Here is a 144,179-nt window from a genome sequence, read left to right as displayed (position 1 = left end):
AAGTTCATAGCAACATTCATTTAATGCATCGAAACCCCAAACAGAAATCATGAAAAGCTGATTCTTAGGATAATCTGTTCCTCCACAGCAACCAGCAACCACTAAAGGGATTAGAGAATGTTACATAAGCATTTGTGAGAACAACTGATCCAGAACACTACAACTAAGAAGACACAAGGTTCTTCATACCATAAATTTCGGAGACATCACCTCATGCCCAACTTAAAATTAAAAAAATACCAGAGACGACTCTGCCTTAAGAAATAATTAACGAATGCTTACACCTAAATAACAGAGTGTGGTTTACTCAACGTATCTTTAATTGATGAGACGGTGCATACGGTAGAATTCCATAACGGTGTCTGAGTGGGAACATTTACAAACATGCCACGCATCAATCGATTAAGAACCTGTACTCCTTTAGACATAATAGTGAGACCGTAGGACAGCCAGATTCCTGCTCCAACAGAAGAAATAGAAGATTCATACACAAGTACTCATACATGCTTTGTACTATAATCTCTCACTTGCCATGTAGTTAGCAGAGATTCAGAGAGCGTGTGACTGTCCGATACTACCCTTTCGGACTGCGTCGTAAAAACCAAGTGACAACAGGATGCTCATCAACCGGTGGGCAAAACCCGAGGTATTCACACGAGTTGCTTTTCTAATATCCAAATACCGTGAATTCCATAGAATTTCGTTTCCGTAACATCAAAATGTACGTTGACGCTCAACGGCTTACAGCAGCACATCGTCGCCAATTCACTTAGCGAGCTGAACACGTGCCCCTCTTCCGCCGTTAATCGCCAAGCACGGCAAACACGTATTCTGCTGCTGTCACTCGGCGGCCTCTTTCCTAGCTGCACCACTGACTCGCGACTCTGTACCCGAGGAAAAGACGCTAGACACTAAGCGACAGAAAAACCCCTGTCGATTCGCAGAATCGTGCCAACCGGCGCACTGTGTCACCCGTATGGAATATTTAGTATTTTGTTGTTCGATTCTGCAACGATAATGAACAGTCTAGACTCGTTGACATAGTTACAAAGATTGGCATTACGTGCAGAAATACGCAGTCGGCTTGTTGGTATAGATGCTGCTGAAGAGCTGTTGTCGAATACGGCAAATGAATCATGAATAAAAAGTGATGTGAGTAAAACAGTGTGAAATAAGAGTAGGACTGGGTATTCAACAATTCCTAAAAATTAATAAGATTGCGAAAATATGAAACATTGTTTCTTCTGCAGCTTCGCAGCGAATCACACGAGATTTGGTAGCAGTATGGCTGCACGGACTACGGGTTGCCTGAGGTCCTCTTGCAAAATAAATTTTAACCAGCGTAACAGCATTCAGCCTTTCAGGTATTATTATACCTCCAAGGGTCTCAAATAGTTTCAACCTCTTTGCTGTCTTCTAACATTACGTAACTTACTCTCAGAAAACACGCTGCTTTCTCTTTCAAGTCCAATGCAATAATAGCGTCGAAAGATTTCTCCATGTCCCTTTCTGCTGATAAGCCGTTGGGCAGAATACATTTGCTAGTAACTCTGGAATCGTGGACGATACTCGTGAATTAATTCTGCTGTTTCATCATTGGATCTTGCGCTTTAAAATGTTACAACATTTCGTCTATCGGTGTTGTAAGCCGTTTCGCATTACATATACACTTCCCATTACCATGAAGATCACCAGAAATAAGCATCGCATATGTAAAATTACTATATACAAACACAAACAAAACTGTTTATCGCCGATGTTCACCACCAGTTGGTGGTAATCACAAGATCGTATGATATCTCCCCTTTATTTCAGTCGCTTATGTTTTTGTGTACACAATACTAGCAAAGGTCCTAGGACATTCCTGATGATTCTCGAATATTCAACTTGCGAAGGCCTTTAAAAATTCCACCTCGATCTTTCCTAAATTCTGTTTCTTTGATTATTTATTCCGTGTCGATCTTAGAAGAGCATTGTTGTTTTGGATACAACCTTTAATCTGTCCTTTTATTTTGTTGTTAATTACTATTCTTATTCAACCTCTGTTTATTTCAGCGATGTAATGTGTTCAATGTTAATTTTCCTGGATATTGTGGAAAGAAACATGAAATTAATTACTGCCACACCGATGGTCTCAAAGATCTTGTTGATCAGATGCAAAAGTGTGAATGATTGCTCGGTCATCCGGAAAAGCTACACTGATTCTTTACTGTCGCATTAGAAGTCTTGGAAACTGGCAGAATAAATTGCAGTTTGCAAATTACACATGGATATCCGCCTGTTAGCGTAGGAAATTCACACACAATTATTCACGAGTTAATGAACTTCTCAACAGATTGACGGCATCTGCAGTTTCTCAGGGAGCATCCTCAAGTCATTACTCGTATGCTGCAACCCTGTAGCAGTAACCTTCCAAAATTTTGTATAAATAAAGTTTTATTTATCTTCTGAGGCAAAATAGTGTACTTGCATAATTATTACATTAATTTGAAATGAAAATACTCTGAATCTTACATAATTAATGTAGCATAATAGCAAACAAAATTCGAAAAACTGTAGTGGTTGCCACTATAATAAGCTTAATTCCTCCACGAGTCCAAATCCGTGAGTGACCTTTATCTTCCACGTCTGATTAGAGAGAACTATAATACAACTGTTGCACTTCTTTAGTATAAAATGGTTTGCATTATCCCGGTTGCCAGAAATCTTGAAGACATACGTTGACTGTGGATACTGTATCACAGACACAGTTCCCTTGACTGTTCAGAGATGTGACTAAAACCGCCCAATGAGGTAAACAACCATGCATGCATGAGCAGTGCCTATTAGACGGAGGGGGGCTGACAGCCGATCAGTTCCAGTCATTCCACCAGGAAGAAGGTACACGGCTAGTGTTGTCTGTAGTTCAAACATGCCTAGACGGACAATACCGCGGTTCGATCGCGTCAGCATTGTTGCTTTGTTACAGGAACGGCTTTCAACAAGGTAAGTGTCCAGACGTCTCGGAGTGAACCAAAGCGATGTTGTTCGGACATGGGAGGAGATGAAGAGAGAGAGGAACTGTCTATGACATGCCTCGCTCAGGCCGCCCAAGGGCTACTACTGCAGTGGATGACGGCTACCTACGGATTATGGCTCGGAGGAACCCTGACAGCAACGCCACCATGTTAAATAATAGTTTTTGTGCAGCCACAGGACGTCGTGTTACGACTCAAACTGTTCGCAGTAGACTGCATGATGCGCAACTTCACTCCCGACGTCGTTGGCGAGGTCCATCATTCTGCAGTTCTCCATTCAGTCTGACTTCGTCGCAATGAAAAAATTCAAACGTCAAACAAAGAATGGTTTTGTTGCTCAGATGATGCGTTTTGGAATTTATGCTTTGTCACTTGTCATTCGCAGACATGTTTGTTTTACATACAGCTTAAACACCGTATCTGGGTGCAGTAATCGCTCTGTCATTTTTGTAGATGGATGAATTCTGAAATACATCGTATGAGCTATGAAGTCATTCCTTGCCTAATGTCTGACTTAACATTTACGACCCAATCAGCCTATATGCAAAATTACTGATTGTTAATATTTCATGTTTGACGTCGGTTAACAAATGAAAAAATAAATATTTTTTCGTGTGATACAATTACGAATTAGTACTTTTCGGATTTTTTCCTATACTTGTACAATGAAACCTTGCTTCTTGCCACATTTCATTACAATTGATGAAGCGAAAGTGCCCTATAAATTGGTTTTGATGGGTGAGTTTGCAATATCAAATTATGTGACCTAAATGGCCGTGTCTTTCATCTGCACTGACTTATGGTACCGCCAAGATACCACAGACCTCTGCATGTGATGTAAATTTCAACTTGCTATGTCTACCCGTTCCTGAGGAAAAGGGTATTTTGAACAACCTACAGACAAAGAAACAGACAGGACACGGGCAATAAAATGATCCCTTCAAGGGTTTCTTTTTTTCTAATTAAGATACTGAACCCTAAAAAATATTACAAAATACATTTCATTAATGTTTACGTATTTCACACTTTATGTAGATGTTCGTAAATCTTGGACCTTTGTTTAACAAATAACCCCAAAAAGGAATCCAGGCTAAGCCACCCATGTAGCAGGCGAGCATTCTACCACTGGGCCACACAGGCCCTTCAGAACAAAGATCTCATTTAGGTTATTGAAGACATTCGGAAAATTTCAAAGTCGATTTTTTTAAGTATTCTATAGACCTTCATCGGCAAGTTGTGGTGACTGAAATTTGAGTTCTACACTTCACGTACGATAACGATTTAAAAAATGTCGCATTGTGTGTTCTCTTTGTAAGCGATATTTCTGTATGGTGCATCTATGTATCTTTGCAAATGGTTTCACCTTTTTCAGAGTCTTAAAGATGACGTTAGGCTGCACGTGCACGTATTCTGAGTATGCTTCTTTGTAACATGGTTGACACCACTCTGGCTGTTAAGTTTGTGGGCAGAGGTGGTGTAAGCTACTTCCGGCGAAACAGGAATAGCTGGCAACTTGGAGCCGTGTCCGGAAGTTCGCCGTGAGTCGAGTTTGCGTGTAGTTGGTTTGCTGTGTGCGAAGCTACTCGCGTCAGCATCGGTAGCTGCCCCATGTTCTGTCGGGCAAACTATGCCGCTGACGATTCTGAAACGTATGACTTTCCGCTGCTGAGCGAGCTTTTTTGGTGGCTGTGATTTTTGATATTTTGGACATAGTATATTACTGTTTTACTCTCAAGAAAGTGTTACCAGTAGTTGTCTAATAAGACGAGGCACCGCAAGCTATTATTTTGCTAATTGCGTCCTACCTTAGCCGAAGTCATTACACACTTTTTGATTGCTGGAGAATTTGTTGTAGCACGCTTGTTAGACAAACTTAACCTTGGTAACATGCTGTTGTGCCTGCTGTCTAATACTTAACAAATAAATGTGACTCTTTGACGTTTTTCTATTTTTTTACGTTTTTTTTATTTTTTATTTTTTAAAAACCATTTTCAGGCATGCTTTTTGAATTTTTTTAATAACTTGTTTATTAGTTCTTTATTCTGCTTCTAATAGGTTACAAAATGCCGGCACCTATTTAAGCGGCATTGTGATACATGAATATGAAATCAGCTTTAGATACCAGTGCTGATCTAATTTAAGAACTTAACACTAATTCAGTAGTGTGTGGTGTCACAGAGAGTGTTTAAGAGTGAGCTGTAGTGTGCATATGGTCTTTTGTTGGTCGGTGATGGTTGTGCTTTAGTCTGTCGTCATTGGTGAACTGGTGGAGAGGGCTGCACCCGCGTTGTAGCTACATACCTTAACGTTTCGTTAAACGAGTAATTATTCTTTGACCCCGAGTTACGGGCTGTTCACTGGGTTTAGGTTACTGTGATTGCGTTGTGCCACTTAACATACTTCAACTTTGTCTAAGGAGTTTGTGGCAGCTGTAAACTGTAATTATGTGCTGCATTTGATATTTGCTGGGTTAGTGCCGGAGTTAGTAGCGTTTCTCCATAAGTGTAATAAACATATTGACATGAAAGTCGCTTTAGTCATCAATAACATACATCTCCTCCACTCTTTACAAAGTCTGCCAATGCTGGGGTAACTTCTCGATTCTGAGACTCCTCAAGTCACGTGGTTTTGAGGCGAACAACTCGTAGATCCAAGTTCGGATGAAATTTTGATCTGTAAAGGAAGATATTGACGTTTGTTCCATAGAGGGCGGGAAAGGTAAAAAATCTCAGGAGGCAAGATCAGGTGTACGAGGTGGGTGCGAAATGACTTTCCAACCCCCTTCCTGTATAGAGCTTTTTGTCAGTCTAAAATAATTATGGTGGGCATTGTTCGTGGATTGCTACTGCGAGACGTCTCAGTTGACAATAAATGTCAGCAGCTATGGTTACACCTCGGGGAAACAATATGTAGTACACCGCACCGTCGCTGGTCCACCAGATACATAACATTACCCTTTGTGGACACACGCAGTCCTTTGTATGGGGAGTTGCTGCTTTGTTGGGGCTCAACTATCTCTTTCTTTTCCTTATGTTAGCATAAAGACACCATTTCTTGTCACCAGCAACGACACAGGATAGGGATAGTCGCGAGTGAATTGATGACGAGGAAGCAGAGATGCTACCTGCTGAGTTTTGTGATTTTTATGTAGAGCATGCAGCACCTACACAAATGAGTTTTTAACGTTCCCCATTGCATGCAAATGCCGCACGATATTGGAATAATCACAATTCATCATATTTTCCCATTCTCGATTACACTGACGTCGATCATTGTGCATTAAAGCGTTTGAACGATCTTCATGGGTCCTCAAACGTGTTCTTGAACGTGCAGAGTTACTAATGTCAAAATGATCGTCCTGAAAACCATTTTCTGCAGTGCTGCATCGAATGGAATTTTCCTCATACACGGTGCTTGGTTGAAATGGCTCTGAGCACTATGGGACTTAACATCTGAGGTCATAAGTCCCCTAGAAATACTTAAACCTAACCTAAGGACATCACACACATCCATGCACGGGTCAGTATTCGAACTTGCGACCGTAGCAGTCGCGCGGTTCTGGACTGAAGCGCCTAGAATCGCTCGGCCACCGCGGCCGGCCATACACGGTGCAAATGTTTCTGGCTGCCTCCGCTGTTGTCAACCCTCTACTGATCTCAAACAAAGGAATAGATCGGAAATGTTCCGATTTCTTCACTTGGCACTGCATTTTCTGTGTCCAAAGCTCGACTCACTACGTCCAAATGACACTATAACAGTATGTAAACTCAGACAGTAACAGTGACCTACGACTCTCTATCAAAAACAAACCCACAGCAACCGCAAAACTAACAAGCGTAATAAAACCGGGTAGTAATTAAAGTACTTATTGAATTTGAAGTATGTTTCTCTAGTTTGATGAACATCATTAATCCTATGGTATGTGCACAATTATTTAATTTGTTTTTATGTTATTCGCTAATTTGTCTACTTACTAAAAAGGATCTAACGAGAAATTCTGTAATAAGGAAGACGTGCAGATGATCGATGCTTGGTACTGGGAAAGGCAGCTGAACCTCAACATAGACAGATGTGACATATTGCGAACACACAGGGTGGAAAGTGTATTATTGTATGACTACACTATCGAAGAACAATCACTGGAAGCAGTTTCTTCCACAAAATAACTAGTAGAAAGAGTACGGGGCGATTCCAAGAGGAGAGACTACGCAGTTTTCCTTTACTGATTATCTGTTTCGCCTCATTACCGTGCCATCTTCAGATCAGTCTAAAATGTTGTTCAATCTGCCGTATTTCGAAGAGCAATGTCACGTTAAGTAAATAAAGTTTCTCCCGTGAAAACCTTATATAAATTGACGACGCTGATCACTTATCACTTAGTGCTCAAAAATTGTTCAAATGGCTCTAAGCACTATGTGACTTAACATCTGAGGTCATCAGTCCCCTAGACTTAGAACTACTTAAACCTAACTAACCTAAGGACATCACACACATCCATGCCCGAGGCAGGATTCAAACCTGTGACCGTAGCTGTGGCGCGGTTCCAGACTGAAGCGCGTAGAACCGCTCGGCCACACCGGCCGGCTCACTTAGTACAACTTACCTCTAAGAAGTCCGACGATGTGTGATGTATCCTACACACTAATCAACATTTTAGATTGATCAGAAGACGGATCGGTAATGAGCCGAATCCGGTAATCACTAAACGAAAATTGCACTCATGACGTAGGATTTTTATCCGCTCCTGTGTAAATACTTGTATGTTGTTCGTCAGTATGAAGTCGGTACATGATTGGATTGATAGAGATATTAGAGAAGATCTAGGGCGGAGCAGCACGTTTGAGTACATGATCAGTTACATGAAGCAGACACCTTAGTGTGACCATCGCATATTTTCGACGACGAATTACGATAGAAACTGAGGGGTGACACGTGGCAGCGCTACTGATGGAGGTTATATAAAGCGTGTTGGAGGGTTGGAGGGGGGTGGCGATTGGAGACACGTAATTAATACAGTTACTGTCGTAATGCAGAATATGAGCGATTTATCTGACGTCCAAAATGGCGTGATGTTGGCGTTCGAGCTAAGAGTGGAAGCATTTCCGAAGCGGCTAAGATTTTAAACTGTACCCAATGCTGCCATGGTTAAAGTATATAGTATATTGCGAAATGGTGCTATCAAAAATCAGCAACTGCTTAGGAACTTACCGCCCAAACTAACCAAGAGGCTTCTCAGTGACAGTTCAGCGAACATTGCTTCATATGAACCTGCTTCACGCCTCCTCGCAGACTGCTGTTCACCGGCGACGAAACCTGGAATCTGCACCCCTATAACGCAGTTGGAGTCCAACGTGGCCTTTTTAAATGAATCACGTATAAAACTCCATAGTATAGATGGCCGTTGGCGTCTACGGCGTGAGAGTAGACACCCTGCACCAGTCGTCGGAGGAGTTCGTGGGCGGAGGGCATTTCCTGGATGGTCTAGTCATCCTGAAAGGCTCATTGGATGAATACAAGCATGCGTCTCTCCTTGAGGACTGCATCCGTCTCTACATGCAGTTTGCTTTTCCTCGGCACGATGGTATCTATCAGCAGGGCAAGGCAACGTGTCACACGTTTCGCAGTGTACGTGCGTGAACGAAGAGCACGAGGAAATTCCACGACTATCAAACATCCAGTATTTAAACAAAAGCGAGAATCGGTGGGACCACCTATATCGTGCCGTCAGCACCATTGCTGCTGAACCGAATAACTTGGAGCACGGGCATTAGCCACGGCATAGTCTCGTCATAGATCCACATCTCGATAGGTACCTTCCAAATCCTCACTGACTTTCTTTCCGAGCGTCCCGCAGCGGTCCTCCCATAAATAGTTGTTTTTCCAGGCTTTTGACAGGTCTAAAGCGTCAACAAGCTGCTCAGCTATTTGCAGTAGCAGGCACGGCCAGAACAGTTTTCTGCGTCAAGATGTGGTTTACTGCTAAAGTTCCGAGAGCATGTGTTCCTAGAAGAATGAGCCGTGTATCTCATCAAAGTGGTAGAAAAAGTACCCCCTGCCACGTTCCGTAAATTGCCTTACGGAGTATAGATGTACATACAGAAACGCAAAAATAGAAAATTTTTACCCCCCATTTTGTGTTGGATTCAATAACGGCGCGGTACGATAGCATGGCGTGCGGATTTGGACGTTTACCAGACGGAGACATGAAAATTAACATATATTAATGATCGAACATTATTTTTCCGAGTAAAGAATGAAAAATATATGTCTACCCTTTACAAAAAAAAATGTTCAAATGTGTAGGCAATATTGTGGGACTTAACTGCTAAGGTCATCAGTCCCTAAGCTTACACACTACTTAATCTAAATTATTCTAAGGACAAACACACACACATCTAAATTATCCTAAGGACAAACACACACACCCATGTCCGAGGGAGGACTCGAACCTCCGCAGGGACCAGCCGCACAGTCCATGAATGCAGCACCTGAGACTGCTCGGCTAATCCCGCGACGCTTCCCTTTACACTTTAGGATATGTAGCAAGGTAGTTATATCATATGATTAAACAGGCGTTCCCCTCGAAAGGTCGATGACTGCATTCGTTTTCGAAAGCCATGAAGCAACAAGAGTCCTCTCCTGATTGAGTGCAATGTGGCCAGCCGGGTGTCATATACAGACGTCGCGTTACGCTCTCTACCCCATCGAATTTAATTCTGTGATATTTTGCCGCGTATTGCCTCCATGTTGGGCGCACTGTCCAAGGGCAGACGACACGTCGGCAGCAGCGCTGTTGAAAGGGCCGGGACAAAGTCGACGAGAGCAGCGGAGGCTCCGCATAAAGCGAGGTCCGCCACTCGGCGGGCCGTTTCGGTTTTTGCAGCTAATTGCCCGCAGCGGGCAGTGGCGCCGCTACTGTGCGCGACAAACAGCGCCGCCGGAAAATAAAACAGGCCCCTGTCTGCCGCAGCGGTGCCCACCCGTGAAGGTTATTTCATTTTCGCCGCATACGTGGAGATAATATTTTCCGCCAGTGTGGCACTGTGGGCAACAGCCGGATGGAGCTGTGCCGGCTGTGTTGGTGATTTCGCTAAGTCCCTAGCACGCACCTGCCGCGTCAATACTCCGGCTTTGCTCTCTTCCAGCCGCCTTGGCTTCCGACCCTGTTTACGACGATATTCACCTAACAAGCCGTCACAGCTTTTGTCTAGCATCTGTCCTAAAGCTGACTGAAAGTCTTGGTGCAAACATACACTCGCAACGTTTCTTCCTTTGTTATCATTTCTTTCCCGTCGTCCAGTACGGGCGGAAGGTGGGCTGTCTGCTAATAGTTGTAGCCGCTCTTCAGCCATATGACAGTAAAAATTTTAAAACTTACTATAATATTGGACATGACAGTTTCCAAAATGAAAGTTTCACATAGTAAAAAGAAATAGACTGAGTTGTAAAACTTAAAATATTAAAGTTGGATTAGCTGATTAATTAAAAGGTTGACACAGATGAAATGGGAAATGAATGTTTCACAAATGATAAAAGACAGAGGAACACTTGCGTAAGTTAAAAAAGTGAAAAGCCAACTGATGGAAATAGATACAAGGATGAGTGAAGTGATGAAACGGCCAAGACTGCCAGGAAGAGTAGTATCATGGGAATGTAAGAGTTGGGGTAATGCGTAAGCGGGTGTTTGTGTGGACGGATGGGCGTATATCAGGGCAGATTTCATGGTCGGTACACTCATAAAGACTACAAGGAATTTAAAAAAACTGTACTATCGCTGAAACACAGGTACTATAGGTTCTTAAACCTGTTTATTTATTTCTCACTACGTGTCAAGGACTCTGCCCGTCTTCTGATGATCTGATAAAAACAGAGTAACAAATATAAAGTTACATGGCTTACATAAAACACAGGTGACTTAAATTAGCAATTCAAATGTAACATGTTTGCATATCACTCCATATGCTGATAGATTGCTTACCTATCAGGTACAAGAGGCTGTTCCTATCCTTCCACTACAATTTTGTTCGTGTTAGGTAACAGCATCTAAATACTGTTGCTATTTTTGTTTAACTTCATGATTTTCCTGAAAATTTTTTACGTACTTGTCAAAGTCGTATTTAACATTTATTTAAGGTGGTATGTATTCATATGTCAGCATTAATTATTTGCTGATACAGTGATTATATAAGATACCTGTGGTTTATGTACACCATGTAACTCTAAATTTGTTACTGTATTTCCTTCAGATCATCTGAAGAGCGGTAGAACGCGAAACGCGTAATGAAGGATGAAATAAACGCGTCTAAAAAACCTAGTACCTGTTTCTCCGCGATCATCAACCCTTTTAAAACTTCCAATATTTTTCGTGTTTAAGATAATACAAATCATGCTGATTTTATTACCACAAAAGTCGTTTCGAGTGGACGAAACTCACTTTTGTGATGGCACACCTTGCTTACGCAACACATATTCTAGAAAGTGTAACTAAAGAGGGTCATGTCGTACCTTCTGGTTAAGGTAGCGTCTGGGTCGTTCCAACTTTCGGACCTAGACTCAACCAGTTCACTTGGATATCGACTAAGCAAAGCTTATCACAGTGACGTAGGTGATCAGTATGGACAACACCACACTCATAGGAACGGATGGAGTCCCAGTTTGACTGATTAAGTGAAATATATTGTGTATTTAAGATTTATGAAGAAACAGGAAAACGAACATTAGGCACTAAAATCGGGAGGAAAGGGCACACTAACAACAATACCAGAATTCACACTTGACGGTTGTTCAAAATAAAAGTTACAAAATGTGGTCACACGATCCACTACAGGGTGGAGAGGACTGAGGGAAAGAATGCTAGCTATGAAGAGCAACAGTGGAGAAACATGGCGCGTTACCTAGTCTGTAGACCTTAGCGTCACTCCGTGTTTGCGAATGGTGGCCGGTGGTTGTCTTTCGATTCCGTGAATCACGTAGATCATTTTCGGTGGATTTCACTACTCCTAAAGTAACGGACATGCCGAGGTGGATACATCGGTTCCCGTCAGATCACCGAAACTAAGCACCGACTATCGTATCCAGTACTTAGGGGGGCGATCAGTGTACGCCGTGCGTTTGTGATAGCTTTTCTTCTGTGGTAGATGGCACACGAGTGGTGATGGTGTGAAGCCACTAATCAGCAGTCTTCGCGGCAGATTCCTTTTCGCAGTGTCACATGAAGTGAGGGTTTGTGACAGTGCTGATTGTGATGCATCCATCACATGGCGACGTTAAGATCGACAGTCCTCTTGATGCTCTCTGAGAGAAGTAGGCTGTGTGCCATTACCGTGTTTCACTCTCTCCCTTCTCTCATAATCCCCAACACGAACATCATACACACACACACACACACACACACACACACAAACACACACACACAAATAGAGCGTGTTTATAAATGAATATCGAGATTTTAACGCTTTATAATATTTATTACATTAAACGTACTTTTATAAATGATATGTCAAATAAAAGAGCAACTCAAACAGTTGTGTTTGACACCAGTGCGAATGCGCAGCACCCAATGTCTCCGACCCAATCTACTAGACAGAGGTACTAGCGAAGATGGCGGCTAGTGAACAGAAAGTGTTTTGTGTTTTGCAGCTTTCAAAGACCGAATCTGTAGTTAGTGTGCAACGTACGTTGCAGCTGAATTTCAGCTGTGATCCTCCAAATGATAATAACATTCGTAGATGGTATCATCAATTTGAAGATACTGGCTGCCTTTGTAAAGGGAAGAGCACAGGATTACCAAGAGTTAGTGAAGAGACTGTTGAGAGTCGTTCACTCGTAGCCCAAAGAAATCAGTTCGAAAAGCTAGTCGTGAATTACAAGTTCCCATGTCGACTGTTTCGGAACTTTTAAGAAAACGCATACTACTACGGCCTAACCATTTACTGTTATTACAGGCTCCAAAGTCGGCAGACCATGGGTTACGTGCCAACTTCGCTAAGAAAATGTTGTTTCATGACGATGAAGATTTTTCTGGATCATGTTGTCTTCAGTGATGAATCGACTTTTCACCTTAGTGGACATGTTAACACTCACAATTTCTGCATCTGGCGATCAGAAGTTCCTCATGAGGTAATGCAAATGCAACGAGATTCCCCTAAAGTGACTGTTTTTGTGCTGTATCCCAACGGAAAGTTTATGGGCCTTTCTCTTTTGGTGGACCAACTGTAACTGGCGCTTCTTACCTTGATACACTAGAGCAATGGCTCTTCCGTCAGTTGGAAGAGCCAGAAAACTTCATTTTCCAGAAAGATGGTTCGCCACCTCACTGGCATAACGAAGTACGCGATTGGTTGAACTTCACTTTACCCAAGCGCTGGAAAGGCTGCAAGGAGCCCAATGACAGGGTTTGCTTTGCCTTGCCTCCCCGTTCACCCGACCTAACACCAAGCAATTTTTTCCCTTGGGTCTTCATCAAAGATCGCGTGTACGTGCCTCCGCTACCAGCAGACCTCCCTGTATTAAGAAACCGGATTGAAGCAGCTGTTGCTACATTCACGAAGACACACTCATCAACGTTTGGGAAGAACTCGTCTATAGACTTGATTTGTGCCGTGTGACAAATGGTGCTCACATTGACCATTTATAAGGTTTTTGCTAAAACTGTTTGAGTTGCTCTTTCATTTCATACATCATTTATAACTGTAAGTTTAATATAATAAATATTATAAAGCGTTAAAACCACGATATTCAGTTATAAGCACGCTGTCATACACACAGCCCTCACTTCGTGAAGCAAGGCTGCTTGTGGGCGCGATGGATACGGAAAACCTATCTAATTAGGTGACTGAACTTGCCCTTTGGGGGGCTCCGAGCCATTCATGCCGTACGACTCTACTTACTACGCCTGCAGTTGTATGAGACCGTAGAGCCAGACTTTCGCCAACAAGGCGCTACGACGATATCCTCAGTAATGGACATTAACTGCACGTGCACTTCGTGTTTACTGCTCCAGGACACCGACGAAAGTGACATTGAGTGACCCCGCTAGACCGTATTTAAAAATACGATGGAATGAAAACAAGACGAGTGTTTAACGTTCCTTCGACAAAGAGACAGACAGAGCACAACCTCGAATAATGGAAGGATGGGAAGGAAATCCGCCATGCCCTTTCAAATTAACCATTCCGGCATTTACCTTGACTGATTTATGGAAATCAAGGCCAATCTGAAATTGGACGACAAGTTGGGGATTTGAACGTTCGTTATGTCGAACGCGAGACCAGAGTGATAACCGCTGTACCACCTCGCTCAATTCAAAAATTCGATCCCGCAAGGAAAGAGCGGATTGTCAGGGATCAAAATGTTTTTTCTTGTAACCGCCAAGAGCCGTTCCTAAAGAAAGCTGTGTGCGTCGTGCAGGCTGTTTTGAAGCATCTTTACGGATCTGTTAGGCTGCCACTACCTGGCTGCTTCACCCCACCCCCCCTCCAGGCCACCATGCGCAAGTAGAAACCCCTGTGCTCCTGACGTTCTTCTCTGTAAACTTCATCACCATCTTCATGACAACCTCTAATTACAGTTTGGAAGAGGTTGGCATAAATGTAACTGGCCCCAGAATTTCTACTCAACAGGCAGAGTGGTGGTATGTAATTTACGTCTCTCTCTCGTCTCGGAGACACATAGACAATCTCGGAAGTGAGCTCCTTTTTTGTGTATAATTCAATAACAAAATTAATCTATAAGGGACGTTGCTACTATATATATATGATGACAGCTTTCACACTCGCAGGCTTACGTTCAGTAAAGTGCTGGAAGTTTTCATGGGGAATGGCAGCCCATTCTTCACGGAGTGCTGCACTGAGAAGATGTCGGTCGATCAGGCCTGGCGCGAAATAGGCGTTCCAAAACATCCAAAATGTTTTCTATAGGATTCAGGTCAGGACTCTGTGCAGGCCAGTACATTACAGGGATGTTATCGTGGTGTAACCACTCCGCCACAGGCCGTGCCTTATGAACCGGTGCTCGATCGCGTTGAAAGATGCAATCGCCATCCCCGAATTGCTCTTCAACAGTGGGAAGCAAGAAGGTGGTTAAATCATCAGTGTAGACCTGTGCTTTGATAATAAAGCTCAAAACAGTAAGGGGTGCAAACCACCTCTATGAAAAACACGACCATACCACAATATCAGCGCTTCAAAATTTTACTGTTGGCTGTACACATGGTGGAAGATAACTTTCACTGGGAGTTCACCATACCCACACCCTGCCATAGGATCGCCAAATTATGTATCCTGATTCGTCACTCCACACAACGTTTTTCCACTGTTCAATCGTCCAATGTTTACTCTCGTTTGGAATTTACTGGCGTGATGTGTGGCTTATGAGCAGCCGCTCGACCACGCAATCCAAGTTTTCTCACCTCCCGCCTAACTGTCATAGTACTTGCAGTGGATCCTGATGCCGTTTGGAATTCCTGTGCGATGGTCTGGATAGACGTCTGCCTCTTAGACATTACGACCCTCTTCAACTGTCGCAGTCAACAGATGATTTCGGCCTGAACGCTTTTGTGCTGTATGTTTCCCTTCACGTTTCATATCACTATCACATCGGAAACAGTGGACCTAGGGATGTATAGGAGTGCGGAAATCTCGCTTAATGACGTATGATACAACTGACACCCAATCACCTGACCACCTTCGAAGCCCGTGAGTTCCGTGGGTTGCGCCGAGTTCGCTGATATGGAGTATTTGGCAGTAGGTGCCAGCACAATGCATCTTATGTGAAAAACGTGTCTTATTAGGTGTGTTTGGACACTTCTGATCACGTAGTGTAAGCCTCTTGTCTAGGGCAGTGTGTCTTACGGCCTCAACATACATGTATGTCAATATGTGATTTTACGAATCCATTGTCCCCGTGAAGAAGAGAAATCAATATTTTTCGAAACCACGGAAAAGGTTAATGAACTTTTATTTCTACAACTAGTTAGCTGTTATTTTCCAGTCGTATCAAGTTTCTCCGTGTATCGTTGCTCAAGGGCAGCCATGTTTAACATCTTAGTAGTGTTTGTCATACGTTAGAGTCAAGTCTGACTGATTTTTGATGTCATAGCGAAACGACAGCGTTCTTACTTACTTGTGCAGCAAAAACAATCAGTTCAGATAGAAACTAATTTTTTGTATACACTCTGGTAACCAGATTCAGACTAAGTGATTATCTCCAGACCAAAAGTTCCTTGATGACGTCTGGAGCCGGTTCACAAAACCGCTGTGTGTATCCAAAATTAGAGAAGAATGTCGAATCGTACTATTTGGTATTTACAGCAGTTCCGTCAACTAGGTCCACAAGTTATCAAGGAGCTCCTAGTCTGAAGATGATCAGTTAGTCTTAAATCGGATAGAAGAGTAAGTACTCAAAAAACTTTTACCGTCTAGCTTGACTCTGTTATAAAGCATGACTGAGGCAAGACAATCAGAAATTTATATAAATAAATATTAAATTGTAATAGCAAAAATAGACTGCGCTTGTGCCTTTTAAGGAGTTCTGTCCCATCAGCATCTGCACAGGGTTCTCTCTCATTTTCGATGGAGACAATGAAAGGTAGCAAGTTGCTTGGTATCGCATTGCTTTCATCTAACTGATCATAGTCATGGACCGTGTGCGAATTAGGGCACTCATGCTGCATTAAGGAGGCACTTTGTGGATAGTTTTGTAGTAGTGTGCCTAAACAGTGGTTCTGTCGCGGAGACGGATAGGGTTAAGTGCTGGTATCCCACATTACCAAATTAAACTCACACCTTAGATATTTTGTAACATAGTTAAGTTCCCTTGGAGCAGATACTTGGTACCACCGATTCGTCATGCAACAAAGCTGATAGAACCAGGCGAGGGATATACCGTCTTACTAGTTCTTAGCGGAGTTAAAACTCGTATCTGCCCGCATAAAGTAGTCGTTTATCTGTCTGATACAATTGCGAGCCTTTTTTGGATAGAATTAGTTTCAGACATGTGTAAAAACAAACAAGTTGTTTGACAAATTGACCTTTACAAAGTTATTGGCAATGAACATGTAATCAGTTCCAACGTATTTAATCGCTTGCTTAATTGGAGTGCCCATACTGCCAAACCGTCACAATTTGAATTTTAATGAAGAGGCTTACAAAGGATAGACGAGAGTGGAAAGCTGCAAAGACCAGTCATCGAAAGAAAGCCACTTCAACAACAATACCACATTTTGTTTTTCTTTTAATTTTTCAACTTTGTTCTATATTTTGGACACCATTGTTAACTATGAGTATAATATATTGAAATGAATCTGAAAATCAATAATTAGGTATAATTCGAATCCATAAAATCCAGTAGATTCGTTGAAAAAGGTACATGTTCACTAAAAACGTCGGTCACACTTGCATGCAAAATAACATGAAGTTTTGGAGTTTAGCATTGTCTGACCGGAAAAGGCTTGTCAGCTTACTATTGAAAAACACTTCAGAGGAAAGTGCTCTCGAATTATATTGTTTTATATTAGCTCGAATAAACCAACTTAAATTTGAATTTGGTATATGGGTTTAATGCCTCTCTGACCCTGCCAATTTTTTCCCAAATCATTTTCAACCGACTTAAACATCATTCCTTCCACGCAGTTTTCCTTTCCGAAATCTTGCTCGAAGTTTAGGATACCCTATAATAAAGTCAGTGACTGTAGACTGTCGAGAACATCATCTTGCGCTTCAAGGAGAAAAAGGTTGTCCAGTACTGCAGGAAGAAAGAAAGTGAGTTCTGTCTAAGAAGCGTTCGAACCGGCGTTGACCTGGAACAAGTTTCGTTTAGATGAAACGAGATTATTGATGTCGATGGGGCACGCCTGTGATTCTTAAACTAAGAGATTTAAATTCAAAACCTAAGTTTCCTAAAGTTCATTTTAACGGTGCCGAAGGAACAGCAGTTGCTATTTGACAGAGTTTGCGAGACATTCCTAGATTCCTCGCAAGCATCGAAAAACTGAAGATGACCTACATTTAGCAATGTTGGGCTTCTAAAATGGTGCAGTTATTGTAAAAGAAAATACGGCATTCTGCCTACAAATACAGACAACAACACGAATCAGGATATGAAATTGCCAGTCATCTTGGTGTAGGAAGAAACCACCAATGGATTAAACATACTTATGTTGGAAGAGTGAAAAGAGGGAACATTTTGAACAAACAAAAAACAAATTCCTGAAGTTACGTACAGCAATTGCGTAGTAACTTAGATTATCTACAGCATGGAAAATGGAGTGATCAAGAAAAAGTATGATGATAGTATATCAGATGCTCAACAAACGTTGTAACGTGGAACGTGTGAACAGTACAAGCATGGAACACCTACATACGGCTAAAAAGAATAAAAAGTAGTATTTACATTCCTACATGCTGGAAAATTACTGTTTTTTGTCTTTAGAATGACTAATCATCTCTACTTAGAAATTCATCTATGGTACAGGAGTACTGTAACGAAGAAACATTTTCAATCAACATTTCAAAACACTTTTGCTATCTGTTAGACATATTATATCCATCACTATTGCCAAAGAGTTTTGTAGCATATTTCACTACTCATTTTGGAGAAGCTAGACCCATAAAAGAATAATACAGATCATTTTTCTTTGGTAGTGTTGTACCTGTAGGTGTCCATGTCGATCTCAAACTTTGATGGATTGTTGATAACAAATTTTATAAGTGAACAAATGTACCGTGAGACTGTGTTTAATATCCATAGCTGCTTAAAGAGATACCTGGAACATGTACGTGTGTGATATAAAATAGTCCTCAGTTTATCTCAGACTTTAGATTAAGATTGAAGATTTTTGTTGTTGTTTTTTTTTTTGTGGGTGTGACTAGGGCCTCCCGCCCGGTAGACCTTTCACTTGGTGCAAGTCTTTCTATTTGACAACACTTTGGCGACTTGCGCGTCGATGGGGATGAAATGATGATGATTAGGACAACACAACACCCAGTCCCTGAGCGGAGAAAATCTCCGACCCAGCCGATCACTCAGCTACCGTGGGCGGACAGATTGACGATTACACCACCGCACAGTACTGCTTCTAGAAATTAATTAATGTGAAATTAAGAAGTCCTGTAATTTAAATATAAAAGAATTTCATTTTCCTTGCTATAGCATGACTCCTGTCAATGTGGTGAGACACGTCTATTAATCGTGAGGGTATAATCCTGTTTATGGATTTCGCATTAAGGGTTTCCAGGTTAGTACATGGGATGTTATTTGTTACTTGGGATGTTATTTGTTAATACCTCCGTCTTTATTGGATCAGCACAGCACCCACTGTACAAAGCTTACGTATATACATTTCTCAGCTCCATAGAGCTATGTTGAATCTCATTACATTCATGGTATATATTCCATCAGAGTTACAAATCATTCATTTTACTCGAGTATAGAAATGGTGCTGTTGAGATATTTGTGGTGTTATATTTACTTCGTTTATTGTGCCATTGTGTTTAGTAATATGTTCAGCGATATTCGACTTTTATTACTTGTCGAAAACTTTGAGAAACAGCTGTTAAGGCTTGTGATATACGTTCCTTACACAACATTTTGTTGCTTATTATATCTTCTGGAACAACTGCCAGCCTGCGAGTTTTTCGCATCCATTTTAGACGTTTCTGTTAGGGCCGTTTTCTACACAAACGTTTCAATTGATTTTAAGCTACCTTCTGAACGAACCAGAGGCTTGAAATTTCCAGCATACTTCAGAACCGAATGGCAATGCAATTTAACTTGCTGTCTTGTTTAGTGTGTGGTGGAGGGTATTTCATTTGCTACTATCATTTCCGTATGATATCCAGACTTGAACCGCAGACCTTGATGACAATGAAATATTAATAAGCTTTCGCGGCTGATGTAAAGAGGAGGATACTTCGTATCCCACTGCTATTTTCCCTTTTCCTGTCCCACTTGCGAATGTTTCGTGGTAAGAATGGTGCAGGAAAGTCCAAGCTTGAGCGCTAGTATCTCATTTTCCTTTACGGATTTTTCGTGAGATAATAGTAGAAGGGAGCAATCTATGCGTTGACTTATGTGAATGGAACTGAAATAATCTTGAAATATACCACACATCTCTGATGTGATCTAATCAAAATGTTTGAATTCATTTGAAAAAACTAAAAAGAGGAGTTTTTAAAAAGGACTAAAAACTATTAAATAATTTCCTCCAGCCCCTTACTAATTCCTACTATCATACAGATAGTGCAGGAAAATTATCCTTGTGAATATTTTATAGCTATGAAAATACTTGCAGAATTTTAAACGAAAGTCTTCGGGCGCACACCACAGACACTAGTATAGGTGTGCATTATTCACGTATTAATTCACGTATTAATTGTGTACTGCAAGCGCCTCACGTTCGTCTTTCTAAACAGCTCAAGTATACTTTTGGTTATTAAAAATTCACTGGAACAAATTTTCAGGACTACCTGAATGGTGTTAGGAATCAGTATGGGGATAGGAGAAATTACACAGTTTCGTCCATTTTAGAAACGCGTTATATAAAAAGTTTTTTATTTTAATAATTATGTGTTTTTTTTTACAATCGGAGAAAAAATGAAAGAATGGGAGAAATTGGTTGGAAAACAGAGTGCAGTTTTTATTGTGCACTTAAGAATTATAATTACTTCTTTTCTGAATAGGTCACACACAAATTCTGGAAATCCTTCTCTCGCTCGTTTTTGACGCTGGTGCAAATATTCCGTATGTATCACGTATGACATGTCAGACAGTAAAGACCACTGTCCTTCGCACTATAATATTTACATTTATCTTTAATTTAACTTGTCGTCTGCGTATGCATCTCACAGTTTTTCCTCATTTTCTTGGAAGGAACATTTTCTGTGTTGACATATAATTGGCAAAATTGTCTATATGAGTGTAAATTTTGTCGTGTTTGTATACGATGTGTGATGCAAAAATATTTCCACTGGATTTAATGTAATGTGTTGGCACTCTTGGATTAATAACGTCTGTAGGATTCTGCTAATGCTGGAGATTACGCTGCTAAAACAAGAAACTGTGAGAAGCCATGCTGGAGTATGCACATGGAATCAAACGGCGCGCTCTAATTTGAGAGTATTTAATCCTGTTATATATGTAAATTGAAAACTTATTACAAGCCATTATCTATTTTGAAATACATGGAAGAAAATAGTTGGCACTTTTTCTGCCGAATTGAGTCGATTTAGGAGACTCTGGAAACACGATTAAGATCCGTTATTGAAGGAGATCAACAATGGTAACTTAAACTGCAAATCTGGAATGTGTGTGAGAAAGAAAAACTCTTAGTTGAAGGGTTGTGTAAAAATTGTGTACGGTTAGGCTATAAACTGTGATCCTCAGAACTGTTCTACATCAGAGCGGAAGAAGCAAACAATCTATGATTACGAACGCGCTAGCAGCAGACTAATACTACAGACGTAATCGTAAAGCCATTCTGTTATTTCTTGTTTATAAAGAAATCCGCGGTGCGACGAGAAGAATGGAACTGACGTCCGCAGCATGGTTTGGGGCACCTTGTCGTGGTCCACGTGGCTGTTACCCGTCGGAGGTTCGAGTCCCCACACTGGCACGGATGTGTGTGTGTGAGTGTGTGTGTTGTGTGTGTGTGTGTGTGTGTGTGTGTGTGTGTGTGTGTGTGTATGTGTGTGTGTGTGTCGTCTTTAGCGTAAGTTAGTTTAAGTTAGATTAAGTACCGCATAAGCTTAGGGAACGATTACCTCAGCAGCTTGGACCCATAAGACCTTACCACAGATTTCCAGAACTGACGTCATTGCAGGGTGGAGGGTAAAACCTAAACTGCATGCAATATTAATCACAATACAGCAAGAAGAATTTCGCCATTGTGGTCGACTGCGGTGGTCCAGCACAAGATGCAGAGATTATTGGAGGCCTAGGGACGTGACTGCCCAAGCAGATGCAACATGGAAGTTGATATTTGCGGTTTCCGCCACTTCTCCGAAGCCAGCAGCATCAAGAAGAACATAACGTTCCTTTTATCAAGTTTATCGGGTTAACAACGGCAACTTGAGCTGCTATTGAACGTGTTTTGATTCACGATTTAATTGAAAGATCTGCATTCGTGTATAGAACTGTACTCTTTTTAGTAGTAGAGTATTTTTTTACGTTGAACGGAGCATATATCTGTAGTTTATGTAGTTAATGAAAGTTTTTGGTGATATGTGAATTAATTAAAAAATGAACTGATCAGTAGCAGGTATTTACTCTCACAAGATACTGTATAAATAACTTCAGTGGACAGTGGGTAGTTGATACGGTTGACGGGACCATGCAGTGAGGTCATCGGCCCCATCGGGTTAGGGAAGGATGGGGAAGGAAGTCGGCCGCGCTATTTAAAAAAAAAAAAAAAATACAGACATTTGAACGAATTGATTTAAGGAAATCAAGGAAAATCTAAATCAGGTTGACCAGACGCGTGGTCTGAACCGTCGCCCTCCCGAATCGGAGTCCAGTGTGCTAAACGCTGCATCACCTAGGTCGATAAGGTTCAATGATTGTATAATTTCATAGGATAGTGTAACTACATTAAACATTTCATTGCTATTTCAGTTACACAACCAACTGTTAATGGTCCTGCCTGGTAAGAAAACAGTTCATACCGGTACAGATAATACACACTATTCCATAATGACATAAATTATTACTGTTGTTACCTTTCTTGGTTTGATCGATTGAGAAAGATTGTAAATGGTAAATATGTGTGGGTATTTTGTACGTTTTATTCCTGTGATAGTGTCAATACATTATGAGAAACTGGAGTAAAGAATGACAATTCATTGCAGTTGTATTTAGTTGGCGAAACAAAATTGTATGAAAGGTAATTAATAACAAAATCACACACGCATTAGTATTGGAAAAATCAAATTTAACGAACTGAAAACGAAAGAAATTTCGCTTTTCTAGCCTTCCGCATTCTTAGACATAAAAAAGGGGTGACCAAACATTGCTCCTACAACTATAAAACAACTTTTAGTAAGAATTTCAATGGGTTCTCAGACATATCAAACGGGAATTCTACTTCATGCCTTAAAATAAAATAAATTATTTTATTTTGACAGATGGAATCATGCATCGTTTATAATTAATTTAAGATGTGCTTTACAACCCTTCACGTCCAGTAAACCAATGGAACATGTTTCTGCTGTTATTAAGCTGGTATTTTCACTGTTTTCAGAGAAAACACTAGAGACAGTGGCAACGTCTTTGTGTTACCCAAAAATCTCCATTAGACAGAACGCTCTCTGTTACATAAGTTACCACAACTGTTAATATTAGTTTCCTCTTTGCCTCAAAGTACACTAATGACCACCAAAAATTCTACACCAAGAAGAAATGCAGATGATAAACGGATATTCATTGGGCAAATATATTCTACTAGAACTGACATGTGAATACATTTTCAAGCAATTTAGGTGTATAGATCTTGAGAAATCAGTACGCAGAACAACCACCTCTTGCCGTCATAAAGGCCTCGATACGCCTGGGCATTGACTCAAACAGAGCTTGGATGCCGTGTACAGGTACAGCTGCTCATGCACCTTCAACACACCACAGTTCATCAAGACTAGTGACTGGCGCATTGTGACGAGCCAATAACTCGGCCACCATTGACCTCACGTTTCCAATTGGTAAGAGATCTGGAGACCGTGCTGGCCAGAGCAGTAGTCGAACATTTTCTGTACGCAGACAGACCTGTACAGGACTTGCGACATGCGGTTGTGCATTATCCTGCTGAAATGTAGGGTTTCGCAGCGATCGAATAAAGGGTAGAGCCACGGGTCGTTACACATCAGAAATGTAACGTCCGCTGCTCAAAGTGCTGCCAATGCGAACAACAGACGTGTAACCAGTGGCACCCCATACCATCACGCCGGGTGATACGCCAGTATGGCGATGACGACTACACGCCTCCATTGTGCGTTCACCGCCATGTCGCAAAACATGGATGCGACCATCATGATGCTGTAAACAGAACCTGGATTCTTCCGGAAAAATGACGTTTGCCATTCGTTCATCCAGGTTCGTCGTTGAGTACACAACCGCAGGTGATCCTGTCTGTGATGCAGCGTCAAGGGTAACCGCAGCCATGGTCTCCGAGGTGATAGTCCATGCTACTGGAAACGTCGTCGAACTGTTCGTGCAGATGGTTGCTGTCCTGCAAACGACCCCATCTGTTGACTCAGGGATCGAGACGTGGCTGCACGATCCGTTACATCCATGCAGATAAGACGCCGGTCATCTCGCCTGCTGGTGATACGAGGCCGTTGGGATCCAGCACGGCGTTCCGTATTACCCTCCTGAACCCACCGATTGCATATTTTGCTAACAGTCATTGGATGGAAATGTGATGGTACGCGTTTCTCCTCCTTACACGAGGCATCACAACAAGGTTTCACAAGGAAACACCGGTCAACTGCTGTTTCTGTATGAGAAATCGGTTGAAAACGCTCCTCATGTCAGCACTTTGTAATTGTCGCCACCGGCGCCAACCTTGCGTGAATGCTCTGAAAAGCTAATCATTGTCATATCACAGCATCTTTTTCCTGTCGGTTAAATTTCGCGTCTGTAGCACGTTATCTTCGTGGAGTAGCAATTGTAATGGCCTTTAGTGTATTAATTACTGAAGGTTACACTTTGTTTCTTATTTAAAGAAACACTGGCAGTTTGTAAGAAAGACAAGTGTCATAGAAAAAAGTTTAATTCTCACCCTGCGGGAGACAGTGACTTGGCTAGACGAAGGCTGAGGAAACGCTTCCTACAAATCAGAAGACACACAAAATCCGCTTTCACTAACCGTCCTCTTCAAAATGCATAGCACAGCGGTTGTAAATATGATTCAGATGAACGAATACTACGAATAAGTAAAGTAGTACCCGTGGATTAGAGTCAAACATCACGTGAATGCATGGTAGGAACCTCCACATTAACCATATGGCACAGCTTGACATACCATTAAATAGCACATGGTGAAACAGTAAAAGAGTTTACAACGTGTAACATTAATCAAGAGTGGAAATAATGCAAATATCAGGTGAAGGCCATGTGATTTTTGAGAAAGGAGGGATACATTTAATTGGAGCGATCACAGTAAACGAATTGTGAATCTGCACCCACGACGACCAAGTAGACTGCGCAGCATCCCGCGAATGACTGTGGCCAAGCGACTCAACTACCGTCAATTCCCTCCTAAAGTGTTTGCGCATACTTCACATAATACTTGTGTGTACAGCATTTCACTCTGTGTCGTCGGTTTCTACTACCTGACATTTTTTACAGCCACGGCTGTACATCTTTAATACAGAAGAGAAGGGTCCCGCACTTGAGTGATCAGATGGTTTCCATTAATACAGTCAAGCCTTGGTATATCTTTTTCGATGTATGATAAAGAAAAAAGGGTTCGAGTAGGGAATGGTTCAAAGTTCGCACGACCTAGTTTCGAATCCCTGCACTTGCTTCACCTTACACTACACATTACAATTTTGTGTACATTAGTGCTAGTTAACGGTATTGTTTTGCATGTCATCATCACATTTGGGTGTGCTACACTGCATTTCTCTTTGAATTCGCTGCTCCACATCATCAACCTTCTCATAAGGGATGCTGTAAATTTTACATTTTTTAGAATGCCCAGACGGCAAAATCAGACCATTGAGGTCAAGTAATCATTTCCAAACATGAAACTTCCTGGCAGATTAAAACTGTGTGCCAGACCGAGACTCGAACTCGGGACCTTTGCCTTTCGCGGGCAAGTGCTCTACCAACTGAGCTACCCAAGCAGGACTCACGCCCCCTCCTCACAGCTTTAGTTCTGCTAGTACCTCGCCTCCTACCATCCAAACTCAAAAGAAGCTCTCCTGCTAACCTTGCAGAACTAGCACTCCTGAAAGAAAGGATATTGCTGAGACATGGCTCAGCCACAGCCTAGGGGATGTTTCCGGAATGAGATTTTCACTCTGCAGCAAAGTGTGCGCTGATATGAAACTTCCTGGCAGATTAAAACTGTGTGCCAGACCGAGACTCGAACTCGGGACCTTTGCCTTTCGCGGGCAAGTGCTCTACCAACTTAGCTACCCAAGCACGACTCACGCCCGGTCCTCACAGCTTTACTTCTGCCAATACCTCGTCTCCTACCTTCCAAACTTAACAGAAACTCTCCTGTGAACCTTGCAGAACTAGCGCTCCTGAAAGAGAGGATATAGCGGAGACAGGGCTTTTCCACAGCCTAGGGGGTGTTTCCAAAATGAGATTTTCTCTCTGCAGCGGAGTGTGTGCTGATATGAAACTTCTTGACAGATTAAAACTGTATGCCAGACCGAGACTCGAACTCGGGACCTTTGCCTTTCGCAGGCAAGTGGTCTACCAACTGAGCTACCCAAGCACGACGCACGCCCTGTCCTCACAGTTTCACTTCTGCCAGTTTGGAAGGTAGGAGACAATGTACTGGCAGAAGTGAAGTTGTGAGGACGGGAAGTGAGTCGTGCTTGGGTACCCCCTATCTTCACTAGGGTGTTCCCCTGTCTGTGTCTGATCCGCTTACATACTTTTGTTCTAGCACCACGAGCCCGCAACTCCATTAGGTGGCATCCATTGTCGCGGTGAGCGGTGGTCATAATGTTTTTTTCTTATCGGTGAACGTACAACATTTCAAACGCTTATAAAAACTGCTATAGCAAGAATCAACAATCAGCTTAAGGAATAAAGGAGCAATTGTCGGCAGAGCAAGTCAGATAAATCGGCAGACGTGTATCATGTAGTGTAGCTATGGAACCATCAAATTAATTTCTCGATTACTGTAGTTTTGTCAAGCTGTAATCATGACTATGTCAGTGTAAACACAGAGGCGATAGTACCTCAAAACCAGAAAAACAATTTTAATAGAAATGAAGTACGACTGGTGCTAGGCAAATTATCACCTTATTGTTTAGTGAAGCATACAATGTGATGTTTTCGCACTACGAAATTCATGGGTTGCGGTGAAGTAACGAGCCTTCCGTTACGCAGGTACGTACAACAGTTAATGCTATTGAGCTTGCTTGGTTCTGAAAGTATTAACTGTGACTTTATAAATCTTAGTGAAGCCTCTCTTCAGGAGACTCAATGTCAGGCTCAAAAACATGCCTCAGACCGAGACGTAGTGTTCATAAAACATAAATTACCAAACATGTGCCACTGGCCATAGTAGAAACTTTATTTACTCCAAAAAGATGGATAATTACTCAAAAAGGTTACATTTAAAATACGTTTGTATAACAAGGCCACCTTATTTTTCGTCCTTACACTATTTTACATATTTCTGAGATATAACCGTTGCTGACTGGACGTCAGTTTCCTAAAGAACTACAACGCAGTTCTCATACAAAAAGAAGAACAGAATCCTTCGAAAGTAAAAAAAATCCTCTCTCTCGTTAAGTATGAAACATTATTAGTTCCTTAAATTATTTTTTCGAAAGGTGAATGTGTAGCTTGTTCAAGTTTTAATTGAGACACTTTGTTTTCTTTTACTTACATACCATATTATCGAAAAATATAAAGTAAACTTAAGGATTATTAAGCTATAGTGTCTAAATACAATCATTATCTTTTCTTTCTTAAGGGGAGTTGGAACGCCCTATCCCGACATTGTTAAATTTAGTGACTTGGCTTCCCTGTATTTCAGGAACCACTGTAGCTATAGCCATGCAACTTTTACAGGACATTAAACTGTATTTTGTGAGTCTACTGAACTACAATAATTGCATTTCAGCCACTACTTTCGGAAAGACAATTTTAAAATTACACAGTTAAAATGTTGAGTACCTTTCTGGTACGTTAGAACTAATTAATTTAATTATACATAACATTATGTTCTTCTTTTGGTTCAGCAGATTCAGGATATTTTTGTTGTTACTCCCTGACAATTTGAATACTTGTTTTCTGACATTTAGGAAAGAAATGTAAATTTTCCGGAACAGTTTCTAATGTTTCAAAACACTGTAGCTCACTTAAGATATGGTAATTTTTTTTTTTTTTTACATTTAGTCACTCAGAAGCACCCTGCACCTTACTGTATATCATTATCTTCATCTTTTTCTAAGTTAGTGGCCAACTGTGCTGCATACTGTGCTTTGTCAATGCGAACCTTGTCCATCTGTTCAAGTTCTATGATGCAGTTTGCTCCAGAGTTAATTCCCATATGCTGCAGCCCATTCACCCTAACGATGTTGCCATCATTAAATGCAATAAAACATCACTGACCCCCTCTTTGGTGTCTTCATTACAACAAAAGCTTTTGGTAAGCCAGTCCATATAAGATTATTGAACGACTCATTGGGATTTTGAGTCTGACCATGCAGATACTTCTGCAGTAATTCAGGATTTTCCAGGTCTCTGTAAACAGGTTTTATGATATCCATGATTGCTGCTGGGATGAAATGTTTGAGTACTGGACATTGTGAAAATTGCACCTTGAATCAAGATCAGGTCAAGGAGGGCAAAGGTGGTGTACTGGTTTTTTCAGCAGTTGACAGTGTGTGGAAGAAGGTAGCCCATACTGCCTGCTTCATTTTCAACAAATTCTCAGTGTTATTTCTAATGGCCATCTCATAATACTACTGTAGTTCATCAATCACTTTGTCTGTCAGCCTGGCTCTTACGGTTTCACCATCAGAAAGTTTCTTGTCTCTCAGACTTTGTTTCGACCTCCTCCATGTGGTGCCCATCCTCTTCTGGATGTGACCTCTGTAACAGTAGTCCATAGCCTTCCACAAAAATACCGATTTTATTAGATTTTGAATTAATGCACATAAAAATTTTAACATTTTCAACCAGAGCAGTTTCTACAAAAAATCAAATAAAATTCTTCCCATGTGAGTTTATAAGTGATATAGATACCATTTTATTATGAAAATGTCTGATTTTATAATGAGATAAAAATCTGAAAACGTAAAAAAAAGTTTGCCCTTAATGTGAATATTCGCAGTTAAAACTGCTCCAAAAATGTAAAATACCAAACAGAAAATAACTTTTCTTTGTTTCTACATATTGAATAGTTTATTGACGTCATATGACTTTAATATAACAGAATAGCATATCACAGGTCTGTATGAAATACTAATTTATTTTTATGTAACCTGTATTTTGTTATCCCTTGTATATCTAAATCATGGTGTATGTGTGATTGCATGTATGCCCAGAAACTCCTTCAAAACCCCTAAATCGATTTAAAACAAATCGTACACAGAAACAGGGGGCGAGAATCAACACTGTGTGATTTATGACGTCCTAGTTTCAATAGCAGCGGAAATATGGGTAAAATCGTGTTTTCCCTAGCCCCTTGTGTATAAGCTGTCCTCGAAAAAAGGCACGTTGTGTGGGCACAGTATCAGCCTGCGAAAGAATGTGTTTTGCAGGGCAGCCTATGTGTCAGGGGAAGGAAACGGTTCTTGTGGGCCCTGACACTTAGGATGGCATGCATGGCAGGTGCATTGTATTGGAGCAGTATCGGTCTGATTTATCATTCTCCTTTGCGTAGTGGCTTCTACCTCAAGGGCAAATAAATATTTTCAAGCTTCTGATGTTCAAGCTGTCCTCCATGAAACACATGTTGTGGCATTAGTATCAGCTTTATTCTGTCAATTGCCTTTTCAAAGAGGGCTGAGCGCAGACGTTCAAGGCACTCTCTTGTCCTTGAGGTGGGAAACTGCACCTAAAGGCTGAGCAATCAGCGATGATCAATGTCAGGAGGATGCAGAAGGCAATGAAAATCACTGCATTAAAGACACATATCGTGTATCCTAAAGACGTATGGCATGTAATCGAAAAAGTGTCACGGTGATCTCTCCATTGGGAAAAGATTCCAAAATACTACCCCACTCGCATCTTCAGGAAAGGACTGCCAAGGGGGAAGCGACCACGAGAAAAAGAATGAATAACAAACAGATGTTTATCTTTCTACAAGTCGGGGCGTGGAATGTCAGAGGCTGGAAAGTGTTGGGGAAACGAGAAAATCTGAAAATGGAAATGCTAAGGCTCAATCTAAATGTATTAGGGTTCAGTGAAGTGAAGTGGAAAGAAGACAAGGATTTCTGGTCAGATGACTATTGGGCAACATCAACAGCATCGGAAAGTGGTATATCATTATCAATAGGAAGGTAGGACAAAGAGTGTGTTGCTCTAACAGTTCACTGATAAGCGTTGTTCTTATCCGAATCGACATATGCCGACCTCGTAAGTTGAAGAAGAAGAGCTAGAGAACACAGTATGTAAAGGGAGATAAAAATCTATTTGGCAGAGGTAACTGAAATAAAGTTGTAGGAGACGGTGTAGAAGAAAAGCTTGGAGGAGAATATGGGCAAGGGACACGGAATGAGAGAGAAGAAAGACTAACTGAGTACTGTAACAAATTTCAGCTAGTATTAGCGAATATTCTGTTCAAGAACAAAAAAATGTTCAAATGTCTATGAAATCTTATGTGACTTAACTGATAAGGTCATCAGTCCCTAAGCCTACGCACTACTTAACCTAAATTATCCTAAGACAAACACACACACCCATGCCTGAGGGAGGACTCGAACCTCCGCCGTGACCAGCCGCACAGCCCATGACTGCAGCGCCCGAGACAGCTCGGCTAATCCAGTGCGGCTGTTCAAGAACACCAGAGGAGGAGTTACACTTGGAACAAGCAGAGTGATATGGAAAGATTTCAGTTACAATACATCATAAGCAGACAGAGATTCTGAAATCAGATACTAGATTCTTAAGGCGTACCCAGGACGAGATGTAGATACAAATCGCAATGTAGTAGTGATGAAGAGTTTGTTGAAGTTTAAGAAATTAGACAGGAAGAGTCAATACGCAAAGAAGTGGGATACAGGAATACTAAGTAATGACGAGATACGCTGGAAGTTCTCTAAGACTATAGATACAGCAATAAGGAATATCTCAGTAGACAGTGCAGCTGAATAGGAATAGACATATCTATAAATTGTAGCCACGGAAGTTGGAAAGAAAAACATTGGTACAAAGCAGGTAAATGCGAAGACACTACAGGTAACAGAAGAAATAATTGAATTACAAAATTTTTCAGAGAAATTCAGTAATACGGAAATAAAAGTCAGTGAGGAATGAAATAAATACGAAATGCAGGGAAGCTAGGACAAAAAGGCTGCAAGAAAAATGGGAAGAAATCGAAAATGAAATGATTGTCGGAATGAGTCACTCAGCATATCGGAAAGTCAAAGCAACAATTGGTGAAGTTAAAAGGAAGGGTGGTAACATTAAGAATCAACAGTAATTCCATTGTTTAATTCGGGGGAGAGAGCGCATAGGTGGAAAATAGGAATAATAAGAGTGGACGACAAAGAACGAAGTGCTCGGATTAAAAAAGGTGTAAGACTAGGACATTGTGTTTCGCCGCTAGTGTTCAATCTGTATATCGAAGCAGCAATTATGGAAATAAAAGTAAGGGCATTCCAGGCCAAGAGACGTCTGTTAGTATCAAACGCAGGCATTAATCTGAGGAAGAAATATCTGATAATGTGCTTTTGGAGCACAGCATTGTATGGTAGTGAAACATGGACTGTGGGAAATCCGAAACAGAAGAGAATCGAAGCATTTGATATTCAATGCTAAAGACGAATGTTGAGAATTACGTGGACTGACAGGGTAAGGAATGAGGCTGCTCTACGCAGAATGGGAGAGGAAAGGAATACGTGGTAATAACTGGGAAGGAGAAGGAACAGGATGATAGGATATCTGTTAAGACACAAGAGAACGACTCTCATGGCACAAAAGAAATGCATCAAACCAGTCAGAAGACCGATTACCCCAAAAAACTAACGAAAAAAAGAAAAAAAAATGCTCCTGGCACACAGATCTTGATCTGAAGTAAGTGGGACAACAATCAAAGTTGTGCAGACTGCAAGATCTCCTTAGGAGGATGAATTTAAACATTTGCAGCTCTTTGTCGAACACTTGCAACTAAGTCGTAAATGGCTCATTTGTAGGTCCATTTTCACTCTTACAGTGTTTCTTTTACTACTTGTAGCATCGCAGCTATCCGGCGATTGTAGATTTTTGCAGTGGGTTTTCTTACATTATGGCAAGCTGTTTTCGTAGCATGCAGTATAGTAGCACTCGGTGGCGGCCGACTTGTGGCCGCTTGTAAGCGTCATAGCCACACCTGTCTGTAAAGTGGACCATGAGAATGCTTACTGTGGCGCGTATTAATATCAGTTATTAACATCACCTAAGAAACTAAATAACAATGTTAAATATTATCTGTTTTATTCCAAATTTCGCATATGACCTTTTGTTATTCAGACGAACCTTGTGTCAAATTATGATACGGCTACCTATAGTAATCCCCCCCATGAACCATGGACCTTGCCGTTATGGGGAGGCTTGCGTGCCACAGCGATACAGATAGCCACATCGAAGGTGCAACCACAACGGAGGGGTATCTGTTGAGAGGCCAGACAAACTTGTGGTTCCTGAAGAGGGGCAGCAGCCTTTTTAGTAGTTGCAAGGGCAACAGTCTGGATGATTGACTGATCTGGCCTTGTAACACTAACCAAAACGGCCTTGCTGTGCTGGTACTGCGAACGGCTGAAAGCAAGGGGAAACTACGGCCGTAATTTTTCCCGAGAGCATGCAGCTTTACTGTATGGTTAAATGATGATGGCGTCCTCTTGGGTAAAATATTCCGGGGCAAAAATAGTCCCCCATTCGGATCTCCGGGCGGGGACTACTCAGGAGGATGTCGTTATCAGGAGAAACATAACTGGTGTTCTACGGATCGGAGCGTGGAATGTCAGATCCCTTAATCGGGCAGGTTGGTTAGAATATTTAAAAATGGAAATGGATAGGTTAAAGTTAGATAGAGTGGGAAATAGTGAAGATCGCTGAAAGGAGGAACGAGACCTCTGGTCAGGTGAATACAGGGTTATAAACACAAAATCAAATAGGGTTTTTGGTTGTTTTTTGGGGAAGGAGACCAGACAACGTGGTCATCGGTCTCATTGGATTAGGGAAGGATGAGGAAGGAAGTCGGCCGTGCCCTTTCAGAGAAACCATCTCGGCATTTTCCTGGAGTGATTTAGGGAAATCACGGAAAACCTAAATCAGGATTGCCGGACGCGGGATTGAACCGTCATCCTCCCTAATGCGAGTCCAGTGTCTAACCATTCGCCACCTCGCTCAGTATCAAATAGGGGTAATGCAGGAGTAAGTTTAATAATGAATAGGAAAATAGGAATGCGGGTAAGCTACTACAAACAGCATAGTGAACGCAATATTGTGGCCAAGATAGATACGAAGCCTACGCCTACAACAGTAGTACAAGTTTATATGCCAACTAGCACTGCAGACGACGAAGATATTCAAGAAATGTATGATTAAATAAAATAAATTATTCAGATTGTGATGGGAGACGAAAATTTAATAGTCATGGGTGACTGGAATTCGGCAGTAGGAAAAGGGAGGGAAGGAGACGTAGTAGGTGAATATGGATTGGGGGTAAGAAATGAAAGATGAAGCCGACTGGTAGAATTTTGCACAGAGCACAACTTAATCATAACTAACACATGGTACAAGAATCATGAAAGAAGGTTGTATACATGGAAGAAGTCTGGAATTACTGACAGGTTTCAGATAGATTGTATAATGGTAAGACAGAGATTTAAAAACCAGGTTTTAAATTGTAAGACATTTCCAGAGGCAGATGTGGATTCGGACCACAATCTATTCGTTATGACCTGTAGATTAAAACTGAAGAAACTGCAAAAAGGTGGGAATTTAAGGAGATGGGACCTGGATAAACTGAAAACACCAGATGTTGTGCACAGTTTCAGGGAGAGCATAAGGGAACAATTGACAGGAATGGGAGAAAGAAATACAGTAGAAGAAGAATGGATAGCTTTGAGGGATGAAGTAGTGGAGACAGTAGAGAATCAAGTAGGTAGAAAGACGAGGGCAAGTAGGAATCCTTGGGTGACAGAGGAAATACTGAATTTAATTGACGAAAGGATAAAATATAAAAATGCAGTAAATGAAGCAGGCAAAAAGGAATACAAACGTCTAAAAAATGAGATCGACAGGAAGTGCAAAATGGCTAAGCAGGCATGGCTAGAGGTCAAATGTAAGGATGTAGAGGTTTATCTCACTATGGGTAAGATAGATACAGCCTACAGAAAAATTAAATAGACCTTCAGAAAAAAGAGAACCACTTGTATGAATCTCAAAAGCTCTGATGGAAACCCAGTTCTAAGCAAAGAAGGGAAAGCAGAAAGGTGGAAGGAGTATATAGAGGGTCTATAGAATGGCGATGTACTTGAGGACAATATTATGGAAATCGAAGAGGATATAGATGAAGATTAAATGGGAGATATAATACTTCGTGAAGACCTGAGTCGAAACAAGGCCCCGGGAATAGACAACATTCCATTAGAACTACTGACAGCCTTGGGAGAGCCAGTCCTGACGAAAATCTACCATCTGGTGAGGAAGATGTATGAAACAGGCGAATTCCCTCAGACTTCAAGAAAAATATAATTATTCGAATCCCAAAGAAAGCAGGTGTTGACAAATGTGAAAATTACCGAACCATCAGTTTAATAAATCACGGCTGCAAAATACTAACTCGGATTCTTTACAGATGAATGGAAAAACTAGTAGAAGCCGACCTCGAGGAAGATCAGTTTGGATTCCGTAGAAATGATGGGAGACGTGAGGCAATACTAACCCTACGACTTATCTTAGAAACTAGATTAAGGAAAGGAAACCCTACGTTTCTAGCATTTCTGAACTTAGAGAAAGCTTTTGACAATGTTGACTGGAATACGCTCTTTCAAATTCTGAAGGTGGCAGGGGTAAAAGACAGGGACCGAAAGTCTATTTACAATTTGTACACAAAGCAGAAGGCAGTTATAAGAGTCGAGGGGCATGAAATCAAAGCAGTGGTTGGGATGGGAGTGAGACAGTGTTGTAGTCTCTTCCCGATGTTATTCAATCTGTATAATGAGCAAGCAGTGAAGGAAACAAAAGAAAAATTCGGGTTAGGTATTAAAATGCATATAGAAGAAATAAAAACTTTGAGGTTCGCCGATGACACTGTAATTGTATCAAAGACAGCAAAGGGCTTGGAGGAGCAGTTGAACGGAATGGACATGTCTTGAAAGGGCGGTAGAACATGAACATCAAGAAAAGCAAAACGAGAATAATGGAATGTAGTCGAATTGAATCGGGTGATGCTGAGGGCATTAGGTTAGGAAATGAGACACTTAAAGTAGTAAAGGAATTTTGCAATCTGGAAGCAAAATAACTGACGATGGTCGACGTCGAGAGGATATAAAATGTAGACCGGCAATGGCAAGGAAAGCATTTCTCAAGAAGAGAAATTTCTTAACATCTAGTATAGATTTAAGTGTCAGGAAGTCACTTCTGAAAGTATTTGTATGGAGTGTAGCCATGTATGGAAGTGAAACATGGACGATAAATAGTTTGGACAAGAAGAGAATAGAAGATTTCGAAATGTGGTGCTACAGATGAATGTTGAAGATTAGGTGGGTAGATCACGTAACTAATGAGGAGGTATTGAATAGGATTGGGGAGAAGAAAAGTTTGTGGCACAATTTGACTAGAAGGAGGGATCGGTTGGTAGGACATGTTCTGAGGCATTAAGGGATCACAAATTTAGCGTTGGAGGGCAGCGTGGAGGGTAAAAATCGTAGAGGGAGACCAAGAGATGAATACACTAAGCAGATTCAAAAGGATGTAGGCTGCAGTAGGTACTGGGAGATGAAGGAGCTTGCACAGGATAGATTAATATGGAGAGCTGCATCAAACCAGTCTCAGGACTGAAGACCACAACAACAACAACCTATAGTAGTTTCGGAGGTACAAAAAACCCATTGAAAAAGTACTTAACCGACGCATAAGAAAGTAAATTTAGGTGGGAACAATAACAGTTTATATTTCTTTTTTTTAAAAAATAGTAAAGTACTCTCATTGTGCTGATTTATTTTATAAACATTTTCAATTCTAGCCTTTCGATAATTTCTTTTTCGTAAGGAAAATAACAGTTTAAAAGTTAATATTTGTATTTTGTGTTAGGGTGAGAGTAAATGAGAGTGAATGTGAGTGTGTATGTGGGACATATGTCAAATTTCAATAGTATATTGTATTACACCTTATGTAACTAGTAAGTTACAGAAGTAAGTAATAAGGCAGCCAAAAAGGTAATAAGAGGATAATCAGTTTTAAAGTATATTTCAAACATAGTTTTCTCTTAGTTTTCAATTTGTTTGGTTTTTTGGAGCTTTTGTTAATATTTGCAGCATGAAATGACGTAAATGCATCTGCGAATGTCGACATCAGTTTAAGCGCGAAGATGATCTTGAAAGATTGATCTGATTGGCTGTTCGTTTTGCCCTGAAAGCAACGGCAATCAGAGAGTCATGGACTAGCTGCCGGAGAAGAACGTAATGTTAGATGTGAAATGAAGAAGTGACTCGTCTTTCGCGTACAGTTTATATCGCCGTGCAAGGAGATACATTTACGGACAGTTCTGTGAAGTCTGTGAGATTTTGGAGTTGTTGTAGAGAAAACTACGTAAGAAACTATCGGCCTTTGTGAAGAATTCTGTGTGGCGTATTCAGTATGCATTTACAGAACATTTTTTGGCGAACATCTTCCTTTGAAGACTCCACTGAAAAGGACATAGTGTGAAACTCATTTCGTAGCAGAGAATTGACTGTATTAATCTCATAATATTTCGAATTGGACTGAGTACTTTTCTGGCTGTCTTGCGTGTGATACAAGTTGCATGAACTAGTAGTAGATGCGCTATCGACGTAAATGTGGGCTTGTTGAAACCATAACTAAAAGACGATAAAAAACATTAGTTTCGGGAAGATGATATTTTCATTGAAGGAACGGAGCATCCACTTTCGCCCGTTATTAGTAGAGATTTTCTGGTTTATTTTGTTACCTGAGTTACGCGGACTATGCAATCGTAAGTATGGACGATGGTTTTCTTCAACGCTTCTTTTAACATCGTCTACATAGTACCTACGAATGCAGAGCAATGAATGGTAAAGGAACGCTGTACTGAGGTAGGTGTACATTAATTTTCAGGTTTCTTCACTCAGCGCTAGCGAACTTTTTAGTACCGCTCCGCCGCATACTGTCGTATACTTTCAAACTGTGACATACTTGGTATTGCTCTACTGAACTGGAAAAAGACTGCATATGGTCTCTGTCAACATTGAGGATTGGCCGCAGCTCTGGTGACGAGGAGGCTGCTACGTTGTCTTTAGGGGACCAGAGCCCCTTCTGTAGCTCTTATTGGCGCTGCGATACACAGGCGGACCCTGCGCGCGGTATCGATTTGCAGGCAATCAAAGCGAGCTGATCGCGCCAGAGGTAGCGATAGGGAAGGGGGGTAGGCGGAGGTGGCGGACGCGCGCCGTAATTAATTACCCGTGTCTGGGCGGGGTGGACCCGGCGTGGCGTGGCTTGGCCTGCACCAGGCGCCGCTTCCCACTTCCGCCGCCTTAGCCCACCCATCCGGTCGGCTTCCGGGGCGCCGGTCCCTCGGATCGCCTCCTAATCTGCTGAGGCTCTGCGGCGCCATTTCTTGCCGGAGCTGTTAAAGGAGAAGACAAGCCCCGGCGACACGGCACCCAGTTGTCGCTAATTAGTGGCTCGTCCAACTTCTCCACAGTGATTTCCCTCCCACGCGATACACCAACAAAAGTCTTAACTAGAGAGCACCGACATATATGCACTCATATACTATGAATACATTTATATGCATCCATGCGCTAAATACCTGTCAAATACGCTTAAAAGTAATACATTATTTCAAATTCTCACTTTTGTTAACCTTGTTGAAATAATTAACTTATAAATTTATTCTTAAACTCAGTCATTAACAAATTAATATTTATTCTTTATCTCTCTCTTTATCTCTGTCTCTCTCTCTCTCTCTGTGTGTTTTTGTGTGTGTGTGTGTGTGTGTGTGTGTGTGTGTGTGTGTGTGTGTGTGTGTTTCTATCCCTCTCTCTTTCATTCCGTTTTAGCATTGGTTATTTTTATTGCAATAAACAATTCAACATTTTTCACAGTTTTCTGGAAGAAAAAGTTTTCTTGTCTCACTTAAATGTTTTTTTTTCTTTTTTTTACTAAGGGAATATTCTCTCTACTTTACACGAAGTCACTTGACTGTACCGATATTTATCACTTACAAATTGTACATTAAGTTGTTTTACAGATTCTCCTTGTGTAAGTAGGCAGTTTAGGTTTTTTTTTATTGGTAACGCCACGTAACGCTCTGTGTGAAAATCACTGGCTGTGCTGTGTTCAGTCTGTGGCTGGTTTGCATTGTTGTTTGCTATTGCAGTGTTGGGCAGCTGGATGTTAGGAGCACGTAGCGTTGCGCAGTTGGAGGTGAGCCCCCAGCAGTGGTGGGTGTGGGGAGAGAGACGGCGGAATATATATATATATATATATATATATATATATATATATATATATATATATATAATGACTTTTGAACACTATTAAGGTAAATACATTCTTTGTTCTCTATCAAAATCTTTCATTTGCTAACTATACCTATCAGTCGTTAGTGCCTTCAGTAGTTAGAATCTTTTCTTTATCTGGCAGTATTGGAGCTCGCTGTATTGCAGTAGTTCGAGTAACGAAGTTTTTTGTGAGATATTTATTCTGTGCCACTTTAGTGAATGTCTGAGTATGTTCAGTGTTGCTCAGTTGTTTGAAAAGCAAATAACATAAGACGTTTATCAGCACAGTAATTCATTAATTTTTCTACGGGGACGTTTCACTTGTAGTACCTTACTCATCTCCGTAAGAAACATTATACCTTGATTCCTTGTTTCAGTTTTCTCAGTTTTGTGACAAAGACACTTACCCGTTTCTCCTGGTATGTCTCCAGCGACAGCTGTTCCATATACCTGCAGGAAGAAGAGAGAGGCATCCTTTTTTCCTCCAAACATGTAGCTGCGGCTGAGAGGTTACTGAAACAGGTTTCAATAAACACAGTTTTACCCTGAGGATTCATCGTATTGCAAGCACTATCGCAGCACGAATACTTCCCCTTACATTTTTTCCATCGCGTCGAGGATCTTTTTCACATCTACAAAATTTTAACTGCTTCAAACTATGTTCCCCATCCAGTGAGGATTGGCTCTTGGGTAAACGAGTAACCTGCATAACATAAGTAAATAGTTTATCTCTATATGGTGTCTTCACAAACACTTCTTTCTGAGAGGAAATTAAGGCACTTTATTTTGGAAAATTCACTCGTATTTCCTTTGCCAAATTGTGAAGACCATATGCTAAGAAATTCACATGAACTGCGTTAGCGTAGAATAACTGCATAGTTGTAGCACTTTTAATGACGTATCTTGCTGCATTTACGTATAACCATCACGAAAAAGTTACATCATTTTCTTTAGCGGGTCACAAAATGCGTAGTGCTACACGAACAACCCAAGCAATCCTTGAATGGTTTCTTTCATCGAGTACATTGGAGACAATGAGGTGGGCTGCTCTAGGTTAAGATTCCAGCATTTTTCCCATGACGGTGTTGGCAATGAGTCTCCCACACGAATCGATAGCTTCTTCTACAGATAACCACAAGTTTGAGTCACCCATACCGTCACTTATTTCTCATATTATCTGGAACGAATTATTGTATTGAAAATTAGTGAAGACTGGAAGAAGACTTTGAAGGGAGGGGGGGGGGGGGAGAGCAAGTTTTAAAAAAAGGTATAAAAAATTACGTTTCTTAATAAGTAAACTAAATCTCCATGGCACTACAAATCATGCATAGTTTCATATTTTCAATTTGAAATATTTTTGTGTAATACATTTAAAAGTTTTAAAGAAATGGTAAGTTTTTATAAAGCTCAAAATAATGTGGGGAAGGATTTTGTTGACACAGAAACTAATTTCATTACTTGTATGTCCCCGGAATAGTTTTTACGTATCTATGATTTGTCAAGAAGTATCGTTCCCAATATTCTCCAGGAAAGTTTAAAATTCTACATTAACTTATTCGAAGGGATACTGACTGAAACTAAAGCCTTGAAGATATCCTTAGAAAAATTCTTATTGCCATCATTTCCACTTCTGCTTGCGAAAATTCTGTTGGTCAGGTTGTTTGGGCCATGGAAACATTTTTATTATCAGCATTTCTATGACCAGCTGTTTGTAAATGTTACAAATTTTAGATGTTTAGGTCACAACTCTCCTTTAACATTGTTATAATCATGAAGTCAGTTTATCGTACATAAATAAAAACGACAATCCCTTACTCAAAAATTGTACTGACCTTTGAAATATTTTGAAAATGCAAAAATAAAACTTACGAGTTTCTCTCATGCTTGGCACAATACTGTATTTCCACCTGTTGTTAGAGTAGGATTTCCAGCAACCCAGTGTCGAAGCAAATAAAATGTACTGCTCTTTCCTTCGGCACTGTAATACTCTTTCCCTCCTGCTCACGCTTCACAAATGACAAGTAACAGAACACTAGTTAGAAATTTGAAAGTTAAGTGAAAATGGAACTTTTTAATTCTTTGAAATCTTACCGTTACGGTAGAACGCTTCGTTTGTAACATAATAGAAACCATATCGAGTTTTATGATGCGACGGACACACCGAATTTTAAATACTTATGGAACACTATGTTGTTCATTTTCAACTGTTATACTGCATATTGTTTATACTTTTTCAGGAATATCTCATTGCTGACAGTTAAGTAGTCATCTTTCGGAGCCCTTTTACGGATTTAGAAGTATGGAGCATAACAATCCTTAAACACAACCAACAATAAAAGCGAAATTTGCTCGGTTCTTTCTCTACTTCCCAAAGCATCATGGTGAAATATTTGTATTTCAAGTATCATTGCTGAAAGAGTGAAATATATGAATACATATCCCCAAATTAGTTAAATGTGCGCTTACCTCTTACATTTGCACTGTCATACAAACATGCAGAAATCTTAGCACTGGACGTAACTACTAGCAGGTGACTTATTTGCTGGGTAATGTGAGGGAATTGTCAACAGTTCTGGTGTACTTGTTCACATCACGCAACAATAATTTATTTATCTCTTTCTAGGAGAAACGTCTATCACAAGCCAAGTTTGTATACACAAAGCTGTACTAGAGCAGTAAATTCTGGACAAATAATTTTAAGTACTGGGCGGTGAAACTGTATCTACTAAAACAGCTAACTGCCGACGTTTCGACCTACTTGCGACCGTCCTTTTCACGAATGCTAAAACCTACGTGTTCCTACGCTGACACAATTACATGGTCAGCTATGATGGCAGTGAGCAAGGTATCATCGAGACTGGATCATGGATTAATGGAAATTTGCAACTTGGTTGGATAAAACATGTTTCTTGCTACAGTAGATCGATTGCCGTGTTTAGATACACCGTCATTCAGACGAACGGGTACTCAAATATACATCTCCTCATAGAGAATGCCCCGCGAGGAAAGTATTATTCTATGTGAAAGACGCGACTGGATTTCCATGGGACCTTCGGACGTAATTGAAGGCACCACGGCAACTGTGTACTACTGAATAGCATTGTGGACCATGTGCATCCCCTCATGCTTCATGGCCCATCGGTGATATTTTGCACTAGAATCACAAGACCAAGGTCGTTATACAGAGTTTTGTGGAGCAGCACAGTGAATCTACTTTGGTGTCTTGCCCACAAAATTCTTCTGATCTGAGCTCGTTGGAACACATCTCCGAAGCTATAGGACGCTATATCTGCGCCAAAATACAACCAGCCAGTAATTCACCGGAATTGCCTGTCATGTGATTGGACAGTTTGCCCCACCTAGCTTTATAAGTTATCGAGAAATTTTTCAAATCCATGCCACGCAGAATAGATTCTGTATTGCCTGCAAAACGTGGACCAGCTTGGTAATTAGAAGGCTACCATAGAATTAATAACTTGAATACAGTGTACTAACGTTGCACACCGAGAGAGGTGGTGCAATAGCTAGCCCACTGTACTAGCATTCGGGAGGACGACGGTTCAATCCGACGTCCGACCATCCTAATTTAGGTTTTCCATTATTTTCCCTAAATCGCTCCAGGCAAATGCCGTGGTGATTCCTTTGAAAAGGAACGGCCGACTTCCTTCCCCGTCATTCCCTAATCCGATGAGACCGATGACCTCGCTGTCTGGACTCCTCCCGCAAACAACACCCAATGTTCCACGATGATATTTATTATTTCGTTATGAAGCGACTTTCGGCTTCTTATGCGGTCGTGAGATGACTTAGAGTTGAACTGAAAGCCCACACAACTTCAGCGGGAATTCACAGGTGTACAAAGACGTGTGACATTTTAGACTATATTGATACAAAACACAAGCAAGATCTAATATCTAAAGACAGACTGAACAAATCAGTCTCACATTGTAGTACATTGAAATATTAAAACTTTATGGGTATACAAAATAGAAGTTCTGCAAGTGAGCAATGGCGCAGGCTACTATATCATATAGACAAACTGCTGAATGTGACTAACAGACCGAATAAAGGGAGAGGAAGAAAGGCGTCTATTTAATGTGGGTGTGGAACAGTTATGACAACCTTATTAGCTAATGGTGAGAGGAATAATAACTGCCGGCCGGTGTGGCCGTGCGGTTCTAGGGGCTTCAGTCTGGAACCGCGTGACCGCTACGGTCGCTGGTTCCAATCCTGCCTTGGGCATGGAGGTGTGTGATGTCCTGAGGTTAGTTAGGTTTAAGTAGTTGTAAGTTCTAGGGGACTGATGACCTGATATTTTAAGTCCCATAGTGCTCAGAGCCATTTCAACCATTTTGAACAATAACTGGCTGCTACTTTCATAAGGATGAGTAAAGGAACTGTCTTTGTTCATTAAGGACCAGGTAAGGATTCTTTGATTGGATGGCCAGAATTTCAAGTTACGTTACTTTTATCCCTTTCGTTTCTTTATGAAGAACATCGCATTTCACATCGGATGAATGACATTCATTGAGAGCATGTTCAGCAAAAGTGGAATCTTTCTCTCTCAGTCTCCAATTCCTCAATATAACAAAATCAAAAAACGTACAGTGACTGAACATAGCAAGTGAACGTCTCTCAGAGTTACATCAGACGTAGATGGTGGCTTTGGAGTGAACCATTCTCTGTACAGCTTGCTAGTTTAATCAGAGTCTGAGAACGTTCCATAGCAGCACTGCTGTTGGAAACCTCTGTAAACCTCGTTTTGAATGTTTCCAAACCGTGATTCACGTCCCTCCTGGTACTCTTGCGTGTACCGTTAAAATAATGGTAACGTTCTCGAGGTCCCCCGCATACCCGCGTCCGAACCCCCGTAGTGCTGCCTCTTGACAGCAGCCTCAAGCAGTGTGACAGAAGCCAACACAGCCTGGAGCTGTGTGGCAAGTGTCACCAACTCATCTCGCATCTGTACACAGCACTCACAGTTCATATCCATTACTAAAATCGCTCCTGTTTGAAGCTCGTAAGTATATGTAATAAACTAACAGTGTACTCATGTTATTAGCAGCAGAAACTCGCGGTGGACTATCACTGACGGTCTTTTGATGAGTTTACTACACGATAAGTGGCAGCATCGTCTGTAAATAATGTAAGAGGGCTGCTGAGGTTGCCTCATAAGCCCTTTGATGTAACTCAGGAACCGTAGAGGGCCTGTAACACTTTCTTCTGAACGCCAAATATTACTTACACTTTTCTCGGTGACTTCCTGTGTATTGCTACGAACTGTGACGTTTCTAAAAGAGGACAGCAGTGTGGGAGCCCAGGTGACCGTGCAGAAGCGACCGCACCGGTCGCCACCCAGACAGACATCGACAAGCTCTTTGTTGTTTTGCTCTCGGATGTCTATTCGGTTGTAGTCGTTCGCGTAAACACCAGAGAGCAAAGTAAACACTTTATTCGCCGGAAAAGCTTAAGATCACACATCGGCGAGCTCGTCTGAACCAATGCCTTTTAGATACACAGGTCTAAGCACAGCGGCCAAAAAGAACGTGACATCACAAGCAGTTAACGGATTGTTATATGAAGCTTCAGCTCTCGAGTGTGTTCTATTGAAAGTTTGAGCCACTAGGAAGTGCCACATTTCCTACATTACACGCCTGTAGTTCCCAAGTAAATAAATATTGATTAATTTATCAAGCTTTATCTGCGCCTACTGCACGACATTTGTCAATTATTTTTGAATGCAGTTATGGTATGTATGAAGTGACAAGATCAGGTAATTCGTGATTCAGCACCTCTGGAGACTGTTGGTCAACGTTTTCACGAACGATAGTTATGTTGACTGTTGTTCTGTTACTGGTTTTCCACAAACATTTCCTGCCAGAAAATGTTATTTGGACAGCAAATGACGAGGTGGCAGTGAGATGTGTTCTAATTTTTCCCCAGTAGCACCGGGTACACTAATTTACAGTGCAAAAATTTCCTCTTGGCGAAAATTTAGTATCGCTGCCTTGGAAATTCCTTGAATCTCAAAGACCAACATGTGAAGGAGTCCAAATTCTCTCCATTGAATTCAACAGAGACGTTGGATGCAAACGTGACTGGCAAACCACGAAAGTAAGACACCACGAGCTAATTGACAACTCAACTGTTAAAATTCCAGGTTTTCGTTAGGAAGATATGTGCGAATAGAACATGGATTAGTCGGGCTCTTCCACTGACCGTATGTGTCACTGTGGTGACGTTCAAACAATGAACCACATCATAAATGAGTGCCTTAACAGTCGTTTCCTGGTGGTACCAAGAATCTGCGTGAAGCATCAGACGAAGAGTCGACCATCCGCTGTCTACGTTCTGTGGGCGCTGGCAACCAGGGCACGACGCGAAGGACATACTATGAGTAATAGATGTATGTTTTTCTTATGTTACATATCTGACGTCTCATAGGGCGCCTAACTGGCACCCATTCTCCAATTCACTGCAGAAGGCACTTTGGATGACGGTAATCCGACATGCCAAACTCGATCTACTACATCCCGAAAACCAACACAACGGCAGATCCATGCGGCTGTTATTTGTCAGAAGAGTATGTCACTCAGTGAACAGGAACTTCGCCAGCCGAAATCTCTGGAGAAGGTAGCTCTATTATTACAGGGTTGGAGTTTCGTCAACATGCAGCACATTTTTTGTGATTGAATGCAAGGATCATTGAATAATAATGGGTTTTTGACACACGTTTATTTGAAACTGTAATTATTTTGCGGAATGAGGAAAGAGAACTTGGATGGTAAGCGAAATGAAATCATCGTGTGGCATTGCTGGCCGGGAGGTCCCATCCGATGAAATCCGGCAGCCGCGTTGCAAGTCTTATTTCAGGTGATGCCACAGTGGGCGACTTGTGTGTCGGTATGGTAGAGACGGTCATGATTAGCTGCTAAGGCGTAGCATTATGTTTCAATAGGTGTTATGCTAAAAGTGCATTTAAGTGTCCTAAGGTCGTTCCATTTTGTTCTCTTGCTGTTTTTGGGTCTGATGTAATTACTAGAAGGTTAACCACATCAGTTTCGATACCACAGGAGGAAACTTGAACGATACATTGCGAATTTTATCAGCTCGAATAGCTCGGTTGCACGCAAGCACTCACGAAAAATAATCACAGGACCTAAATATAACTAAGGTAGTATAACGCAGTTTTGGGAATGCATATGTGTAGGTAACATTTTAAAGTGATTATCATTGCACGATCACAGGTTAATGTAAGTGCGAGATAAGCCAGTGCAAGTAGGACATACTTGTACATCAATAACCATTGTAACCGCGGTATATTGAATGAAAACATGCGAACGTGCATGTGATGGATGTCAGTTTGTGTAATGGAGTTCCATGCTAATACACTTGGTCGGTCTGTACACGGGAAGCAAATGCTGTTTATGGATTATGCTGGAGTTTTCGTGCGCTGATGCCCCACATGGGCTTGAATGGAGACAGATCTGGTCATCGAGTATGCCAAGCCATCATCCTGATACCCTGTTCAGCATGCTGTGTTAAATGGTTCAAATGGCTCTGAGCACTATGGGACTTAACATCTGTGGTCATCAGTCCGCTAGAACTTAGAACTACTTAAAACTAACTAACCTATGGACATCAACCACATCCATGCCCGAGGCAGGATTCGAACCTGCGACAGTAGCGGCCACGCGGTTCCAGACTGAAGCGCCTAGAACCGCACGGCCACACCGGCCGGCATGCTGTGTTATAACCCCCTCTAATTGTGATCATGAATGACACCACAACAGGTCGAATGACTGACGTAGAAATTACCAGTCAAGGTGCGTGGGGTCACCACGAGAGTGCTCCTTATATCATAGGAAATATGACGCCCAAGACCATAACACCTGCTGTAGGCCGGCAGGGGGGCCGTGCGGTTCTAAGCGCTACAGTCTCGTACCGAGCGACCGCTACGATCGCAGGTTCGAATCCTGCCTCGGGCATGGATGTGTGTTATGTCCTTAGTTTAGATAGGTACAATTACTTGTAAGTTCTAGGCGACTGATGACCTGAGAAGTTAAGTCGCATTGTGCTCAGAGCCATTTGAACCATTTGAACCTGGTGTAGAAACAATGTATCTTGCACACAGGCAGGTTGGTTTCAAGCCCTCACCTGGCCTGCTTCGTATCAACACTGGCATCAGCTTTCATCGAAAACTCGAAAACACGGCAACTTCCACTCTGCCCTCCAAAGAGCTCATGCGTACACTGCTAAAGTCGCCACTGACAATTCTTTGAGCTCAGGGGAACGCCGATTACAAGGCGTCTGCAACGGAGCGTCCTTGAGCAAGAGATTTGTAACAGCAAGCGACTTTCTTTTTACAGCTCGTTGTGTGACTGTAGTATCATTTGCTCCTCAAATCGCTGGTGCAGATACAGTACGATGCACAGAACCTTATGCTGAACACGGTGGTCTTCCTTCTCAGGTGTTTCACGTGGCCATGTAAAGACCGGTCTTGTTGCGACCTTACATTCTCGAGACCATGGCTGCCATCAATCATGCACAGTCGCTAAATCCTTACCAAGTCTTTCTGCGCTATCGCAGACGCATCATCCGGTTTCTCGTAGGCGTATCACAGGTCTTCATTCAAACTCAATGACGTGATGATAATGGCGTCCCTGTCATCTTAATACTGACTGACATCAAGTCACCACGTCCAATGTCAAAAGTAGCAGACGCTCATGACCGTTACAACGTATGTTGAAAGCAAATCTGATTTGCTTCCTCATAGAGCCGATACTGCCGCACTCTGTTGCGACTGGCGCTAAATATGAATAGACATCATCTTGCCGATGTACAAACCAAACTACCAACTTTCGTTATCCTTCTTGGTCTTGCGATTCTTTTCCTTAGTGTATAGAAATTGCTAAGACTACTTCTCAGAGACTTTGGAATACTCGCAGGTTAGATGGTTCAGTTAGTTACCGTACAGACAAAAAAATGAATAAAGTTACAAGAAAACTAGATTAGTCTCGAGAAAGACCTTCACAAATTGAGCAAGCCAATGACGCCTTCGTCCACCTCTGACCCTAACGCAAGGAGCTATTCGCCTTGGAATTGATTGATAGAGCTAGTGGACGTCCACCTGAGGAATGTCGTGCCAAATTTTATCGAAATGTTGCGTCAGACAGTCAAAATTCCTAGCTGATTGCTGGGCCGTGCGCGTAATGTTCCAAACGTTATTAATTGGAGAAATATCGGGAGATTTTATTGTCCATTGTTGGGTTTGACACGTACGAAGACAAGCAGTAGAAATTCTCACCATGTGCGGGCAGACATTGTCTTGCTACACTATAAGGCCCTGGTAGCTTCCCATGAAGGCAACAATATTGCGTGTTGAATACCGTCGACGTACCCTTGTGCTTTAGGAGTCTCTTAGGTGACAACCAAAGAAGTCCTGCTGTGAAAGGAAATGGCGCCACAGGCCTGATTGTGTTGACGTCTTCGTTGGTCATTGGTGGCTCAGTTCGAAGCGGGTCTCATCACTGGAGAGAACTGTACTCTAGTCAATGAGATTCCAGGCCAAAGGCGTGCCTGGAGACGTCCCTGGCAGCGTGGGATACCAGCCCGCCATACGGCCCGTCAAAAAGTAGTGATGGACTGTGAAGTCATTTCTTTTCATAGTAGGACTTCTTTGGTTCTTGTCTGCGGCATCTTTGAGGCACGGGGATATGTCGACAAGACGCTACGACACAGTTTGTTGCCCCTCCTGGCAAGTCAGTCTCTGTTCCTTCATGATGTTCGTTATACATTATGCATCTCTATTTGAAACTAACAACTAAGTTTACGGATCAAGTACTAGAAAAAAGAAGAACATTCAAACAAGTTTTGAAGACACTTAATTTGATCTATGTGTCCATTTATCATGAAATCATAATTCCAGCTGCTTTTCCGTATTAATAAAAAAATTGTTGTTGTTGTTGTGGTCTTCAGTCCTGAGACTGGTTTGATGCAGCTCTCCATGCTACTCTGTCCTGTGCAAGCCTCTTCATCTCCCAGTACCCACTCCAACCTACATCCTTCTGAATCTGCGTAGTGTAGTCATCTCTTGGTCTCCCTCTACGATTTTTACCCTCCACGCTGCCCTCCAATACTAAATTTGTGATCCCTTGATGCCTCAGAACATGTCCTACCAACGGGTCCCTTCTTCTGGTCAAGTTATGCCACAAACGTATCTTCTCCCCAATCCTATTCAATACTTCCTCATTAGTTATGTGATCTACCCATCTAATCTTCAGCATTCTTCTGTAGCACCACATTTCGAAAGCTTCTATTCTCTTCTTGTCCTAACTATTTATCGTCCATGTTTCACTTCCATACATGGCTACACTCCACACAAATACTTTCAGAAATGTCTTCCTGACACTTAAATCTATACCCGATGTTAACAAATTTCTCTTTTTCAGAAACATATTAACTACTAATAAAATTCTGCAATATAATGCCCGCCCCCATGCGGCGAGAGTTTTTAATGTTTTCCTTCGTGCATCCCAAATCTTACCTTTGCCACAAAGATCACCGGTTTTTTCCCGCATTGCGAACGTTTGGAGTATTAACGGCGGGGCTGTCCAACCCACTAAGGATTTAGACGATGCATCTCGCCAGTTGGACAGAATCTGGCAGCTACGCGGTATTGATTCCTTCACTTTGTGAGCTCTTTCTGTAGAATAAATCGTCCACTTCTCTGAAATTCTAATCAGTTGGTAGTCCATACATGACCATCATATCCACAGATTTTCGTCCCATTTGGATAATTGAATAACTGCTTCATGGTGTGGCGTTTCTTCTCTCTCTCTCTCTCTCTCTCTCTCTCTTTTGAGTATATTTGTTCCTTCATGATGTTCGTTATAAATGATACATCTCTCTGTAAAACCAGCAGCGAAATTTACGGATCAAGTACCGATATTCAAGAAGGAAATGGAAGTAACCCAATGAATTATCACTGACCTCAATTTGCAGTAGGATTTTGGAGCATATACTGTACTCGAACATTATGAATCACTTTGAAGATACTGACTTATTGATACATAACCAACACGTATCAGAAAATATCGTTCTTGTGCAAGGGATCACAGATCGATTCCATATTCCTAGATTTCCCGAAGCCTTTTGATACCGTCGCTCACAAGCGGCTATTAATCAAATTGCGTTCGTATGAAGTAACGTCTCAGTTGTGTGACTGGATTCATGACTTCCTTTCAGAGAGGTCACAGTTCGTAATGATACACGGTAAATCATCGACTAGAACAGAAGTGACATCTGGCGTTCCGCAAGGTAGTGTCATAGGCACTCTGCTCTTCCTGATTTACATAAAAGATCTCGGTGACAATCTGAGCAGCCCCCTTAGATTGTTTGCAGACGACGCTGTAATTTACCGTCCAGTAAAATGATCAGACGATCAACTCCAATTACAAAATGATCTATAGTGTATGTCTGTATGGTGTGAAAAGTGGGAATTGGCACTAAACAAAGAAAAGTGCGAGTTCATCCACATGGGTGCTAAAAGAAATCCGAAAAAATTCAAGTCACATAAATCAAAGGGCTGTCAATTCGACTAAATGGGTAAGGATCACAATTGCTAGCAACTTAAACTGGAAAGACCACATAGATAATATTGTGGGGAAGGCGAAACAAAGACTGCGATTTGTTCCCAGAACACTTGGAAGATGTGACAAACCCACTAAATAGACAGCTTATATTACACTCGTCCGTCTTCTGATGGAATATTGCTGCACCTTGTGGGATCCTTAAAAGGTAGAATTAACGAAGGACATCAAAAGAGTGCAAAGAAGGGCAGCACGTTTCATGTTATCGCGCAATAAGGGTGAGAGTGTCAGTGATATGATATGCGAGTTAGGGTGGCACTCGCTGAAACAAAGACGGTTTTCAGAATGAGATTTTCACTCTGCAGCGGAGTGTGCGCTGATATGAAACTTCCTGGCAGATTAAAACTGTGTGCCCGACCAAGTTTCAAAGACGGTTTTCTTTGCGGCAGGATCTATATACGAAATTTCAGTCACCAGCTTTCTCTTCCGAATGCGCAAGTATTTTGTTGACGCCCACCTACGTAGGGAGATATGATCATCATAATACAATAAGAGAAATCAAAGCTCGAACGGAAAGATTTAGGTTTTCCTTTTCTCACGTGGCATTCGAGATTGGAATGGTAGAGAAGAAGTATGAAAATGGTTCGACGAACCCTCCGACAGACACTTAAGTGTGAATTGCTGAGTAACCATGTACATGTAGATGCAGGAAGAAGAAGAATATTCAAACAAGTTTTGAAGTCACTTAATTCGATCTATGTGTCCATTTCTCAAGAAATCACAATTTCAATATCTTTTCAGTACTGATAAAAAGATTAGCTACTAATAAAATTCAGTCTAAAAGAAGCCTTAAGGATATACTGGTGGTCAAGCTCTGCTCCATTGGCGGATTTCTTAGTGGAGCCGACTAATGTGACAAATCACACTATTATCTAGAAATTGTTTGTAGGATACTATATTTATCAGCATAACAAGTGTGTGAACCTTAAGATTCCCGTGAGGTAGAACAGCATCCATACGAATGTATTTTACCACCATTTCGTTTCAAGGAACGTTTTCAATGAAATCGAAGGCTTCAGACTTCCATCGCAAACAAACCGATACACGCCTGCAAAGAAAAACACACAAATTTACTGTCTTTGCCTGGTCCTGATTGTCATGCTAGGCATAAGATTCTGATAATACATAATAAGTAACAGAACAGAAATTAAATTGACTTTCATTTGTTGTTCAGAAATGAAATTTTATGAACCAGTTTCTATGGGATAGCTAACTTACAATTTGGTGTAACCGTTTGGTCAGTCGAGAATACATTATATTTCTCTGAAATTAACTGTACACGGAAGAGAAGTTCGCAGCAATTCCATAAGGTATTCCTAACACTAAACATTATAAAAGTCACAAATTTGTCAAGCTGTTATGATCCGAAGTCTTTTGCTGCAATGAAAATTCCGAACTGCTGCTATATTCACCACATAATACTGCAGCCGTGACAATAACGTAGTAGTAATTCATCTTGGAGATCCATCTGCTTGCAGCAGTCAGAATTTCGGAAATTGCCTTGGATACAAATCGTAATGAGATAATATATGAAAAAATAAATAAATAGGAAAGCAGTTTACTATAATGTTGATTCTTACACATAACCTCTCAATATCTATTAGAAGTTAAGCGATGTACTCAAAATGGCATAATGTATGGAAAACAGAGGAAGTTTAAACTTGTCATACGTTATATGTCATTAAAGTATTTGCAAAATAAAGCACATAAATCTCTTTCATGCAGTGAAACATTTCTCTAAGGAAACGCTTCGCTAGAATCTCAGTCTTGCTCACAGTTTTTAGCATTGGGAATGATCACTTAAAACGGCGGCTATTTGACGTAAAGAAAGAACGGGCTGTTTCAATTTGTCTCTGAAAGTGGAATGTAATTCTTGACTACACTGAATGTTTGTCATACACTGAAGAGCCAAAGGAAATAGTACACCTGCACAATATCGTGTAGGGCCCCCGCGAGCATGTAGAAGTGCCGCAACGCGACATGGTATGTACTCGACTAATGTCTGAAGTGCTGGAGGGAACTGAGACCGTGAATCCTGCAGGGCTGTCCATAAATCCGTAAGAGTGCGAGGGGGAGCAGCACGTTGCAAGGCATACTCAATAATGTTCATGTCTGCTTAGTGGCCAGAGAAAGTGCTTAAATTCCTGGGTATTCCTGGAGCCACTCTGCAGAAATTTTAGATGTTTGGGGTGTCGCATTGTCCAGCTGGAATTTCCCAAGTCTGTTGGAATGCATAATGGGCATGTATGAATGCAGGTGATCAGACACGATGTTTACGTACGTGGTACATGTGAGAGTCGCATCTAAACTTATCAGGGGTCACATATCACTCCAAATGCACACGCTCCACACCATTACATAGCCTCCACCAACTTGAACAGTCCCCTGCTGGCATGTAGGGTCCATGGATTCATGAGGTTGTGTGCACACATCATTCCGCTCGATACAATTTGAAACGAGACGCATCTGGCCAAGTGACATTTTTCCAGTCATCAACAGCCCAACGTCGATGTTGGTGGTTCCAGGCGAGTTGTAGAGTGCGGAAGGGTTGCACTTCTGTCACGTTGAACTATTCTCTTCATTCCTCGTTGGATGTTTCTTGCACTATCTTTTATCGGCCGCAGGGATGTCTGAGATTTCATGTTTTATAGGATTCCTGATATTCAAGGTGCACTAATGAAATGGTCGTACTGGAAAATCCCCACCTAATCGCTATCTCGGAGATGAAGTGTAGCACCCCTCTTGCGCCGACTATAACACCACATTCAAATTCACTTAAATCTTGATAACCTTCCATGTAGCAGGAGCAACCGGTATAACAACTACGGCACACACTTGTCTTATATGGGCGTTACCGAACGCAGTGATATATTCTGCCTGTTTACTTATATCTGTATTTGAATATACATGCTTATGTCAGTTTCTTTGGAGCTTCGGTGTATGTTCTGGGTTGGTAGGCCATCTGGTGAGATGTAACACTGCAGCAGGAGTGAACCTATTGTGCATGTTAAGGCCCTTTACTAAAATGTTGACTGCGTTACTGCCGCCAGACGGACGTACCATCGTCCTTTTATGCTTATGAAAAATGATTCTGCAACATCAGCAGATTCAGTCAGGTTATGGGTAAACTATCTTTGAACGAGATGGAAGGACACTTAAGCTGAAGACGTCAGGAGAGCCCAGAGATTGTCGCCCATAGAAGTGAATAGAGTAGTGTCAAACTGTTATAACCAGATGTCCAAATCTTTCTGTGAGATTAATTGTATCTGTAGTGGGGACGTCCACCAGTAATGTGCACAGAATTTTACTGGATGATTTAATGTTGTGACCGTAGAGGATATAGGTTGAGCAATAGATTACTGAACGTGATTATAAAAAGCGAAATTCTGTTTGCTGAACTGTTTAATAATATTCGGGAAAATGAAGGTTTCTTAAATTTCCTCCGGGTACGTCAGGGGGCACATTTTCATGTGAGTAGTTAAGTCAACAAACAAAACTTGTCTCACTGGTGCGAGGATAAACCTCACGTACTCGATCAACGCTCCTTACACAACAAGAAATTCACAACGTGGAGTGCTGTTTCTTCAATTGGCATTTCCAGTCCTTTACATTTTCAGGACGAACATGAACGAGCGACCACATTCACATCTCAGCGGTTTGCTGTCATGGTTGTCACATCGGTCGCATCTAAACTTGAACAGTGTCTTGCAAATAAGTATTGGTTTTAGCATGTGGGCGCTACGTTCATGTGCTCAGATCTCAGTGGCAGCAGTACAGAGCGTGTTTGGCAAGCACATCATTTGGAGGAATGCGGAATTTCTGTGGACTCCTGATTCATGGGAATCAGGGTGTAAGCTAGACGTCTACACACAGTGGCGGAACTGGAAGTCATCATTTGTGCATAAATTAGGAACAGTTCCTAATAAGTGCTTGACCGTGGAGTGAAATATTTACACCGTGGATTGTCGGAGTGTCAACGTAACAATGGAGGACACCAACAAGACATCATTTTGAATATAATGTATGGACAGTGTCTGAAAAAGCAATTAGCAACAGTTTCGTTGTTTTGATGGAAAATATATTACCATACAATCCTCGACCTACTTCCGTGTATCCAAATAGACCCGTTTCTCTGAAGCACCTTGTAAATATGCAATGACAAAAATCAGCAAGAAATAATAAAACTAATTTAAAACATTATGAGCACCTCTTTAGCAGAGTTTTCGTCCGTCTTTGGCACGAAATAATTCGCTGAGGCCGACAGTTTGTTGGTAGGTTTGTGGAGGTAATTGGCATTAGATATCTAGGCACAGGTCATATAATTCTGGTGAGTGACAGGCCGCTGATTTGCGTACGCGGAGATGGTGCCCGATAGCGTTCCGTAGGATCACCATCAGGTGAATTTCGTCACCGAGACATCAGCGTGACTTCACTATAACGCTCCTCAAAACCACCGTAACACGGTTCTGGCTCCCAGACGCTGACAATTATATAGCTGAAAGACGACATAGCCATCGGAAGCATGAACTGATGCAGATGGTTCTCAGATGTCTGTGTGTCTTCGATTACTGCCACAGGTCTCATGTTTGCGCAGGAGAATGTCTCCCATAGCATAGTACTGCTTCCAAAAGCCGCAACCCTGGAGCGTTGCACGGTTCGAGCCGCCAGTCACGTCAATGAGGCGTTAGTGGAGACGACCAGCGATCGGGTGTAGCAAAAATGTGATTCACCCAAGAGCTGACAAGTTTCCCTTGATAGACGCTCAAATCACGATGGTCCCTTGCCCACTGCAGTCGTAACTAACGAAATCGTTGGGTCAACATTTGAACACGTATGAGTGATCCGCTGCGGAGCTCCATGTTCAACAATGTACGCCCGGCCGCAGTGGCCGAGCGGTTCTAGGCGCTACAGTCTGGAACCGCCCGACCGCTACGGTCGCAAGTTCGAATCCTGCCTCGGGTATGAATGTGTGTGATGTTCATAGGTTAGTTAGGATTAAGTAGTTCTAAGTTCTAGGAGACTGATGAGCACAGCAGTTAAGTCCCATAGTGCTCAGAGACATTTCAACCATTTGAACAATGTACGATGAATGGTGCGCTCCTAAATAATTATGCGTGCTCCAGCATTGTGATATTTCGGCAGAGATGCCCCAGGTCGCTGCCCGTCCTACGTCACGGAGTAAACAAGCCCCGAAGCCCACGTTGTGTAAAGAGTTGTAGACGTCCCACCATTTAGCACTTAGTGGTAGTTTCATTGTCCTTCTATCTCTTTTCATAGATACTTACGACAGTAGCACTTGAACATTCGGCCATCTTTGCTGTTTTCGGAATATTCCCTCACAGGTTTGCGTAATAATAATTTGCTGTTTTTCGAAGCCGCTTATCTCAATGGATATCCGAATTTGCAGTCCATATCTTAGCTAGTGTCGTCCACTTTATATATATATATATATATATATATATATATATATATATATATATATATATATATATATATTATTTCTCAAATAATCCCATATGAGATTACCTTTTCGGAACCATTCCAGGGCAGAAGGTGAAATCAACTGAAGAAAAATTGAGCTTTTTCTTACAGATATACAATAATTCTAATTATTAATCAGAATTGGGGCTTCCATCTTACGAAGACCACATGTTCGATACATTATTTAGTTTTTTCTTCTTTTCTTTTAGGCAAAACATGAAGATAAATGTACTTACACATTTAAAGGAAAGAAAATTAGGTTTTAACGGTCCATAGACATCGAATTTACTACGGGAGGAGCACAAGCGCGAATTAGGGAAGTAGAGGGAAGTAAATCGGCAGTGTACTTTCAAAGGAACCATCCCGGCATTTGGCTGGAGCGACTTAGGTAAATCGCCGAAAACTTAAATCATGATGGTCGCATGCGGAAATGAACCTCCCCCCCCCCCCCTTGCCCCCCCCCCCCCCCCACCAATGCGAGTCCACTGTACCTACCATTGCGCCACAATGGTCTATGCTTACATATTTTAATCTTCGCTTTACGGTATAGTAATTCCGTATAATGATAGCTCTTGCAATGGGGATTCAGCCCGGTGGCTGTTAGTCTTATCTCGCGACACATATAGAGTTGGCCGCACAGAAAGGCTGTTTTTACTCATAATATATATGGATTGTAGTAGCGAGAAGAGAGAAAATAAAGTATTACTGCTTTTTCTTATTATATGAGGCACGCATCGCAAGCTATGACATTGCCTAAATAAAGTAAAATCGATTCAAGCAACAATGGACCGAACAGTATTAAATGAATAGCTACACATATCAATGAAAACTTAAAGAAGAAAGTTAAAAATATTCCCAAACCACATCTAAATTCTACTTACTTCATTACAATCTGTATTTATTGTTAGTAGTATCATGTAACGTGTCATCTGCTGTGGAAGATATATAAACCAGACGAAATAGTCTCAAATTTGAAGAAGAATGTAATACAATTTCAAGGCCAAAAAAGATATGTTGAACAGGTCTGCTTATTGCCAATACGTCTGATTTATGAATCTTGGTTGTATAACGTTGTCAGGAAATATTCACGGAAAATTGAAAACACTGACTGAAGCTGTCCTCGTGGGAGGTTACTTTGGGTCTCAGAGAAACGTGGAAACACGAGAAGTTATATTAATTCTACACTGATCTTGCATTGAAGAAAGAAAAATCTACATATGTAACATCTGTAGTGGTATAGAAAGCTTTAGACAATGTTGATTCAAATAAACTCTTTGAAATTTTGAAGACAGCAGGATTGAAATACGGGGAGCGAAAGGTTATCTGCAGTTTGTACAGAAACCAAACAGGTTATAGCAGTTAAAGAATATGAAATGGATTCAGTAGCTAACACAGTGAAAAAGAGTCGTAGCCTATTCCTGATATTATTAATCCATGCGTCGAACAACTAGTAAAGAAAACCAAAGATAAATTTTGAAACTAATTAAAGTTTATGAAAAGAAAATAATAACTGTGACGTTTACCGACAACACTGTAATGCTATCAGATAAAGTAACGGATTTGAAGGATCAGTTGAAAGGAAAAGTGCCCAGCAAAAGTAAACCAAGGGGCGTAGTCAAATTGAATTAGATGATGCTGAGATGCTTAGATTAGTAAACGAGACACTAAAAGAAGAAACCGTGTTTTCCTGTTTATGCAGCAAAATACCTGTTAAAAGCCAAGGTAGAGAGGATATATAATGCAGGCTGGCAAAAGGAGGAAAAACGTTTGTGAGGAAAGGAATATTGATAACATTTAAATGTAACTGTTCGGAAAGATTTCCTGCAGGTATTTGTGTGATGTGTAGCCTTGTATGGAATGGAAACTGGGAAATGAACAGACATTAAGAAAACAAACTTGTTCAGTGTGATGCTAGTAAGGAACGATGAAGATTATAACGCTGCAGTGGACTGCTACTGAGGAAGTGCTGAATCGAACTGACAAGAAAAGAAATTTATGGAACAGTGTGACTAAAAGAACGGATCGATTGACGGCACACATTCCGATGCATCTGAGGATTCGTAATTGTAGACGGACATAAACGCTTCACTACAGCTAAAAGATTCAGATTGTTGTAGATTGTAGTAGTTCCACAGAGATGAAGACGCATGTATTTCAGAGGCAAAGAAGCAAAAACCGCAACAACCTGGAACTGAAAGCCTAATTACCGAGAACAAAAGTAAAGATCGATATGGTGTGGAACAGAGGTAAATATTTACATTCATTTGAATATATTGACACGTAGACCTACAAAAATATCAATGCAAGCGACTTAACATGTGAAACTAGCATATTTGAATACATATACCTTTCTCTAGATTTTTAGTATTGTTATCTGGTAAGTCGTAGCTAGGCACGTGTAACTGAGTATTAATCCACATTATTGGATGAACGTCAATTAATCACTACAACATATTATGCAAGGCGTTTATCTTAAAAAAAAAACTGTCGTTCTAGTCTGTCAGTCTCTGGAACTGTTGTAAGGTGAAACTAGACGGTACGTTTTTAAGGCCTCTCTTCATCACGCAAATGGTGCAGAAAGGAACATTGCAATGCTGCATGAAAGCAGAATGTTGCGCTCTTGACAGCGAACTGTCGTTGCATGTCCGACAATTTGGTCATTAATAATCAGTCACCGAACGCATATGATCATGGAACCACCTCGACATTACACGTGTACCTGACACGCTGTGATATTCACTCTTGTTCGCAGCATGACGTTTTACACTACGCACTACGCTCCGGTACACTTGTGTGTCAAATTAGTATCATTTAAAATGCTCGTCTAATTATTTATCATGTTTATGATAATTTATTCACAACACACAGGGAAGGGCATGCTTAATTATTAGCTGTATATGTGATTAACTATGTATGATTAACTGTATATCACCAGAATGACCAAAATGATGAATTACAGAAATGGAGCAGGCAAGTCACAAAACTATACGATATTTGAATTGACACGATCAGTTTCGTGAAAGATGTGGATGAATTAAGGTATTAGTAGGTAGCTTAGCATGTGGCTTCAGGGGAAAATATCACTTAACTATAATTTCACACTACTGATACACTTTATGACATACAACTATTAGAAACACGAAATTACATTATCAAAGAAGAACTGAAGTTGGACATCTGAAGTTCTTAGGAGTGAAACAAGACGGAGAGCTTTCTGGGAAATTTTTAAATCTGTATCTTGACACAGGCACTAAAGAATATTGTGCTAAACCACTGGCATTAGATTTTACAAACCTCGCTTGCAGGAGAAGAATCCAGAAGAGCAACTCCGGCCCTACGTGAGGTGGGACAAGGCGACGATAAAGAAGAAGAAGGCTTGCAGCTAGTCTATTCCGAACTGTGGTGGACAGTTATGGGGCTACTACGTGTATTCTCGAAGAATACTGTGTCAAACGAATATTGTAGCTTAGAGAATAAGCATAATAGTATTACATTTAACTAATAACATGATTTATTGGTGAATCTCCAGATTACAACGAAATAATTCACAACATCTAAACTTGTTATTTTTAAAAAATGTAATAAACATACAAGTATTGTTGTACCTTCAGATACGACACTGAGCAACCACTTCTCAGTTATGACTTCCTATTTAAAACGGAAATCTCATTATTTTACAATGAATTTATCTATTTGTAAAGCATAAGGGACCTAAGAATCAGTTTTTTTGTCCCATCTTATTTCCCAGAACTTCTTCATTCCGTGAATAACGGTACACTCCTGTTATTCTTTCATTACTGATTTACTAAAAGATATTTTGTCCTTGGTCGGAAATGTAGCAGACTATTTCGATTGTCAGATGTCTACCATAAACATGAATTGTTTCGTTTCCCATCAAGTCTCTTCTGGCCATCCAAACATTTTTTCTTGTTTTAAATTTGAATACGAAAGCATGTGCAAACCTTAGTAAATCTGTTTTTGTAAAGGAGCAGAAAGTATCTGAACCATATTTACTCATTAGAATTCTAATTTTTTCTATGTTTCTGTGTATAAATTTTCGGCTTTTGGTAGGTCTGTTTATTTTTACGTGCGAATTGTCCTTCTACGTTTCTCCAGTTTACATCGATTCAAGGGAAGTATCCAGCTAGTGCCTGAACAATCGGGAGAAGGGAAACAGTTACATACTTTTATCACTGTTTATCGTAATATTGAGTGCCATTGTGAGATTCAGCTGCCTGTCGCTCTTTTTCAGGCACATGTTCACGCGATTAGCTGCGCTTCGTTTCAGCACAACACCGTAACAGCATGAGCATGGACCAGGATACGGATGGAGAAGTCTTCCATCAAAGTTATTTGCCAGAACTTATTTCTGAAACTTATTCCCGAAACGATTTTACTATTAATGTACTGATAATGGTCTGTACATCTTACACTTGACACCAGAACAAAGAAACAGTCGCAACAACAATAACACTGGCGTGATACGCGGTTCTTCAAATATCCATTAATGAAGTCATCGAAACCACACAATATATCGGTCAGACTGACGCCGTTGAGCAGAAAATCATCTGCAACCAAATCTTTACTTTGGCACGATGTACAACTTTTGTTGCTGACACGCTGGACTACAGTGAATTAGAGTGAAGTACGGTACTACTTGAAGACTCTACTAGAGATTACAAGCACTGATTCCAGTCCTAATCATGGCATCAGACTCTCGCTACCTTTTACAGTTAAAGAGAACTTCCTGATGTGCATCTGCTTGACACCTAAATATTAGGTTGGTTCATAAGTTCGTATAGTTTTTGTTTTGCTTGTTGGTATTCGGGTTGGTATGAGTTTATGTACTGATTGTCACTTTTTTATTTCTAGTTCACTGTTGCTATTTGAGTTTGTGATTATAAGATAGTGGGTGGAGCTGTGGACGCAGGAGCATGGAGTGCTAAGTGGAGAAATCGAAACATTTCCAGCATATTCCTCTGTTTGCTTTCAGCAGGGTGGACACATCAGCAGAGGCAGCCCGAAACATTTGCGCCGAATATGGGAATAATTTCATTTGACAGAGTAGGGCAAGAAAATGGTTTTCTCGTTTCAAGGAGGTTCGGTTTGACATTACTGACCCTCCCCCTTCAGGAACACTTCTGGCGTTTGATGAGGATCGTTTAAACACATCATTGCAAAATGATGCACGTGAATGTACTCGAGAACTGGTAAATGTGATTAACTGTGATCTTTCCACCATTGTACGACATTTGCATGCAGTGGGGAAGGTTCGAAAGTCAGGCATGTGGTTATCGGATTCTCTAAGACAAAATAAAAGAAATCTGCGGTTGGCCATATGTACATTACTCATTGCTCGACACCAGTTGGTTCAGCACCTACCATTCCTATAACGTGTTGTTACTACTGACGAGAAATTGTGTTTTTATGATAACATAGGGAAAATAACTGAATGATTGAGTCCATACAAAGCAGGGAGTCTCAGTACAAAGACCTGAGTGCATCCATAAAAAATAACGTTATGCATCTAGTGGAATAGCGATTGTATGGTGTACTACGAATTGGTTCCCCTCAGGTGTAGCCATCGCTGCTTACATTTATTGTCAATAAATAAGATGCCTAGCAGACTCAGTCCAGGAGCAACTACCAGGAAGTCTGCGTAAGGTGATGCTATTCCACGCTAACGCCTGCCCTTATTCTGATGGACCGACAAAGAACAGTATAGAGGATGTGGGTTGAGAAGTCATTTTACGCCCTTCTTATTCACCTCCTCTTGCTGCCTCAGATGTTCTCCTTTTCCGCTCTCTATCTACCAACCTTCAAGGAACTTCCTTTGTGGACGAATATGTGCTCAAAACATGGTTCGACGAGTCTTAGCCTCGAAAGCACGTGATTTCTATATTTGCAGAGTCGGAAAATTACCTCAGTGATGGCAGCCTGCTGTAAATAGTGAAGGAGGATGTGTTGTTTATGACTTAAGTATCTGTTATGTGTACGGTTATGTTTATTAAAGGTATGCAAAAGCGCTACGAACGTATACAACAATCCAATAGATGACAGTGGCGGAGCGGGAGATAAGAACGTCTACACAGGTTTCCAGAGACGCTGACTGAAGCTTGACATGTGGCGCAGTGCTGTTGCTGCTGTCAGCCGACGGAACGGGAAAACTGCTGCCCAGGCTCAGTAAGCGGGACACGTGTCGCGTGCGGCATTCTCGCTTAGAGGCACGAACTATTCTGTGGCAGTACCACTTCTCTTCATGTTGTGGTCTTCCGTACGAACACTACCCCATGTAGACTAAATTGTGCAAATATCTTGACAGCATAACTAGTGTAACCTACTACGAATCGAAGCTCCTTGCGTTTTCGAACGTGGTTCTCCCTCTATAGACTTCTGCCTCTCCCCGACACCCCACCTTCCCACACACTCCCACGCGCTTCCCTCCATTAAGTCCGAACCGTTTCCTTAGTGCGTCAGGATGTGCTCTATCAACCGAACCTTTGCCTTTGTCAAGCTGTTCCTGTTGTGACCTGCTCACTCGTCAATATTTGAGTGCCTAGGAAACCTGCTTTCTCGCATCGATAGACAACAGTTCAAGCAAATCGTATTAATGAATTTTTATTACAGCAAGATGAATGACAATACTTAACTTCGGGAATATGTAAGGGCGTGTCACAAGCATTTGGCGACAGTCAAATAAGAAGTCTCTTCAGTGTATACAACCCCTAATACAACTGAAACAATACAGTTCATAAGTCGCTACTGGAGTGTTCGTAGAACGGTTAGTCCTAAGCTAAACTGCGGCCAGGCGGCGCGGCGCTAATGTTCTCTACGCCTAGAGGCCGCTGCTGTATCGGTGTCGTTCTAAAGAGGAGTCGGTCAGCGTACTATTGGCTGACGTCGTCCTCTCTGCTCTGATGTCCTTGGCCGATGCGCCGGCGCTTGACGTTACGCCGCAATAGTGGCGTAAATTTTATTTTTCCCACTTCTATTCACTATTTCCTTACTGGTAATACGAAATTACCTGTTTTTAATTCCTTCGATTCTGTTCTTGTTCAAAAAATGTCTCTGAGCACTATGGGACTTAACATCTTAGGTCATCAGTCCCCTAGAACTTACGACTACTTAAACCCAAGTAACCTAAGGACATCACACACATCCATTTCCAAGGCAGGATTCGAACCTGCGACCGTAGCAGTCGCGCGGTTCCGGACTGAAGCGCCTAGAACCGCTCGGACACCGCAGCTGGCTCTGTTCTTGTCACAGCTTCTAATTCTACAGTTTTCGCACCCGCAAACAACACACTGATATCAGATACCTCCTGCAAGTACATCGTCATCTTGGCTACACCTTCCTTCAATGATATACATCATATTTAAAGAACGCACATTAATATATCGATGAAGAAACGTTCTTTTCAACAAGATAACATAGTATTTCTTGGTTATACAATGAATGTTCCAAAATGGTTACCATTAAAATGTGTCGCTTTTCGAAACAGTATTGTTCTTTTTATCGAGTCAAGTATATTATGGACGACTAGAAATAAAGAAGAGACTGTCGAGAGAAAAAATTAGTGCGTCCAGACTTCCAACCAGCCACCTGCTCACGTACGGTACTCAATTTTTCGAATATCAGTTTCTCGAAAACGTTTGCAATGGGCGTTATAGTGGAGTAGAATTTATTACGTTTGAGTATGCACTGAAGTGGTGCCAGGGAAGAACGAAGTCGGTGCTACACTAATAAGTTGCCTTCCCGGTAAAGTGGTGCAAGGCAGACAGGCTCCAGCTTTCTAAAGAGAAACCCTTACGTTGTGGAAACATCTCTGATGGTAAGAGCAAGGGGTAGAGTGAGAGGACGACCCACACACAAAAACACACACACACACACACACACACACACATATATATATATATATATATATATATATATATATATATATATATATACAAAGAGATTGAGAGAGAGAGAGAGAGAGAGACATAGACAGAGACAGAGAAGGAATACACGCGTGCGCGTGCGTTACAGATAGGGAATAGATACACACGTAAATGCGGAAAAATATGGATCGCTGCCTACTTTGTCGTTCGCCACAAGGCGGAAGTAAAATCAGTTATGATGAAGGCTGTGGAACACAAAAGCATCTTCTCGCACGAAAAGCGGGAGTTGTGTTCTGGGTCCTGTCATGCTTCCCAAGGCTTTTTTCCCAAACCGAATGTCTTTCTTTGTTTTAAGCGATCAACTATTCAATCTTCTGTTTCCAAAAAGTTTTTCACCATGGTGTCTGCAGACACCAGAGTCACTTTCATTGGACGAGGAATTCCACGAGTCTCCTGGGCTGCAGGCAAGTGTTGTCTTCCGATGCTGTCCCTTATGTGCAGGACTTGAGACACATCTGGTGGTCGAGCAGGCCAAGACAACATGTAAACACTCTGTAGAGAACGTTCGGGTAATACAGCTCCATGAGGGCGAGTGGTGTCCTGTTGGGTTGGACAACATTCCCCGGAAAAATGTTTAGGAACGGCAGCGCAAACTGTCGCCTCACCAGAGTGACGTATGTATTTGTAGCGAATTAGCATGGGATAACCATGAGAGTGTTTCAGGTGTCATACAAAATAAGGTTCCCGTACGATAACTCCAGGTGTCAGCTCCACGCAAACAGATTGGTTGAAGGCTCTCAACTGGCCTGCTTCTAACCAACCCACGGCCTTCACCAGCAACGAGACAGAAACAGCTTTCATCATAAAACACAGAAGACATCCACCCTGCCCTCCAATGAGTTCTCGCTTGACACCACTGAAGTCGCAAATCACGCCGATTTGGAGTCAGTGGAATTCATGCTACATGGCAACTGGCTCTGAGCTGTCCTTGAAGTAACTAGTTTTAGCCGGCCGCTGTGGCCGTGCGGTTCTAGACGCTTCAATCTGGAACCACGTGACTGCTACAGTCGCAGGTTCGAATCCTGCCTCGGGCACGGATTTGTGTGATGTCCTTAGTTTAGTTAGGTTTAAGTAGTTCTAAGTTCTAGGGGACTGATGACCACAGATGTTAAGTCCCATAGTGCTCAGAGCCATTTGAACCAAGTAACTAGTTTGTAGCCGCTCTATGTGTCATTGTGGGGTCAAGTGCTACTGACAACTGCTGCTCGGAGAGATTACGATGCGCCAGAACCGTACGCCGTATACGATGACTCTCCCTCTTGGTAGAGCCTTGTGGTCGTCCAAAGCCCATTTTTCTTGTGATGGCACATTCTCGTAATCATCGCTGCCAGAAATCATGTCCAATGGTCACATTCCTTCCAAGTTTGTCTGCAGTATAGCAAAAGGAGTACCCTTTCTCTTGTAGCCTCTTCAAACTCATTGAAGTGTTGATAGTGACGTCTTTGTCGCCATAAAGGCATCCTTGACTAACATAAACTCACCACATCTAATCTCAAATGTAACTAACGCTCACGACCGTTACAGCTTGCATTTAAAGTAAACCTAAACTATATCCTCATAGTGGTGTTTCTAGCGTCACTCTTGCGCATATGACGCGAAATCTGAATATAGTTCATCTTTCAGACGTAGAGACATCTCTACCAACATTCGCTTATGTCGTACAACTCCCTTTTCATGTTAGACCTCTTATCCGTCAATGTACATTCAATCTTCATTCTAGAAATGAACTGAAAATTTATAGTTTTCTCACGGCAGTTTCGTTAGTATGTGCTGAATACTATGATTATCTTCATTAATTATACAGAATACTTAATAAATAATATTTAATTGCTAGTGATGTTTATAATGTATTTTCAGTGTCACCACTTACATTTAAGTCTATGACTCCACAAAGCTGTAAATGCGATGTTACTGTCTTTTTCTCGTATAAGTAACATGAAATCGAAATATAGAGTCTTCTTATCAATGGTATTGTTAAACAATCTGGTAGTGCAGTTGAGGAAAAGGGAGGGTGTAAGTGGCACTTTGTGTTGAGGATATTTTAAAGAGAAAAATGAAACATAACATTTTTCATTATGTATTCTGATCTGCGTCTTATTAATATGCGCAAATATAAAAGAGTGAAAAGTAATATTTTTATGTATATTTATTATCCTGTCACATAGTTATCATTGTGGTGTGAAAGTAGGTATGGTAAATATGTGGGAAAGATATTAGGTTTGCGAGCGGTTCTAGGTGCTACAGCCACGAACCGCGCGACCGCTAAGAGCGAAGGTTCGAATCAAGAATCGGGCACGGCTCTGAGCTCTATGGCACTTAACTTCTGAGGTCATCGGTCTCCCGGGCATGGATGTGTGTGATGTTCTTAGGTTAGTCAGGCTTAAGTAGTTCTAAGTTCTATGGGACTGTTGACCTCAGAAGTTAATTCCCATAGTGCTCAGAGCCATTTTTATTTTATTTTATTTTATTTATATATCAGGTTTGTGAAGATTCCGCAGGTAAGCAAACCATTGAAGTGTCAATAACAATAAACTGTAACAACGTATTTTGGTCTTCAATAGTTCTCGGGAATTGAGCCATTTGGCATCGTCTAAAAGGCATTCCTGGTGACTAGTAATATAATTACCCATTTTATAACCTCACTTGTTTAGAAAGGCATACAAACAAAACTATTTCACAAGCGATACTTGACAGTTTATTGGTACTTAGGAAATTCAAAATTACTTAAAATTGAGGCGATCTCAGTACCGCGATAAGAACTTCCCGCCCTTCCCTCGTACTAAAGGCGCTGACCCTCCACCGTCTCTAAACGGAGTGAACTAAATTAAACTGTAAAAAGCATGATTATGGGGGAGGCCGTAACACAGTCCCTCCTTACGTGACGTTACGTCAGACAGTAAAGTGGCCCAGCCCACTTTTGCCGCCTTATTTCGCGCTGCAGGGCTGTGTGTCGCTGTGGGGGAGGCAGACGCCGGCCTGCACGCTGAGGCGCCTGCATCCACAACTCCCCCATCTTGTTTAATTAAGCCGGGGTCCCTTTTATTAGCACAGTGGGGCACAACTTCTATGAGCTGGAGATACAGTCGTAATGAACGAGTACCGCAGGAACGGGATACAGCGCCCGTGGTCGCCAACAGTAAAGCTGCGCCACAGGGCGAGAAGCTGAAGACTGAGGTAATTATTCGTCCTCTCATAACGAAGCATTTGGAGGCATATTTACAATGGATTGTGTCTCATTTCATGGGTGCTCTGACGATATCGAAACATGAGCTTTATGCAGCCGGAAAGTCTAGTCTTCCGTTCGTAGACGATTTACGTTATCCGACGAAGAACATCTGGGCACCCCTATGTAAATCAAAATTAAACCTAGACATCACCAGAGATGGACAAGGTCGGGAAAGCTCAGTAAATTCACACGGGACATTTTCACTCTATGCGACCTTAATGTCTATCAGGGACATTTTACGGCTTCTACTCGCATTCAGGAAGACTTTGGTTCAAATTTGCTTACCACAATCATCATTTGGGTTTTTGTGACTTCCCTAAATTGCTCCATGCACATACTGGGGTGGTTTCTCAGAAATATCATGGCCTGTTTCATCCTTTAAAAATAAATTACCTCGTTAAACCTCTTCGTTTTCAATCCTTCTAAAGCTGACTTAGTCAACTGTTGAACATGTGATTGTGAAGAGGAAACACCAAGGAACAACCATAGCTAAATCAAGAACAGACTGACCTCTTGTTCAGACGGACAGGGACCGTGGAGCAGAGCGGACGGTGGTTGTAAAGTATCACATGAAATCAGACGAAGTGGTCATTCTTATGTTCCAAAGTGCCACCTGCATTTCCAACCAGCGGAATAACTGTGCCTAAGGAGTTAAAAAGAACTGGTATAATAGCAGAGTAGCTCTTCGTAACCCATACATTTATATAGGGAATGCTAAGCGACGCTTGAAGTTGCGAAAAGAGCCAGTCTCTGGATAGAGAAGGACTAGAAATGGGTGATTTGGAGTGATAAATCACGGTGTACCCTGGGAAATTCGATGGAAGGGATTAAAATTGGCGATTGTCTGCGGACATAACCTGCAGCGCCAATAGTCAGGTACACAGGAGGTAGCATCATGATACTGAGACCTTTTTTGTGGCTAGCACTTAAGAAAAGTCTAGGTGCGGAAAGAGAGGAACACATTACAGCAATGAGTATTGCGCTCTATTAAGGAACAGTTCGAAGACGATGATTTTAACAGCATCTGTGAGGCAAGGATCTGTGGACAGTAACATTCCTGAAATCAAGTAGTATAAGATTAAAGAAAAAAATAAAGACTTACATTTAGATTAATTTTCGTGACAAGAATAAATTTCTTCATTATGACACATCATACTAAAGATTTTCAGCTTTCTGCTAATAAGACACACTTCGTCAACATGGCGTAGACATGCAATCTTTTACACATTACGAATTTAGTACCTTGTAGATTCATGATAACACGAAATAGTATAAGGTCCTATAAATAAAAATGATTAGAAAAATCTTGGGCCACCAAACAAGACACAGGTATATAAATGAAGAAGCAATGAAGAAGTTTATCGCAACATAAAAAAACATAAATCAAACACTACGTGAGAGGCGACTACTATTTTGTGGACACTTACACAGAATGAATAGCAACAGGTTAACCAACAGATTTTTAAATATCTTTGGAACCAGAAGTCAACAAGAGCTTGGATTCAAGAAGTTAGGAAAGATTTAGAAAGAAACAACATAAGTGAAAAAGATGAAACAGAAAGAGAGATTTTCAAGAGTAAAGTGTTAAAAATGGAAGGATTCCAGGGCAAGAGGGAGAAGCAGACAGGGTCAAAACGGTCAGAGAAGAGAAGTAGGACACATACTGAAAATATGAATGAATGCTGGAGGAAACTGAAAGAACAAGAAAGAAGGAAGCACTGAAATTATTACGTGGTCCTTAGATAACCCAAACGAAGAAAGAAAGAAATAGTACAAGATAAAAAAACAATGAAATGCACACATACATACATGACAAAGCAATTGCACAAGAACAGGTAACTGACAATTTTTTTCAAAATGCGTAAGCATATATCCTCAGTGGATAAATTCTTTCAGATCGAGGTGATGCTGTAATCCTATGATCTTATTTTACTTTGGACCTGCCAATAAATATGATCCCTCATGAGATACTACAGGTACAACAATTTGGCTTATGTTCGACCGTCAAGTGTTAGACGCAATCCTCCATCTTCTATATTTGCTGCTAACAATGGACTGCTATCAGGTACCTTGAAAGTTTCTCTAATATTCCAGGCAATAATCTTTGGTATTTCCCATTAAACTGACTCCCTTTTCAACCAAGTGATGGAATAAGTTTTATGTGAAAATATTTCATGTGGAACAACATTCAGCTTGCAAACTCATCCTTTAATTACTCCAGGTTTACAAGAAAACACCTTTACAGAAGACAATAGCAAATCAAACAGCGCAGTTTCTGCCATTAACTGAGGTATTCTGATTCTCGTGCCTCACCGAAGATCTTGTTAGAATCAGGTGAATCATGATGTACTTCACTGGTTACGCGCCCACCATGTTGCTAGTCAACAAGATGGAGGTCTGCCCTCAACACCTTGCTGCCCATAATCTTAAATTTAAAGTTCTATCAATATTTGCCTTGACTTTCATTGGTGCGCAACAAATTCAAAATAAACCCTTTACCTCCAACATATATTTGGCGTTTACCACTCTGGAGGTTGACCTTTGTATTCCACCATTTTAGGAATTCCATACCCAACAGGCAGACACAGACGAACTCTCAAAGATGAAAAATATGCATTCTGTAGGTCCTCTTTCAAATAGTACTTCAACCAGTGCCTGCTTTTCAATCCTTTGCGTCCGTGCACCAATGGCTCTCGCATCAGGCAAAATTGGAACCCTTCTGGTCTCATACACCTTATCAAAACCATTTAAATCAAGTACATTCAATTTCACCCCGTAGTCAAAATGATGGTGGTTGGTATTCCATCTACTATAGCGTTTACTGCTGCCTGAACTTGCTCTTCATAAATTTCTGAGGTTGCTGATCGATAAACTGAACAACTTTTATTCGCTGGATATTATATTTGGCTTGATGCTACTGGTATTCACAGCCCGGTAGCTTGTGTGAAAACTTTGCCGGCAGCGGCCCCCGAAAATTAGGCTGCCACTCCCGTTTTGGTATTCCTGACTTTGCGAGTGTCTGTTATTCTGATATCTCTTGTTATTATTTTTATTTACACCCGCAAATCCTGAACCTTTTAGCTTCTGTGCATGAGTGCTGTCATTCCTGCGCTTGCCAGCAGGCGTGGCACCGTTGCTGTTTCCAGCGTGATTCCTGCCATTGTTGTGGTTCGCGTTAGGCTGCGGGCCATCAATGCTGTTGCCGTTCGTACTTTTCACCTCTTCTTGAATTAACTCAAACGAATCCGCTACAGATGAAGAGTTTTTCTAAGTGTCCTCAGTCGCGTGTATTAGCTTTTCCAGAATCTTGATTTGCAATTCCCCTTTTAGTATTTCTATCACATCTTCATCTGATACGGGATTGTCCCAATACATTGTCTTTCCAATGTACTTCTCATAACATTTGCCTAGACTTCCTTGCTTGGCATTGTAAGTCTCCTGGTTTAAGGGGGGTACGACGTCAAACGGGCCGACTTCGAGAAGGAGAGGCACAACAGGACATTTTAATTTGCACTGTCTATACTTTTACAAATAAATTCATAGAACTCTGTCAGCGTGACCAGGAAGGATTCAGGATTCACGTTCGTAGCAGTGGAAATTCAAAAACACGAAAAAATAATATTTTTTAAATGTGAAATTTTATGATTTTTTTCACATACTGTTTGCTGCATTTATGGTTATAGGTACACTTTTCTTCATAAGTAAGAGAGATTCTTCGATGAATTTTGCACAGCTTACAAACCATACTTACAGGTGTATGCAATTATAGAGTTTATTTAATATATGGAAAAATGAATGGGCTGTTACGTTTTAAACTTCATATTTAGAGAAAACTCCAATTTTATCGTTAATTATCTCAGTTTTTAACACAGTTTTTAAAAGATTTTGGAAGTTCCAGAGTTTCATACACCTGTAAGTATGGTTTGTATGCTGTGCAAAATTCTTTGAAGAATCTCTCTTACTTATGAAGAATAGTGTACCTACAGCAACAAATGCAGCCAATACCAAGTGAAAAAGTAATGAAATTGCACATGTAAAAAAAATTGTTTTGTATGTTTTGGAACTTCCTCTGCTAAGAGTGTGAATCCTGAATCCTTCCAGTTCTTGCTAACAAATTTTCATGAATTTATTTGTAAAAGTATAGACAGTGTAAATTGAAATGTCCTGTGGTGCCTCTCCTGCTCCAAGTCGGCCCGTTTCGCGTCCTACCCCCCCCCCCCCCCCCCTTAAGGCTTCACTTGTCAGATGTGCTGGAATATTCACTGACCAATATTTCTGTTCCAACGTCCAACAGGATTCTTCAGTTGCCACGGTCCATAAGGCAGATTTACCCAGCATTTACGAGACGACAAACTGAATTATCTGCCGTTCGTTCCACGTCTTTGCCAATATTCTTTTAAAACTGCGTATAAACAGCATCAGATGAATAAATTTTTTCTGGAATAAACTCCTGAAAATGCTTATTCTTAAGAAGGATTCCTTCCAAAAGAACGGCTGCTAATGTCGGTGTTGCGCCTGCAGAATCGTAACTGCATACTGTAAATTTACCATCAGATGCTATTTCATTTTGTACTTGGAAGACATTGCCCTACATGGGCTTCTGCATTGTGTCAATGAGCGTGTTAACAACTATCTCGGCTTGTTTTTTGAGGTCGGTTCCTTCAGTATTATCATTGTCGTGCACTGGGGTAAATCTTCCGGTAAAATTTTCTGCATTTCGCCAAGTTCTGTGCGAATAGTTTCGCCTTTAGTTCCTGGCTCGGACAAAACTTCCGCGCTTGCGGCTTACACCGCAGCACGTATTTCTTGTTCGGCCTTCTTCGCTGTTTCGGTATATATTTTTAAAAACCCATTCATGAACTCCTTTATCATATTTCTCTTTACAACTCGCTAGTGAGGTTCGACACTTGAGTCTCTGATCCGGATTGACTGTGTTTTACTTTTGTGACATCATCTGATAGTTTATTTTCGAAGCCGGGTATCAGGCGGTACAACTTAGTCAAAAATGAAATTTCTTATTTTATTTAGTCTAGTGATGTAGCGATCCGTGTATTTACATCTTCCATTATGGCATCTAAATCTGCATTCAGTCTTTTGCATTGTAGTTTGCTTCTTTAGATTTTTATATTGTTTTCTGAATTTACTATCAGTTTCATGAGATTTTTATTAAATTTATTTACTATTCTGTGCGATTCTTCTTCGACAATAACTAAACTTTGCTACCGAAAATTTCCTAATTTTTCTCTGAAGCTTTAGGTTTGCTGTCTGAATCTGTTTGCAATTTCATCATATTGTTTTTTAAATTTATTTTCGATTCTGCCTTACTCTTCCGCAGTAACTAAAATTTGTTGCCGCAAATTTTCAGAATGTCTTTGGCAACAACTAAACTCTGTTCTTTGGCAGTGGGTTTGAACCACACAGAAATTCGCGAAATCAAATCGTCTAGGGGGAAAGCTGATAGTACTGTCGGCATGATCGGTTCGCAAATTTTCGATTGTACATACATTTCATCATACAAAGCAGTTACAATTTATATTCCAGATTTTTAAATTTCTGTACCTGATTCGGCTGTCTGCCATCGAGTGGAGTCTGGTTTTGTTTTTCCTGATCCGCATCAGTGCTTTGAAGACTTTCCGCTTTTTGTCATAATCACACAACAAATCAGAGAAGTTAAAACTATTTGCACAAATTCAGATAACAACACACTGATAAAAACATCAAACAAATACATAAACAGTGCAGAAAAATAATTTACAACTACGAGAGACGAGATGGATGCCGAATTACAGAGACAGCAGAATGGCTAACAGTCCATGTTACAGACACGGTGTACAAGAGCAGCCGTTTTGGCAACTTCTGATACTACAGTGCTTTATAAAAAAAATCTTGAACGATACTGAAAATAATTTCTTACAAATTTTGTATTTTATGAGCCATAAATTAAATACGCGAATTATGAAAGAAGTTACCGAAATTCAAAGGCGGGCTAACAGTGCTGAAGTTCCTTACCGTTTTTATAGCACGGCGAGCCAGGACTGGAATGATTTTCTGTTTTCTGGGATACTTTCCGATTAATATTAAATTTCCATCCATACGCTGCATCTCCAGATTTGCGGATTAGCAGATCCTCCCACAGACTGGGTACATGGAAGAGAGAAGAAACTTTTATAATTCATGTACTTTTTCCGCAACCCACGTTGAGCGCCAACACGGCGCGTCTCCTCACGCCATATTTTTAAAAGAAATGATAATTTGCTTTTAAGTAGAAACTGAATTTACTCAATGGAAAGACAACTTCTAAAATTAACTGGAACAGACGGTCATTGTTGATGGCGGTTGAATTTTGGTTAGTGATATAACTAACATCTAGAAAAATACTGTAAAATTTCGAAAAAAATATCTCTTAAGACCACCATCAATTTAGCAGACCGGGTACCTGTTATTTACGGACGAAAGTGAATAAGTGCTTGGAGATTGAGACCAGATCATTTAAGGTTCTTCCCTTGCATCAAGTTTTCAAAACGCATCATGATGATCGGCAATTATTGTCAGGGACAAAGTAGCATTTGCAAATGAATAACTGGCAGAATACTGAATGTATTCGCCCATTACGTCTCCGCATCACGATCCGTTTTGCTCATGTTGGTCGTAGGCAGTAAAAATAAAACAATAAAACGTTTCATTTATTTGGAGAACTGTTAAAACATGAGTTCATTAGACTTAACTAATTTGCATTAATTTAATTGCAAATGGCTCTATTGCTAATACTTGACACTTAGATCACATTTGTCTACACAAAAGAAAGATAAATTAAAAATACGCAATCAACGCAATTATACTGCGTCCTATCAGTATAAAGGCCAACAGGCAAAAAACAAGAAACAAAAAAAAAGTATTACAATCTGTTGCAATCGGCCACAGGCTGACTTTGCGCTACATCTTTGAAATATTATTTGTGAAATAACAATTATATTTCGCAAAATTAATTAACATACGTCATTTCGATTTGAAGTTGTTTACTGTAAATAAATAAGTAAGTGTAAATTTTTGTGCTTTCCGTAGCTTTTCCGACGTTCAATTTATATAAATTCACGTGAGACTGTCCATGTGATGCTTCAATCTACGTGTGTGTTTCATCTTTTATCATAGTTTTGTTGGGTCTACTGTTTTATTAAGTCTTAATTACCTTACATCTTATTGAGTTTATCAAAAAAAAATCTGCTTTCCGTAGCTTTTCCGACGTTCAATTTATATAAATTCACGTGAGACTGTCCATGTGATGCTTCAATCTACGTTTGTGTTTCATCTTTTATCATAGTTTTGTTGGGTCTACTGTTTTATTAAGTCTTAATTACCTTACATCTTATTGAGTTTATCAAAAAAAAATCTGTCATTTTTAAACGAAAACTCAAGCTGTGTTTGAATTGGACAAGTGTACACTTGCTGTGTGAAACTCCTAAATTTGTGTTGTTGGGAAAAATTCTTTAAAAGCACGGTGTCCCAATTTAATTTCATCATCGCGACAGAACATTACTAATTCTACTGTAGGTGTATTTATTGGTAGACACAGCGACAGTAAATATCAAATCTCGAAGAAAAGACCGACGCCATCGGGCATTGAAATAATTCGGTTGTGAAAGTTGAAAATTTGTGGTGAACTGGTATTCGAACCTGGATATCCTGTTTAGCACACATATAGTATATCGCAGTATTAGGGAGACGGTGGCATCACCCCAATTTTGATATCAAATTGAAATGCGAATTTATTAAATTGATCAAGTAATTCCCCCACCTCCGACCACACCCCACCCCGTCCGCGACCACACCCACCCCATCCCATGATTCATGTGTTTTTCTCAGCTCCCTCCCCCTCTCCACACTCCCCCCTCTCCACCGTCTTCCCCACCTATCATACTGCGGGAATTTCGAATTTTGTAGGGAATTTCGAGTTTTGGTGGGAATTTCTTTGTCCCAGGGCTAAGCTGACGTCGCACCAGGGAAATGGCAGGAAATTAAAAATGTTGGTGCTGTTTCCTACTGAAAGGAAAGCCCATTAGCACTTCACTAACACAATTATACCACCAGAGGCACTTGAAATTGGCAGCAGCCAATACGAACACACCATCCTATCACAACGGGGACATAAGGAGGGCTCAGCAGCTGTCAAGGCACAGCAGCAACAGAGTACGAAGAAGCGGTGGTTTGCGCAGGTGACGCCTGTACATAAGAAGGGTAGAAGGACGGATCCTCAAAATTACAGACCAATATACTTAACATCAGTTTGTTGCAGGATTCTCGAACATATTCTCAGTTCGAATATAATGAATTTCCTTGAGATAGAGAAGTTGCTGTCGATGCATGGATGGAGGGTATCAGACGGTTGCCATATTCCTTGACTTCCGGAAAGCGTTTGACTCGGTGCCCCACTGGAGGCTCCTAACTAAGGTACGAGCATATGGGATTGGTTCCCGAATATGTGAGTGGCTCGAAGACTTCTTACGTAATAGAACCCAGTACGTTGTCATCAATGGTGAGAGTGTATCGGAGGTGAGGTTATCATCTGGAGTGCCCCAGTGAAGTGTGGTAGGTCCGCTGTTGTTTTCTATCTACATAAATGATCTTTTGGATAGGGTGAATAGCAATGTGCGGCCATTTGCTCATGATGCTGTGGTGTTCGGAAAGGTGTCGTCGTTGAGTGACTGTAGGAGGATACAAGATGACTTGGACAGGATTTGTGATTGGTGTAAAGAATGGCAGCTAACTCTAAATATAGATAAATGTAAATTAATGTAGATGAATAGGAAAAGGAATCCCGCAATGTTTGAATACTCCATTAGGAGTGTAGCGCTTGACACAGTCACGTCGATTAAATATTTGGGCGTGACATTGCAGAGCGATATGAAGTGGGACAAGCATGCAAAGGCAGTTGTGGGGAAGGCGGATAGTCGTCTTCGGTTCATTGGTAGAATTTCGGGAAGATGTGGTTCATCTGTAAAGGAGACCGCTTATAAGACACTAATACGACCTATTCTTGAGTACTGCTCGAGCGTTGGGGACTTAACATCTGAGGTCAGCAATCCCCTAGACGTAGAAGTATTTAAACCTATGTAACCTAAAGACATGACACACATCCAAGCCCGAGGCAGGATTCAAACCTGCGACCGTAGCAGTAGGTCGGTTCCGTATCATGATTAGTGACAAAGCACATGTTCGCGTCTTTTGCCTTACGTGAGCTCATTTTTTCTGGGATATGTTTTGTTGTTATAAAAATTAAATAAATAAAAAATATTTCGTGGAACAGTAATTTTACGGGGGAATGTTAGTTTATTTGTGCAGTTTTCTTTGTGTGTTGCGTTCAACCATGCAGCACGTGGGTGGTACCTCCTAGATTATATAGTGTCTAGTGCTATCTCATTTTGATGTTCAGCCTCCTGCATACTTAATTATGAGAATACAAGCTAAATCAGAGAATTTTTTTTGTGAGATTTGTAATCTTTTTATAGCGCTAACATTACTCAAAAGTTAAGGGTCCCTTTTGCAATCCTATGTAAAGAGTTGTCGTGTCGATCTATATTATTTACCATACAATTACAATCAGTGATTCGATTTAGCCAGGAAGCTTAGTAATTTTAGATATTGTTTAGAAGTGAACTGAGGGAGTTTAAGTATTCCACCCATCTCATATCTTCCCGGAATTCTCTACTGTTTTAATAATTTTTCTGCTTTAAAGTAATTTTTTATTTCATGTCTTTCCCCATTTTAGTAGTAAAGACAATAGCAAAACTTGGTCCACTGCCTAGCCATGTACTTATGCCTTGCACCAAAGATAATAAATAAGTATTGCTTTGTTCACTTCAGAAAGTAAATTTCGTATGTGTTCCTTAACTAGAGGTTTCACTCTACTGCTAATGAACCAAACAGTTAAGTAATGTAAGTCCACTTGATGACTTTATAGAAATTTGCTCACCAATTTCACGTAGATCTCGGCCCATGCCTTATGTTGATCTACCTGCATGTGCACATACTTGAGTTGGTGCGTACAGTGTAACTGAGTCTCATGTTCATTCTCCTCTCCATTATTTTCCAAGAGAAGGAACATGTAATCATAATCATGTACTTAGTGAGACCACTGCTGGTAAATTCTGCAATTGTATCACCAAGGTAATTTTTGATGTGTAGAATACGTTGTATGTTTCATAGAAAACATTATAAATCTTGCAGCTACTGTTTTGCCTGTTTTAGGATAAATAAATACAAGTTGTCAGCAAACTAAATTTTGCCAGTTGCTCATACTCCCCGCCCCCCAAATTGCTTATTCCTGATGATTAGAATTTCACCCCTAAGATTAATTGACTGGCACAGTTACTGAATAGTTGCAACAGGGTTTAATGAATAGGTTAATTAATGAATCTATGCCAATACCAATGTTATGATTCAGGCTGCCGTTACGTTTACGTTTCATTGAATGATAACTCTCTCCATTACTGTTACCTGTTGCCCATGTACTTAACTTGCTTAACAAATTTGATAAAACGTCGATGTCGGCCTCTGTTTATAATAGTTTATCTGGTCTTTGCCTAGAACAGTTGAAGTCGAGTTATTAACCATGAGGTAAAACGTGTAGCGGGACTGGAAGTGAGCACACAAATAAATTATCATTGAGTCATTTACATAGAAGAATTGGGCAGTAATATTAAACCGTCGACAGTTGTTGCTTGTTCTTAATTTCTGTTGCGTCACGCAACATTTGTTTTAAATAGTAAGTCCTTTCGTAAATAACACAATATAAGGAAGGCATTTTCCGACGTTTTAGTAATCTCTTCTCCAGTGGTGCGATGAATTTGGCCTTGTAAGTACCACTTTTTTCTCACACCTTTCTGATTACTAAGAAGAGAAGAATATGATATGACAACACTGCTTTAGTAAAGTAGCAGTTTTCCTACATACGGAATGACGAAACAGATGTCCCCTCTATGTCCTCTACCTGAAAATTCTGAGAATATGTTTGCTGTGTCTGGAGTGTTCGCAACCTTTCCCTCTCACAGTGTTAAACCAGACCGCTCTCCTAGGTTCATTGATATGAAATCTAAAGACAAATTACAGAAATAAAACCTTTACAGAAACAATAACCAGCAGAAATAAAATTCATGCAAGTAAAGGAAAATATCGCTTGAACGAGTCCATTTATGCATGAAGTGTGAATCCCTTGCACTTGAGAACACTGACATACCGCCGGGAGAGCAGTCTGCTGACCACTTACTCCTCAATATCCACATTCTGTGACGCCTTTCAGCTGAGGATGACACAGCGGCCGGTCGGTGCCGTTCGGCCTTCATGGCCTGTTCAGGAGGAGTTTAGTATAGTTTCACAATTAAAACTATAACACTGGGGAATAATTTTTTTACTGCTGCGAAAGTTTACGGAGTCTACATATGACGATAAAGTACTTAGCCTATAAATTATTTTGTTTGACTAGATTCTGGTTCTCATGATAAACAGTTCCATAAAAACCAAAAGGTTTTTACTAATTCACCCCATTTAACGTTTCGTTATCGAAGTGAGGTAACTGTACTCAATATGGCCTTTGACTCAGTATGACCTACTGCCTTTATCTTGGCAACTACGGTAGAAATCCAAAAGATGGCACCTCATTTGGCAAACTATGTTAACTATCTCTGTTTCTCACAGAAAGTGCCGTGACAATCAGCCATTTCACAGGTGAGCCTTTTTTGTTTGTCGTTATCTTGTACAGGCAATGTTCTTGTGTTACTCATTCGTTGCAGTTTTTCTAGGAACGTGATACTCAGTCAATTATTCATACAACTGTCCTTTTTGGGCATTTTTGTTACAGAAAGTATGAGTTCTTCACGGTAGTCACCGCTACCATTTCTGCTACAAATCTGGCAAATATCGTCAATAAAAGCAACGATGAAGTATAAATGATTTTGTAAATCAAAGCAGTCGGGCTTATTTTGGAAAACGACTTGGACAACAAGATAAATGTTGGTACCCACAAAAAGTTTGTAAACCTTCCGTGGAGTCAGTTCGATACTGGAGACGTGGAGGACGAAAAGAATTCAAGTTTGGAATACAGATGACATGGGCGGCGCCAAGAAACCACCTCGATGATTGCTACTTTTGTGCAGTGAATGTAAGAGATATGAATTGTTCAAAAATCGCTCTTGGGTTTACCCAAACGTAGGGTCCGCTAAGTCACTAACGTTGCGTAGAGAAGTTCTGTCAATACCGGCATTTATATCCTTATCAGACGGCTACATTGATGATGTCCAACCGTTAGAGTAAAAGCAATACTGAAAGTGAATTTGAAGAATGCAGTCCTACACCGGAAGACTTATCTCAGGGCAAGCTAAACGATTTCAGTCGAGATTTAAATTTATCTAATAAATCAGCTGAGCTTCTTGCCATCAGATTGAAAGAAAAATATTGCCTTGAGCGTGACCTATCAATAACATCCTATCGAACTAGAGAGCGGGGTATTCTTCCATACTTTAAAGAGACGAATGATATCTTACACTGAACTTTAATTTCTAGGCATCTAAGTTTGAAGTATATGGGAGTGACAGTTACATAAAAATATATCTGTCAATAATATGCTGGTCTTAGTACAGAACATTTAAAAGCAGGAACTTTTGGTGGGCCACAAATCCGCACTCTTATAAGCAACGATGATTTCACACACCACATGACTCAGTTTGAGTTAAAAGCATGGACAAACTTTGTATGAGCTGTCAAAATATTTGGGGATTATAACAAAACCGAAGAATATTCAAAAAAGTAGACAAAATGCTTCAGAATTTCCAATTGGAGATAAAATAAGGGTCAAATTGCATTTTTTACACAGTCATTTAGATAAATTTCCTGAAAACTCAGGCAATTACAAGGAAGAACAAGGGGAAAGGGTCCACCAGGACGTCAGGATTATGGGGGAAAGGTATCAAGGTCACTGGAATTGTCGCATGATGGCAGACTGCGACTGGAACTTGCAGAGCGTCTGTCTGGACCAAACACACTGAAGAAAATCTCATACAAAATGTTTTTCTTATTTCTTATTGATATGTTTTTAAGATTAAGATTGTTATTCTATGTATCATTTGCAGCACTTCGTTTGTTTCAAATCATCTCACTACTTTAAAATAAATTCTCTTTTTCTTTATAGTTTAATTTCCAGTATAAATGGATTGCTTTTATCTCAAAAAGTAGAGTCAATTCAATAAAAATATTTTTATTTGCGTATTCAGCAGACCAAAATTATCTGAAATTGATTAAATTTCCAATGCTGCTAAATAAGTGCTACACTGCGTAATCAGAATGACTGGTACACCTGTAATTGGTGCAGTCTGGCATTTTTTTTATTAAAGCGCTTCTTCCAGAATCTAATGCTTGGGACTAAAAACATTGGCTTTAAGTGAGTGACATCATGACAACTCCCCTTGTTCTACTTTCATGTGAAAACTGACTGGAAAATCTTTGGATGTACCCAAACGAAAACCATTAACAGAAAACCGCGCCATGATACTGCCTTACGTTGTCGCATGTGATTAAGCATTTGGTCTTGTGGGAAATCTAAAGGCACCTTGCTTAGGAAGGCAGCTGAGTTATGTAAAACTGATAATTAACTGTACGCTAACTTCATAACGTAGATCTGTGGAGCGTTTGTTGTAGCGTATAGTAAGTGAAGGATGTTAGTGAGAATTGTCCGAGCACGTTGTAAAAACGATTGAAATACTTGACAGCTATTGGGTGGTTACAGTTAAATTGTAGATTCTTACAGACACCCAGTGCGGACTGCAATTATCGTATGGCAGCGAATCTTGACAGATATTGTAACGCTTAATGCGGAACCATTTTAGAAAAAAAAGTAGTTCTAATTTTGGCCACCAGGTTCACGCAAGAAAGACGTATAGAAATCTTTTCATATGTAATGTATTAGGAACTGGACGTGGACATAAAAGGTCAAACAAGTGAGAAAGACATTATGTTCATTTTATTGCTAACCATCTCTTTCACAATGTGTCCAATATGAGCACCAGATATGTCAACGAGGTGCTGCAAGCGCCAGATTTCCACCTGGTTGCCAAAACTGGCGCTACTATTTTCCAGCCTATATCGGTTCCTTATTAACACATTAGCATACCTACCAAGTTTCGCTGACATATTATAGCTCCAGGCCACATTGGACCTCCGTGAGGAGCTGTATTTCGATAATAAGCATCCGGTACGTTGGAATGAGAGATGGATTTAAATAAGAAGACATCTTAGGAGGAATGTAAGTACATAAAACTGCAACCAGTGACTATTTTCAACAGATATTTATTATTTCGTGAATTGGTATTCGAACCTTTATAGGTCCATTTTCTGATGGTTTTCTGCGACAGAAAAATAGAACTTGCTTTAATGTATCGCTATGTGTATTGTTTATTTGTCGATATGGATTATTTTTAACTTCCTGTGACAGCAGTGGCGGCTTTTTTCTGTTAGTGTCCATCTGTCTGCTAGTATTTTGATGGCTAGTTGATACATCACTTCACATACATTCACACGTGTAAAAATGTGTGAAGTGATGTACCAACTGGCCATCAAAATATAAGCAGACAGACGGACATTAACCGAAAAAAAGCCGACCCTGCTGTCGCAGTAAGTACAAAAACTAAAAAAAAAGGATATTATATTCATATCGACAAATAAACAATACCCACGGCGATACTTTAAAGCAGATTCCACCTTCCTGTCACAGAACCAACATCCAGCATTAAGGAATAAATAGTGATGTACCTTCCTGAAAACCATCTAAACCTGTTCATGGAATAACCAATAAATGTTAAAAATAAGTGACTGGTTGCAGTTTTATGTATTTAAATTCTATTAACAGTCAGGGACTCTAAAATATCCGCAAGGAATAGGTTTAATCTTAGGAGGAAATCTCACATGTGTAACTGGTAGCCCCTATGGATGACCAACGTCGTCGGTGGATAATATTTGGGCTATATTTACAAACTGTTTCTTTAGTAAATATGTATAGACTAGAACGTGCAGACTGTATGATACGAGCGAATGAGTACTTGTCAGTGATAAGTTTTTCTTCCCTTTTTGCATTTTCAACCCTATATCTTTCTACTCCTGAATTAGAAGTTTGATGTTAGTATTCTCACCTTCAGTTTCACTAGTTTCTCGCAACATCCAACAGATAAAAGTAACAGAAACACACAGAACATTCGTCTAGTTATCTCGTCACGAGGGAAGGATGATTTGGAAAATAATTCGAGTAGATTTCCCCACCATGTTATAGTTCTTGGTGGAGATTTTAATTTGCCGGATGTAGACTGGGAGACTCAAACGTTCATAACGGGTGGCAGGGACAAAGAATCGAGTGAAATTTTTTTAAGTGCTTTATCTGAAAACTACCTTGAGCAGTTAAACAGAGAACCGACTCGTGGCGATAACATATTAGACCTTCTGGTGACAAACAGACCAGAACTATTTGAAACAGTTAATGCAGAACAGGGAATCAGCGATCACAAAGCGGTTACTGCATCGATGATTTCAGCCGTAAATAGAAATATTAAAAAAGGTAGGAAGATTTTTCTGTTTATCAAAAGTGACAAAAAGCAGATTACAGAGTACCTGACGGCTCAACACAAAAGTTTTGTCTCGAGTACAGATAGTGTTGAGGATCAGTGGACAAAGTTCAAAACCATCGTACAATATGCGTTAGATGAGTATGTGCCAAGCAAGATCGTAAGAGATGCAAAAGAGCCACCGTGGTACAACAACCGAGTTAGAAAACTGCTGCGGAAGCAAAGGGAACTTCACAGCAAACATAAACATAGCCAAAGCCTTGCAGACAAACAAAAATTACGCGAAGCTAAATGTAGTGTGAGGAGAGCTACGCGAGAGGCGTTCAATGAATTCGAAAGTAAAGTTCTATGTACTGACTTGGCAGAAAATCCTAAGAAATTTTGGTCTTATATCAAAGCGGTACGTGAATCAAAACAAAATGTCCAGACACTCTGTGACCAATATGGTACTGACACAGAGGATGACAGACTAAAGGCCGAAATGCTAAATGTCTTTTTCCAAAGCTGTTTCACAGACGAAGACTGCACTGTATTTCTTTCTCTATATTGTTGCACAGATGACAAAATGGTAGATATCGAAATAGACGACAGAGGGATAAGAAACAATTAAAATCTCTCAAAATAGGAAAGGCCGCTGGACCTGATGGGATACCCGTTCGATTTTACACAGAGTGCGCGAAGGAACGTGCCCCCCTTCTTGTAGCGTTGTACCGTAGGTCTCTAGAAGAGCGTAGCGTTCCAAAGGGTTGGAAAAGGGCACAGGTCATCCCCGTTTTCAAGAAGGGACGTCGAACAGATGTGCAGAACTATAGACCTATCTCTCTAGCGTCAATCAGTTGTAGAATTTTGGAACACTTATTATGTTCGAGTATAATGACTTTTCTGGAGACTAGGAATCTACTCTGTAGGAATCAGCATGGGTTTCGAAAAAGACGGCCGTGTGAAACCCAGCCCGCGCTATTCGTCCACGAGACTCAGAGGGCCATAGACACGGTTTCACAGGTAGATGCCGTGTTTCTTGACTTCCTCAAGGCGTTCGATACAGTTCTCCACAGTCGTTTGATGAACAAAGTAAGAGCATACGGACTATCAGACCAATTGTGTGATTGGATTGAGGAGTTCCTAGAAAACAGAACGCTGCATGTCATTCTCAATGGAGAGAAGTCTTCTGAAGTAAGAGTGATTTCAGGTGTGCCGCAGGGGAGTGTCATAGGACCGTTGCTATTCACAATATACATAAATGACCTGGTGGATTACATCGGAAGTTCGCTGAGGCTTTTTGCAGATGATGCTGTGGTGTATCGAGAGGTTGTAACAATGGAAAATTGCACTGAAATGCAGGAGGATCTGCAGCGAATTGACGCATGGTGCGGGGAATGACAATTGAATCTCAATATAGACAAGTGTAATGTGCTGCGAATACATAGAAAGATAGATCCCTTATCATTTAGCTACAAAATACCAGGTCAGCAACTGGAAGCAGATAATTCCATAAATTATCTGGGAGTATGCGTTAGGAGTGATTTGAAATGGAATAATCATATAACGTTGATCGTCGGTAAAGTAGATGCCAGACTGAGATTCATTGGAAGAATACTAAGGAAATACAATACGAAAACAAAGGAAGTAGGTTACAGTACGCTTGTTCGCCCACTGCTTGAATACTGCTCAACCGTGTGGGATCCGTACCAGATAGGGTTGATAGAAGAGATAGAGAAGATCCAACGGAGAGCAGCGCGCTTCGTTATAGGATCATTTAATGATCGCGAAAGCGTTACGTAGACGATAGATAAACTCCAGTGGAAGACTCTGCAGGAGAGACGCTCAGTAGCTCGGTACGGGCTTTTGTTAAAGTTTCGAGAACATACCTACACCGAAGAGTCAAGCAGTATATTGCTCCCTCCTACGTATATCTCGTGAAGAGACCATGAGGATAAAATCAGAGAGATTAGAGCCCACACAGAAGCATACCGACAATCCTTCTTACCACGAACAATACGAGACTGGAATAGAAGGGAGAACCGATAGCGGTACTCAGGGTACCCTCCGCCACACGCCGTCAGGTGGCTTGCGGAGTATGCGACAAAGAAAAAAAGAAAAAAGAAAAGTCTATTCTTCTAGAGTTTCAGACGCAAGACAACGAAGATTACAGACTCACAGCTCCTCTTCTTATCTTTAAATGTGCATTTGGAGCCTTGAAGTTTACGTGAAGTGTATCGCATAGCACACAAAATTCATTAGTATGTGATCGTCTTTTGTTTATTAAAGGTGCATAAATGTGTGACTTGAAAAAGTACGTCAGACTTCTGTCACGTGGACTAAGTCCAGCAGTCGATTAGCTTTATTTCGTTTGTACTACGGTACTGAAAATTTTTGCGGTTACCCCAGCAACCGAAAAAACAATAAGTGGCGATGAAATTACGTGACGGCGCTGAGCACACGCCTCGTTTGCCGATATCTCCGCTCGAACGCCTTCCCCACTGCGGGCAGCGACGCCTTATCGGTGCTGGGCGCCACGTACACACACCTCTCGCCTCCCCGCGCCACGCCTCCCTACAGCGGTGCGTGCGCGCGGAGCGTGTCTGTGCGTGTTGCGTGAGCTTGCCGCGCCCTGCGTGTGAGCAGCTCAGCCGCGCGGGGGAGTTAAGGCACCCGCGGGTTACAACTTCCTACCGCAGCCACCTGCGCCGTATAGCGGGCTGACAGCTGACACTGGCCGCTCTATCTCCAAAGTTTTTAATCGAGCTGTAGCTCCAAGGGCTCACAAGTTTATTCTTCCTGAGTTTCGGATGCAAGATAACGAAGACTACGGACTCGTAGCTCCTATTCTTATCTTTAACTGTTCATTTGGACCCCTCAGGTTTACGCGTATTATATCGCATAGGGCACAAAGTTCATCACTATGTTTCCTCTTTTGTGTATTAAAGATGCGTATAAGTCGGAGCGCTGCAAGGCACAGAAGCGCCAATCTACGTAAGAGCCACCAGCTGCCAACACATCTGAAGGTACTTCTAAGAACGCTGCTATATCTGTAAAACAACTAATCGAAACTTAACACGTCTAAAATTGTCCATTGCCTGATGCCGCATTGCGCACAAAAACAGAAATAAAAAACAAAGGTGCCTCCATTTACTTACGACCCTTAGATGAATTGGAATGCTCTATAAATGTGATAAAGGTTGGTGCATAGTTAGTTACATAGATCATCTGAAACACTCCTTTATCGAAATGATGTTTAACGAGTCATTCTACAGGACATATTTACATGATTGTTGTTAACATTAATGAACACATCATCATTTTATTCCTACCTATGCAATTATACCGTAAAAATGGTTTTTTTGTTTTATTGGCTACCAGTTTCTAACCAGAAATTCAACATTGGAATAGGAGAACTCATCCAGGAGGCACGACTTTTACACTACCGGCTATTAAAATTGCTACACCTAGAAGAACTGCAGATGACTTACGGGTATTAATTGGAGAAATGTATTACACTATAGCTGACATGTGATTATATTTTCACGCACTGTGGGTGCATAGATCCTGAGATATCAGTACCCAGAACAACCACCTCTGGCCGTAGTAACGACCTTGATACGCCTGGGCATTGAGTCAAACAGAGCTTGGATGGCGTGTATAGGTGCTCATGCAGCTTCAACACGATGCCACAGTTCATCAAGAGTAGTGACTGGCGTATTGTGACGAGCCAGTTGCTCGACCACCATTGGCCAGACGTTTTCAATTGGTCACAGATCTGGAGAATGTGCTGGCCAGGGCAGCAGTCGAACATTTTCTGTATTCAGAAAGGCCCGTACAGGACCTGCAACATGCGGTCGTGCATTATCCTGCTGAAATGTAGGGTTTTGTAGGGATCGAATGAAGGGTAGAGCCACGGGTCTTAACACATCTGAAATGTAACGTCCATTATTCAAAGTGGCGTCAGTGCGAACAAGAGGTGATCCCATACCATCACGCCCGGCGATACGCCAATATGGTGATGACGAATACATGCTTCCAATGTGCATTCACCGCGATGTCGCCAAACACGGATGCGACCATAGTCATGCTGTAAACAGAACATGGATTCATCCGAAAAAAAAGAGGTTTTGCCAATTGTGCACCCAGGTTCGTCGTTGAGTACACCATCCCAGGCGCTCCTGTCTGTGGTGCAGCGTCAAGGGTAACCGCAGCCATGGTCTCTGAGCTGATACTCCATGCTGCTGCAAATGTCGTCGAACTGTTCGTGCAGATGGTTGTTGTCTTGTAAACGTCCCCATCTGTTGACTCAGGTATCAAGACGTGGCTGCACGATCCGTTACAGCCATGCGGATAAGATGCCTGTCATCTTGACAAATAGTGATACGAGGCCGCTGGGATCCAGCACGGCGTTCCGTATTACCCTCCTGAACACACCGATTCCATATTCTGCTAACAGTCATTGGCTGCCTACCAACGTGAGCAGCAATGTCGCGATACGATAAACCGCAATCGCAATAGGCTACAATCCGACTTTTATCAAAGTCAGAAACGTGGTGGTACGCATTTCTTCTCCTTACACGAATTATCACAACAACGTTTCACCAGGCAACGCTTGTCAACTGCTGTTTGTGAATGAGAAATCGGTTGGAAACTTTCCTCATGTCAGCACGTCGCAACCGGCGCCAACCGTGTGTGAATGCTCTGAAAAGCTAATCATTTGCATATCACAGCATCTTCTTCGTGTCGGTTAAATTTCACGTCTGTAGCACGTCATCTTCGTGGTGTAGCAGTTTTAATGACCAGTAGTGTAATTAGATTGAAAACTTGCGACGCTACCTGTCAGACATTTATGTTATTGATCAAATGATAACATATTTTTATTTTGCTCCTCTCGGCGAGACTGACAGTTTTAGCAAACGGTAATAAAACCAATTTTTCGCTGTAGCGTTGTAGGTATGTACGTCGCTGTTCTTCTCAAATTCTGTTTGATTATTTATACCGATTTTCACTAGCGAAAGTGTGTATTGTGACGGCGCATTAAAATACCTACCTCTTTAAAGAGATACCTATATGACGTACGTGGGTAAACACCAAATACAAATGAAGACCACAAAAAAACTAAACTTTTCAACAGACATAACGTCTCTTTCAAGCGTCAGTCATGCAGCTCCCAAGAGGCACTAGAGCTAAGGTTGTTACATTAAGAAACACCGGCAGTATGGTAATCGATGAAAGATAAGTTATCTCTCACAAAGACATCGTCACACAGTGTAACAACAGAAATGTGTTCCGTCCCAAAAAGACACAGTACCCATGAATGAAAAAAAAGGAACGCTTACTGGTTGTTACTGTCCAACACTACAATACGAGTACTACATAATACACTCCTGGAAATTGAAATAAGAACACCGTGAATTCATTGTCCTAGGAAGGGGAAACTTTATTGACACATTCCTGGGGTCAGATACATCACACGATCACACTGACAGAACCACAGGCACATAGACACAGGCAACAGAGCATGCACAATGTCGGCACTAGTACAGTGTATATCCACCTTTCGCAGCAATGCAGATGCTGGATGTAGTCCTGTGGAACGACTTGTCATGCCATTTCCACCTGGCGCCTCAGTTGGACCAGCATTCGTGCTGGACGTGCAAACCGCGTGAGACGACGCTTCATCCAGTCCCAAACATGCTCAATGGGGGACAGATCCGGAGATCTTGCTGGCCAGGGTAGTTGACTTACACCTTGTAGAGCACGTTGGGTGGCACGGGATACATGCGGACGTGCATTGTCCTGTTGGAACAGCAAGTTCCCTTGCCGGTCTAGGAATGGTAGAACGATGGGTCCGATGACGGTTTGGATGTACCATGCACTATTCGGTGTCCCCTCGACGATCACCAGAGGTGTACGGCCAGTGTAGGAGATCGCTCCCCACACCATGATGCCGGGTGTTGGCCCTGTGTGCCTCGGTCATATGCAGTCCTGATTGTGGCGCTCACCTGCACGGCGCCAAACACGCATACGACCATCATTGGCACCAAGGCAGAAGCGACTCTCATCGCTGAAGACGACACGTCTCCATTTGTCCCTCCATTCACGCCTGTCGCGACACCACTGGAGGCGTGCTGCACGATGTTGGGGCGTGAGCGGAAGACGGCCTAACGGTGTGCCGGACCGTAGCCCAGCTTCATGGAGACGGTTGCGAATGGTCCTCGCCGATACCCCAGGGAGCAACAGTGTCCCTAATTTGCTGGGAAGTGGCGGTGCGGTCCCCTAGGGCACTGCGTAGGATTCTACGGTCTTGGCGTGCATCCGTGCGGCGCTGCGGTCCGGTCCCAGGTCGACGGGCACGTGCACCTTCCGCCGACCACTGGCGACAACATCGATGTACTGTGGAGACCTCACGCCCCACGTGTTGAGCAATTCGGCGGTACGTCCACCCGGCCTCCCGCATGCCCACTATACGCCCTCGCTCAAAATCCGTCAACTGCACATACGGTTCACGTCCACGCTGTCGCGGCATGCTGCCAGTGTTAAAGACTGCGATGGAGCTCCGTATGCCACGGCAAACTGTCTGACACTGACGGCGGCGGTGCACAAATGCTGCGCAGCTAGCGCCATTCGACGGCCAACACCGCGGTTCCTGGTGTGTCCGCTGTGCCGTGCGTGTGATCATTGCTTGTACAGCCTTCTTGCAGTGTCCGGAGCAAGTATGGTGGGTCTGACACACCGGTGTCAATGTGTTCTTTCTTCCATTTCCAGGAGTGTATATAGGAAAATCGAGACAGTCCTGGGGGTTTACTGGAACTACATAACTGCGCAACATGACAAAAATCAGAAATGTCAAAAATACAACGAAAGCGTAAGAAAATTTTTAATGATAATGACAACCAAGTAAGTCATCATATTTAAACAAATGCCGCAAAAAGGGTAAAACCACAGTCACAGCTAAAATAAAGTGTAAAGATATGTAGCGACTGTTAGGCAGACAGTGGTGTCGCGACAGGCGTGAATGGAGGGACGAATGGAGACGTGTCGTCTTCAGCGATGAGAGTCTCTTCTGCCTTGGTGCCAATGATGGTCGTATGCGTGTTTGGCGCCGTGCAGGTGAGCGCCACAATCAGGACTGCATATGACCCCCATCTCAAAGGAGACAAACAAGTAACAAGCAACAAGTAGTAGATACGTCTTTTGATGTTGTGAGAATCGGGGGCTATCTGTCTTCTGAACGGTTTCATTTGGCCAGCCACCAATTACTTTCGAGTGGCAACCTCATCTTCTCAGAGTAGAACAGTTGATTCTCGGGTATACTGCTATCTTTGCCTTTTTAATGCAACACACTTTCTTCTTGAAGTAGCTTGGTTTCAGGATTCGTTCAACAATGCGACTGTCTCAACCACATTAGCGAGAGGACCTGTATGCCCACACGAAGCCACACTAGTCGACGACTTCGGAATCAACGACTTACTGCGTCAATAACGTTTCCATCATCCATTCATTCCTTCCGGCTGAGCGCCAAGCATTTGGAAGTCGAAGGGTGCGAGATCCGTGGTGTAGATTGGATGACGAAGAACAGTCCAGTGAAGTTTTGTGAGCTCCTCTCGAGTGCACAGACATGGAAGAGGTCTTCCATTGTAATAGAGAAGTTTATATTCATTTATGTGGCGACGGACATGTTAAAGGCGTTTCTTCAATTTCGTGAGGGTGGCACACATACACTTCAAAGTTGATCTTTACACCATGAGGCAGGACATCAAACAGAAAAGCGCTTTCAGAGCTCTAGAAGACCATCGCCATGACTCTACAGGTTTTTCTTCGGCAGAGAGGTGGTGTGACACGACTCCACATAGTGTCTCTTTGTTTACGGTTAGAAGTGACGAAACACTGTTTCATCAACTACAACTATGTTCTACAGAAAATTATGACATAAATTTCTTTCGTTCGCAGTCTGATTCTGTATCTCTCAATCAGTCACTCGATCTACCCATCCAATCTACATATTTCTTGTGCAGCACCACATACCAAAATACCATGTTTCACTTCGGCACAAGGTTATATCATAGACGAATGATATTAAAATAACTTTTGGCATTTAGGTTTGTATGCGCTGTTGACAAATATCTCATATTGAGAAGTTGTCATTCTGCATTTTATGCACTCTTTACTTCGGCTGTAACCATTTATTTTGTGAGACAAATAGCAAACTCCTTTCACTACATTTGGTGTCTTAATTTCCAAATATAGTTCCTCAACTTCGCCTGATTTAAGTCTATTCCCTTATAGTTTTACTTTTGTCAACGTTTATTTATAATCTTCTTACAAGAAACACCATCTACTCCTTCCACCCTCTGTTTCATGTCCTTTGATGTCTCTGAGAGTATTACAATGTCATCGGTACACCTCAAATATTTTCTGTTTTCACCTTGAACTTCTTTTCAAAGTTTCTTTGGTTCCCTTTACTGCTTGCTGAAATTTACAGATCGACTGTCATCGGGAATTAGCTACAAACATGTCCCACTACGGTGTCAACACCTTCTTTCCTTTCATATCGTTCGACTCTTGTAACTGAGGACTGGTTCCTGTAGAATTTCTGTATCGTACAACCCTTCACTCCATGTATTTTAAATCGGCCCCGGTGACCTAGCAGTTCTAGGAGCTTCAGTCCGAAACTGTGAAACTGCTACGGTCGCAAGTTCGAATCCTGCCTCCGGCATGGATGTGTGTGCGGTCCTTAGGTTCTACATCTACATCTACATCCGTACTCCGCAAGCCACCTGACGGTGTGTGGCGGAGGGTACCCTGAGTACCTCTATCGGTTCTCCCTTCTATTCCAGTCTCGTATTGTACGTGGAAAGAAGGACTGTCGGTATGCTTCTGTGTGGGCTCTAATCTCTCTGATTTTATCCTCATGGTCTCTTCGCGAGATATACGTAGGAGGGAGCAATATACTGCTTGACTCTTCGGTGAAGGTATGTTCTCGAAACTTCAACAAAAGCCCGTACCGAGCTACTGAGCGTCTCTCCTGCAGAGTCTTCCACTGGAGTTTATCTATCATCTCCGTAACGCTTTCGCAATTACTAAATGATCCTGTAACGAAGCGCGCTGCTCTCCGTTGGATCTTCTCTATCTCTTCTATCAACCCTACCTGGTGCGGATCCCACACTGCTGAACAGTATTCAAGCATTGGGCGAACAAGCGTACTGTAACCTACTTCCTTTGTTGTCGGATTGCATTTCCTTAGGATTCTTCCAATGAATCTCAGTCTGGCATCTGCTTTACCGACGATCAACTTTATATGATCATTCCATTTTAAATCACTCCTAATGCGTACTCCCAGATAATTTATGGAATTAACTGCTTCCAGTTGCTGACCTGCTATTTTGTAGCTAAATGATAAGGGACCTATCTTTCTATGTATTCGCATCACATTACACTTCGCTACATTGAGATTCAATTGCCATTCCGTGCACCATGCGTCAATTCGCTGCAGATCCTCCTGCATTTCAGTACAATTTTCCATTGTTGCAACCTCTCGATACACCACAGCATCATCTGCAAAAAGCCTCAGTGAACTTCCGATGTCATCCACCAGGTCATTTATGTATATTGTGAATAGCAACGGTCCTATGACACTCCCCTGCGGCACACCTGAAATCACTCTTACTTCGGAAGACTTCTCTCCATTGAGAATGACGTGCTGCGTTCTGTTATCTAGGAACTCCTCAATCCAATCACACAATTGATCTGATAGTCCGTATGCTCTTACTTTGTTCATTAAACGACTATGGGGAACTGTGTCAAACGCCTTGCGGAAGTCAAGAAACACGGCATCTACCTGTGAACCCGTGTCTAAGGCCCTCTGAGTCTCGTGGACGAATAGCGCGAGCTGGGTTTCACACGATCGTCTTTTTCGAAACCCATGCTGATTCCTACAGAGTAGATTTCTAGTCTCCAGAAAAGACATTATACTCGAACATAATACGTGTTCCAAAATTCTACAACTGATCGACGTTAGAGATATAGGTCTATAGTTCTGCACATCTGTTCGACGTCCCTTCTTGAGAACGGGGATGACCTGTGCCCTTTTCCAATCCTTTGGAACGCTTCGCTCTTCTAGAGACCTACGGTACACCGCTGCAAGAAGGGGGGCAAGTTCCTTCGCGTACTCTGTGTAAAATCGAACTGGTATCCCATCAGGACCAGCGGCCTTTCCTCTTTTGAGCGATTTTAATTGTTTCTCTATCCCTCTGTCGTCTACTTTGATATCTACCATTTTGTCAACTGTGCGACAATCTAGAGAAGGAAGCACAGTGCAGTCTTCCTCTGTGAAACAGCTTTGGAAGAAGACATTTAGTAATTCGGCCTTTAGTCTGTCATCCTCTGTTTCAGTACCATTTTGGTCACAGAGTGTCTGGACATTTTGTTTTGATCCACCTACCGCTTTGACATAGGACCAAAATTTCTTAGGATTTTCTGCCAAGTCAGTACATAGAACGTTACTTTCGAATTCATTGAAAGCCTCTCGCATAGCCCTCCTCACACTACATTTCGCTTCGCGTAATTTTTGTTTGTCTGCAAGGCTTTGGCTATGTTTATGTTTGCTGTGAAGTTCCCTTTGCTTCCGCAGCAGTTTTCTAACTCGGTTGTTGTACCACGGTGGCTCTTTTCCACCTCTTACGATCTTGCTTGGCACATACTCATCTAACGCATATTGTACCATGGTTTTGAACTTTGTCCACTGATCCTCAACACTATCTGCACTTGAGACAAAACTTTTGTGTTGAGCCGTCAGGTACTCTGTAATCTGCTTTTTGTCACTTTTGCTAAACAGAAAAATCTTCCTACCTTTTTTAATATTTCTATTTACGGCTGAAATCATCGACGCAGTAACCGCTTTATGATCGCTGATTCCCTGTTCTGCATTAACTGATTCAAATAGTTCGGGTCTGTTTGTCACCAGAAGGTCTAATATATTATCGCCACGAGTCGGTTTTCTGTTTAACTGCTCAAGGTAGTTTTCAGATAAAGCACTTAAAAATATTTCACTGGATTCTTTGTCCCTGCCACCCGTTATGAACGTTTGAGTCTCCCAGTCTATATCCGGCAAATTAAAATCTCCACCCAGAACTATAACATGGTGGGGAAATCTACTCGAAATATTTTCCAAATTATTCTTCAGGTGCTGAGCCACAACAGCTGCTGAGCCCGGGGGCCTATAGAGACATCCAATTACCATGTCTGAGCCTGCTTTAACCGTGACCTTCACCCAAATCATTTCACAATTCGAATCTCCGTCAATTTCCTTCGATACTATTGCACTTCTTATCGCTATAAACACGCCTCCCCCTTCACTGTCCAGCCTATCTCTGCGGTATACATTCCAATCAGAGTTTAGGATTTCATTACTGTTTACGTCTGGTTTCAGCCAACTTTCTGTTCCTAGTACTATATGGGCGTTGTGACCGTTTATTAATGAGAGCAGTTCTGGGACCTTTCTATAGACGCTTCTGCAGTTTACTATTAGCACATTAATATTGTTATTCCTTGTTGCATTTTGCCTACTCCTGCCTTGCCGCGTCTCAGGAGGCGTCTTGTCGGGCCTAGGGAGGGAATTCTCTAACCTAAAAAAACCCCATGTGCACTCCACACGTACTCCGCTACCCTCGTAGCCGCTTCCGGCGTGTAGTGCACGCCTGACCTATTCAGGGGGACCCTACATTTCTCCACCCGATAGCGGAGGTCGAGAAATTTGCACCCCAGCTCTCCGCAGGCTAAAGCAGTTCCAAGTTCGAGTGCACTGATGACCTCAAATGTTAAGTCTGATAGTGCTCAGAGTCATTTTAACCATTTGTACCATGTATTTGATCCTTTCTGCCTCCATAATTTCAATGGTTATACTTCTGTGAACATTGTAAAAAGATTTTGATAAACCTTCGAATGCCATAATCGTAAGTTTTCCTTTCTCGAGCCTCACTGCTAAGAATAATCGCAGAGTCGTTACTGACTCTCGTGTTCCTACGTTTCGTATGCAACCAAATTCATCTTACCCCAGTTCGCGTTTCTGATAAATACTACAGGCTCCTACGAAGAAATGCTACCAATTACAGTACTCGTCGTTATTACCAGTTTTGCATCATAATATCACACGTTGTTCTGTTCTTAATTGAACTACATGTGGGGCTGCACAACACAGAATACAGTCATCACACTAAAATCAATAAACTCCTGAATCGCGGTAGTAATATTTGTGGTTTAATTGAAGTAATAAAATGTAGAAGTGTCCAACTTAACTTTAAACGCCCAATGAATAAACAACAAATCATTTCTAGAAAACAATGTGTTTGCCAACGAAATTCAATAAAACTTACTCCACATTTGTTAAAGACAATTAATTATTTTCACTTTAACTGAACAACAGTCACTTTCAGAGTTCGATAAACACCCAGTTCACAGGAATCTGTCAGACGCAGCCGGCCAGAGTGGCCGTGTGGTTGTAAGCGCTACAGTCTGGAACCGCTGACTGTTGAATAAGTGTCGACGAATAAGGTAAGGAATAATTAGTAGTGGTTAGGGTCTCTGGTTTGTGAAAAGTGTTGTTGGAAACCAAGAATCGTACTTTAAGAGTTATGAAATACATGTAAATGCGTGAATGTATTACAATGCCAAAGAAAATTTTTTGGACACTGTTATATCAATAGGGTTTTGTTTCTACAGATTTGTAACGTAAATTCTTGACCTGTGAAATATTTTTATATGAGACTGTCACTGTAGCCGAAACTGCTGTCGTAAATTTTTCAGTAAGAAAGGCAAGTGACCACCTGCACGTAATGTGTTGTGGGCACCCAGCTCGACAGGCACCTTGGAAAAAGCATTAGTGTGTGCCTTTCAGAGGCACAGGTGGAGAAAAAAAAGAGGCCATTATCCTCGCTATTGACATTCCTTTGTAGAAAGCACCGCAAATACGACACGCTCATTACTTGGAAACATTCTTACATCTGCAAACCTGATTATGACAAGTGTCTTTCTACGAGAGTTGAGAGAATTTGTACTAATTTTTATGCTTTGCCTTTCATAGTTGCTTATTTCATTTGATATCTGTTTTCCAGCTGTGTTACAGCATTGGTTTTATAAAATAAAATTAAATGCATTTGCTAAAGTGAAAACTTTCTGTCAACAGATCTGTTAAATAATAATTTTATGATCCACATTCTTGAAAAAAAAAGTAGCACTTGGAAAGGAAAGAACAATAAGAAGGGACTAGTAACAGTAACTGCATACATAATTTTCTTTTAAAGTACATGGTAATATTTATTTTTCAATAAGTTGCTGTGGTGCACCACTTTAATTACATAGACACTAAGATGTGACATAGGTATTAGACATGCCCATCTCTACTTTAATATTTTTTCTGCTTGAGCTACGTCATGTTTAGATATAAGTTATTGCATTTGCTGCTGCTTGCCTTGACAATTTCCATTTTTTTCATTGCTGTTTGTATTCACTGTTTCGTGCTGCTGCATTGCCTCATCCCTTAGTTTAGCATCTGAGCTCAGTAGATTTAAGTTAGCTTAAGAGGGGCTAGACTATATAAGAGAATGAGTTGCGATGAATTGGAAGAAATGCATCGAGAAGTTATACGAAAAAAGTACAGAAAGCAGGTATAGATAGGACTTTTTGGAAATAATGAAGAACGAAGGGAGATCTCCAAGATGTAAAGAAAGTTTTGTTTGCAAAATACTGCAGTAAAACAAACCCTGTCTTTCCTTGTGTTATCCAACTGTGTGTTTGTGTACCCTTGGGTATTTGTGTTCTTCCTGTCTTTATGCGTTTATCTGATGAGAGTTGCATTGTAGAATTTTTCTCATAATATGTTATTTACTTTGTAAAGATGTTTAGACATTATTTATCTGTTTTGTTTCAATTCTCAAGTGTGAAATTAATGTTTCGAAAACAACTATCATTATTTTATATGTGTACTTATGTCATAATTCTTGTAACAATGAAGTACATGTTTATTCCTATTCTTTTGTAAAGCTCCTGTTACTGAAAATGTTATCTGTATTATTATGTTTTTAATGATGTATTTTGTACCTTTGTTATTGTATTCTTATGTTATAAAATTATAATTGACACCAGTTCATCGAATTAAGTAACTTGTAAGTTACATTTCACTGCACACATTTATGTTGGTCATAGTATATGGACAATATGTGAGAAGTAGGGACTGATAGTGTTTGCACGTGTATTGACAATTCAGCAAGGGACTGGTTAACAGCACTGCTAGTTCTAAGGATAATTCCAAAACTTTGTGAGTGCACAAGTGGTGGTTTATGGACTTGCTATATTCTCCGCAAGACTCTTCGATGGTGATTATGCACCTGCACAGTCGCAATAGATGGTTGCTAGCCGTCTCTACAAGGACTACAGTGGGCCTGCACCTTTGATGACCCACCAGTACCATTATTTCTACAAGGACTGCAGTGGGTCTGCACCTCTGGTGGCCTACCAATACCATACTCTCTACCAGGACTACAGTGTCTCTACTCTGTGATGACCTACCTACCAGTATTCTTGATCTTCGACTGACTCTGCTGTGGATTTGCTCTGTTCTGGCCCATTACCTGTCAGCATGTCAAGAGTCAGCACTGTCTTTCCGTTGGAAGGACAACACTATGTCTTCAAGACTGCATGGATATTCACTACTTCCATGTGCATTTTCTTTCACTGCTCAGACATTGAGCAAAAACACTGCCATTTTAGTGTGATAAACGATCAGGACTGTCTTTATGGACTGTGAGAAAATTTTAGCATTTGACCAACATTGTATCAAAAAATATGTGCATTTGATTTCTTTGTTATTGTAATTATGAAAAATTTTATCAAATCATTATTGGCCACTGCCCAAAAGAATTTGTAAAATTTTTTGTGGGGAGCATGGGGGCTATGTAAGTAGGCTGTTTAGGTTTTTTTATTGGTAACGCCACCGCCACGTAGCGCTCTGTATGAAAATCACTGGCTGTGCCGTGTGCAGTCTGTGGCTGGTTTGCATTGTTGTCTGCCATTGTAGCGTTGGGCAGATGGAAGTGAACAGCGCGTAGCGTTGGCAGTTGGAGGTGAGCCGTCAGCAGTGGTGGACGTGGGGAGAGAGATGGCGGAGTTTTGAAATTTGTAAGACTGGATGTCATGAACTGCTATATATATATTATGACTATTAAGGTAAATACATTGTTATCTATCAAAATCTTTCATTTCTTAACTATGCCTATCAGTAGTTAGTGCCTTCAGTAGTGTGAATCTTTTATTTAGTTGGCAGTAGTGGCGCTCGCTGTATTGCAGTAGTTCGAGTAACGAAGATTATTGGTGAGGTAAGTGATTTGTGAAAGGTTAATGTTAGACAGGGCCATTCTTTTGTAGGGATTATTAAAAGTCAGACTGCGTTGCCCAAAAAAATATTGTGTGTCAGTTTAAGTACAGTTATGTATAATTTTTCGAAGGTGACGTTTCATCTGCAGCGGATAGGCACTTGGAGCAGGGAGTGGCAACTGACCCTTAACATAAACAAATGTAATGTTTTGCGAATACATAGAAAGAAGGATCCATTATTGTATGATTATATGATAGCGGAACAAACACTGGTAGCAGGTACTTCTGTAAAATATCTGGGAGGATGCTTGGGGAACGATTTGAAGTGGAATGATCATATAAAATTAATTGTTGGTAAGGCGGGTACCAGGTTGAGATTCATTGGGAGAGTCCTTCGAAAATGTAGTCCATCAACAAAGGAGGTGGCTTACAAAACACTCGTTCGACCTATACTTGAGTATTGGTCATCAGTGTGAGATCCGTACCAGATCAGGTTGACGGAGGAGATAGAGAAGATCCAAAGAAGAGCGGCGCGTTTTGTCACAGGGTTATTTGGTAAGCGTGATAGCGTTACGGAGATGTTTAGCAAACTCAAGTGGCAGACTCAGCAAGAGAGGCGCTCTGCATCACGGAGTAGCTTGCTCGCCAGGTTACGAGAGGGTGCGTTTCTGGATGAGGAATCGAATATATTGCTTCCCCCTACTTATACCTCCCGAGGAGATCACAAATGTAAAATTAGAGAGATTCGAGTGCGCACCGAGGCTTTCAGACAGTCGTTCTTCCCGCGAACTATACGCGACTTGAAGAGAAAAGGGCGGTAATGGCAGTGGCACGTAAAGTGCCCTCCGCCACACACCGTTGGGTGGCTTGCAGAGTATAAATGTAGATGTAGTTGTAGAAAGTGAAGAAGAACAGAATGAACAGTCTAATGAGTACAGAGTATGGATTGAGAGTAGATCGAAGGAAGAGGAATGTAATGAGTAGTAGTAGAAATGATATCAGCGAAAAACTTAACATCAGGATTGATGGTCACGAAGTAGATGAAGTTAAGGAAATCTGCTACCTAGGCAGTAAAGTAAGCAATGTCGGACGGAACAAGGAGGACAACAAAAAAAGACAGCCACTGGCAGAAACGGCATTCCAGGCCAAGATAAGTCTACTAATATCAATCATCAGCCTTAAGTTGAGGAAGAAATTTCAGAGAATGTACGTCTAGAGTACAGCATTGTATGGTAGTGAAACACACAATCTGTGAAAACGGGAACAGAAGAGAATCGAAGCATTTGAGATGTGGTGCTACAGACGAATGTTGAAAATTAGGTAGACCGGTAAGATAAGGTATGAGTAGGTTCTGCGCAAAATCAGAGAGGAAAGGAATATGTGGAAAACACCTTTAAGGAGAAGGGATAGGATGATTGGACATCTGCTAAGACATGAGGGGATGATTTCCATGGGAGCTGTAGAGGGCAAAAACTGAAGAGAAAGAAAGAGATTGGAATACATCCCGCAAGTAACTGAGGACGTATGTTGCAATTGCTACTCTGAGATGAGGAGTTTAGCACAGGCAAGGAATTCGTGACGGGCTGCATCAAACCATTCAGAAGACTGATGACAAAAGAATGTAGATGTTTCTACGACGACTCTTGCGACTGCTATGGACTTCCGTAATCCACCACGACAATTTTCACCAGCTACGAACCTATCGACAGTACGGATACCCCATCAGACATACCGAATAACTACCATCAACACCAATAATATCGGCTCCCACGTTAAACTTCAACTTTTCCGCGACACGCTAAGAGCAGCGGACATCAGCATCGCTTTGCTACAAGAACTGAGGACAGCAACTTGGTCCGGGTGTTACGGACAGGAGACTTACGCCGCCCCGGCGGCTTCGGAAGACACAAGCGCCACCATACTCCTCCGAGAAGAGATTGCAGTTTCCGATGTCGCATATCTCCCAACGGCACGACTATTGGCCATAACAGTTGACGGAATCAAAATTATAAATCTCTGAGCCGTATCGAGCGCTCATAAACGAAAGGACGCTTTCTTTTCAACGCAGAAGATACTACGCTTTTATTCCTCGGCCGATACTATCATCTCATGATAGGTGGTGATTTCAACTGTTTCCTAGAGCGTACAAGCCACTACCTCCATTTCACCGCATGTCCGGTACTTCGCTTCCTCGTCCGCCGGCTTCGTCTCCTTGACACTTTGACAGTGGTACACTCCGCCCCGCCGACTCAATAGAATATGTGTCTCTGACGCTGCGCAACCCGTTCTCCTTGACGTGGACGGTTGGCCGTCTGCCTTTTCGGATCATATCTGTACTATGAACCAACGTATGCAGTCTATATGGCGCAGTGCAGGATCTTGGAAACTTAACGTCACACTCCTGCGGGATCCTGAATGTTGGCAGCAGGTCACCGAGACGTGTCACGCTTGTGTTCAACGCATCACGAGCCCACATTGCCAAAGTGGCCATTCGACGCACTTTGACACACTATGGCAGAGCGAAAGTCAGGTGAATTCACCACACAACAAAATGGTTCAAACGGCTCTGAGCACTATGGGACTTAACTTCTAGGGTCATCAGACCCCTAGAACTTAGAACTACTTAAACCTAATTAACCTAAGGACATCACACACATCCATGCCCAAGGCGGTCTCGCGGTTCCAGACTGCAGCGCCTAGAACCGCACGGCCACTTCGGCCGCCCATCCTCCAACCCCGGCCCGTCTAAATGAAGCTCAACAGATCAACGCAAAGATTTTAACCTTGAACAGGTGCCATCTGGAATGAGCCGTTATACGAGCACGCTGCCAAGATAGGATTAATGCCTCATATTGTTCAAAATGTTCGTCGACGCCGACAGGCCTTAATGATAACTTTAGACCATCTGATGGACGACGGCTGACTTCGCAAGCTACCTTTGTGGATGCCTTCACAAGCACTACAGACTTATCTATCAAGATGTACGTGCTGGTGCATAGGCCATTGCTGAGGTTGCCCAGGAGATTCGCTCAACACTAAACGCCCCGACTGCAACCCTCCTGACTGCGGAAGTGGCCACCTACGACGTCCATGGCGCTGTGGCCAAAGGATCACGGCCGGGATGGTTTACCGCTCTAATTTTACAGAACCTTCCAAGAACTGAGTTTTCCACGATGGAGAGACATGTACCGGGAACTTTTTTTCCGGTGCGGCACTCCCGCCACCAACGTTGTAGGGAGACTTACTCATACCAGTCCCGAAAATTGCAGGAGAAACACGACTCGATAGTCATGGGCTGCTCACGTTACTCAGTTCCGACTTCAAGATTTTCACACGGCTTCTAGATCTGCAACTCAAACATGTATTACGAGAAATTGTTTACCACGAACAAACATCCTTAGGCGGCGATCATAATATACAGACAGTCCTCAGTGAATAGTGACATGTGATGGCTATGGCACACTCGCGACTGCCAGGAGTTTTAATCTCCATCGACTTCAATCAAGCGTTTGACAGTGTCAATTATGCATTCATCAAAGCAGTGATGGGCCGGATTGCGATTCCCCCAACGTTCACGCAGCTGATTATGCTGCTCCTTCGCTAGGAAACGTCAACGGAGGACTTACAGAACCTATACTGACCGAACGCTCAGTACGGCAGGGTTGCCCATTGTCCACGATGCTTTATGCCATTGCGAAGGAACCACGTATCTGTGGATTACGGCGATGCTTGACAGGTATTGTACTCCGGGGTTATGTATCCCGCTGCCGAACCTACGTGGACGACTTGGCCCTCGGTTCACTTTCGCGGCCTATTTACGGAGTATTTTCGCCATCTCGCCTCGGAGCTGGAATCTCAACGAAACGTTCCAGCACAGACTGGACGATCACACGTTCCCCTTATAATGCTCAGTGACAGAATGGACGTCGTTCTGACCGCGCGCCTGAGTGGAGCGTGGCGAAGCAAGTGTCCCCGATTTCTTTCAATGTCTTTTCGCTTTATCTTCTAATTTGTTTTCCTTACACATGTTTATCCTATTTACGCATAGCTCTGTGTCTGCAGCCTATTTGTTTTCGTTCTCAATTGCTCCCCCATAAAAAAGTTGGGTGGCTGCTAAAGCTGAGACTGTATATTTATTTAGGTTTACAAGAGAAAGAAAAAAGAAAAATGTTGTGAGAGTATTTATCTTTTGGGTTTCCGAGGAGTATTGATCTATTTTACGAAAAACGTCGTCTTTAAGTTTCAAACAATAGAGGTTTTTATTTGTTTTCTCATTACCTGCATCTTTTTTCTCATGTAGTAACTGTATATTCCTTATGTTGTTTGCAAGGAAGACTTATTCTAAAAATGAAAGTCATTAGAGCACTAAAAAAAAAAGAAATTCGGGTAAAAAAATTCGTAGAGCACTTTCCCGCGAAAGGGAAAGGTCCAGCACAGAATTTTAATCTGCCAAGAATTTTCATATGGATACCTTTCGGATACTTAACTTTGATAAATCCACTTTTGCAATACATCCAGAGAATGTGGCCACTCAACCACAACCTTTACAAAGGACCTGCAGATTCTACACTATGTCAGCAAAGAGGAGAAAATGAATCTTCTTGAAGCGCTTGAAAGCTACACACAAATCTCCAGCTCACCACGTCCCATTCTCAGTGAACAAGTTTTCCTGGTTTACAAACCACTTGTACAAATATTTACTAAAATATTGAAGAACTAAAACTGCTACTCTTTGCCCCATCACAACTAGTAAAAAATTATTACAAAGTTACATAATTTGTCAGCAACCAGTCCATAAATCATGAAGGACAATGTGGTGCCATAAGCATGTAACAACTTCATTTTCATAATTTGTAAAATCTGTTACGTTTCGGTATATGAGGTCCATTCAAATAAAACTAGGTCAGTGCGTCTAACTTTGCCTTACACGTAAGGTGGCACCACGTAACTGCGGCTATGTGGCGTCATCAATTGGTAGAGAGACTGACGCGTGCGCAGCTTTTGATATTGCATAACACCAGTGTGGTTTCACGCCGAAGAGGAGGTGGTCACGCAAGTTATCGTTCACTACCGAACATGCAGGCGAGAAAGCAGGAACAACGAGGGGTGATTCGAGTTTTGGCGGCGGAGGAAGTTGGCGGACGTGAAATTTGTCGACGGATGAAGGCTGTGTACGGTGAGTACAGTCTGAAACGTTCAAGTGTTGTGGAATGGCGCAAACGATTCCTTGAGGGGTGCGAGTCACCGGAAGACGATGCTCGTTCTGGACAGTCGGAGGCCGTGAAATATGTTGACGGATGAAGGCTGTGTACGGTGAGTATAGTCTGAGTCGTTAAAGTGTTGTGGAATGACGCAAACGATCCCTTGAGGGGTTCGAGTCACTGGAAGACGGAGCTCGCTCTGGACAGGCTCATAGTGTCATCACACCAGAAATGGTTGCAGATGTGAAGGCTTTAGTCTTCGACACACGCATAATCACCGTGGACGAGATCCATCGTTGTTTGGACCTCTAAAAGAAGCTGTTCGTGAACATAACATCGCAACGGACGACAAAGTGTGGAACTGGGTCCACGCTGTTCTATCCGCGGACCCAACCGAACAGCGCGCGCGCCCTGCCGTCGTGTCGCTTGCCACAGTTTCCCGTCGCGACCGCCGACGGCGCTTGGCGTTGCCGCCGACCGAAGACGTCGAGCCATTGCTGAGCTTGGGCCTACAGCGCCCTCTGGCTACCTGATATAACAGGGGCGCTGGCCCTGAGTCAAGTAGTATTGCGGACAGCTCATTGAAGTCGTCAGTGCCATCGTTCGTTTTCTGGTTAGCTAGCTCGCTGTGCGATTCAGTGTTGTACAACGACTTAGGCCACGAATCAGGAATATTCTTTGGACACTAATTGGAACTGTATCTACGGTACACTCTTCGCTGTCAATGAAGCTAAGTAACTGTTTCATACTAGCTGGCGCTTATTTGTCACTAATCGTTTTCCTGCCACCAGATTTTAGTCACAACCTGGTCACGTCCTACTCCATATCCAAATTATGGTGGCTAAGCCCGGGCAGCAATAAAACAGGCGTGGATCAGATAGCAGCCTGTTAGCTTCTTCAAGGATGGAATCAACCGGCTAGTGTCGCAAAGGGATAAATGTGCATTGATTTTTAGCGACTATTTTTGAGTTTGTGTGCTGCGCATGACTATTTATGAGTTAATAAAATCGTTCCCTTTACTTTACACTAGTGACTGGGTTTTATTTGAATGCCCCTTATGCAGGATGTTACAAAAAGGTACGGTCAAACTTTTAGGAAACATTCCTCACACATAAATAAAGAAAAGATATTATGTTGACCTGTGTCGGGAAAAGCTTAATTTCCATGTTAGAGCTCATTTTAGTTTCGTCAGTATGCACTGTACTTCCTCGATTCACCGCCAGTTGGCCCAATTGAAGGTAGGTAATGTTGAATTCGGTGGTTGTGTTGACATGCGACTCATTGCTCTACAGTTGTAGCATCAAGCACATCAGTACGTGACATCAACAGGTTAGTGTTCATCACGAACGTGGTTTGCAGTCAGTGCAATGTTCACAAATGCGGAGTTGGCAGATGCCCATTTGATGTATGGATTAGCACAGGGCAATAGCCGTGTCTGTATCGAGACAGATTTACAGAACGAAGGTGTCCCGACAGGAAGACGTTCGCAGCAATTGATCGGCGTCTTAGGGTGCACGGAACATTCCAGCCTATGACTCGCGACTGGGGAAGACCTAGAACGACGAGGACACCTGCAATGGACGAGGCAATTCTTCGTGCAGTTGACGATAACCTTAATGTCAGCGTCAGCGTCAGAGAAGTTGCTGCTGTACAAGGTAACGTTGGCTACGTCACTGTATGGAGAGTGCTACGGAGACCCAGTTGTTTCCGTACCATGTAGAGCGTGTGCAGGCACTATCAGCAGCTGATTGGCCTCCACGGGTACACTTCTGCGAATGGTTCATCCAACAATGTGTCAATCCTCATTTCAGTGCAAATATTCTCTTTACGAATGAGGCTTCATTCCAACATGATCTAATTGTAAATTTTCACAATCAACGTGTGTGGGCACGAAAATGTGCAATCACGTCATCAACACAGATTTTCTGTGAACGTTTGGGCAGGCATTGTTGGTGGTGTCTTGATTGGACCCCATGTTCTTCCACCTACGCTCAATGGAGCACGTTAACATGATTTCATACGGGATACTCTACCTGTGCTGCCAGAAGTTGTGCCTTTGCAAGTACGACACAACATGTGGTTCATGCACGATGGAGCTCCTGCAGATTTCAGTCGAAGTGTTCGTGCGCTTCTCAACAACAGATTCGGTGACCGATGTATTCGTAGAGGCGGACCAATTCCATGGCCTCCACGCTCTCCTGACCTCTACCCTCTTGACTTTCATTTATTGGGGCATTTTAAAGCTCTTGTCTACGCAACTCCGGTACCAAATGTAGAGACTGTTCGTGCTCGTATTGTGGACGGCTGTAATACAATCCTCCAGGGCTGCATCAGCGCATCAGGAATTCCATGCGACGGAGGGTGGATGCATGTGGCCTCGCTAACGGAGGACATTTTGAACATTTCCTGTAACAAAGTGTTTGAAGTCACGCTGGTACATTCTGTTGCTGTGTCTTTCCATTCCATGATTAATGCGATTTGAAGAGAAGTAATAAAATGAGCTCTAACATGGAAAGCAAGCGTTTCCGGACACATGTCCACATAACACATTTTCTTTCTTTGTGTGTGAGGAATGTTTCCTAAAAGTTTGGCCGTACCTTTTTGTAACATCCTTTATTTAACGTCTTACTGCGGAGGTCTTTGACCATTGTCTCTGTTTTCGTATGTAAACATGTCAGACGTTGTGAGTGTAGGTGCTTCTGAGGTTATTAACGTCTGCTGTATCAAACACATAAAATGGAAGCACCAATATTTATCATGATGTTTATATATAGTTAATGCAGAAAAAATCGAGACAGTTTCATAAGTATATGTTATGAATGTAATGTGGAAACAAAGTGGGTACTTCTGCTCTACGGAAGTTCTATAATACTTTACAATATACATTTCAATTGGATCTATGTAATCATCATTCCGTTGTTCGTTTTTTATGGAAACAGATATCTCGAAAATTGAGCACCGAATTATGTAACCGAATTTAAAAGCACGTGAGGATGGGCGCAAAGCCGATCGTGCATTGAGTAAAATCAGCGGAGTTCAACGGCATCCATTACGGGTAAAATTCACTGTTATGAAATGATGTATAGTTTTAATTAATCACGTCAAAGAATTTAGAAGAACATGCCTTTCTGTCATGCAACATTCTGCTACTTAAAATGCCAAAACTAAATAAGTTTCCTTATTGTAAAGTCACATTTAGTGGCAACGGCATACCTCAACGAAAGACTCTTTCGCTTACTTGCTTCATCAAATGTGGAAGAGAATTGACGAGAAGCCTCTTAGAAGTTGATCTTAAGTGTCCGTCCGTGAAGTGTACACCAGAAAAGGCAAGTATCCATGAGCACAGTGAACGTGATAAACGCGACACTTGTGGCGAGTCCCAGTGTCGAACAGAGTTTAAATTTGTCGCATTAATCTAAGTATGGTGAAAAATGGCTCTGAGGACTATGGGACTTAACTTTAGTGGTCATCAGTCCCCTAGAACTTGGAACTACTTAAACCCAACTAAGCTAAGGACATCACACACATCCATGCCCGAGGCAGGATTCCAACCTGGGACCGTAGCGGTCGCGCGGTTCCAGACTGTAGCGCCTAGAACCGCTCAGCCACACCGGCCGGCTAAGTATGGTGAGATCGAAGGGTTCAGTACAGTTTATTTTGTGTCAGTTTGATCCTTTTCAATGCAGAAGGGATTCGTTTCGTTATCTGAATGAATTTTTATTTGAAATCCCTGTCCATCGCAACAGTAGCCTTAGACGACAGGAACTATGTACGGGCGATTAACTTTAGAACAGTTACTACTTGAATGCCGTTTTTCCAAACAATGAACTATTAGAACCACAAGTCGCTGTGTACTACATTCATGAATTTGCTATCGTTTCAGGAAATTGTGTCTCGCCGAGCAGGGGTATATGAGTAAACTTGTACGCTAGACGAGATGCTTCAAGTCAAGTTGTAAATTTTGTTCCATGTTTGTCACTGCTCACGAAAATACGTGTCCTTGAGTATCTTACGCATTGCCATTTGAACTTCACTACACGATATCACCTCCTATTTCCACAATGACTGACTGCTTCGTCCCTAACGTTACACATGCAGGGTGCTTCTAAAAGTACTTGACTAATCTGGAAACTCGTGTCGACTCACATGACTTACAAAATTTGTTTTCGTGTCATTTTTATCAACATTCGTCACATTTTTTACCTGATAACTGTTCTGACTACGCGTTGATGTGGCTCAGTCAGATGAAATGGAAGAAAAAGAAAAGCGACAGCACACGTTTCTAAAATTCACAGGAATTTGATATACGTCCTAATTCCATTGGTCTTCCTGCCCCTGGCCGTCTCCTCCTCCCCCACTCTTTGTCCATCTCCTCCTCCTTCCTCCTCTCCCTGACCATTACCTCCAAACCAATCTCTCTGCCCATCTTCCCATGCAATTCTCTCTCTATCTCCTCCAAATCCTCTCACTCTCCCTCTCTCACTTCATCAGCTCCTTTACCTTTCTCTGTTCAACTTCTCCTTCCCCTTCTTTCTCCGTCTCCTCCTGCTTTTCTGTTTCTTCCCTTTCTTTCTTCATCACCTCCTCTCCACTTTCTATGTCCACATTCTCCTTCCACTGACCTTCATGTCCTGTAGTAGTATGGTATTCGTAACCCTATAGGCCACAATTACAACTTTCCCCTTTACTAACAACGTTTCCCCATTTTCCCCGCTATATATAACAGAATAATGGTTTTGGTGGACAGACACACACACACTATATAATAATGTGTGTGTTTGTGTCCAAACCATTATTCTATTATTCTATTTCGGTAACGAGTAAAATTTTAAGTAACTCAGTGGAGCACTTTTTGAGACTTTCAGATGAAGTAGTTCCCCTTTAAATATTACACATATTAAAATTATATAGCCTATGCACGTCCCAATCTCCATTAGAGCATTGAATAAGAATCTAAAGTAAATCGGTCATAAAGCTCCCGAGGTTTTTCGTAATAACGTTTACTCTTTGTACACTGACTATTAAATTTACTTTATTAATTATATATATTAAAAGTAGTTATAAGAAATGTGCACGTAGTCAAATTCGCAATGTGTAAAAAATTGGAACAAATCAGTGAAGAACTTCCAGTGATTTAGTATCTTGAACAAACGAATATACACCTCTTTATACATATTTCCCCCTTAATTACTACACACAGGCTCACATGGAAAACACGAGTTGAAGAACTATTAGATATATGAAACACCAAAAGATTTGCAACAACATAAAATTTCAGAAGAAACTGAGAACAGAAAACAGTTCAGAAGTAAAATAAAAAACAGGGAACTTGAAGAAGCCTCAATGAAAGAAATAACAAAGTGGACAGACGAAAAGAAGAAAAAACACAGAGAATTAATAAAGAGGTTGCTAGTATTCGAATACTACGTTGAGTCAAAATTTCGTGAAATTGGAAATTAACTGTCGGATATGAATCATTCTGAACACACGCATTTTTTTTATTTACGTGGATATGAGTGACACAAATCCCACATGAAACGGATTTCTCGCTAAATTACTGCAGTATGTCTGCCATAAATTGATCAATTGTGGTGTAAAACCGCGTTCTGAGATGTGCTTTAGACGCTGGTAATGGTCGTACAAACACTGATACTTAATGAAATCCTGAAAAAAAGAAAAATAAGTGTCATTTTCAGCGAACGTATGGACGGACTAATATAATCGGTCTACCCCTGTCAATCCATCTACCTGGAAAGTGTCTGTGATGTGGTGCACCAGTGCGCCGTCTTATAAGAAGTGTACACTGAGTTCTCGGCCAGCCTCGCTAGTCAGTAGGTCAAAAGGTTTTCCTACATGTGTAAGACAACTTCTCTCTTGATTATTTTATCTCGGAAAAGAAAGGGTTATAAATTTTACACTGGCTCACTTTACAAAAGACATTAACTTTTAGGCTATTGCGAACACGTTGCATCTTTTGACGTAGGTCTTCGCTGCCCAAATCCTACAGTTGGTTTTGTTAAGTTCACCACATACCTGAAAAGATACCTCATATCTGAAGGTAATGTTTCCAATGACAAGTTGGTAACTATTCAGTCCATGTAATGTTTCCTCAGAAAATTTCTTACTAGGAACCCTATCAGTGTCGGTGTCTTTGAGTTGTTGTACCGTCGTCAAGCTGTACACTAGAGATACAAATGCCTGCTTAAAACTTAACAAACAGTCACATGGGAAACAAGCAGTTCGAGCGAATTCATGCGATTTTGTTTGACCGTCAGGCAATATGTGTCTCACTTACTCTACGACGACGTCAGACACAAGCGGTCGAATTGAATAATTTTTATGGTTTATTGCACTCCAATTTCAATAAAACGTTTACATCACTCATAAAAGGTAGAACCACTGGGATGTTTCTTCAGCATATTCGATACAGAAACTAAATTGCACAATTTTCGCAGACTTTGATTCTTCAAACAAAACAGAACGAGCGCGCTCGGGACCAGTGAAAGCAGCCATGTCTCCTACAACTGTTGTTTTCGGTGATATGATACATGCTGGTGTACGATGTAAGACAAATTGATACAGTTTCCTATAAAATTAATGTAATGTTAAGTCTGAAAGTTGTATAAATAAGAATGTTTAAATGTTCAAAGTTGTGAAGTCCCGTTAAAAGCACCCTGTATGATCGTCAAAAGGCAGGTTTGGAGTAGTACGATTTTCATGGCTCTACTAGGCAGCGGTTCTGCAGAATCACAATGAATAAAAGGCACCGTCCAATCACATTAGCGTGACTGCCTTTCAAAAATTATAGTAACCGCATTTTGCAGCGCGGACCTCTCGACATACAGAAGAAGAGTGGCAAAGAAGTTCTGGAAAATACCGACAGGTATGTGGAGCCATGGAGACTCCAGTACCGTGGCCAGCGGTGTTGGGTTTCTCAAAATGGTTCAATTGGTCTGATTACTATGGCACTTAACATCTCAGGTCATTAGCCCCCTAGAACTTAGAACTACTGAAACCTAACCAACCTAAGAACATCACACACATCCATGTCCGAGGCAGGATTCGAACCTGCGACCGTAGCGGTCGTGAGATTCCAGACTGAAACGCCTAAAACCGATCAGCCACCACGGCCGGCTTAGGTTTCTCGGTTGAGGATCTATGGCGCGAACGGCTGATTGAGGTGGTCCCCCAGATTCTCAATTGGGTTTAAATCCGGGGTATGGGCAGCCAGGAGAGTACGATAAATCGTTCGGGTGCTCTTCGGATCACGGACGTAGACTGGTAGCTGTGTGACTCGTTGCACTTATCTGCTGGTGGACGTCATCGTGCAGAGAAAAACTAAACAGCATGTAGGGTGGACGTGGTCCCTAAGGATAGATGCCTTGAAAACATTCCCCAGGCCATAACGCTCCCACCTCCGGCCTGGGCCATTCTGACGATAACTCCACCTTGGACTCTGGACTCTGGGACAGCGGCTGGTCAATGAAATGTAATAACACTGCACCAAAAGCCATTGGTTTGACATTGTTTTATCAGGCAACCAGTTGTATCCCTAGAGCAAGTATCAGACTAGGTAACAATATTCAATATATACGATGACAGTAACTGGTTCTCGAAAGAACAGTTACTGTTGATGACCGTGCAGCTTTTCCCTGGAATAAATGATGACTAACTGACATCCTCAGATGCTGACAGGTGTTGTTAATATACCTCGATACACTAACAACACCTGTCGGCATCTGAGGATGTCAGTTAGTCATCATTTATTCCAGGGAAAAGCTGCACGGTCATCAACAGTAACTGTTCTTTCGAGAACAAGTTACTGTCTTCGTATATATAGTTAAAGGCTACCCAGCCATAGACCTTCGTCTGTGCGAATGCGCACAGGTTGTCCAAGCTCTTACGGGAATCGCCAAAGCTTGCACGAGTAATGAGTGGGTGGGCAAATGTCTATAATGTGCAATACATATGTAGAATTGTGGACAGTTGGGAATGTGAGTCTCACGGGAGGCGTGCAAGGGATAAGTCCCTGCAGTCGCGCTATTCGTCTGTGTCCTCGGTGGCTCAGATGGATAGAGCGCGTGCTATGTAAGCAGGAGAACCCGGATTTGAGTCCCGGTGGGGGCACACATTTTCAACTGTCCACATTGAGGTACATCAACAACACCTGTCGGAAGCTGAAGATGTCAGTTAGTCATCATTTAACAATATCCAAGTCTAGTTCCATAGATGTCAGAACTTCATGAACATGTGTGCTGTTTGCATTATCAAAATAACGTCTGTTAGAACAGTACTATTATATATTCTTCTGACGATTGTTGGCTGATGCACTAAGACGTTTTACACCGTATAAGTCAGCCGTCATCTGTGCGCTGGATCATAAACATATGATTCATTTGTAAACGCCACTTTTCGCCCTCACTGGAAGTTCAGTTGCGGTACTGATATGGAAATTTCAGCCTTCGTCGCCGATGTACAGTAGTATATGAACCAGACTTACGCTGCGGAGCCCACACGCAGCAACATTCGCTGAACGGTTGTTGGGGAGATATTGTTAGTAGCTCCTTGGTGCATTTTGACGGTCAGTTGTTGAACAGTTGCACGTATATTCGACCCGTACATATCTTCTCAACCCTCGTTCACGCATGTTATATATGTCCCGAGATCACATTGTTGTCTTGGTGCCGGTTTTTGGATAGCACCATTTTGCAACGCTCGGTGTCCTTTAATCACGATGCCACGAATACAAATTACAAACAGCCACTTCGGAAATTTTTTGAGCCTTGGCTTGAAAGCGAATGATCATATCTGTTTGGAGGTCAGGTAAATCACTCCGTACACGCATTACGACAACAGCGGCACTGTTCTCCGCTTCTCCCTCACACACTTTATGTACCCTCCTCTGCTAGTGTTGCCACCTGCTGTCTGTGAGTGGTTACTACACGTTGACGTCGAACTTAGGCAGTGGCCGTATTAATGGGATGGATCGCGTAAAACCTGCAGACTTGTAGGTAAATGCTATGAAACAATGACAGCAGTTATCAAACAAGACGGTTTTAAACATAATTTTTTACATTTTCTCTTATGGTCCGCTTGTTTCATCATGGATCAAAACTGAACAGGTAAGAGAGAATAATGCATATGAGCAATAGTAGTTTGCACTTCACTTGCACGGCAGATACTTTGATACATCGCTTAAATGAATAACGCTATCAGGTGTTTTGTGATATACTGCAACGGTTAACACGAGAAACCACTAAAATCGTTGTGTTTTGCTGTCATTTTGCTTGGACTCAGAAATATGGTAGAACATTGGTAATTTACGTGACTGGAATTAAGAGAGCATCACTTTTCCTAATGGGAGCCCTCTGCTCTCGGCTGTAATACATAGCTCAACAAGCACCATGAAAGAATTTAAATGATCGATTTCATCTCTCATCACACCGCTCGTTTCAAAGTATCCTCTCGCTAGCGTTGATTCCAATAACAAGGGCTTCGTGCACTGATTACAGCTAGTTTTCTGGCTTTCATTAAGGCTGCGCACGCTCTGCGCTGTTCGTAAATGAAATTAAGTTTTTTCCTCTCGCTATTCACAGCGGATTATTGTTTAATTAACGTAATTACTGGTGGGATTAGCACACTGCTTCCAGTGGCTTGGAAGGCAATCAATTAAGTTGTATTACAGGACTTGTGCGATACGGAGAGATGAGGGAACTACGGTTCGAGGATCAGCATACTTGCCTTAGAGGACCCGTCAGACGCACACCGTCTAAAAAAATTTCGTGTTCCACTTGACAAAAAGATCCCTAGTCATTTGCCTTAAACGATAAGTAATTTACAGATGTGTAGACATACATTGCAACCTCCCAATAAATGAATTCCGTAACCTACCAATAATTCAATATGACTAATCTCTCAATAAAATTGTGCCTGACTTACCTTTCACTAATTGACTGTTAATTTGAACTGGTAAATTTTAACGTCAGCAGCGCTGCGTCATGGCCCTGAAAGATCATTCAGAATTTAAAAAATGAAAATTCTTACCACAATAAGGTCGCCAGTTAACGCATATATATCTGCTCCTATAAGAATTTTTTTCTGGCAAAGCTCAGTGCAACGCTGGCCGATGAATTTGTCTTGTATAAAAGAAACAACTGATTTTATTTACAATAATCAGGACGACCATGGATTGGAGAAATTAGTAAAATCTTTCAATTGAGTTGAATGATTGCCAAAACTTAATTTTTATAAGAAAGATTATTATTATAGATTTCTTTTTAAAATAATTTACATAGGGCTTGATATGACAATATTACATATGCGAGAGGCTGGTTTTACCTTATACTAAAATGCTCAGGCACCGCCATCGCTCCACACGACCGGCCCAGCCAACTCCATACACCAAACTGCTAGCTACTATTTACTCCTACTGTGACACAGTTCGTACTGCGTACAACACTGCTCTCTGGTCTGAGATTCACTTATAGCTTACATATCGCAAGCAGCGCGTGAGCAATCCATCGAAATTACATCTGCTCGAGTGCGCTAGCAACAAATTCCTTAGTCATGGACCTATTACATAACCCTCCACTATGGGGGGCAAAAATTTGGCAGTGATGGTGAGTCAATTTGACTTGCCATGTGCAACAAATTTTTCTGTAATCTATTTGGTTTACAGATATATGTACAGAACATATTAAGAAATGAAATAGAGTGCACACGCACTGAGTACAGAACGTATTAAGAAATGACATTGTATACGCTATCAGTGCAAAATATATTAACAAATGACATAAAGTGCACACACACTATATAAGTCTTTACTATTTTACAAGAAGTTAAACATATTGAGAAATGAAACAAAGTGCACAAGCACTGTATTAGTCTTCAACATTTTACAAGAACTAGGAAAGGAATAGGAAGCATAGTATCATTGTTGTAGCACAGTGGATTGCACGTAGCTCCACAGAAAGTCCACATCTTTCTACAGACGCACAACACCAGGTGAGACAATCTGAAGTTCTCTTGCCTGAAGTATTTATCAGTGTAGCCAAGACACTGAAATGTTTTATTAATATTGTATGTTATTATTTTGGTAGTACATTAGGTACACCAAACAGTAGGACCGTAATAACATCTCTATCGTTCAAGGTGGTTGACAGCTATGTATGTCAACACCACATTCTTGTAGAATCCATACTCTTATATCAATGTAGAATTAGTTCAGAAGTCAAATATGTGCTCCATGATCATGAGGATGAACATGACATACGGATAATGCAGGAATTACTGGTAATTAGGTCAGAAGGTGAGGGACATTAAGTCTTATGCTACACGTCATTCAGAATTACACTACTGTATCAACTGATCTGAATAATTATTGGCACTCATTTATTATTACAGAACATTAATCATAAGTTATCTTATTACAGTAAATATTGGCACAGCATTTATGCATAAGTCATCTCATTACAGTAATCATTGGCATTGCAATTATACATTAGTCATCTTGTTACAGTAATCATTGGCGAAGCATTTATAGAGTACAATAAAATATTATTTACAGAAATTATTGGCATAGCGTTTACGCATAAGTCATTTCATTACAGTAATTATTACAGAACATTATTCATAAGTCATCTAATTACAGTAATTATTGGCAACATAATTCATCTCATTACAGTAATTATTGGCATAGCATTTATGCATTATTAGAAAACATCATTCAGTATTACTCAGAAGTCATCATTCAAAATCATTCAAAACAAGAGTTATTGAGTTTAGCTGTTAGTGTTTATATATGATATCATGCAGGTGACATAAGACATATTTAAAATGTAACACATTGTAACTATTACTTAAGATCTGTAGTCCAATAATACATAGATATAAAGGATTTAATACAAGAGAAATTTGCATTATACTTAGAACTACAAATGTATCTTAAACACGTATCATTATTTAGTTGTAAACTAGTAACAGTTGGGACTGGTAACATTTTTTTTGTGCTAGCAATGCATTGCGTTTGGATCGATAGTCAATTGCTGGGGCATGAAAATATTTGCTTTTGACTAATTTCTGGAAATAAGGATTAATAACGTCATTCGTCATGAGACAGCTGTAGCAAGGTTATGAAACAAGTAGAGTTATATGTGATCACATTCGTAAATGATACACAGAACTGGGTAAGAAAAATGCAAGTATTAGAACAGGTTTAATAACTAACTGCTTATGGCATATTATTATCATGGAAAGCTTCTTCTGGAAAAAATAGAAAATGCATTATGGGCCTGAAATAAAAAATGTATATTATGCTGAAAAGTAGTAAACTTCGAATTAACAGGTAATGAATCGTGTACGTAATATGTATGTACTCTAGCTGTCTTTCCCAAAACATTCAGTCATTATACTACGCAACATAAGACATACAGTCAAAAGGAACTGCAACAAATATTTAAATAAATACACAGCATTTCTTAACTAACAGAAAATATATAAACTTCACCATTATCATCGTCTGCAAAGAAAAACTTCATTATACGTATTGCCATGTTCTTCATATAACTATTCACCATCATTTATTATCATCTGAAAAAGGTAAACACTACATTATTCATTATTGGTATTACCATTCACTTCATACAACTATTCATAGTATAGAGTTTCTTATTTCTAGCATATTTCATCACTAAAATTAACATGTGTAGTTCTGTCTGACAGCTTGCATCAATCGCCTCGTATTCTAAAAGAAATATAATTAGTTAAGACTGCTATTGTACGATGTGTATCGTATATTCTTGTTAATGTTTGTTAATTCTCATCCATTTACTCTTCATTACGATGGTGAAATTTCCATTTCAAAGTGAACCACTCCTACCCCCATGAACCATGGACGTTGCTGTTGGTGGGGAGGCTTGCGTGCCTCAGCGATACAGATGGTCGTACCGTAGGTGCAACCACAATGGAGAAGTATCTGTTGAGTGGCCAGACAATAGTGTGGTTCCTGAAGAAGGGCAGCAACCTTTTCAGTAGTCGCAGGGGTAACAGTCTGCATGATTGACTGATTTGGCCTTGCAACACTAACCAAAACGGCCTTGCTGTGCTGGTACTGAAAACGGCTGAAAGCAAGAGGAAACTACAACCATAATTTTTTTCCGAAGGCAAGCAGCTTTACTGTATGGTTAAATGATGATGGCGTCCTCTTGGGTAAAATATTCCGGAAGTAAAATAGTCCCCCATTCGGATCTCTGGGCGGGGACTACTCAGGAGGACGTCGTTATCAGAGAAAGACCACTGGCGTTCTACGTATCGGAGCGTGGAATGTCACATCCCTTAATCGGGAAGGTAGGTTAGAAAATTTAAAAAGGGAAATGGATAGGTTAAAGTTAGATATATTGGGAATTAGTGAAGTTCGGTGGCAGGAGGAACAAGACTTCTGGTCAGGTGAATACAGGGTTATAAAAACAAAATCAAATAGGGGTAATGCAGGAGTAGGTTTAATAATGAATAAAAAAGTTGCAGAGTGGGTAAGCTACTACCAACAGCATAGTGAACGCATTATTGTGGACAAGATAGACACGAAGCCAACGCCTACAACAGTAGTACAATTTCATATGCCAACTAGCTCTGCAGATGATGAAGAAATTGATTAAATGTGTGATGAGATAAAAGAAATTATTCAGGTAGTCAAGGGAGACGAAACTTTAATAGTCGTGGGGAAGAGGAAGCCGTCTGGTAGATTTTTGCACAGAGCATAACATAATTATAGCTAACACTTGATTCAAGAATCATAAAAGAAGGTTGTATACGTGGAAGAATCCTGGAGGTACTAGAGGGTATCAGATAGATTATATAATGGTAAGACAGAGATTTAGGAACCAGATTTTAAATTGTAAGACATTTCCAGGGGCAGATGTGGACTCTGACCACAAGCTATTGCTTATCACCTGTTGATTAAAACTGATGAAACTGCAAAAAGGTGGGGATTTAAGGAGTTGGGACCTGGATAAACTGACAGAGCCAGAGGTTGTACAGGGTTTCAGGGAGAGCATAAAGGAACAATTGACAGAATAGAATTACAGTAGAAGAAGAATGGGTAGCTCTCAGGCATTAAGTAGTGAAGGCAGCAGAGGATCAAGTGGGTAAAAAGACGAGGGCTAGTAGACATCCTTGGGTGACAGAAGAAATATTGAATTTAATTGATGAAAGGAGCCAATATATACATGAAGTAAATGAAGCAGGCAAAAGGGAACACAAACGTCTCAAAAATGAGATCGACAGGAAGTGCAAAATGGCTAAGCAGGGTTGCCTAGAGGACAAATGTAAGGGTGTAGAGGCTTATCTCACCAGGTAAGATAGATACAGCCTACAGAAAAATTAAAGAGACCTTTGGAGAAAAGAGAGCCTCTTGTATGAATATCAAGAGCTCAGATGGAAACCCAGTTCTAAGCAAAGAAGGGAAAGCAGAAAGATGGAAGGAGTATATAGAGGGTCTATACAAGGTCGATGTACTTGAGGACAATATTATGGAAATGGAAGAGGATGTAGAAGAAGATGAAATGGGAGATAAGCTACTGGGTGAAGAGTTTGATGGAGCGCTGAAAGACCTGAGTCGAAACAAGGCCGCAGGGGTAGACAATATTCCATTGGAACTACTGACAGCCTTGGGAGAGCCAGTCCTGACAAAACTCTACCATCTGGTGAGCAAGATGTATGAGACAGGCGAAATACCCTCAGACTTCAAGAAGAATATAATAATTCCAATCCCAAAGAAAGCAGATGTGAATATTACCGAACTGTCAGTTTAATGAGCCACGGCTGCAAAATACTAACGCGAATTCTTTACAGACGAATGGAAAAACTGGTAAAAGCCGAGCTCGCCGAAGATCAGTCTGGATTCCGTAGAAATGTTGAAACATGTGAGACAATATTGACCCTACGACTTATCTTAGAAAATAGATTAAGGAAATGCAAACCTACATTTCTAGCATTTGTAGGCTTACAGAAAGCTTTTGACATTGTTGACTGGAGTACTCTCTTTCAAATTCTGAAGGTGGCAGGGGTCAAATACAGGGAGCGAAAGGCTATTTACAATTTGTGCAGAAGCCAGATGGCAGTTATAAGAATCGAGGGGCATGAAAGGGAAGCAGTGGTTGGGAAGGGAGTGAGGCTGGGTTGTAGCCTGGCCCCGATGTTATTCAATCTGTATATTGAGCAAACAGTGAAGGAAACAAAAGAAAAATTCGTATGAGGTACTAAAGTCCATGGAGAAGAAATAAGAACATTGAGGTTCACCTATGACATTGTAATTCAGTCAGAGACAGCAAAGGACTTGGAAGAGCAGTTGAACGAAATGGACAGTGTCTTGAATGGAGGATATATGATGAACATCAACAAAAGCAAAACGAGGACAATGGAATGTAGTTGAATTAAGTCGTGTAATGCTGAGGGAATTAGATTAGGAAATGAGACACTTAAAGTAGTAAAGAAGTTTTGCTATTTGGGGAGCAAAATAACTGATGAGTGTCGAAGTAGAGACGATATAAAATGTAGACTGGCTATGGCAAGGAAAGCATTTCTGAAAAAGAGAAATTTGTTAACATCGAGTATAGATTTAAGTGCCAGGAAGTCGTTTCTGAAAGTACTTGTATGGAGTGTAGCCATGTATGGAAGTGAAACATGGACGTTAAATAGTTTGGCAAGAAGAGAGTAGAAGCTTTCGAAATTTGTTGCTACAGAAGAATGCTCAAGATTAGATGGGTGGTTCACATAACTAATGAGGAGGTATTGAATAGAATTGGGGAGAAGAGGAGTTTGTGGCACAACATGACAAGAAGAAGGGACCCGTTGGTAGGACATGTTCTGAGGTATCAAGGGAGCACAAATGTAGCATTGGAGGGCAGCGAGGAGGGTAAAGATCGTAGAGGGAGACCAAGAGATGAATACACTAAGCAGATTTAGAAGGATGTTCGTTGCAGTAAGTACTGGGAGATGAAGTATCTTGCACAGCAATAGAGTAGCATGGAGAGCTGCATCAAACCAGTCTCAGGACTGAAGACAACAACAACAACAGTGAACCACTGTGGTTTTTGTTTATTTATTTATTTTTCACGTTATTGATACCTAAAAATGATGAATATGGATTAACATCTTGCACTTAAATCATATACCCACTAAATAGAAACATGTTTCTAGTGATATACCTAAGAGTACAGCATAGCATGACAGAAAACGTATTAGGTCAAAATCATAGACAGTTTTCAAGTGCGAAAAAGCACTCACAATATCATAATGTAGTAGGAAAAAATGCAGATTAGTCAAGATATTGAGACATGATAAGGAAAAATGTAAAAGTCAACTGGTGTTTGTTATATCCTAAAGCTTTCATAGTGCATACAGAGAAAAATTCTAATTTCGATAGGAAAACAATAATACATGCACAAAAAAATGGAAAATGTGCACGGTCTGATGTGTAATGACAAGAAAAGCGACCTGCTAATCTTACCTTGTCGGGCACTTGCCAAGAAAAAATATGATCATCATCAGTAAGTGGACATATAAAAATCCGGAAATGGCATTACAGTGTGATAAATCATAGAAAATGTATGTTCAATAAAGGGTTTAATGTTGAAAATATGGTGATTGCCCTTTGTTTTTCTGGTTCTCAGTGTTTCGACATGTACTACATAGGGGTGAGAAATGCTGTGAATTCTATGTGGAACTGCGTATAGAAGCTCAAATTTACTGGATCTGCTTTTTCCTCTGTTGGATAAAAAGTGTGTGCGTACTAATATTTTCTGTCCAATGTGAAAGTCACGGCGAGTACAAACCTGTTTTTGCTGTCTTCTCCGGCGCTCTGAGGCACGTTTGATGTTGTTGTGCGCCATGTCAAATATTTCATGGTGGCGTATTCGACGAGATGTAGGAAAAGATACTAATTCTTTAACTTTGTTAGGTGGTTCAACATTTTTTCAATATAACAGTCGGAGATAGCATAGTAGATTCATTTTGTATGGATTTAATTACATCTTGAAATGAGAGTATGTGTGTATCCCAATCAATATGCTCTTATGGCAGTATATTCTACATAGTTTACCAATGGCTTTCATCAATCGCTGAGAAGGGTACGAAGAAGCGTGATACTTGGATATATAAACCGGAGAAATGTTTCTAGGTCGTAACATACGTGTCCATATCGCAGATCGAAATTGTGGTCCATTGTCGGAATCCACATTCAATACATGCCCTACATGAAATAAAAAATATTTTACAAAAGCATTCCAAATATATTTTGCAGTAGCTTTGCGTAACGGAGTGAAGGTAACAAATTTTGAAGTCAGTTCAACAGCGACAAAGATCTAACAAAAACCTCTATTAGATCTGGGAATCGGACCAAAATTGTCTACAGCGGCCATGTGTCTCAATTTAACGGGTACAATGGGATGTAAAAGAGGAATATGTGAAGTCGTGTCTGATTTAGCTTTCTGGCAGATTTTACATGACGCTAAAACTCGTCGAATACGTTTCTCCATGTTGGCAAAATAACAGTTCTGTCTCAGTATAAGAAAACACTTTCTGGCTCCGTAATGTGCGTAACTTAAATGAGTATACTAAATTAATTTGTTAACAAGTTCGTCAGGAATACATAATAGCCAGTTGTTGCTGTCAGGATGAGAGCGACGAAACAGAATATTATTGCGTACAGAAAAATGGTTTCTAATGGTAACGTTATTCCTATCTTGCCAAAGGTGTTCAATTTCTTTCCATACGTTGTCTTTGCTCTGGTCCTGTGCAATGTCTTGTAATGACGACAAAATGAAATTTTCAAATGCAACTGAGAATTTGCTTGGGAGAAGTTGGTTGCGATGTCTTGCTGATTGTTGCTGAGAGAACTGGATAGTGCGTCTGCTACAATATTTTGTGTATCGGGAATGTGAACAATTGTAAAATTAAATTCCTGTAAATAAAGTTTCCATCTTCTTAACCTGTCATGTGTAAATTTAGCGGAAAGTAAAAACTGTGTAGCTCTATGAACTGTGTAAACGGTCGTATGTCTTCCATAAAGAAAATGCCTAAATCTGGTAAATGCCCATACAACACATAATGTTTCAAGTTCTGTGACAGAATAATGGCGTTCAGCGGGTGACAGAATGCGACTTACAAAGGCGATGTTTTTTAATTACTGTATTGCCATCTTCTTCAATTTCATGAAAAAAGTGTACGCCCAAAGTGTTAGAACTGCCGGTGACAATAGAAAAATTTCTGGTAGGATATGGGTGTGATAAAAGCGGTGCGTTCAACAACTTTTGCTTCAGATTGACAAATTCAGACTGTGCTTGGCTATCCCAGGAACAAATAGCGTTTTTACCCGTCAACTAGCATAATCTACTGGTGTCTAAAGCAGAGTAATGAATAAATTTACCGAAAAAGTTAATTAATCCCAAAATGCTGCGTAGTTGTTTCTTCATCGTCGGAACACTAATGTCACGTAGTGTTTGATGTTTTTCCGGGTCAGGCGCAATGCCTTCTGCTCAAATTACATGTCCAAGAAATTTTATGGAAGTTCTGCCAAAGTGAGATTTGTTAAGATTAAATGTGAGTCCTTGTGCACGAAAAGTTTGCAACAGTTGTTCCAGAATCAGATTGTGTTCAGACCAGTTAGCTTCAGCAATAAGAATGTCGTCTACATACGTTGTGATTCTGCCTTTCAGTTCTGTCGGAAGTATAGTATTTAAACCGCGAATAAACGCTGCTGAAGATATTGTTAAACTGAACGGTAATTTGCAAAATTGATAACAATCACCAAAACAGAGAAATGCTTTGCACTTTCTGCTGTTCGGATGGAGATGAATTTTCGAAATTCCCGATTTCTAATGTAAGGTGAAATAAATAGAAGTACCAAGAAATTTCTCTAGAAGTTCTTCTAGTGTCTGTGGGCGATCTGTTTCATTAATAATAATGTCATTGATGTGACGCGAATCAAGTACGAGGCGAAGTGAGCCATCCTTTTTCTTAACAATATGGAGCGGGTTTATGTACGGACTAACTGACGGTTCAATAATTCCTTGGTCAAGCATAGCTTGTAATTTTTTCTTAACTTGTTCTCTGTGAAGATATGGAATTGGATAATGTTTGGCTTTAAACGTGTCGTGCTGTTTAACTTGAAATTCATACATGAAACCGGGCATAGTACCAGGGGTTTTGTCACAACCTGGATCTTGCTGTAAAAGAATTTTGCGCAGTTGAGTATGTTCGCCGTCTGTCTTTGCGTTGCTCTGTTTTACTTTATGAGAAATCATTTGTATAGCGTCATATTCGGCTTGGTCTGGTGTGTTGTAGTTGTGTACGTACATATCTTTGAACCATGTGGAATGAAACTCCGTGTTACGCGATGTAGAAATGACCTGTGTTCAACTAATAGCCTGTTCATCTGCAGATAAAGCGTGCTGAAATTCTAATGCCAGTTGCACTTCCTCATCCTCTACCATTAAATAGGAATTTTGAAAGTCAAAATTGAGTCGTGTTGTACCAAAAAATTCGTACTTAAAGTAACATCTGTTGTCAATAAGGGAACAATCCAAAAATTTGAATGGAACGTATGACCTACAATAAAAAATTATAAGTGTTTCTGTAATTTTACGTCTACCCCTTTACTAGATACTGCTCCTTTTGCTTTAGTTCTGCCTAATGGCAACGTAGGATAGGTGTTCTCTTTGTTACATTCGTTGAACGTTTCTTCATTTATAACTGACAGAAGTGTTCCAGAATCGACTACTGCTGAAAACCTGGATGATCCAATCTTTACTTCAATAACATGGCGGGAAATAGTTTTTGAATAAGTTGTTTTCCATGTGAAAGTGTGTCTCGGATGTCGTCAAAAGTAATAACATTTCGTGAACAAAATTCTGTGGGTCAAAAGTATTGCTTACGTTGCTAGAAGATGCAATCTGTACTGTATCTAGTCAAATTCTTTCTGACGTGCTGCTGTGTTCGGGAGGATGCAGTGGCATTTCGACTATTTGTATTGTTCTGTTATTTGTTCCCGACGTATTTGGCTGAGAATGATACCAACTGCTGGTTCATTCATAATAATCTGTTGTTGTGGTTGACTCTGCTTCTGATAAGACCTACTGTTGTTAGATGTACGCTGAAAACTGTGCTCATTACTTTTACGTCTGTCATGATAGTCATTACTATACGGTGCGTTGTGATAGGAGTTGAAATGATGTGTTTTCTGTACATACTGATTTTCTTGTTGCTGTGCGTTACTGTTTGGTGGGGCCGACGCTATACGTGTATGTGGCGAAACATTAAAGCTTCGTTGATCTTGCACACCACATTGTTGGTTAGGTATGCTAACCGACTGGTTTTGTTGATGTTGCCAAACTGTCTTTGCTGTTGCTGATAACTATGAAGATACTGATAATTAAAATTTTGTCTCTTATTTAAGTTCTGGTTGTTGTCATTCCTGAACCATATATCACCTTTGCTATTAAAAGGCTCTGAGCACTATGGGATTTAACTGCTGAGGTCATCAGTCCCCTACAACTTAGAACTACTTAAACCTAACCTGAGGACATCACACATATTCATGCCCGAGGCAGGATTCGAACCTGAGACCGTAGCGGTCGCGCGGTTCCAGACTGTAGCGCCTAGAACTGCTAGGCCATTCCGGCCGGCCCTTTGCTATTAAAATAGCGTGGCTGGTCGTAATTGCCGTATGCTTGTTGGCCTTGGTTATGATGTGAAAAATTTTTGTTTATGAAGGAATAGTCTGATTGCTGAACTTCCAAAAGTTGTAACATATCTCTAAATGCCGAATTATTTTCTTTCTGCTGTACTGTTAAAAGTGATCCTCTTAACGATCGTGATAATTTAGAAATACATAATTGGAGAAGTGTTGATTCACTGTATGGCTCACTTAAGTATAGGACCATGTGTTCAAAAAATTGCGTGACAGTGGGAAAATTTGAGTTCTCATAATTCGATAAGCTAATTAACTGATCCTTGATTCCGCGCTGACTGAAAAGCAATCTGAAATTCTTCTACGGAATAACATTGTCTCGCGATCGGTCTCATACGAGGTGCCGGTTCGCCTTCCAAAACGCTGCAAATAAATTCAGGTTTATGTGTTACGTTCCACGTTGTTGGAAATGCAAAACTAAATTGTCGTATCCAAACCAAAGAGTGAATCTGTGTTCGGTCATTTTCAAATACCTTAAATTTTCTAACTGATAGAAAGTGCTTGTATTCAAAATTATCGTCTCTGAATGTCTGAGCAGGTTCAGGATTGTATGATAATCTGCTTGTCTGTGACTGTTCGGAATCTACGTAACCCACTCTCTGTAAATTACCTAAATTATACTGGCTGTGTGAGTGTGAGACATGTTCGGAATGTGCCGTATGCTGTGTCGTGTTAGAGGATGAAACATTTTTCATCTCCGTCACTTCGTACTGTAAGGATGACAATTTTCTATGTACTGTATTATTGGACGAACCTATCTCACTGATTGTCTGCTGTAAATTTTGGAATTCGGGTGTTTGATTAAACGAAACTGTTGACGTATCTTCTGATTTGTTGCCATTGTTATTTTCGAAAACGTCAATACGACTGGCCACTTCATCATATTTTTCATTCAGTGCTTTTACCTCATCGTCATTTTTTGTGTCACACGCATTAATTTGTTTTGTATTTTACTTGTGGTTTTGTTTAATTTCTCATCGCCTGCTTTAATGGCATCAGGATCTTGTATTAATTCCAATTGTTCAAGTCTGCTGGTCATTGTCTGAAAGTCTACTGTGTGTGTGTCTGTTTTTGTTTTAAGATCGGAGATTTCATCATTTAATTCGGTGTTCAACTGTTTGATAGTATTGATTTCGTCTGATACTGTAGCAATGTTGTTGTCTATGTATGTTTTTGCTTTCGTAAATAACGTACGCTATCTTGCTGTCTCTGTGCAGTAATTGTTTCCATGACTTGTTTCTTTACTTTATTCTGTTAAAAAGAATGGTTCAAATGGCTCTGAGCACTATGGGACTCAATTTCTGAGGTCTTCAGTCCCTTACAACTTAGAACTACTTAAACCTAACTAACCTAAGGACATCACACACATCCATGCCCCAGGCAGGGTTCAAACCTGCGACCGTAGCGGTCTCACGGTTCCAGACTGTAGCGCATAGAACCGCACGGCCACTACGGCCGGCTTATTCTGTTCCTGTATAATTTTACGGTATCGCAATTCACTGCTCTGTAGGTGGTGATTAATACTTTCGTCAATTTGGCTGTTCTGTTGTTCGAATTCCTTCTCTAGTTTCGCATCCAGTGTGCGTGAAAGTTCTGCTGACATTAATTTACACTCGTCGAGTAGCTTGTTGCGTTTTCTGAACATTGTTTAGCAACTGCACTAATTTCATCTCTAAGTAATTTTGTTGTGGCTGCATGTGTGCTACATATTTCTTGTGCCACGAATCTAATTTCTTCACTACTATTCCTAGCACTAGCCGTAATTTCCTCATGTAACTGTATTTTAGTTTCGTTACATTGCTCGGCAACGGCTATAATCTGTTCAGTAAACTGTTCAGAAGAGGTGTCAGGTTTTTCATTACTCTGTTTGAGATACTATTTAAGTTGTTTGTAATTGTTGTCTTCTTTTTGTTTAGGATTTTCATTAAGTTGTTTGTTCGATTCATTAAGGTTGTCATGTTTTTCATTCAACTGTTTGAAATTTTCTTAAAGTTGTTTGAAATGGTTGTCGTATTTTTCATTTTTTTCGTTGATTTGTAGTAACAAAGACATAACTTGATCCAAGCCAAAATTAGCGACTCTATTTTTCTGTGCTGTGTGATGGTGTATCTGAATGTGTCACGTTTTGTGTAACCATTTGCTCATTGTCTGATTCACGAAAATGTTTACTAATTGGAAGTGGTACTGTTGGTCACTACTCCTGAATCAAATAAATCTGACATACTTTGAGTACATTGTTAACCTTCGTTAGAAACATTTCTCTGTTCACTGTGTAAATTTTGCAAATCAGGTGTGTCAAACTGGACAGCGTTCATTGTATCGGAACGTGCAGCGTCATCAATTGTCGTTAAATTAAGTGTGGACATTATTGAATTTGTTTGCTCATCATTTAGATTACTGGTGGTCGGCACCCACTGATTGTCTGTAACTAGAAGATTATCATTAAGACACTGAGTGTCGCTAGTATTATCAGTCAAATTATTCAAGTCGGCTTTATCACTCATTACGAATCGCGATGTACTGTTAGCAGTTTTTCGCGGCGTTTTTACAAGTCAAAGATAAGCACAAAATCAAACAATGACAAAGCAACAATGGAACAAATAGAGTGACAACAAATATTGACGATGATCTGTGAAAGAAAGAGTGACAAATCAGTAAATATGTTGCGCCAGATGCAAACTACATTTATCAATAGTGTAAATAAGAGTAGATAAATGACTACTTCACAGAAAGTCACAAAAATACGATCCAGGCCGGTTGTCACCAAGTGTAACCTCCCAATAAACAAATTCCGTAACCTACCAATAATAACAATATGATTATTTATAATTCACGTTCAGTGTAAGCTCCCAACAGATAAATTCCGAAACCTCCCAACAGTAAAAAATATAATTATTTATATCATTCACATTCAGTGTAAGCTCCAAACAGATAAATTCCGTAACATACCAATAATAAAAATACAATTATATTACCTCCCAATAAATGAATTCCGTAACCTACCTATAATGCAATGTGACTAATCTCAATAATACTGTGCCTCACTTATAACCTTTCAGTAATTGACTGCGATATTAAACTGGTAAATTTTGGACGTCTGCAGCGCTGCGTCATGGCCCTGAAAGATCATTCAAAATATAAAAATGAAAATTCTTACCTCAGTAAGGTCGCCGGATAACGCGTATATATCTGCTCATATACGAAATTTTTCTGGCAAAGCTCAATGCAATGCTGGCCGATGAATTTGTCATGTATAAAAAGAAAAAACTGATTTTTCTTTACAATAACCAGGACTACCATGGATTGGAGAAATTAATAAAATCTTTAACTTGAGTTGAATGTTTGTCAAAAGTTAATTTTTATAAGAAAGTTTATTATCAAGAGATTTCCTTTTAAAAGCATTTACATGGGACTTGATATGACAATATTACATATGCGCGAACCTGGTTTTACCTTATACTACAACGCTCAGGCACCGCCATCGTTCCACGCGACCGGCCCATCCAACTGCATACACCAGAATGCTAGCTACTACTTACTACTACTGTGACACAGTTCGTACTGCGTACAACACTGCTCTCTGGTCTGCAATTCTCTTCCAGCTTACATACCGCAAGCAGCGCGTGAGCAATCCATCGAAATTACATCTGCTCGAGTGCGCTAGCAACAAATTCCTTAGTCATGGACCTGTTACAACATCTGTTGAGATACTGCTTCATAATTTTTGGACTCCATTCACGCTAAAATATATAACTATTTTTGAGTTAACTGCTCCTCTACCTGTTACAAAATCTGGATCTGTGTTCTTGTTATTAATCAGAACAGCGCGCTTCACTTCAGAATTATTTATAGATTTATAGATACATCGCTTGATGCGCGAAGTGTAATATCAAATTAAATATGTAAAAGGAAAGGAAGACTAGCTTTTAATTGCCGTTGATGACGATGTGATCAGAGATGCAACGCTTTCGGACTGTGAATGATGGAAAAGCAAACCATACTTGTCCTTTTTATGGAAACTGTACTGGCATTTGTCTTAAATAGTTAAGGCAAAAGATTAGATAACCGATACAGTTTGGGCAGACAATGTTTTGAACAGACAGCCTCCTCAACGTGATGACAGTCCCTTACCACAGCGCAACACCACTCGATGGTTTTGATCGAAGAATGCCTGTCGTACAAAAGTGCGCATGTTATTCTCGACGAACAATAGCCATCTGTGGAACACATTGTACTGACTGAACCTCTATGAACCTCTATGAACTGGTGCTACTTACGAGACACTTAAAAAAAAAAAAAAAAAAAAAAAAAAAAAAAACGGATCAATGGTAGCTGTCTAAAATTGTTAAAATGCAATGCCGTCCTTTATGCGAAAACCATATCTAGGGAGAACAATGTGTAGAAACGACAAATAAGGGAGTAAAATATATTATTTTTGGCTCACTATAGCGCCGGTTATAAGTGTGGGAACTGTGACTTCAAATTTCAAATGTGACCAATTTTGGAGACACCAAGTTTAATCATTATAGTAATATTATACCGGCTACAGCGAAAATATACGGCGAAATGCCTGCAGCAAAACTATGAAGAGATCAGAAAGCAAAGTGTCGACGGAAGGACTGATTCAGCGCAGAGGAAAACAAAACAACATCCGGCGGAACTAAAGTCAATAACGCTGACATTAAGACTACAGTGGGGTTTCCAGTGCTGAACGCAGTACAGAGATACGATAGAAGTAAAGAGGCCTTTAAGACGGGAGGATTTGACTGATGACGTGGTAGAACAAAAGATGGGGGTCGATATGAAAGAAATAGGGGACCTTCTATTAGCGTCAGTGTTTAACAGAGCTATAGAAGATTTTCGGTCAAATTATGGAGATGGGATGGAAACACGCGTTCGGAATTCCTAAAATCATTGGAGGAAATGGCAAGCAAATGACGACTATTCATGTTTAATTTGCAGATTAAATGACACAAAAAATATACCGTCTGACATACGGAAAGTATGATCCACATAATCCTGGACTCAACAAGAGCAAATACGTGCGTGAACTCTTCCATGTTCTCTGATGAAGAATTGACATCCAACGGTCTGCAGCCTACTAATGGTTTCACCATACTTCAGCCACTTTCGACGAATGCCGAAAAGTTGCGACTGCACACATTTGCGGTCAACCCCTCCGTCAGGAAGTATGAGGAGCGATCCCACAGGCAAGGGAAGGTCTTGACAATGGCATCTACGTCGCCTTAAAGGCATTCTTGACTACCATCAAGTCATCACGTCCAAAGATAACAACCATTACGACCGTTACGACGTATATTCAAGCAAACTTGATTTGCGTACTAACAGTGACGTTACGAGGGCCACTCTTATGCAACTGGCGCGTAATTTGAATAGGTGTACCTTACAGATGTATAAACACGCCTACCTACTTTAGTTTATGTCGCACATCATCATCTTCGTGCCGCGATTTCTTTCCGTCAGTGCATATGCCGAGTACTATGCTACAGTAAGATACCAAACATGAGTATGGCTCGAAATCAATTTTGTGTTTTATGATCCAATGCGAATACTCACCTCGTATTTTAACGTGATTAACGCTTTATATCTCGTTCTTCTCCTTTTAGAAGCGATTCTTCATGAAACACTTTCGTCAAGAAATGGTACGCTTTTATCAATTCTCAGTAGTAACTGTGATGTAATGAGTTTTTGTTATTGTCTACTTTGATTTCTTATGGTGAATCTACGTGGTAAACTATGGGAATAACTTGCAGTGCATGCTTTATAGTAGCGCAGGGACACTGGACATTCTGAGGTTCACGTAAGAAATCATGGACAACTCTACACTAACCGAAATTGATATTTAAGGTCATATTTAAAGTACTGAATTAGATTACCGGAAAGAAAATCTGTCATTTTTAAGCTACCCAGATGGGAAGGACATTGCTAACGCCGATGTCTCCAGGTGAGCGTAAATGCTGTTACACAGATTTAGCATAAAGGAACTATATTCACCTCGCTGTTATTCCCCGTACATATGGGTACTTCATGACGACCAGAAACTAAATTAGTGTCGTTCACGATCAAGTCTAATTCTTCAGAGAGTTTAGTACAGCGAGGTGACAAAGTCTTGTGCTATCGATATGTTCATATACATATGGCGGTAGTATCGCATAACCAAGGTGTAAAAGGACAGTACACCAGTGTAGGTGTCATTTGTACTCAGGTCATACAAGTTAAAAGGTTTTCGAAGTGGTTGTGGCCGCACAATGGAATTTCTGAACGCAGAATGGTAACTGGAGACAGACGCATGGGACATTGCATTTAGGAAATTGATTCATTATTCCGAGATCCACAATGTTAAGAGTGTGTCAAGAATACCAAATCTCAGACATTACCCTCGCCACGGATAACTCACTGGACGACGGCCTTCAGTTAACGACCGAGGCCTGCGGCATTCGTAGAGTTATCAGTGTTAGCAGCCAAGCAACACCGTGTTAAATAACGGCAGATGTCAATGTGAGACATACGACCAAGGCATCCATACACAGTGCGGCGATATATGGCGATGGTAGGCTATAGCAGCTGATGACCGACGAGACTGCCGTTGTTGACACCACGTGCCTCTCCTGTGCTCGTGACCAAATCGGTTGGACCCTACACAACTGAAAAACCGTGGCTTGTTCGGATAAGTCTAGACTTCCATAGATAAGAGCTGATGGTGGAGTTCGAGTGTGGTACAGATCGACGAAGCCATGGACACAATGTGTCACCAACGCATTGTGCAAACGTTTGGTATCTGCATAACGATATGGTCTGTGTTTACATGGATCTTTAATTGGAAGTGGCTGTGTTCGGACTACTTCGAGAGTATTTGCAATCTTTAGTGTACGTTATGTCACCAAACAACAATGAAATTTTTATGGATGACAATGCACCTTTTCATATGGTCACAATTGTTCGCTATTTGTTTGAAGAACATTGTGGACAATTTGAGTGAACGTTTTAGCCGCCCAGATCGCCCGACGTGAATCGCATCGAACATTTGTGGACATAATAGACAGTTCATTTCGTGGACGAAATCCAGCACCGGGAACATTTATCAAATACTGGACAGCATGGCTCTGTAAAGCTACAGTTGAGTCCGTGTCACTTCGAGCTACTGCACTACGGCGGGAAGAAGGAGGTCCCACACGATATCAGCAGACATCCCATGACTTTTCTCACAGTTTATAGCCTACAGTTTACAGTCTTAGACTTTTACAAAGCAGATCTCTTTTGTGCCTAACACAGATTACTGAGTCGAGCATGTGAGAAGACTTAATGCGCAATGGGTTCCATTGGATCTTTTTAAAGAAATTCATTTAACGATTTACAACTCCATTTAGTAAAACGTAAAACAAGAACCTAAGGTGCTCTAGTTTGCAAAGCAATTACAACTATGAACTCACGCCCGTCTTGTATTACATGAAATGTTTGGAACCACTGAGCTAACGAAACGCTGCTGGGATCCGGTCTCTCTGTCATCGTAATACTGGTCCCTTAAGCCTCATAACGCAACATTGAGGAAGAGAACAATTGTTACTTACGTGACGTACGGCATTCCAGGAGTCCAGGAAGTGCCTCATCTTATATTAAGACTATGTAGCGTAAGTCATTGAAATCGGAGCGAAATGCCAATTGAATTTAACCAGAGAATTCAGGACCACTTTCGGAAGCCATGCGGGGTCACGGGTTTGCTGAATGTTTACAACCACGGTGCCAAGCATTAGCTGTGCTACCGGCAGTTATGTAAGGAAACGCTTGTCGTGCTCGTCATACACAGGCTCTGTGGCCACACGCGAGACCGTTTGGTTTTTATGCACTGCTGTCTCCTGATAGTCTTTAATGCCACCTTCCAGACATATATTTGCGATGTTAAATTGGATTTAAATTACAACTTATTATTTTTTTAGATTGCCTCGATGAAAGTGGGCTGTCAACACCGGTGGTGAGTAATTTCAGAGTAGGGACTGCCAAACTAGTTTTATTAGCATCGCCCATGCTGCATGTTGTCGTTGTTGTGGTCTTCAGTCTTGAGACTGGTTTGATTCAGCTCTCCATGCTACTCTATCCTGTGCAAGCTTCTTCATCTCCCAATACCTACTGCAACCTACAACCTTCTGAATCTGCTTGGTGTATTCATCTCTTGGTCTCCCTCTACGATTTTTACTCTCCACGCTGCCCTCCAATACTAAATTGGTGATCCCTTGACGCCTCAGAACATGTCCTACCAACCGATCCCTTCTTCTGGTCAAGTTGTGCCACAAACTTCTCTTCTCCCCAATCCTATTCAATACTTCCTCATTAGTTATGCGATCTACCCATCTAATCTTCAGCATTCTTCTGTAGCACCACATTTCGAAAGTTTCTATTCTCTTCTTGTCCCAACTATTTATCGTCCATGTTTCACTTCCATACATGGCTACACTCAATATAAGTACTTTCAGAAAAGACTTCCTGGCATATCTATACTCGATGTTAACAAATTTCTCTTCTTCAGAAACGCTTTCCTTGCCATTGCCAGTCTACATTTTATATCCTCTCTACTTCGACCATCATCAGTTATTTTGCTCCCCAAACAGCAAAAGTCCTTTACTACCTTAAGTGTTTCATTTCCTAATCTAATCTCCGAATTTTTCTTTTGTTTCCTTTACTGCTTGCTCAATATACAGATTGAATAACATCGGGGATAGGCTACAACCCTGTCTCACTCCCTTCCCAGCCACTGCCTCCCTTTCATGCCCCTCGACTCTTATAACTGCCTTCTGGTTTCTGTACAAATTGTAAATAGCCTTTCGCTCCCTGTATTTTACCCTTGCCACCTTTAGAATTTGAAAGAGAGTATTCCAATCAATATTGTCAAAAGCTTTCTCTAAGTCTACAAATGCTAGAAACGTAGATTTCCCTTTCCTTGATCTTTCTTCTAAGATAAGTCGTAAGGTCAGTATTGCCTCACGTGTTCCAGTATTTCTACAGAATCCAAACTGATCTTCCCCGAGGTCGGCGTCTACTAGTTTCTCCAATTGTCTGTAAAGAATTCGTGTTAGTATTTTGCAGCTGTGGCTTATTAAAGTGATAGTTCGGTAATTTTCACATCTGTCAACACCTGCTTTCTTTGGGTTGGATTTATTATATTCTTCTTGAAGTCTGAGGGTATTTCGCCTGTTTCATACATCTTGCTCACCAGATGGTAGAGGTTTGTCAGGACTGGCTCTCCCAAGGCCGTCAGTAGTTCCAATGGAATGTTGTCTACTCCCAGGGCCTTGTTTCGACTCAGGTCTTTCAGTGCTCTGTCAAACTCTTCACGCAATATCATATCTCCCATTTCATCTTGCTTCATCATGCTGCATACGGCATGACAAATACCAAGGTATATAATTTTCCATCAAGATTACGATTTCCCCAAAATACAATCGAACAGAATAATTACTTTGATAGTCTGCAACGAAAATATATTTAAGTACAAGAAATGTTGTTGGAAAGCAACTTTCCCATACACTTCACGAAACAGTAAGGTATCATATATATGAATGCATGGTGTCTGTTTTTTCGAAGGAACAGACACTACGCCGGCCGGCGTGTCTACAGTCTGGAACCGGGCGACCGTTACGGTCGCAGGTTCGAATCATGCCTCGGGCATGGATGTGTATGATGTCCTTAGGTTAGTTAGGTTTAAGTAGTTCTAAGTTCTACGGGACTGATGACCTTAGACGTTAAGTCCCATAGTTCTCAGAGAAATTTTAACCATTTTTGAATAGACACCACACAGATCCCGTTGTTGTGAAATTCCATATGTCAGGGGGATCAGCGACAATGGGACATTAAGCGCAATGAGTTCAAAAATGTTCAGATGTGTCTGAGTTCCTAAGGGACCAAACTGCTGAGGTCATCGGTCCCTAGACTTACACACTACTTAGATTAACATAAACTAGCCAATGCTCTTAACAACGTAGACACCCGTGCCCGAGGGAGGACTCAAAAATACGGCGGGAGGGGCCGCGCAGTTTGTACATGACGCCTCAAACGGTGTGGTCAGTCCGCGAGGGTTAGAATGAGTGGCTAGGAGCGAAAATGTGTCCCTGATCAGGATTCGAACCCAGGATCTCCTGCTTATAAGGCAGATGCGTCAACCACTGCGCCATCCGAGACACATCATGATCGGAACTGCACGGACTATCTCGCTATACCTCAAGGCCGATCCACACTGCAACATAACGCCACTTATCCGCTGCTGTCTGCAGATAGGTGGCTCCTTGTGGGAGTGTGGCCTAGAGAAGGAACTAAGAGGCAATTAGCATTAATAAGTTAGACTAAATGAGAAACACGTGAGTACAGTAACTTGAAGGTAGTTATATGTTGAATGCCAGCATGAGAATACTGAAGTAAGTACTAACTGTTTGCCCCAGACGTCTGAAGCATGATACTGTTCGCAGGAGTCAGTAAAGTATGGTAGCGGAGTTGAGTTCAACACTGGTGACGATAATTTTTTCTCTTGTTAATTATTTATTAAGCTACATGTGTTAGTCCTAATGAGCAAATTGACCGGCTGATAATAAGAAAACATTTATAAGTAATCACTGCGCAAAGGAAAGAAAGATGTGTTAGGGCATGTTAATTGAAAAAACAACCTGCCTAACCACTAAACCCAATACATAAAAAACAATTTCCTGTCTAACTGATTCAAATAGCCCAGCCCAAACCGTTAAGTACAGAAACTATAAAATTGCAGACGGTATGGATCTTATACTGTAGGCATCGGTTAAGAAGGGATTTTTCCAAATTCCAAATCTAGGGGTGTGAAATAGGGGACGAAGTTTTTTTTTCAAATAAATGTCGCTATTAAGGCAATTTGTTTGAAGCTAGACCTGTGAAGATTGGTATCTGATTTCTAGGTCAAAAATAAAGATACACTTGTTCCAGAATTTTTGGAAATTTAACCTTGTGGGTCTGAAATAGTGGATGAAACCTTTTTCTGAAAATATATCACTAGTAAAGAACTACTAAAGTTTTTTTCAAAGCTACATCTATGAAAATTGGTATTTGACTTCTCAGTTACAAATTATTTATACGTGTTTCTGCGTGTTTGGAAACTGAGCCCCAAAGGGATTGCAATTTTGGATGACAATATTTTAAAAAAATATTTCGTTACATTAAAAAAATTTTAAAGCTAAATTTATGAAAACTGTTATTTCACCTCTCGGTTAGGCACAAAGAAATATTCGTTAGGAGACGCAAGTTAGTACTGACATATCGGCACAAGAAAGGAAAAGGCATGATGAACAAAAGCTTTGGACTGTAGGTACCAGTATCGCTTTTTGGTCACAGGTACATTCTGAAAAGAACCTGCTTATATGGGCTTAGTCAGCGTGTAAAGCTTCGAAAGTGTTGAAGTTCGATAACTACTAAAAATTCGACTAAATTAACACAAAAATAGCCTCTTCAGACGCTACAGTCTACGCGAGTGAAGCAGTGGCCGTTAAGCTAGTCGGATGATAATGGCATACATATGCTTGTCATAATAAAAAAAAAATACTTCATATGTAGAAAAGAATTAGGGCAGTTTTGTTAGTGAGACGAATTGGCGAAATGCAATGGTAAATGATCTGTGAAAGCATGTAACCGACACACGCAACCAGACAGGGCGTGGCAGCTGAGAGCATTGCGCAGCAGGTTTGGTGCAGACGCAGTGGTGGGTATCTGAACTGCTTGCCGGTAGCTCAAGGCCGTCACAGTCGACTGAGGAGACGGGGTGAGAAGCCGGATCTCTGGCAGTCTGTGAGGTCGTCCTCAGAGGCATTAGCAGACAAAGCACTGCACCGTTGGAGTTAGTCCCACCCGTCAAGACACTGGCAGCTTTTGCTGTCAATACACAACTAATCCTCGCTATGACGATGACGTCGCATTATGTGAACTGTTGCTGTTTGCACTGTCAGGAACTGACCTTGCACTGTTGGCCTGCATATACTGAAAGATAACGTTATGCAAAAGAATTCACATATCCTTTTTCTCTTCGGATGAGAATACCATGCCCAGTTTATGAAAAACGATACATTTTCCTCTTCTTGACAACATCCTGAGAGCATAGACCATGTAAAACAGTACAGCTTAGCAATTTCATATCACCTAAATCCTGTGGATAGCACGAATGCACCTGTTACGCTGCTCCACAACTGATTATAGCTCTGCCTTGGTGGAGCCACTCACACTTCCATTTCACCATGCAATACGGAAGGAACCTCAGTAGGCCGATCAGGACGTAAGAACGTCAAAATCTTGGGGAATCGCTGATATACTTTCACCTTGGCAAAATTAATAAGAAAACTAAAAGTCACAATGGATACTGAAGAGAAAAAGAAACATGGTTTCACGTCATTATTGCACACTTGTTGTCACAAGGTCACTAAGCATGTCTATCTCTGCCCTGAAAGTAGGATGACAACCAGCTCAGTTGCTCTCAGTGATAAACCTAACAGATGTGCCGTCCACCCACGATAAGCTACGAAAGCATGGTCTACTCACCAAAAGGAACCACTTGAGACTTCAAAATCTTGTGTGACAGTACCACCCATCTCACTCGTGTTACATTGCGAAAGGCAGCACATTCCTTGGGTGACATTAAAGTTTCTCTTTTTTGTTGGGAAAACATTGTGTGTATTACATTTGCTGATGCCTTTCAGAGGACACATGATCCATTCGTATATATTATATGTGATTATTTATGAATAATAGCCAACTACACTGCTATGTAAGTTGTTTATGTTTTATCTCATTCACAATGAGCCCATTTCGGCAAAATGCCAGCGTCAGGTGCTCTTACACGTAACATCGTTGTTGTCGTGACCTGTCTGTTTTGTTGTGCAGTTCCTCTGTACACCTGGGCAAATTATGAATGAGATAAAACATAAAACACTTACATAGCAGTGTAGCTGGCAATTATTCGTAAATAATCATGTCACAGAAAGACATGTTTTTTTACTTCGGGCCCTAAAGAACAAAAATACTATGTGTGAGTCTGTATTTCATGTTTTGTATCTTTAATCTTTGTACAGGGTGTACATAAAGTCCGGGAACACTTTCAGTTTTTTATTAGGCAAGAACCAAACATTGTACAGATATCATACAATGGTATTTTTGAAGAGACGCTCCGAAAGTGTTTTTTTTTTTTTCCTTGTAGACCGCCACTGCGTAGTTTGGTAGTTTGCCGATAGTGAAGAGCTGGTCGCAAACACGGCGATTTTCGGTGCGGAGCGAGCTTTCTCTGTCTTGGATCACCCTGATCACCAGATCTCTCTCCGTGTGACTTTTTTCTTTGGCGACACATTAAAGACATGGTGTATGTCCGCCTCTACCACGTGATCTAGCAGAGTTCCGGGAGAGAACATTGGAAGCGACTGCCACAGTCGACGATGCCATGCTGGCTCGGGTATGGCAAGATTTCGATTACCGTAATGACGTCTGCCGGGTCACTCATGGTCCGCATATCGAATGTTTGTAACAAAAAGTTTCAGAGTTTCTCTTCAAAATTCAGTATGCATGACATCTGTACAATGTTTGGATCTTGTGCAATAAACAATTGAAAGTGTTCCTGGACTTAATGTACATCTATTTATATTATTCCTGTACCATGCGCACTGAACAATGCAGTATGTATGACATCTGTACAATGTTCAGTTCTTGCGCAATAAATAATGGAAAGAGTTCTCGGACTTTATGTACACCTGTATATCTCATTCATGTACAATGTGCACTGAACACTGACGATAAAACGTTTACTGTAGGTTAACAAACTTACACATGTTTTAATAATTAAGCTCAAGGACCACTAATAATGGACAGGTTTACCTTTTACACTTTAACGATCAATGAGCACAATTAGGTCACTCAAGTAATTTAAAGAATTGGTTATAGATTTGTTTATTTTATTCTTTCGACGTCTGACATTCACAAGATGTCTACAGACGATCGCTAGTAGTTTACATAGCATAGTTGATTTAAAATTAAACTTGCTTATGTATAAATATTTAAGGCCTGCGGTTACATTCTGTTGAACACTAAAATCTTAATACGAGAGAACATATTTTTTTAATTAATGGTATTTTTGTGATGGTTGTTATAGTGAAGATAACTGATCAACTTAAGCTCAAAATGACACTGTTGTACCAATCCCGTATCGAGACATCCTGATTTAGGTTTTCCGTGATTTCCCTAAATCGCTTCAGGCAAATGCCGGGATGGTTCCTTTGAAAGGGCACGACCGATTTCCTTCCCCAACCTTCCCTCACCCGAGCTTGCGCTCCGTCTCTAATGACCTCGTTGTCGACGGGACGTTAAACACTAATCACCTCCTCCTCCTCCGACACTGTTGTACATATGTCCATGTACATTTTTCCGTTTCGGTAAGCAGAACATGCATGTGTTCCTTTAATCATCATAGTGAAATATATTATTATATCTTGTACTATTTGTGTCATAAACATTAAACTAGTGGTACTTTTGGCTAAACCTTGGTTTCTACAAGACGATTTTATATATTTATTGTCAAGTAATTTTTCATGTTTGAATGTTTTTGTGACCAATATGAACTGACAGGAGTATGAGTACATATTTGTTGTGAATGAACTTTCTGCCAAGTTTTTCTTTTATTATTTACAATACAGATTATTCAGCTAACCTCACTTTGCACAAGGACAAAGTAACCAGCTTGTACTGTGAATAAAATATCTACTCTTCTCTTTTTAAAGGAATTAATATTTTGTAATTGCTCGTTAGTATCAAGCCATTTCGCCTGGTCACTTTTCATCCAGTTTGATATGCAGATTACACTTATTGTAATTCAACTTTTGCACATTCTGCAAATACATTTTTCGTTATGAAAAAAAGATAGCAGTAATTGGTAAAGGCAATTACGTTTCCTTTTCTTTATCGTACTATAATGCTTGCTGTATGCTGCTATAATGACTTCTTTGCGAGAACTTTCAAGCTGTGGCATGCTGGGAACAGGGCACTCAAGGAAAAACGTAAGTAAATGGAACCTTGCAGATAGAAGACAAGGTGTTCTGAGAAATGGCGAGGTAAAAAGAGAGGTGATAACATGTGTTGTCAGTAGGAGAACAGAGGACTGGGTGTGTAGACAGTGGCGCCTGCAACACAGAGAGAGTCCATCTGGAACAATATGAGCCAAGGTGGAAAAACGTAGCAAAAAGGCGAGGTCCTGCTGGCTTAAGGTACTTTTTACAACCTGTGCTCCTTTAAAGAAGGGTGCTTTGAAACCTCTGGGTCTGCAGTAAGGAATAGCAGCATGCACTAGGCTCCCTGTAAGACAGTAAAGAAAAGGGAATGTAACTGGAAGCAGCAGGCGGCAGTTGGAAGTTTGTCAAAAGAGAACATTCCGCAAGAGAACCCTGTCTCGGCTATCCTAAAATACCCTAAAACAAGACTCTAGAGGATTTTAAGTTGTACATAGCCAGTGGAATGTCCCCAGGAAAAGAGGTTAATTTTTTCTTAATTCTTTTTCCATGACCAGAAGAAACAACGTGAATAGCTAAAAAGACAATTATTCCGAGGCTGTAGCATACATTAGTGTGATATAACGTTTGAGACGACTTTCTCAAGAGCAGAGGGGTGGAAGAAGAAGCTGAATTGTATTCACGTTTTACTGGTGTCAGAAGAGGAATTTTTAACAAAAAAACGAATTCACCATTGGTGGAGAAAATGTAAGTTTTTAGGGATTGTTTGATGAAATTCTCTTGGCCTTTAATGCAAAGAGACTCCGTTCTGGCTTCTAAAAGTGAAGACTTGCCATTTGGCTTTTGGTAACTTAATTTCACGCTTAGTTTCTGGTGCTCAGTTACGCAACTTTGGGGATTTGGAATGACAGGTGTGGAAGTCCGTTCTCTTCGGCAGTGGAGACCCGAGCAGTTCAGTGTTATGAGAGCACAGCAGCGGAATCCAAGGTGCGCATCTGATAACAGCCAGTTAGGCCATCCGCAGTTTGCTCACGTTCCATTGGTGAGTACAGTGAGACTAGCTTACAGCATCGACCAGTTAGGACAAGCAGAACTTACAGACTTTACAGCCACAGCTATAGGGATCATTTTAGGTTTTCTTTCAAGCCGTACCATCACTTTTATTGATATTTCCACAGACTGTGCAAAATTCATTTTGAAAGGGACATAATGAGTAACACATCCCTCTTCCAACAGTTAACATCACCAAAAATTAATTATTTTGTTTCAAATTAATTCTTTGGCAAGGTTTAATTGTGTGTCAAGCAATTTCATGTCATGTCTTTTTCATATCTTTTGCATATAAACTTTTCCAATAAATCCGGAGACATACACATCACGATTTGGATTAAAATAGTTGCCGAACTGTCTATCATGATGAACGGTTTCTGCATAGAAGTGTTGTGGACACCTCACCTTAAGCCTCAGTGGTAGGGTCGGAGATTTCTAAAGCGTTTATTTAATTCGTTATGCACATTTAATCCAACGCTGCTTCTTAATGGTGAATCTGCCCTACACTTTATTCCGACACATATTGCTCCACACACACACAGGGTTTTACCAGCTAATTATAGCCAGAACGAGGTAATCTTGCTGAGGACAGCTCGCTTTATTTTTTTCGTCTTGCTAATTTACTACGTCAAGTTATTTTTCAAAGCTTAATGTGGTATATTCAACGGAAATTTTCTTTCTTTGCACTATTCCGAAGAGCTCACATATTTTGTTATTACATATGTCAATGTCTAGCCAAGAGCTTAATGCGAATATGCAGTCTCTTCGGTCTGGCAAGCTGTTCCAAATAGGCTAGATCTTGATCTTTTCTAACTCACTGTGTGTACTAATAGCCCTCAGCATGATAGAAAAGAAATGACTGCCACTTTCGTCTTATGAACAAAAGGTAGAAGCTGATACAGCTGTAGAGAGGTATGGAACTTTCTCGAGATCACATCACAACACTGCCTCCAATGAAACGAGTACTTGTACCCCTTAGCAAACGAAGTCATGCACAACAGGATACTAGCAGCCCCAGTTTCAGTGAATATGACCACACCCTGAAGGGAGGCCGTATAAATGATTAAAAGAAGACCGGAAACAGACACGAAGCTCGAGGGGCAGTGAGTACTGCAATGCGAAACCAGCTCCCCTTCTGATTTACTGATTGTAGATACGTATAATGGCTATAATAACAATGTGGTTCCCTCACAGTAACTAAACAAGTCACCTCCACAAAAGGTGACCTGATTTTCGAAGGTGATTTAAATCACTGGCGATCAGCGGGAAACTTTGGGCGACAAACTAGAGAAACTGAGACTTCAGTTTCATACTAACATCATCGACACACTCGTATTACAAAATACAAAATCGTCTACAACAGATATCGAACTTTTAAGAAGTTGCAATCTGCGCATATAATTATCCAATACAATGCGCTCTGTGTCAAAGAGAATTGAACTTCCTATTTGCATCGTCCATCGTAAGGTGCTGATTGTAGCGCATGCAAATCAAATGCCAGTAAAATTACATAAAAAATAACAATCTTATGGGCAAGGGTACACCTGAATTCTAATAATGCACGGTCTGTTTCGTGAGGCCGTTTGTCGATTTCAATAACCGGTGAACTCACATTGAGTCCACATTAGTAGATAAGAACCAAGCCAGAGGCCATATATTATATTTCGTGGTAAAACTTACTTGGAATTTTCTCCGTATCATCAAAATATTGCAAAACTGATTGTTCCACAATATACAGGGTGTTCATAAGTTATGCTCATTATTCAGGTATATGATAGATATGATCATTCAAAACAAAAAAGCCGAGTAAACGTGGGTTCTAAAACGCATACCTTAAGAGCTATGAGCAATTCTTGATCTTCGATACTGTGAAACAAATCTCTTCTATTACAAGCTCTTTGCTTTCCATATTTTGATAAGTGGTAATATGGACCAAAACAAGAAAAAAATGCAGTAAATATGTGCTCTGAAATGCGTACCTTAAGAGCTACGAGCACTTGCTCATCTTCGCTACTTTGAAACACAAGTCTTCTGACGAACAAATGCTTATAACTTTCAAGGTATACATTTTAGAGCAGATGTTTGCTAAACATTTTTCCCCTATTTTGGTGCATGCTACCACTTCCCAAAATATGGTAAGCAATCAGCTTGCAGTAGAAGAGATTGTTTCTGAGTATCGATCAAGAATCATTCATAGCTCTTAGATATGCACTCACTTGACTTTTTGGTTTAGAATGTTTATTCCTGTCGTTTCACTGAGTACTGAACATAATTTCGAAAACATCCTCCTCATAGCCGAATTTTCTCATCCTTGCACTCGCTCTATAACCCTTCGATTTACTTTATTCGCAAGCAAACCTCCTGGTGCTTGGTTGCTGCCTTGGTTACTTTGCGTTTACAATCTTAAGGATTGGGTCCTAATTACTCTTCTGTTTCTGACGTTAATCTGCAAGCATCTCCTGATACAGCCGTAAAGCAAGCGCTGGTTGTTTCGCTTTGAATTTCATCCGCTGCTTTATCTAAATAAATAAATATTAATAACCTGCAGTGAAGTGTTCGTATGATTACCAATTATAATTTGAGAGCTTCTGCATTAGCGAATGTTTCGAAGTGTTATGAAGCATCGAAAGTCGTTACAGAAAGAGTATGGACTTCGTTTAGTTCTTCGGACCTCCTACTACTGCTGGTGTACTGTACTTGCGCAATGGATGATCAGCTACACGAGAACTGGTGTATTGATACATTCCACTGGTTGTAGTATGACGATAATTAATTGTGCTTACATCACTGAAGATAAGCTGAGCGCCAGAGTTCCCTATTGCTTTTCAGTGTTCTGTACCTCATGCGGTTACACAGGAACACATATAGGATCGCATGGTAGTCCGTCTGTCTTTTTGTCTTCTTAGATACCTTTTTCTCAGGAACAGAGAGAAGTATCAGCTTTAAGAGTATGTCAAATACTGAAATACTGAAGACTTGGTGTCTAAACAAAAAATGGTTTCTAATTCAGTGCAATCAAAGACACGGGCATTTATATCACGTATTTTGTTAGTCACAAACTCACTCATTAAAACCAGTATATGAACTATATATATATATATATATATATATATATATATATATATATATATATATATATATATATACTGTGTTTTGTACGGAACCCTCAAAGCGCTAGCCCTGCACGCTCTTGTTCGTCGTTTTTTTTAGTGATGTAATTAATAATAATTACTCTTGCACGCTCTTGTTCATTGTTGTTTTAGTGATGTAATTAATAATAGTGGCTTATTTTCAAATTTTTATGTCATTAGTAATTTCCAAACTTAAATAACGCATGAACTATAATATGTTACATTAAAGGACTTTCTAAGCGTACGTACTTTTCCTTCTAAGTCGGCCTGAGGTATTTGATTATTAGGTAGCCGGCAGTGAGTGCTAACATGAGACACTCAATTGAACGTGTGGAAAGACATAGGACTATTATGTACCAAATACGAGAAACATTACATGGCATTGTCCGCCTCCATAGGTAAGTGATCGTTGTATCTGACTGCTATGCGGTGGACCTGACATCATTTTTCCAGTAATGCCGTGGATTTTCATGTGAAAATCATAACTGTAAATAATACTATGCTGAATCTTTAGTATACGGTGCAACAACTGCGCACACATCCGACACAGATGTTTGTACAGGGACAGTGCAATTAACAAATCCTTCTTTCGAAGGAGTGTTAGCAACAGCAAAAACTTCTGAAATGTTTTACGCACCACAACACTATTTTGATGGATCCGGCGTGCGTTTTGTAAAACCTCTTATAATAACGAATAAAGCACAGAAAACTTTTGATGACCGTTCCCTTTCACGCAACAGTAATCATTATCGGAAATCATGAAGTTCGTCATCCGATTCGGGATTCATACTACGACGTCCATTGAAGACAAAGGCCCGACAACAAACAAGCAGCGGCACGTAATTAACTCAGTCTCCCTTGGTCTCTCTACCGTCCATCCTCGCTAGGGAGATGTTCTGTATTAGTGCTGTAAACATCACATATGACACAAGATTGCAAAAGCGGCACCGCATCTCAATGCCACAGCAGTGCCAACAGTACATACCCCATGTCAGTCCTCCTCTAACGTTCAACAACGATTTAATACAATTTGCAGCTTATAGGCGTACAGGTTTAGCAGTTTATAGGACTGTAGTTTTTAAGTAAGAACCAATCGTGCATAGTGTTTGCGGAGGGTGTCACGTAACGCCGAGTCAAGGTCATCCACTGTGCCCCCCCCCCCCCCCCCCACACACACACACACTACTCTACCAGTAGAGTCTGTGTTGGTTATTTAGCGGTGC

The sequence above is a fragment of the Schistocerca gregaria genome, chromosome 7, assembly GCF_023897955.1.
Source record: "Schistocerca gregaria isolate iqSchGreg1 chromosome 7, iqSchGreg1.2, whole genome shotgun sequence".
NCBI lineage: Eukaryota > Metazoa > Arthropoda > Insecta > Orthoptera > Acrididae > Schistocerca > Schistocerca gregaria.
Note: the sequence above shows the minus strand (reverse complement) of the source record.